The sequence below is a fragment of the Ischnura elegans genome, chromosome 7, assembly GCF_921293095.1.
Source record: "Ischnura elegans chromosome 7, ioIscEleg1.1, whole genome shotgun sequence".
NCBI lineage: Eukaryota > Metazoa > Arthropoda > Insecta > Odonata > Coenagrionidae > Ischnura > Ischnura elegans.
In genome coordinates this window covers 114,557,545-114,701,723 of record NC_060252.1, presented here as the reverse complement: position 1 = coordinate 114,701,723, position 144,179 = coordinate 114,557,545, and the positions used below count along the sequence as shown (strand labels likewise).

Sequence of the window (144,179 nt, the reverse complement as noted above, 5' to 3'; positions counted from 1 at the left end):
GAAAGTTCGCAGATGTGCTTATAGTATAGTAAGTAAAACATGAATGAATTCAAAACAAAAAAGAATCCCTCAAATGCTACTCCACCCTTTCCTTCCGTTAGACGGGTTAGTTTTCGCCCTCACGCGGCACATTGTCCCTCTGTCGCCTCCTTAGCGGCCTCCTCAACCACATGCAGGGCAAACGACGGCCGAAAAGGCCTAGGCTATTGATTGCGCCCATCGGGAAAACGACACCACCGCTCTCCGTACACTTGTTATGAATTGCACTTTGGCCACCGGGGATGAACGGAGTAAGCCTTTTCACCTTTCAAATGTGATATTTACTAGAAAATATAGATAATAGCATCGCGAACCTCACACTGTGGAACCCCCAAATTACTTCTAGACATCGCTTGCCCGAAATTTTCTCGCCAAAACTCAGTTTTACTCAGATTTTGCCAAACGAAAGACGTGAAAGTTAGTTTCCTCAAGCGTGAAGATCGAGTCTTGGTAAAGTCGAGTATCCTCGAACTTTTTAAAGAAGACTTGTGGGGTTGAAGAAGAGTGCCCATAGTGTTTTAGTTCGATAACTCTGAAAATTTTCACGCGCCTTGAGATGCATGAAAAATTTCTTGAAAGTGGAAAAGGGTCCGTATCGTTTAAAAACCAATACTTATTGGATTGCTGGAGCAACAAGTTAGAGTTAGATGAGGACGTTAATTCAAAAGTTATCCTAAAAAAATTGCGGAGAAGTGTTTTTTTTCTCAAATTATCTTCGCCGGTGGAAGGAAAGAAAAAGAAATGACAGGTTTTTTAGAAGAAAGTTCGCTGACTGCCTAAATGAGAAGTTGAAATTTCCTCCGCCTTTATTTAAACAATTTGAGAAGTCCAGTGAAAGGGCCTAGAGATGGAAAACGGAGGATCTTAGAGCTAGCACATCGCCAGTAGAGCATCCATGAGTTATCGAAGCAAAGGTGATGAGTTCGTGGCGAAAATAATAAATGAGGTGACAACAACCACTCTCTCAAGAGCGCGGCGAGTGTTATCAAATTGGAGAGCCAAGGATGTGAGGCAAAGTAAAATCTCCCACGAAGAAGCCCTTTCCATGATCGTTTCTGGCAATTTCACGAAACATCAGTACTTGCTCCTCCGACGGACATCTAAAGAAGCTGCCCTTCCTATTGTCCACTTGTCCGAGGAGGCAATGGAGGCGAGGAATAAGGACATAAGAAGATTCAGGGAGCACCATGCAAGGAAATTTTGCTGGATAGCAACGAATGAAGACCTGTTTAAAAGATTACTCCTAACTTCAGATGCAATGATATCAAGTATTTCTAAGGCTCAAAGAAGGAAATTACTTCAATTACCAGTCGAGGTTTACCAGAAGAGTTTATTAATCCTGGAAGAATTGAGTGGATGACGACTGTGATGAGGATTTGTCGGATAGTGATCATGAATGTATTTAAATTTTTTTCGTAACAATGACTGAGAAAGATAAGGAGAAATGTTAACTTATTTTTTTGATAATTAAAAAAGCCCAAATTAATGGAAAATCTCATTTAATTTTTCGTACCAAATCATGTGCTCGTTAAATTCATGCCTCACTTCGTAAAGAGCTTATTGCAAGCGTATCAATAAATTTGGCGTTTAACTTGAGTTATAGGAGTTATGAAATATTGTTTATAACATTTCAATGATTGTAATAATGCCTCCGTTGAAACTTGTGAAATACGGAACCCCGTTTAATATTGCTTCCAAATCCATTGGCACGTTACAAGGAACTATAAAATTGTCTACTTAATTAGAATTAGATATTATAATTTTTAAACAATTAATGCAGTTCAATAATATTAATAATATACTTATAATATAAATTTCCAATTAATATTAACTTATTTTTCGTATCAAATACGATCAAACATATGAGAAAGTAGAAAATGTTCTCTTGGTTCATTCAAAATAAGTTGTTCAAAATTTGTCCAAAAATAAACAATGCAGTCATTTTATATGCATTTATGTATGTTTTAAATAACTAATTCAGTTTTATGATATGTATAATTTTAATTTACTATCACCAGTATAATCTCAAATTCCAATGTTAAAAAAATTAATTGTTTAAACAAAATGTGAAATAGCAATAAAATTATTGCAAATACATAAAAAATAGTTATAAATTCAGAATAAGTGGGTCAGAAACAATAAGAATAGACCTTTAGGTCAAATATATACATAATAACAACGGCGTAATTAATTTTGGCCAGCTTTTTTCGATTTGGGACCACTGTGCGCCGTGTCATGAGTCATCGCATTTCCATTTGCGCGGGCGGTTAAATTTCCGTCTTTCCTTTAAGTGGAAACAACGGCTGATGCACTGCCTCACTTACTTACGTCTCATGGGTGACTGTGCTTCAGCTAATGGCGAAATATGGCGCTCGTTATTCCATTGTATGGATATAAGTGTCCCCGTTTCACCGTATGCCTTCAATTTTGAGTTTACTCTATCGTATGCCGCGGTGAGGGCTGGTCTTTTATCCCTCGCTTCATATTATAATCGGAAATGCTCTCGGAGGGTAGAATTACCCTGGATTCCTTACAAAGCCATCGTGAATAATCGCTACCATTTACTCGTGCGGTTAACACGACGCATCACTCCTGCTCAACCGGCAGTATTTGCTTTCTTGTTCAGGGACTAAAAAGGTTGTGAACTGCCTTATCCGTAGAAAGAGGTCGTGTCTTAAGCCTTCAGCATGACGCAGTTCAGAGGTGATGGTGGAAAAGATTTGGGATCGGTGCGAAGCCACTCAGAAAATACTCCAGTTGCTGGGTAACCATGTGACGATAGTGTTGGAATTCACTTCTGAGTGGTGTGTGCCTTATCTGTCTTGTGAAGTAATTATTTCAAATTTAAACATAAAGGAAGTAATGCGTGCATTTCGTTGGTTTGGAACTGTGAAGTGCATCGGTTTTTGTCGAGTTCTAAATATCTGAATTTGGAAATCTACGGTTCAGTGCATGTTAAGTATGTTGATGGTGTGCGTGTGGAAGTACATCTTGTGGTGATTGTGCTGTTTTTTGTGTTACTATGAGAGTTACAGAAGAGGAATAATGATGCTAGGATCTTAGGATTTAGCTTCATTCTCCCGGAAAGAGTCAAGTGACTCCAGATCCAAGGAAATAACATAGTAAATATACTTTTAATCTTTTGAAACTACTTGTAATTATTATATTTTTCTATACAGTCGATTGGGAGAAAACAATTATATTGGCTTTATTAATCACACTGGATGTATTTACAATTCTTCACATTCACGTTGAATCATTAGTACATCCAGGACACAAAAATCACTAAAGCGCTATCGCCGCAAAAACGGTAGAACAACGCTGAAATTTAAGCATTTCTATGGAATTCTGCCGAAGCTCTGTAGGGTCGCGCCAAGTATCGTTACACTCACTATTTAAGCGACTATTAAACATTGAAAAACTGTTCAATCATTAGCGTTTATCGTATCTACGGTCGAAAGAATGAAGACGAACACGCGAAAAAATATGAGAAGGGCGAAATGGTCTTCCATTTCATCTCGTCACGAGAAAATATTTTTTTTGGTGAATTTCATTGTATTTTTTATGGAGAGAACGACATCTTCGTATTTTACAAATAGCCTTTTAAAATTAAATTTCACCCATTCTTTGATTTTTTAAATGGCCGAAAGGTATATTTGATTGATTTCAACATCTCCTCTTCCTTAATAACTCCCCCCATCCATACCCTCTATCTACTCCGTATCTCATCTAGAAGCTGTCTCTCCCAACCCACCATTCCCAGCACTTCGTCGTTCCTCCTCATCTACGCACACTTTAATTTCTGCATTCTTTGAATATGCTGCCTTCCCGTCTTAGAATAAGAATTAGGAGAGGTCGGATAGCCAGAAATCTCTTTAGTAAACACATGTACCTGTCGAATATTTAACGTGACGAGGGTATTTAAGCAAAATGAGCCAGCGGAAAAATTAGAACACATTAAAATGAAATACAATAAATTAAAATATTTATAAATCGACTCACCGATGAATGGCCACTAAGCTCACCTTGAATGAGTGTTCTTGGCATTCAAATACGCATGAACAATCCTCCCTTTCGCTAATCGCATGGAAGTTACGCGATGCAATACAGAATTACCATTGACGCTGAACGTATGTTGGGACCAAAGTGGTAACGTCACCTTCATTCTACTAATCCTTATTCCGTTTATCATATGTGCAGATGTTTTTCTATAAAATACGTAGAATAAGTGGTCATCTCCTCATGAATCCATAACAACAAAATTTTTATAAAACGTCCACAAATTCAAAGAGACTTTTCCTAGATACGTTATAATTAAAGGTTTTCTACCAGTAACAATAGGCCCACAAGGGATATTTTGCTTATCTTTCCGACGTATTCTCCTTCTCGCATTGAACCAGCAATGGAATTAAATTCTTAAAGAATGTATTGTTGTTTCACAACAACTTAAAATTCCGTAACTTAGCCTTATCTAAGTCATAAGTTGATAAAAGCCAAAATTCCTCTAGAATTCATCGGGTAGCAGGTAAGATGGCTGTCTACCTAATGAAAATAATGTTAAGGATCTTAATTCCTTTAAACTGAATGTCAGGATTGATGCGCGGTCTGTTCCGTGATTAAAAGAATAATTCATTGATTGCTTTAATGCATACTTAGTCAAATGATTATTTTTTTTAAAAAAGACTTGAGCATTGCTGTACAGTACGTTACAAATACGGACCTCGAAAATATGGGTCGACAATTGACGAAAAACTTGTTGACTTACGTAAATAAATATAAGGTTATGTTTGATTCAAACACTATGTGATAAATTCATATTAATTCTTGTATTTTAATTCCTTCTGTGTAGTTGTTTTTTTTTGGACAGTCCGTATAAAAATCAGTTGGAAGCCATAAAATTTAAATTACAATTTCTACAATTGATTTTCTATCCCTAACATAAACATATTGTTTATTTCACAATCAAGAAAGCATAAAATACATAATCATGAGATTCCTCACTTAATAATTCAGTATATAAACTTTTCTTCCAATTTAAGAGAATATTTGTGGGGAATGGAGTGCAGTAGATTAGTGTTAAGCCGGATATCAAAACACTGGACCGTTTATACTGTGGATTCTTATCCAGAGGAACATAAGATGAAGTGACTAAAAAGTGCATACATAAATGTATAGAAATACTTCATTGACATACTGCGTAAAAAGTTCATATAAATGGTTTTATTTACCAACTGGTATTATTTAACGACAGAACCGTTGTGAATTCAATTTTTTTTTACCAAAATGTTTTTTTCACGTCTAAAGTACATGCATTCTTTTTGAAAATGTGCACTTGGTCCCTTAACAATTCTGATTATATAGCGAGGATGTACTTTGTACGAATGCAATCAGCGGAAAGAAACGTGGGTTGGGGATTTTTAGTTGGAGACGAGGCCATTTATTCAAATTTGAGGTCTACGGTTATGGTAGGTGTGGGGAAGGAGTTTGGAAGTGGGGCTGAAACGGTTCCTCATAAACGTGCTGAGAATTGAAGGTCGCGGAAGGAAGAAAATCCCTCTGATGGTCGCTTCTTACTTCCATGGATTGCATCGGTGGAGGACATGCGTTAAAGTGAATATAATAAAAATTTCGATTTTTTCCCATTGTATATAAGAGACGCGAAACACCAATAATCTGATTTCAACATTAAAACCCCAACCTCAGTGCTAATGCGGGCAATCGCGAAAGTTAGCGAGGGAAATAGTCATAAATAGACTTTAATTAAGGATAAATTTACTCCCTCTGTAGGGATGTTCGTATAGAATTACCCTACTCCCCGTCCTCATGTCTACTGATCTATTCAGCGGTACCCAATTATTTTTGAATAATCACCAAACACTGTGAAATGTTGCCAAAACTATCACTTATGATGGGTGTAAAGTGATAAAAGCGAATCGTCTGTTTTTGGAGGATTTAGTATTCAGATTTGTGAGAGTGTGACGACGTAGAGCCCAGGAGGGGAAGGGCAGCCCACTTATAGACTCCAATTTCACTTGAATGTAAATTACAACAAATTTTTTCACTCACGTATTCAGGATTATTCCTGTGAATTTCTGCTCCACCGGCGTGCTCGTACCATGTGTTCTTCTAGCACCAAATTTCTTCTCACTTCATCCTCATGTCTGTGACAGCAGCTCCGACGAACACCCGGAGCAATACCCGGAAAAACGCTCAGTTCTGCCATACTGCAAAATTGCACAAAAGAGAACGACATGAGAAAGGTTTTTCGAAGTTGGTATACCAGGTAATTATGGTTTGAATAAATTATTAGTATTGAAGTTACACCTTTATCAACATCACTGATGATGAGATGATTTAATACAATTAACGGCAACTGAGAATGTCAATTACTGACCACATTTGTTGGATGCTAATTAAATCTTTCTGGGGAACAGGGAGGTAAACCGAGAGATCTAAGAAGCACTAAAAACTCTTTTGGGACTGAAGGGGAACAACAATGTACATGGTCCATCCAGTGAAACCGGATGAATTCAAGGAATATAAATCGGGGCTGTTATTAATATTAATTAGTCACTATGGCGATGGCACGTAGTTCGCCATTGAAAATTTGGGATGTATTGTAGAAGTATATTGGAGGGTGTTTACAAAAAAATTAATTAATGCCATCGCTCACTCAATGCCTCAGACCGAACGTTGGTTTAGATAGACGTAAATATGAAAATGATAGATCATAGGAGAACTGAGTGTAGAGCTGCGTCAAAGCCACCTTCGGATTGCTGATCTGTGATGCAATTAATTTATAGGACTTGCACATCAACTTCCACGTAATCATGATCCCCCTCGTGTATTTCTGCACCCCTAGCACGTCCGTGCCAAATATTCCCCTAACCCCGCACTCACATTATTTGTAAGCAGTAATATAGATCCAATACAGTTACTTTAGGACCATTGCCCAGAAAAACAGTAACATAGAAGTATTCCGCTAAAATTTACATAACATAGGATACAAAAAATAGAAGATAGATACATACAAAAATAAGAGAGAGAGATTAAAAAAATACAAGACTTTTTTTAGAGAACCTATCGGAGAATACTGAAGTTTGAAATAATATCAGCTTTACCAGAATCACTCCTTATGGAGCAGTAGACTGGATAGCTAATTAATGCAATTGAGTCATAAAATGCTAAAAATGGACCATATTTTCTGTACTATGATAGCAATTTGCCGTCTCCCGAAGCACTTAGAAATGGAATGCAGATTATGATAGCAATAACAGCCCACAGAATAATAATAATTTACTCACTCACTAAATAACGGTCAATCACGTGAATTTTTCCGCAGCAAGCCGCTGTTTGCAACAGGTCGTCATCCTACTCTAGCCTCACATGCACACGATTTTTCACTGCTTCTCTCTAGCGTGCCTTGCACGCCGATGTTTATGAAGTTATAGACGGTGGTCCGTTGGTGTAGACACTGCAACACTGACAGTGTGGAGGTAGTTTTTGAAACGACGCGTGAGAATGAGTCATAGTCTTCTGACGGTTAACAAGACGAGAAATTCCGTTAGGTGGGGGGGAGTGAGGAGGATCGATCGATAATGGAATATAGCGGCGTCTGGTTGAATGGAGCACTGAAACCGTTGGAGTCAAAAGCAATGAAACTATAGTACATATTACGCAACACAAGGAAAGGATACGAGTTATTCGGAAAATTAATTTTTTAAATGAATTTATATAAAGTATTACATTTCAAAATTAATTTCGATGACATCCTATTTATTTATTTAAAACTGAAAGTCTATTTTATTATATTTACGAAAATATATCGGCCTTATTTTCATGACGTCACAGGTGTCATCCAATCACGTGCCTGTTCAATTTTCGGGAGCCTCAACCCATCTCAGTCTGGTGATGGTCGTCTTCGAGTTAAGAGGTAAGTAATCAAGCCATGTTTAAGTTACCGGTTCCCTATTTCATACATACGCCATTACTTTATTATTTTAGTGTTTAAGATGTCAGTGACTTAGCTTTGATTAGCGCCGATAATTATACGTGAGGTGATTGCTTTGTTAAGCTTTATTCATGCTGAACAGCTATTATTCATAGCAAAGAACCTTAAGATTTGAAGGAAATGTTTTCGTGATATCTTCACTAGTGATTTGTAAGCTTTCATTGTTCCTGCCATAGATTCGGGGGATATTTTTCCAATCCGTGCCTTATTGTTATCGACTATTCATTTTCACGGTCCGATTGCTATTGTGATGCGGGATACGTCTACATTGTTTATCACTGAGTACGATGCCTAGTAAACTAGTTTCAGTGAGTATTGTTATCTGCTTATCTCACGTATCTGATGATGGAATATTGTCCATTGCTGCGATCCAGTGGTCATATTGTGATAATTTAGTCACTAAGGTGTACTCTGTGTAATTTTATCTTATTTGAGTATTTGTGTGTCGCCGACGAAGTGCTTGAAGGCCATCCGTACGTGCTTCTTGAGTGATTTCTTGATGGTTTTGAGAACAGCAAAAACATAATGATTTTATTCCCATCGTTGGCTAGAAGTGATTGTAATCTAGTTTTCACGTCGTGCTCGTGTTGTAGCTATTGCCGCAAGGAAATTGTAAAAGAATTTTCGGGACTTTGTCACCAAGATAGTTGAATATTTGTAAGGCTGTTCCATTTAACCGCAGGTTGCCTAACCTGGCAGCTACCGGTGGCATGGTATTATTCGGAGTTCCTTCAAGATATATTCCTTAATATTTCGTTTTGAGAGTTGAAATAGACGCCTCTGCTTTTTTGAAGCCGGCGAGTGGTTGTAATTGCCTAACTTTATAACAAATATTCGGGAATTTCCTTGGTATTTAACCAACCGAGACCTTTCTGTTTTTTGTTCTTAACTTTTCTCTTCCAGGCCGTTGACGTACATAGCCTATAAGCAATCGCAAAGGAAGGATTATGGAATACATTTGTGAATTAACTATAATTATTCATCAACTTCGTTTCATATATAAAACTTTCCGTCGTCGAAATAGCCGGATAGTGCTGCGATAATATTTCAAATTTTATGCATATCGTACCCTCAATTCGTGCATGATAACAGCATTATATTAATGTGTGTCTTTCTATGATTATTTTCAGTATATCGAGTTCATGTGAAAGTTGTGGTGTGTCAGTTACACGAGTGATATTTCTTGGAATTCTTGTACATTTGAGAGTGATCCTGAGGAATGAATGGTAAGTTAATTTCAATTTTTAATGTTACATAACATTTTATTATGCTATACGCCAAATTGTTGCCATTACTATTAATTAGTCTTTACTTGAAATAGAAAATTTTGCACTGGATTACATTCTTAAGTCTAGGAACAAACAATTTTTTTATTTGGCTTGTTCCGCCTTGAATGGAGTTCTTTTTTCAAATTCCAGGGAAGATAACAGAAAAAATGCGAGACAATTTGTGCGTTTACGTTTTTTGATGCAATTCTTAAGATATATGCGACGGATTTTTCTTTGCATAGTTAATTTGCTTCAAAAGTGGCTTCTAAAATTTAATTACACTTTTGCATTCATTATTAATGTCAACGTCTTCTGAATACGCTTGACGAGTGATCTTATGAGTATGTTTACACTTGGTGAATCAGTAGATTGGTTCTTTTAGAACATAAAGACGTTAATGTCCCAGTGCTACTCATTATTGGTTCTACAGCGTCCGACAACATTTTCACCAAGTAAATAATAATCTTAATAGTTTTTGTCTTGTAGAAACTGATTGAAAATGTATTGAAATGAGCTCCAACGCCAACAACTTTTGATCTTTCCTACTATCTACGGCATGATTAATCGGTTATTGCAATGGCTCCAAATTTAATCATCCAATTCCTCCGAATGCATTTAGATATTAAGTCAGTTCCGTATAATTCAGAGATCCTTGCTATAGATATTTCGTGTAACCGCTAAGTTACATATCCGGCTGTTTTTTTAGCCACTTCAGAGTACATTTTAAGTACATATTGTCACTTTCTTGTTTTCCAAAGATATTCACATTGGAATTCTTGTGTCACATACTTCCAGATTTCGAGGTTTTAATGAACATATATTCCACAATTAGAAAATAAAACTTGATTTTCTGAATAATTTGGTAGAAAATACTATTAAATCATTCTTACTCGCTTGTTCACACCTTTGCCTCCTGAATTTTGCGGAATAGAGAAGCTGACCATCCATCGGAGTTATTGCCGTGGTTATTTAGTCTTCCGAATAGCTTTGATGGTTCCAAAGACGGGTTTGTGTATGTCATTCTTGTTTCAAAAGTTGCCCCCTTTGCTGCAGTCGAATGCTCTTCGGCCGGTACCCTTTGAACAGCGGCGCCTTATATCCCCATCCGCTGAACTCTCAAAGGGGAAGGGAATGGGATTAGGAGGGGATAGTTACAGGCTCACTCCAAGGCCAAGAAGGGCGTACTTTCTAGTGAAACCTGGACAACCTTTTCTATTCATACAGAAATGGAAGAATATTCCTTATTATACGGGTATTTCTGTAGATATTGCAGAATTTCTTTTCTGGAGATGTTGTACCTCGTACTTATCTAATCGTTTCAGGCTTGACTTGGTGAACATGCGATATATTCGTGATAAAATAGAAACTATAAATGGGTATTTCGACACTTTAATTTAAAACTCTACTGCCCAGAAGGTGTTTTGCAACACAGATTGACGTTCTTACGAATCACTTCTAACTTTATGCACCGGTTATTGAAATACGCGTTGAGATTGGATTGAAAGGTAGACTTATGTGTCTTATTAGAATTACGTAGTAATTAGGTATTTTAATTCATATTTAAGTATTAAAAATTACCATTTGTAGTTTATAATGTATCATGGATATGTTTTTGCTCGTTGCTGCAGCCATGATTTACAACATATCTCCATTTTTAACCTTTTCTTTCTACGTGTTTCATGTCATTGTACAAAAGGTTCATCTCATTTCCATCGACAATACCTATTCGTATGAAGTTCTCGGTCATCAATTGTCTACTGCAAAGAATTTTTCCTTTGCAATATTTTGTATGAAGCTGTGTTGCATGAGTAAGTAACCGACTAGCGTTGCTTTCTTATTTTCTTTTCTTGCGTTGGTTCTTTTTCCTATTGGGGTTCTTGCGGTAATTTCTCAATGAATTTTCTGTCTGTCTACCCATTTCTTGTAACCTTCCTCCTTTGGGGAACCCAACAAAGTACCATTAACCCTGAAATTTACGATGGGACTTTTTTTTTAATTGAATGGTTTTCTTGGCTGCCGATGTCCTTCTAATGGCCTCAGTGCAACAGATGATATTATTATTCTCTAGTATGTCATTGGCTTGAGAGCACACTATGACGTAGACGTCATGACGAGATATATTTCGTCGTTTCATCATTTTCGGATGATTTTTAAATATTTCTCTATTCCTCCACAATTCCTACCACTTCCTGGATTCTTACTCGATCGAACCACTTTCTCTTCATCATGCTTCCTTACCACCACATTTCGAATTCTACCACCATTGAAATTTTTGTTGACGACCCTGAAATAATAATTTACTTCTCCTAAACCTCATTCCTTTCTGCCAGTGATTTGATTGCCATACGAAACCTATCACTTTAAATTTCCGCATTGGCCGTTACTTACTTTCTCGTTTCGCAATGTGAAAGACTTAAATGTTGTCATGTTCCATTAGGTACTTTCTTCTTATGATTGGAACGAAGGGCTTAACTCAATTTATATTGATGTCTAACTACATCTTTTAAATTCTAATATTAAGAGTAATATAACTATGGTTGCTTTCCTTTGGGATCGTACTACAAATCGTCGTAAATCCTCATGGTTCAGCCCCGTTATCATGATGGTAATATCAGATAGAAATCGACTCCACCGGGCATTCTTTCAGACAATGGAACACTTGTGTATTTTAGTTATTCTGGGAACGCCGAGACTTAGTTGAGGCACGGGTTTTTGGGGCGAAGCCGCCTCTATTACTCACAAATTTTCTTCGACATAAGTGACGCAACTCAAACCTGACGCGAACTAAGGAATCTTCGCTCTCATTCGGACGTGTGACATCCGCCTTCCGTTACATATCTCCATTGAAAAACTTTATGAATGCATGGAAAATGCATTTACATTGTTAGGTTCCCTAACCCCGGTTTTCATAACATCTACATAATACCTTGCGAGCCATCTCCAGGTTGTTTGACAGGGGGTGATCATTAATCAGCATGCAGCATATAATTGGATTCCCACATGCACACCACACGATCTAAAAAACGTTACTCATGCTAACGAATCATTCCACCATGCTGTTAGAAATAATAGAAACATGCATAAAGTTATGTATAATTTATTAGAATACAATACAAGTCATCTAATTTTTTTTGTTCTAACGCTACTGTTATAATGTCTTATTGATCGTGGAAAAAAAGACATTCTGAATCAGTCTGTTCTACATTCTATTTCTCTTATTTTATTTATATGATCTGATCTTCCGTAGTATGTTGGCGTTCGTAAGGTATGGCTAACTTCGTTAGAAAAGACACTGCTCTTAATTTATCTAAAAGGTTTAGTCTATTTTTCAATCTACGGTCCGACAGAGATTCCCATCCGAGTTCAGTTACACTAACAAGACTATCGTAACGACCTTACACGTACCTGACAGCTCTTATTTGCACGCGTTCTAACTCTGTTATTAAGCCTTTTTCACGATGGCCCCAAACATTGGCAGCGTATTACAAGTGTGGTCTAACGAGGGAAAAGTAGCTAATTTCTCTCACTTTTTCGTCGCACTTTTCTAATAATCTTTTAACAAAACCCATTTTACGATTAGCTTGACCGGTTATTTCTCGGATATGTTTATTCCACGATAGATCACAATTGATTCTAACTCCTAGATATTTCACGGATTCAACTGTTTTCAATTGGGAGCCTCGAATGATGTGGTGAATTATTCCTCTTCCAGAAACTCATTACTACGGATTTTTTTCAAATTTAATTCTAACTGCCATGCATCGCACCACGATTGGGTAGCAACTAGATCGTTCGTTAGTTTATTCCTACCCTTACTGGAACGGATTTCCCTGCAAACGACAGCGTCGTCTGCAAATATTCGTAGTTTACTGTGTACAACTTCACCAATGTCGTTTATATAAAGAAGGAATAGGAGTGGGCCAATGACACTACCCTGAGGGACGCCAGAAGTGACTCTAACCTCGTTGGAGACTGCACCTTCTAATACAACTCTTTGCACGCGGTGGCTCGAAAGTATTTCGCCCACGATATTTTAGTATCGTGGGCGAAAAGCGCCCACGTATAGTATAAATAGTATAAAAGTATAGTATATATAAGAGGAAAGCTTTCCAGTAGACGCGATTTTTCTTGATTTCAAGAAGCATTTGAAGCATGGTCTTAATTTCCGGAATCCACGTTGAGTTCTCATTAACATATTTTGTACGTCTTGGTGTTTCATTTCCGAGCTGACCACGATGTGTTCAAGGACTTTGCATGAGATGGACGTTTAAGATATCGGTATGTAATTAGATGGCTGTTCCTTGTCTCCACTTTTGAGTATTGGCGTTACGTTAGCAATTTTCCAGTCATTAGGTACTTACTCCCTGTTTCTTGATGGATTTACTGAATATGAACTGCAAGAAGCGGGAAATTTCTGAGGCTAGTTCTCTATATACGCGAGAAGGGATTTCGTCCGGACAAGGTGATATATTTGGACTGAGCTATTCACATTTATTTTCTATTCCGTGCGCACTAATGTCATGGGCGGTATCTTTCGTATGCAGAGATAGTCAACTGTTTTGGATGAGTTTTCAGAGGGCTCTGTGAACATACTCTAGAAGTAGGAATTAAATAAATAGGCTTTCTCGGAACTGTTAATTAACATACCTCCATTATCGTTTCTCAGCGAACATACGGTAGATCTATTACCTTTAACTTCCGTAAAATGAGACCAAAATGCTTTTGGATTATCCCTTAACTGCTCTACTAGTGTTTTTCCTTTTAAAATCCGTGATTGCATTCCTGAACCCTTCATTCGTGGCGGTTTTAGACAACCTAAATCTATTAATTAATTCGCGTTCATTATTGGGTAAATCCGTGCTGACTTTTTATATGCAAGCGGCTGGTGTTCTAATACTATACGCCGCCCACCTATTGAGGCGGCTGGCGAGGTAGTAATAATAATAGTACGTGTATTAAAATTATGAGGAAATACTGCTAATATAATACACTTATGACCGAAATTGATGTCATCCATATTTTTAGAATTATTTTAACATACATGACTGAAATATTTTCCATATTATTAGTTAATTGAGATTTCGATGCAAACGAATAACGATATCCTCGGAAATAAATTAATATTCGCAATTCCAAATTTTATACCGACAGAAGTGCGTTAAAGTGGAAAATAAAAATATGATAATGCAATGCTATGTATCTAAAAAATCCGGAGAGACTCGAACCAGCGAAGACGTATTCTACCTTGGTAAATCCTTTGCTTTACCGCTCGGCCAACTCACTCCGTAATTACGATAGTGTTTCATTTCGACCTTTCGTCAGTCGTGCAAATGAACTAACCAGTCTTATAGTGTCACTAAATCAAACTGAATTTTAGCATGTAATGGAGTTATTTGCTGTGAAATTGCGGCGAATATTTTATATGTTTGTTATGTTTGCTATCTCTCATCGAAAAACTCAGCGTTAGGTTCTTGTAGGAAAATAAACTTTGGTGGATCGGATAATTTACGAGAGAAAGTAAATTGAAGACGGATTTATTATACAGCATGAGCTGCACAATTTTGTGGTATTTAACATATCAGATATTTTATGATTTCCCTGTAGACAGTCCCATGTAGTATGTGATAAATATGTTGCGGGACGTGGGATTTTTGTTCAAATTTCCGTCCTACAGATAGGTGCTATGGGGAAAAAGGTATCTCAACAGAGTTTGTTCCCCCACCATTGCTTCGCAGAAGAATGGATTCCCTTTCTAACGGTATATAACCCTGGGAATGAGACGAGGGAAATTTAAGTTTGGTCATTTTTCAGCCACCAAGTTTGTGACGGTGAATTTGCCTCCCTCGAACCGAGGCTCGGGGAACGTATTTCGTACTCCTCTCTAGAATGTTGGCGCAAACCTTAGGAATTGTGCCTTTCTTTTACCCGCTATCTCCCTCTATCCCTCCTTTTCGTTCCTTCTTCGTACCTACTCTGGCACTCGTAATAAAATTCACTTAAAGCCCGTCTCCACTTCCTCATTTTCTCGCCTGTGAAATTTTACGGGATAAATATTTGCTAGACGTAATCTGTAAGGCAGCAATGGCGAGGAGCGATTTATAGCATCATGAGTTACTCTAAATACACTGGTCAACAAAAAAACATTTTTTCTGTCTTAGAGATGTTGTTGAGTGATTCTAGAGGTGCTTTTCGTCCTGATTCCAAACCTAGGCTCAGATGTCAAGTTTAGTTTCTTTAGGACAACAGAATTAATTAATGATTCAAGGATGTTTATGCAAATAAATCTTGAATCAAAAATGTGAAAAAATAGATACTTTCATAGGATTTACTCGTATATTTAATATCTGCTAAGTCCCTATTCGGTGTCCATCAGTAATCTACTAATATGTTGCTGAAAATTCCTTGGTACTATTTTTCAAATGTAAAATATCTTGGTGAAAACGGTCACTGTGTTCATCGCTAACAGGGCTGAGGTTTGGTGGAAAAAGGCAAGTCGTGAGGCGAGAAAATAAATTTTTAAATTCATATTGCAGCCCATTTTTTGGTTCGATTCAATTAGATTATGACACCAGATCGTGATAATTTTCAGCCATGACATTTCCTAAAACATTTTCAGACACATAACTGTATGTGTTCTACGCACTTTTTTTCCGTTGATTTCAATACCTGTTGAAATTCCGAATCCTTCAGCGCTTCCCTAATCTGTGGACATATACAAATTCTTTCTTTGATCTTTGCCTCACCTAATTGAAGGGTAATAGGTAAAACCAGCACCATTTTTGTCCAAGGCTTTGACAAAATTTTAAAAGTCCTTATTTCATATGCCAAGGTGGAAAAAGAGTACTTTTTGGATCAACCAAAGGCTGACAAAGGATATTTTAGGATCCAGAAACGAGTTGTTTACGTTTCGGACAATATTTTTTCAAGTAATAATTGTTTATGTCTCTGATATCCCACTCGCAGATGAAGCAACATTTCGTATAGCCAAGCTGTAAGCCTAGGAAAATTGAAATTACTTTTGAGTGGCCACAAACTTTCCATTTATGTTTTTGGAAGTGATTTTTTTTCTAAAAGTAACTGAATATTCACGTAAGATTCTTTCATTTCAGTTTCATGAGCTAACAGTATTAATGGGAGATCATACAAAATGTTTTGGCAGGAAAGTTTTATTTTCACTTGCTCGTGCTATCGCGATATATAAATGAATTAAATTACTACTTTCGCAAAATTAAAAAAAACATACATTACGCTGTCCTAAATAAACTTGATGTGATAGAACGAATCTACTTTAATCTAAAGAAATTCGGAATCAGCGTTAAAAATACGTTGACGATCACCCAACAACGTCTCTAGAACAAAATCTATGTTGACCAGTGATACCTAAACAATTATCACTTTAAAAGGTTTTAGTGTGTCAATTGCGGCTGAAATTTTAAAAAATTTCCATAAATCGCAAAACAAAATTAACATTTTATTTTTTCCTAGCCAGTGGGCAAAAATTTTTATTTTCTGCTATTTGATACATCACTTTGTATTCAATATATTTATTAACCACTTTTGTAAAATTAAAAACAATGTATGAAGTTTTGATGTCAAATTACTTTAGATAATATTTAACGGTCAAATAAAGTATCGAAATTAATGTGGAAAAAAATGAACAACGAACACACTCCTATGAATTCACACTTCACTTGGGAAATTATCTCTCCTTTTATTAAATTCGAAATCTCAGTAGCACTTCTACATCTACATGGTACCCTGCGAGCCACCTCTAGGGTGTTTGGCAGGAGGTGACCAATCACCAACATGCAGCATGCAAGAGGACCGCCACATGCACACCACACGGTCATAGAAATATTACGCACACTAGAAAAATATACATGCTTATTCACACAAAAAATGCTAATGGTTAGTAATTCCTATAGCAAATACATGCAAGGTTAAAACTATGAAAAAACATGCAATGAGTGATCCTAGCGCGCGTTGCCACTAATCCTTTCAATTGAGACAACGTTGCTATCCTTAATAGTACGAGGGAAGAATGACATTTTAAATCTCTCTGTTTTGATGTCTATTTCTTTTATTTTATTCTCATGATCACGTCCACAATAGTACGATGGTAAACGAAGGATTTGATTCACGTCGTCTGAGAAAATATCTTCTTCGAGTTTCCTAAGTAAGTTAAGCCTATGCTTCGATCTACGCTCCTGTAAAGATTCCCATCCTACCTCGTGTAACATACTTGAAACGCTGCACTTCGATGTATTATATGTCAGCATCAACATCTCCGGTTGTACACCTAGGTCCTAATCGGTCACTTCTCAGGTGGAGGTCTTCTTCGATTTTTCAACGCCTCATACCCTCCTTGTTGCGTTTCTCCGATTAGTACACGGTACTTCAATTTTTATTCGTCCTTCGCAGTTTCCGCTACTGTTAAGCTTGCCTTCACCAAGCTGACTACTTTTCCCCCTTTCGCCTGCTGATAAAGGTATCTTATATCCAAATAGGAACATATACTTCTAGATCGAAAGAAAAACGCGTTCTGGCAATGTGCTCGCCAGTCCTTCCGGAAAAGCTAAAACTTCTTCAAACTCAACTGCATTTAAATACGTGACCCATCGAATCTTCTCATTGACTGTCTTGTTTACCTTAAGAGAAACCTTGCTATGGCCCGTAGTGATTTTTGTCGTTTCGTTGAGATAGGCGAATGAAAATTCAGAGGAGCGCTCCAAATGTGCGCTTATGATGCCGTCGAATGCGTCTCAATTCCACGGAGTCCATCGCGAGTCATGCTCTGGGTTGCGGGAGACTCAGTAGTCGGTCGCGTATTTGGACGACGAAGAAATGGTTTGCCTTGTTTGAATGTCCCACTCAGACCAAAGAATAACAACCCACTGGAAAGGAAACTTGAGAAGGAGGATCAGACGGAAGAAAGGGCAGAGGCAATAATTCCGTTTGCATCTGGCACATCAGAGAAGATTGCTGGGATTCTACGACAGGAAAACGTCGTAACAAGATTCACTTGTGTCACCAAGACTGGCGATGTCCTACCGGGTCCAAACGTTTGGCCGCACGAAATTCAAGAAGGTGTCTATAAGGTGCCATGCTTATGTGGCAAAGACTACATACGAGAGACGTGTAGATCGATGAAAGTGCGCATCCAGGAACACAGAAGAGTCTCAAGAAATAAGCAATTTCAGCTCTCCGTCATTGCGGAGCGTGCATGGAGTGGACCCGGACATCAGATACTGTTTGACGAAGCAACAGTTGTAACAAAATAAAATAGATATTTTCCCAGGCTAATAAAGGAGGCTATCGAAATATTCAAGGCACCGGAAAACATGAATAGAGAAGACGGCTACCCTCTCCACAGCTCGTGCAAGAGGGTCATACGAGAGAAAAGAAGGTGGAACAATCAGCATCCAGCATGAAAAATTGGCGCCAAAAATGAACTATATAAGTCACCAAAAAATTGAATCCCGACATCGACCTAAAGACGCCGCGCCGGTTGGAATACCGGAGAAACTGTCGTCACAAAGAAAATCCACGCGGTGAAACCCAGAAACATGGAGACATCATCTAGACAACGCCGCGGAAAACTACGCATTAACGTTTTTTCTTTCATTTTCATAATGGAAAGGTTTCACTCAGTTAAGCCTGAAGTAATCAGTTACAAAGTTGATAAATATTTCATTTCTGCTTCCCATAATGCAAATGAACTACTTCTCTCTACCTCTTTTGATAGTTTTCTCTTGCCTTTCAATAATTTAGGTTTCCATTTTCAATATATTACTCTTTAAATGCTATCCAAAATATATGGCTCGTTCCAGTGGGGTAGCCTGGAATTTGGTCGGGAGGGTGGGTCAAAACCAGGGGGAGAAGTAAAAAAAATAGGGTACTAAGTGGAGGGTTTTTAACTAATTTTAACACTTTTCGTGATTGAAAAAACTTCATTTGTTGAAGAAATCCTTTGTAAATTTATGATTTTTCAATTTTTTGTTTTCTTTTATGAAGGAAAGTAATTGCTTTAAAAATGAGTCACATACGGGTGTATGCCGCGTGTCGTGATGGAGATAGCCCCGACGTTTCGCGACCAACTGCTGGTCACTTTTTCAAGGGAATAATGTTAGGATCGGGTTTTTGCTGCCTTTTTATATTTTAGGTGGGAGGGGTGGGCGGAGGGTGTGGGGAGTTAGGACTGGAGGGGGAAGATAGCCGGACCCTCCCCTCGCTACGTAATCCCTCTCCCACTCATCCGGGGTTGATGGAATTTCAAATTTCTTCATTCGTAAATTCGCCGAAAAATTGTCATCGTAACTCAACTATTCGTATCCAACTCACCTTTTTCTAGAATATGGAAAACGCATTCGTGACACCCATCAACAAAGTCCGAAAGCCCTCCTCCCCTGCTGGTTTCCGCCCAATGTCGATTTTATCTGCCTTACCTTAAGCCTTTGAGAAAATTTTTCATCACCAAGTGACTGATTACTCTCCTGCCAAGGCGGCACATTCAATCTAGTTTTCGTGAAGTCTTCAGTTGCCAAGCGGCCTGGCAAAGGCCGGCAATCGCCGAGGGCCCTGAGCTTAGGGTGGCTTCACAATGCTCGCATTTATCGTGAAGCGTACATGAAAGGTGTCATGAAAATGATTCAGATTACTCGAACAAAAGTTTTTTTGCGACTATGAAAACCTACGTTGTCATTAGTTGCCATATTTACAGATGTACAAATATAACATAAAAAATAAAGGTGTTCAAAAGTTATTCAGTGTACAAATATAACATAAAAAAAGGTGTTATAATATAAAAGAGGGTTTTTTATGAAAGGATTTTTCGAAAAAGTTATTTTAGAGGTAATATTTTTCATATTTCCGTGCAGCGTCAAGGAAGAAGTTCAATAAATAGATAATTGAACCATAACAAATTATTAAACGGTGAGAAATCATCACATTTCATAGCATTTTTATTTACATAATTGCTATTTTTGTTTAACTTTTATCTAATTTTTAAGAGCCAAAATAGCGTCCAAATCCGTTTCCTAAAATTTTCCGAGGGAAAACCCCACATCCCTCGGAAAGGAGGGCCTCATCATGAGCCTTAAATAACCCCAGATCGCCCCTGTTCAGTACGCAACCCGTATTGTTTCAAGTTACTCGTGATATATCCATTGTTCCATGGATCGCAGGATGGTAGCCATTATGGGCCTCATCGATTTCAGCCAAGAATTTGACCGTGTTAACCACAGACTCCTGCAAAAATGGATAAACCTACACTTTTCCTATTCTGTTTTAAATTGCTTCCACTCATATCTTGTGAATCGAACTCCGCCATTGCTAGGAGCCAACAGCAACAGATCGACTTGGCGTACTCCATTTATCTCACTTTAATTGCCAATTGGCGGTGGGGCGGATCGGCCACCCAATTTTTTTTATTTTTCTGAAATGGTGAATTTTAGCAGACTTCCAAAAACGATACGCTAGAGTAGTTCGAAATAAAATTTGTAAGTGGTTAAGTAATGTAATTGGATCTCATGATTTAAGACTACCAGAAAAATCCCAAACAAGAAGTGAAACAAAGCTTATGCGACAAAGTAATCCAATCCGCGGACGTATTTTATAGTTTTAAATGGTTTCTCAAGATATTAGGAAATCGGTACCAAATACACATAGCACACTAACACAGGCATTGAATGAATTGTAGATATCTTCGGTTATTCTGTAACCACTTACATTACTGATATCGAACTACTCTGACGTATTTTTTGGAAGTCATCTTAATATCATCGCAGCCATAAAAAAATTATTCTCATAATGTAAGTCCTGATGAATTTCTTCCATACTTCAATGCTTATATTACTGGCAGTTTAGATACTGCGCTTTTTTTAGAAATTCCGCGTTTGCTTCGGTTATTCTGCTGACGCACGTGTTGATACCTGGGTATGGTAAAACTTTTTAGCTCCCTATCTTCTCTCATTATTCCTACCCTTAATCCTCCAACGGTTGTCTCCTACGCCAGCACTTCTCCTAGTAAACAACCTCCAGCGCCTTGAACATCACTAGCTGGAGATCACAGACTGAATATAAATTCACTGCGGAAGCATATCTTTTCTGTCTTTTTTGAACTCGTTCATCTTGTAATTTCATGAGAACTAGGAGTACGTAAAGCATTATCAGCATTCCCCTGTATCACAAATGTAATACATTTGCACCCGAGAAAATACCTAGAAAAAGATTTAAAACCCCCTGAAGAGAGTAGCAGTAACGTTAGAGCACCTGGTGATCGCGGTAATTTGTAACTAGAGCCGTGTTTCACGCCCCTCAGAGGAATTGTAGAAATTTTATCTGAGACAAACTCCCATATCTGAAATAGAATGCCACCAAATCAGATAAAATAATGTTTTGTTTACGCCGAACTAACATTTTAGCCCGTTGATCTCAAAGGTTTGATTCAATTTGAAAGCAGAGGCACTACTATAACCATTAAATAAAAATAATAGCAGAAATTATAATTGCACAATGCAGGCTATAATTGGTAGATATGAGACGTTTTTCGGTCTAAAGTTCTTTCTTTGAAAGTTTCGAAAAAAATTGAATTAAATAAATGCATTCTAAGCATTTATTTTCACAGTTTCGTTTGAAAAATAGTGGTGATAGTGATGACGGTGGCCGATGCCATATTTGAATGCAGCCACCCGAAAAACCCCCGGGCGCCGAGTTTCTTTCCTTGCCCGCTAGAATTTTGGGAGAGCCCCACGGAGAAGACGTTCGAGGCCAGGGTACGGCGCACCAGGTGGATTTAGCGCCTCAAAAAGCACGCCTCCGATAATTTTCGGGTTGTTTTTGTCGATATTGTCAAGAAAGTTCTTGGGGATGACGTCCAGGTCCAGGTTCTGGTGCAACAGGTGTCCGGGGGAGGTTCGCCGATGCCATATTTGAATTCAGCGACCCAAAAAACCCCCGGATGCCGCTTGTTTTTCCTTTCCCGCATGAACTCTGGGACAGTTCCACGGAGATGACGATCGACGGTGTTCCTGAGCCCCAGGTGGTCCGGGTGTCAATTTGAACATCATAATCGTGACCAGCGACCTCAAAAACCCCCGAGTACCCGTTCCGGGCCAGTTCTGACTCTTTTCTACAAAGTTATTACGTTTTCCAAATGGCGTCTCAGAAATTGCATTTTCCGAGTGCATTTTGGCCTGCAACAATGCAACTAAAGGTTTCTCCCAAATGAAAATATGGTAACTTTTTTACAAATAATTTTTGCAAACGAATGCAAAAAACCGCATTCCGATCCGTCCAGGACGCAAAAATTTCTTTATTTTTGCATATCTTTCCTCGACTATTATTGTTGAGTACATTCGATGTTTTTCCTATAATAGGAGGAGTACCTACGGTAGCCTTCAATCATGGGCCCTGGAGTAGCAGCTTTCGGAATAAAGCAATCATTGACTGCCTTTGACTGCCGTTGACTCAGTGAAGTGACGTAGGGAACTAATTAGATAGAATGAAGATCTGAAGCATCAAGAGTTGAAGATATAAGAGGAACAGTCAAGTGTTTGAAGACTCATGTGATGAAGATAGGCCGTGTGCAAACGTTGATTTTATTTTGTTGGATATTTTGTAAATGTTTCAAATGTATTTACCTTTTTGATTTTTTTATAACTGTGTTTTGCTGTGAATGAGAAAATGTGATTCAGTGTGGATGTGAGGATGTGAGATAGGGAGAACTTAATTAAGGGTGTATATGGAGTGAATGGGCTGTCAATAAGTGTGAATGAGATTACATCATAAGGTGTGAATGACTGTGTTATTTTGTATGAATGAGAACATGTTATTTAGTGTGTAAGACGGACGGTGTGTGCGTCATTTAGTGTGAATGATTATATGTTCTTAGGCGTGAATTAGGTTATTAATTTAGCATGACTGCGATTACGTTTATTATAGTGTGTGAATGAGAGCATTAATTTAGTGCGAATGAGATTGTGTTATTTAGTATGAATGAGGACATGTTATTTAATATGAATATTGGTATGTGATCTATTGTGAATGAGATTAGGTATTTTACATATTCCGTATGAAAGTATTTATTTAGTATGAATGGGAGTGTGATATTTTGTGTGAATGAGGACATGTTATTTCGTGTGAATGTTGGTATGAGTTAGTGTGAAAGACGTTATATAATTTGGTGCAAATGAGGGTTTTAATTTAGTGTGAATGCTATTCAGGGTTAATGAGGTCATTGAATAAGTGTGAAAGGAAGTGCGTGTTATTTAGCGTAAATGAGGGTATTCTAAAGTGTGAATGAGTGAATGTCATCTAGTGTGAATGAATGAATGCTATTTAGTGTGACTATTGATAAATCAACTCTTTAGTGTGAATGAGGGCATGTAATTTAGCATGAATGAGTGTGTTATTTAGTGTAAATGAGGGTATTGCTTTGGTGTGAATGAGTGTGTTATTCAATGCGAATGCTGGTTCATTTAGTGTGCATTTTAGTATATGTTTAGTGTGAATGAGTCAATGTGATTTAGTGTGAATGAATTAATGTTATTTAGTGTGACTATTGGTATACATACGCTTTAGTGTAGATTAGGGTATTTTTTTGGTGTGAATGAGTGTTATTCATTAATTAATTAAGCTAATTTATAATTAATTTAACGCATATATAAGGCTGCGATTTCACTCACTGACTGACTGATTCATCACAATTCGCAGCCCAAACTGTGATAGGTGGGGGTGTTTGGCTTATTGGACGTAAAAGTAAAAAAAAAATTCATCGGGAGAAAAAATCTGAAAACTTGAAAAAGTCGATTAGTTTTCGAGATATATCGACTTGAATTAACATGGGAGCCTTTAGGGACTAAAACATTTTCGCTTTTATTTTGTACTTTTAAACGACTGAGGAACATGATATTCAATGGACATAGACTAGATTTTTTGGTCAATTTTTTGATGTGGTTTCCATAGCGACGAATTGATATTTAGTATTTTTTATTATTGTTTGAACGCTTTCAGTGATTTTCTTATGGGAAAACTTTAGGAATTTTTTTGACCAACTTTCAATAATCGTAGGAAAAATTCCTTGAAATATAAGGTGAAAGATTTTTTGGTTGATTTTTTGGCTATCTTGGAATTTTCGTACGTCGAAACAATTCCGAGGAATAAACGATTTCGATTTTACATTGTCGTGATGGGCGAATTTTCAAACTCGGATTTCGGCCTTGAGACATGTGCCATATGAAAATTTGGAATCTTCTGCTTTTCCCATAACCCTCTTGGTTAATTCATAATAAAATTCCGAAAAATATCCTGCACGCGAAAAATCATTGTCGCCATTTTTTTGTGGAGCATTCAATCTTGAATATCTTAGCAACCATACAAGCTAGATGAATGAAATTTTCAGGGTATTACTTTTATCAATTAAGTCAACTTTTGCAATGATTACCATTTCGCTCGATCGATTCATGTGCGAGTTATATCGATACTAATCTCCTTAGTTACGCTTTAATCGCTAATAACTTTTTTGTTAATCAAGTTTTGAATATGAAAGTCAGATATATAAAATCTAATAATGTGTTTTATCAGACAAATGTTAAATCAAGCGGATCGAATGATTAGAGCCGAAGTAATTATCGATCAAAGTGTGCATTCGATAGATCCCTTTTTTAGACTTATTTACATAGTTACGGGCATATAAATTTTAATATATTGGTAAGACAGAAAAGCTCTATGCACACATGCAAATAATTTAGATGAATAACGATTCATAATGAAAATATATCGATACCTATGAAATTATATCGATAGGACTCATTTTCTCCTTTGCTATTGACTCTGATATTTTCAGGGTAGTACCTGATCGGTAATATAGATGTTTCGTTATAATAAGGGCTCCATGGCCACCATAGTTTTCATTTTATATCGACATTTAATTTCAATGTAAAGTAAATGGCGATACACTCATATCGTTTTTACGTACGATTTCATTCAGGATTTCGAAGTGGTTGCTAAGGCTGGAAGTGATTGTTGATGTCTGGTAAACCAACTCTACTACACGTAAGCGTAACCAATTCATTATTTTGGTTTAAACATTGACTTCATTTTTTTACTTTCAATGACGTTTGCATATTTTACACCATTTCAAAATGCTTGACTGTATTTATGTATTTTTTATATTTGATTGGTTTTAACAGTTTTAATTTCCCTTTGATAATATATCTCCTTTCCAAAATTACATGCTACATTATGCATCATTGAAATACGAAAAATTCAATATTCAAGGCGCATCCTTACCCATTCTTTCATCAAATCATTTCAGCCGCATTATTGATTGACTAATGTGCGAAATAATTTCAATCATAGTAACCGGTAATACTGACCATTATATACCGGGGTTGCTTTTTCCCGTGGTTATTTAACTACACGAAAATACGGATAGTTTGCTATTAAAATTTGTAATTACATTTTCTAGCATGCGTAGGGCCTATATGTTATGCCTGTTGCATACTTCTTTACCAACGCTGAAATTTGGGGTTACGGAGACTACACCCTCACGTAATTCTTCGTTTAAGAATGTTTTACATTATATGGGAGTCAAGTAGTCGGGAATCGATATGTAATAAAGTTCGCGTAAGGCGTCACGACAAATGAATGCCATAACCAAATATTGAGTTAATTCGGCGAAGACAATTTCTGTGAATATGTCATGATTATGAAAAAATCTTGCGCGACCGGTTACGAAAGCCGTGTTACGCTGATTTGCGTTGGTAGCGCCATCTATTCAGTGATAATAAAAATATATTTTAGAATATCTATTTTCATGTGTATTGTTAATAAAAAAAAACTTTCGTGCATGGTGATACTTTTGTGTTCCGATATTTCGCGTTCATATTGCCATCTCCCACCTCACAAATAAGAGCAGGTTTTAGAATAGCTAATTTTATGGCTGTGTGTGAAAATAATTTACAGGCCAGGCGATAGCTATCTTTCAGATTATTCCGCACTCATATATTAAAGAATAGATGAACAGTTATGATGTGTATGAATTGTCGAATTTTTATAAATAAACCTCAAGGAATATGCGAATGCTGGATTTTGAGGACAGAGCGTTTGAGCTTTTCTCGGTTGAAAAGTGGTAACATTTAATAGATCCGCGCTTTTTGGATTTCTGTCTTCGAAATTAACTTGATCGGCTGGGTATTGGTACATTGAATTGGTCTCAGTCCGATAGTAAAAAAAAGCTGTTATATTTTTTTAAGTATGTTTGGTTCAAATCTTCATAATCAGAAAGAGAAAAGCTACAATTCTAGGATAAAGGTCAAAATACGAAAAATCGGCGAGATTTCACAACTGCATCCGTCGTAAATTTTATATTTCTCTCCATTACGTAAATATTCTATTCAAAACGGTCCTAACGCTTATATAATCGTGGTTACTAAGACGACGTTAAGTATTGTTGAGAGCGAACTTCCGTCTACTTCACCTATTAAAACGATATTGTAAGTGTTTTCTTTCCCTTTTTAAGCAACATATGGACCCAATACTCGAACACCCGTGACACAAGCATGTTCCAACTCCCCTCTCGAACCCGCTTGATGAAATCAAGCGCCTATCGACTCGTTAAGCTAATATATAATGGCAAATTGATTGACTGACTGACTCATTGATACAATTACGCAGCCAAAACTGTGATAGGTGGGTGGGTATTTGGCTTATTGGACGTAAAAGTAAAAAAAAAATTCATCGGGAGAAAAATTCTAAAAAATTGAAAAAGTCGATTAGTTTTCGAGATATATCGATTTGAATTAACATGGGAGCCTTATGGGACTAAAACTTTTTCGCTTTTATTTTTTACTTTTAAACGTTTGATGAACATGATATTCAATGGACATAAACTAGATTTTTTGGTTGATTTTTTGGTATGGTTACCATAGCGACAAATTGATATTTAGTATTTTTTATTATTTTTTGAACGTTTTCTATCCTTTTCTTATGGATAAAGTTCAGGAATTTTTTTGACCAATTTGCAATAATTGTAGGACAAATTCCTTGAAATATAAGGTGTAGGATTTTTTGCTTGATTTTTTGGCTATCTTGGAATTTTCATGTGTCGAAACAATTCCGAGGAATAAACGATTTCGATTTTACATTGTCGTGATGGGCGAATTTTCAAATTCGGATTTCGGCCTTGAGACATGTGTCATATGAAAATTTGGAATCTTCTGGAAAAACCGTAGAGGGTACTTCGTACCCTCACGTTCTAACTGCTTTCCTCGTAACCCTCTTGGTTAATTCATAATTAAATTCCGAAAAATATCCTGCACACGAAAAATCATTGTCGCCATTTTTTTGTGGGGCATACAATCTTGAATATCATAGCAACTGTTCCAGCTAGATGAATGAAATTTTTATGGTAATACTTATATCAAAATGGTCAACTTTTGCAATGATGACCATTTCGCTCGATTGATTCATGTGCGAGTTATATCGATACCAATCTCCTTGGTTACGCTTAAATCGCTAATAACTTTTTTTAAATCAAGTTATGAATATGAAAGTCATATATAATACTACTGTTAATGTCTTTTCTTCGACAAAAGTTAAATCAAGCGGATCGAGCGATTAGAGTCGAAGTTATGATCGATACAAGGTTGCATTAGATGGAGCTATTTTTCAGACCTATTTACATAGTTACGGGGATAAAAATTTTAACAATAGGTAAGGGAAGGAATTTTTTATTAGTACCCATAAATTATTTAGATGAGTAATGTTTCCTAATGCAGACATATCAATATGAATTTATATCTTTTTGTATTAGGCCCCCGTAAGAAATACACGCATCGCGTCTATCTACGTCACCAATATAAGAACACAGGCTAAATTTTGAAAGCGGGGATAGTAGAGAAGGCAGGGATAACGCAGTGACCATAGAATGGAAGGGATATCAATAGGATTGCGGATTTTACAGTACAGATGTCACCATTGTCTAAAGTACGATTCGATAATTATAGTAAATACGCAAATTGGCATAACATGGTTACTATATACGTTCGACCAATGAAATTTGGTGAATGGGTACATGTTGGTATTCCTCACAATGCTCAATAGAGATATGTTTTGTATGTAGTGTCACATTCGATATATATCGAATCTTCGTTTTCACAAATTATATCGAATTGCTAAGACATTTTGGATTTTACATCCACGGGCATTGTTGACCAGGAATTATAGAGTAGATGACCATAGACTGGAATTAAAATCTACAGCATTGCAGATTTTGCAGTACAGATGTCAGTATAATCGAAAGAGCGAATCGATTATTGTAGCAAATACGCAAATTGGCCTAATTTAAATAGTATATCCGTTGGACCAATGAAATTTGGTGAATGAGTAAATCTTGGTATTCCCCACAATGCCCAATGGAAATATGTTTGTATGTAGTGTCAATTTCGATATATGTCGAATCTACTTTTTGTTAAAATATATCGAATTGCTATAACATATAGGATTTTACATCCAAGGACATAGTTGACCAGGAATTATATAGTAGATACCCATAGACTGGAAGGTAAACGAATAGCATTGCGGATTTTACAATGCGCATGTCAGTATGATCGAAAAATCGATTCGATTATTATAGCAAGTACACAAATTGGCATAACTTGAATATTATATCCGTTGGACCAATGAAATTTGGCGAATGTGTACATCTTGGTATTCCTCACAATGCCCAATCGAAATATGTTTCGTATGTAGTCTCACGTTCGATATATGTCGAATCTACTTTTTCTTAAAATATATCGAATTGCTATAACATATAGGATTTTACATCCAAGGACATAGTTGACCAGGAATTATATAGTAGACACCCATAGCCTGGAAGTTAAACCAATAGCATTGCGGATTTTACAGTACACATGTCAGTATGATCGAAAACTCGAATCGATTATTATAGCAAATACACAAATCGGCATAACTTGAATAGTATATCCGTTGGACCAATGAAATTCGGCAAATGTGCACATCTTGATATTTCTCACAATGCCCAATGAAAATATGTTTTGTATATAGACTCAAGTTCGATATATGTCGAATCTACTTTTTGTTAAAATATATCGAATTGCTATAACATGTAGTATTTTACGTCCAAGGGCATAGTTGACCAAGAATTATGTAATAGATGACCATAGACTGGAAATAAAATCAATATCGTTGCAGAATTTACAGTACAGTTGTCAGTATAATCGAAAGATCGATTCGATAATAGGGAACTTGCATATATTTCAGATATAATCAATAGCCCCAAAATTATATAAAAATATATGTTTGCATACCTCGGTGAAAGTTTTTTTATTATTTTATGACGTGGTTTGCGATATTTAATGCATCAAAGTTCACGAAAATTTTCAAATTCAAGTGAGAAGTGAAAACGCCCGATGATTGGCTGGTAGAAAAGTGACGTCATAGTTCAGTACGAGGCACGGCGGCACGGCCATAGTATAGGTTGCATAATTGAATACATGCGACGGCGTGGTTATGATTCATTTATTGAAGTGCAGACGTATCGGAGTTGTTCATTGTGACTTCAGGGCTATTATGTGATCTATTTCTCCTCCATTGAAAGCGATAGATTGCGTAAAGATGAAGGCATATGGTTATTCTTACGCTGATCCTAGCAAGCTTCCTGTTACTGATTCCATCATGATAACAGGGTATTTTAGTGAAACTGTAGACTTCGTCGGCTCGGAAAGTCGATGCCGAGAAATGGAAAGGTAGCTGATGTGCATCTGAAATGTTTTATAGTTCATAACAAAGTGAGACTTGCGTATAATATTGGCGAAAGCGTATACTCATGTGAAATGTGTATTCTTTTGGCAGTCCGTTAGAGTCTTATGGTGAACTTATTTCCACCTCGAAGCTGTCGATGATACTTTCAACTTAAAAATACCTTGCCTGGAGGGCGACAGGAAGCTCTGAGGAAGCCAGACTATCAATGTTTCAATTAAGTAGCGATAATATAGACGAACTTACAACACAATCTACCATCTTGTGACTAAAAACCCCGAAGCCACTTCCTATTCTGCAGAAAGAATCGGTCAATCGCACTTCGATCAATATAATAAACACAACGTCTTCAGGTGTTAATAAGTTACTTTTGAAATGAAATACTTCCTAAATTAGCATTAAAATGTGCATGTTTTCCAAACAGAGTCTTTAATGCATTTTGGGAGCTTTTCTCACGATATATCTGAAACCTTCTCTAAAGGCGAGCTCATCGTCATTGCGATCGGTTGTCACTTAAAAATTCCGTATCGGAAATCCTAGAGGGATGACCTTCGACGATGACCGTGATCACCTCCTCTCTCACTATCACTGGAACCCGTGGTGAAAATATCATCCCAATCCAATTTCTATTTGGTTTTAACTGGGGAAAGAGCAACATAGAACTGCACATTCTTTGGGTAACTTTAGGTTTGACTTTCCCTCAAACACCCCATTTCCCGGCCCTGTGGTGCACATCAGGATCCTATCTTTATACGATGGCCTGACAACTTTTAAATGGATCCTTGGTTTATCCTGACAAAACCAACTAAATGGAAATTGCTGATCCACACGTCTTCCTCTATCTCCACAGTTTCCAAATTAAGGGCCGCGGAACATTCCTCTTGTGACTCAACTTTTTCTGAAAAGCAAGCAACGGCGTAGAATAAAATCAAAGAATGCTGCGATTAATTTTTTGTGACCACCTCTGGATTCCATTCTTTTTCCATCTACAACTTCCTTTATCTTTCGGGATAAACTATAGGACAAGATAATGTTCAAATATTTTCATTAATTTATAACAAAATATAAGTTCTAAAAATACCCAAAAGTCATTTTATTAATCCGCACTAATGAGTGTAAATTAATGTGGAAGATGAATGCTGTAGACGTAGTAGTTTTCCCTAGGTTGAGTTGCAAAGTTCATGAAGTTGACAAAACGGCTAATTTTTCGGTGCGCGGAGTCATTTATTGCACTGGCCGTGTCTACATTTTTGAAATTTTTTGTAATAAAATAAATCAGAATTTTGGATAAAATTTCCTTTAAAATGACGAATAGTTCATTATTATAGCATGCAGTGAAGCCAGGATATAAATTTGCAAAGTACAGCGGCACATCATTTTGACGCCGAGAGTAGAAGAAAACGCTGTCTTCTTGGCTGGCACTCGAATGCATGAGGATCAACGTTGCTCTATATTTTCATATTTCCTCCCTTGATTTTAAACATCATGGAATTTTCCATGTCCTTCCGTAACTGAAATTGAACAAGTGCCTTAATAATCATTAAGGCACTTTAATTTGAGTCCATCGTAACGATCGTAACCATCGAGAAAAACCTATCTCGATTTTTGTTCGGAAGTTGAGTTTTTATTCTACGGCGGCCGAATTATCGAAAAATCTCAGTTTCAAGTTATTCAGTCAATTAAATATGGAAATATTATTTATATTAAAGTTATCTTCGCTCACATAGCACACGGGTTTATCATTCCGTTTATTATACTCTTATTTTTCCGCAACGCTCATCCCGACAGACGGCATGCATCGAGGCTTTTCTTCTAATTTTCTCCGTGGGAATGCAGACGAAAATTTTTTCTGGGGTGTTATTGCACAGAGGAACAATGCACCACTTGTAATTTTTCCTTATTTCACCCGTGTTCTCCTTTAAACGCAACGTGGCTCTTCCAAACCTGCAGTTGCTGGGCTTGGATCTTGGACTCGTACTGAACTATGACGTCACAGCCGAAGATTAGTGGGGGCGGTATTTTTTAGCCCGCGAAACTCGGGCGACTTTTGGGAGTCATTTTCTAGTGTATAAACTGAATTTTAAGCGGAAAAAAGTATATTGCGGTACTAAGTGTTTACTGTAGTATATCAGCATACTGTTTATACAAAATTTGCAATTTCCCTATTATAGCAAATACGAAAATTGGCATAACTTGATTACTTTATAATTTGGACCAAAGAAATTTTGTGAATGGGTACATCTTGGTATTCCTCACAATGCCCAATAGAAATATGTTAAATATGCGGCTGGGTATTGGTATTAATTGGTCTCAGATCTTTTATTTTTATTAAATCTGTTATAAATTGCTTAAGTTTATTGGGTTAAAACCCTTACGATCAGAGTTTGAGTAGCTACAATCATAGAGAAAGATCTAAATTACAAAAAATCGACCTTTTTAAATAACTTCACCGGTCATTATTAATTTATTTCTCTCCATTACGTAAATATTAAAATCAAAACAAACTCTTAACGCTTATACCATCGTGGTTACTAAGACGACCTTAAGTATTGTTGACGGCGAAAAAGCGTACTCTCCATACATTTCATCCATTTAAACGATATTATGAGTTTATTTTTTCCTTTTTAAGCAACTTATGGGCACATAAGTTGCTTAAAAAGGAACACGGACACAACAATGCTCCCAACCCCCTAATTACCCGCTTGATGAGTTCAAGCGACTATCGACTCGTTATTAACATATAATGAGAGTATATTTTAGCATATGTTTAGTGTGAATGACTGACTGTGATTTAGTGTGACTATTGGTATGAAATTTTGTGTGAATGTGAGTATGCTATTTATAGTAAATATGGATATACATTTAGTGTGAATTTTCGTGTACGGTTCAGTGTGAATGAGACTAAGTTTTTGGAGTGAATGAGAGTATTAATTTAACTTGAATGTCAGTGTGATATTTGGTGTGATTTAGCGTGTGTTACGTGGTGGAATTATTAACTTGAAGTTTTTTATTGCATTTCTAACGGTTAATGTAGTGCTTGCTTTTATCGTAGACTTTTAGTAGAGTAGAGTAGAGCATGTCCCCCTCAAATCCAACTGCGTCCTCAACGTGGAGAGGGGGTGTAACAGCAGACAGTCATGTTTCACAGATGTTGTGATGATGGGCTATAAAAATTGCCGCATTTTATTAGGTGCTTTTCATGTTAATATTTTTCACAGCATTATCGGACTACTTTGGGCGAATACAAACGCTTAAATTATTTCGAAGTTTAAAACTGGTTAATTAGTTTACACTCATGACTTTCCGCTGGCTAATGCAGTTGGTGATTTAAGTGTATTTATCATAGTGTATATGAAATTTTTTCCATGTGTCAGAGTTCTAATTGCCTCAGTTTTAATCTCAAGCGATTTCTATTTTTTATTGAGACATTGGTTAATCTTTTTGTAAAAACCATCTGTATTAATTGATTAGTCAATTTTATCTACAATAAATTATGTTTTTATTACAATTTGCGCCTTGATGTTTCAAATTAAATCGCATATTACACCATTTGATGATACACATCTTGCCATGTGTTATTGTGAGAAATTAAAATTTAAAACACTTATTTTTATTATTCATGCTTATGCCAATATTGCATTTTAATTTTCTATTTGAGTGTGCATGTTGCTATTTTCAAGAAAATTTATAAGCAAACCATAATTTACTGACCAACTCGTCCAATTTAATTTAAATTTTGATATTATAAATAAATAATTTAATAATGCATATTTATTTTATCTTCTCCTACCAAAACTTACCTTATTTTGTTTGTTTCAACTTAAGAGTTTGCCTAATTATTATTAATGCATTTCAAATGACCAATTTTTACTACCTTCAAATGGTTTTTATTTTTCTATTCATTTGTGAACATAGCTTATTCCTATGAAATCTTAAGATACACCCATATGTTATCTAAAATAACTGCTGAGTTTATTTCCTACTGTGTGGTATAATGAAAAATACCTGTTTTTGTGGTTTGCGCCTTCAAAAAAACACGGTCTTTCGTTTTCGATATGTAAATATTGTTTCATTGAATGTATTTAACTCTTACAGTGTATTCAGTTTATATTGTAATGTGAGAAGTTAAAACTTGAAATTGCGTTTAATTTTATGGACCTGCTAAAACCGATATAGTTTTCATATCAATTTGACTTTTCCATGATATTTGTAATAAAGAAAAATTTCACAACCTAGCCTCTACGTATCTACTTAACTACTTATTTTTATTAGTTAGTTGAGGGTATACTTTTTGAGTGGTGGTATGTAATTTAGTGTGAATAATGTGAGCGTATTGAAAAGTGCAAATAGTTGTATCTAATTTAGTATGATTAATGGTATTTATTTAATGTGAAATATAGTAGGCATTTAAGTTTTGTGAAATATGTTTATGTTCTAATTTTTGTCAATCAGATTGTTGTTTAGTGCTAATAACGGTATTTTATTTAGTATGATGAATATTTTTAGTGTGAATAACAGCATATAATTTATTGTAGGTAGGGTATGTTGTGTAGTATGAATATAAGTATGTGATTTAATGTGTTGAGAGGATGGTGTGTTTTGAGTTAGAGTATTAAGTTTGGAGTTATATTAATAAATTAGTGATAATATGGGTATGTTATTGATAAGGATATGTATATGTTGTTTACGGCTAATTTTCGTATGTAATGTAGAGTGCATTAAGGAGTTTATAATGTATTTGTTAGCATAAGATCAATATTAGGATTTTAGCGCAATGAATAATTGGGGGAGAGAAAAAACTTAGTCCCATAAATACTTTTGAACATAGGCTTGTAAAAGATTTTTGCATTGGGTACCGATGAGTATATCTCGCGGGGAGGCAGACTGAAATATGCTTCCGGGGGATGGGGTTGATGTGGTGATTGGATTGTTGGCTTCCCTCCCCGTGGGCTCGGGTTCAAAGGCGTTGGCAGAGAATTTTCATAGGCAACCCGATCTCTTGTTGACGTTGGCTTTCAGGAGCAGCTGCGTATTACACTTTGGACATTCCAAGCGCAACACCCCGTCCCTCGAATGGGACGTTAAGCCATGGTCCCCTTGGCGCCTTTCGTTAAGAGCAGGATGCTAATGCCTTAGCCGGATTTCTCTCCACCCTTCCTTCCATATTCCCCTTTCCCTCACGGCGCAAACGACCTTAGCTGTCCGACGACTCCTCCGATACCATTTAATACTAATGGTATTCGGTGGTATGCGGGTTGCCTGTACAGATATCTTCTGTGAGCTCGCGTTCCCTGGGAAACCAAACATTAAATCAGCTATATACATATCGCTTGAACAATGCTGAACATTTAAAATAATCGTTGGCCATTGACGTACAAGATGAAATGAAACCGCATCGAAAAATGTAATGATAGAGGATATGTGCCTCTAGGCTAGCGGTGTCCTCCGCAAATGTATTACGTGTATTCGCCAAAAGAGAAAAAATTCGGGGGAAAGAGGCTAAACCCCCAAGGGCCCAAGAGCCTGCTCGATACGGTCACTCGGTGAAACTGGCCGATTATTTCATTAGATCCTTACTTTACATTAGACACTTATTACGATGGTGAATAATTTCGGGATACAATACTCTATTTTTCTCGCTGTATGTGCTAGTGGTCGATTAACGGAAGAAATGTTGCAGTTGGGTTAAAGATAAACACATTGGCACATATTGAGCCAAGCGGCAGCAGTCGAGGACTTCAAAGCCCTTCCTCCCCGAAATGTTTGGGTGGTACCCCCTTTAAATCAGCTCCTAGAAAAATGGAGGGTCAGGTGGTGATACATTTTGGGGGGGTTTGAAGCCCCTCTGGTTATGTACCTAACCCCTCCCCATTATATATTCTTAAACGACTGGTTAGTTACCAGGTGTCTTGATGCATATAAACTTAAATTTCTTTAGAAATTATAGATTGTGCCTCATTCACGTCAAGCTGTTTCCTGGGGTTTAAAAATCAATTGATGGCTGAATTATTGGAAGTTGATATTTAAATTACTCAGCCATTCGACGAAAAGAATACCAGTACTCCGTCTTCGGTGTAAGTACTCTTTAAAAGCAGAAAAGCGGCGTTCTCTATGGAACACAATTTATGGACCACAGGAGAGGGACCTTGTGTGCCCTTCGGGTGAGTAACAAGAAATATAAGATAACGTGTAAACGATTTTTGCATTATTTCCCAAGGGTACAAGATGAGTGCCTCTCTTAGGGAAGCGGACAGAAATATGTTTGCGGTGGTTAACGTGGTGGCGAGTGTTGGCATCCCACCTCGTTGGCATGGCACCCCGTGGGCTCGGAAAAAAACACCGCCTTTCACAATGGTCCGTTCTGCGGTTTCGTAGTCTATCGGTCTTGGGCATATGTGTGTGAACTTAATGTTTTATAAATACCAATGCAAATAATAATAACTTATCAATTTACACAATCGAAAATAATATCTGCAACAAAATTGTCATTACCAGAACATGGAAACCATACTTTTTTATTCTTTAATAAATTTCCTCATAATTTCTATCACATAATGCTTAATAGGAATTTCCAATATTCATTTTCCGAACAGATATACGAATAGATATAACCATAATAAATAAACCAAATAGCCATTCTATAGATTTTTGGGCTTTGAAGTTTAATTATGCACCCCTGACAACAGTAATCGCGGGTGGTTGTCACATACTTGCATATTATGCCGGCCCTTATTTTTCAGAATTGAGAAAAGTTATGTACTCCTAGTCTCAAAATGATCCAAATGAGGTTCATATTCACGTGTTAAAATTTGGTTACTTTAAAATAACGGCAACCCGTGCCCCAAGGGCCCTAAGTACTAAGGACCCTCAATTGAGAGTTTTGGGGTTAAAATGGTGCTATTCCTATGTAAAACGTGAAAGTAAAGCCCTAAATTCCGATTTTCTGTTTGTTTTGACCTATCTCTAAGCGTTTACGAGATATCGTCCGTCGTAATGCATTCCACCCCCAAGGCGCTACCCCGCACCGCGGCGCCGCGCCGTTGAGGTACGGCCCGCACCACTTACTGGAGACTTCCCCTCCACCCCCTCCCCTCCCTCGGCAAAGACTTTCCTCCTGATGGCAAGATGTAGTCCTTGAACCAATCTGCTTACTATAGAAATAATTTAATTACCATGACAATACTTCCAATCAAAGTGATCAATTTACTTCCATGTCCAACTTACTTTGTCCATGAATTTCTGTACATATTAACCAGAAAAATACATTATCGTATTTCTAATCTTTCACTGACACCCCATATTTGGCATTTAAAGTCTATTTGCGGACGTTAGGGGTTGTGCTACGATGAAAATTCACACTTATTGTTAGTAATTAATTTTGAAAGCTGTTTTCCTTCAAGGAGACTGACTTAAAATATTGAATTAGTTTTACCCATCTCTCTGCACAATCATCTACCGCTTGAAGACCCCGAATAATTTGCAAATTGTTCTTGTAATCAGGATGTTCATACAATTCTTTTGTGGGCAGATCAAAGAATGCAGTTCATATTTCCAATGCATTAAATAGCTTTCTCTAACTAGTAGTGACAAAATTTGTTATAGATACCTTAGTCAGGTCTTAACGTTTAGAGAATGCTTTCTTCGGTGGATCATATTTTCCCTTACATGTCCTCATACGGCGTATCACGTTTTCCTTGTCATACCTAGAAAAGGATCCGCCAAAGAATGACAGGCCTACCAACTCCTCATTCAGGTACCGCAAGTGGTTTGAAAACCTCTTTCGTACTCCTTTCTGTATGTCCGGGTTAACACTTTCGTAATTTTAGGATCTGAAAGGCACTGTTGGTAGCAGGTGCAGCACAAGGAGCGGAGAACCACAACTTTTTCTTTCTTCTTGAGCATATTGAAATCTATTCCACCAATTACTGCATTTCGTGCTTCTATTTGATTGCATAAGAATTTTACTTCTTCATCCCACGCACATTTATCCGAGACATTAACTGCGTGCATCAAAAATTCAATGGCACCTCCCCTTGCAATGTCAAACAAATCATCAAGTTTTGTTAAGAAAGATTCTCCTTTCTAAATCTCTTCGGTAGATTCCACTCTCTCTTTACGCCGTCGCATGTTCATCCATTCGTTTTGTAATTTTCCTAACTTTTCAATCGCCTTATTTTCTGTAATAACAGGAATTCTCGTTTTGTTCCATGGATGAATCGCATTTCTTACTGTTTTTCTCGCACTAATCCTGATATATTTCAAACCCATTAGGTTATAAGAAATACACTTTACTTCTCTCACTGTAAGTAACTTTGAGCCAAATATTTCTTCACTTTCTTTTCCAACCAGTTCAATGTCTGAATTTAGTTTTGATTTCATACTTTTTCTTGTTAGCCTATTCTTAAAATGAACGTCACGTGTATTCATGATAAACTAGTTTTTTCACCACTTGTCTCCTTGATTCCTAAAAAACTTAGCATTCCTATCCTTTGTGCACTATGCATAGGATCTAACAATCTCTCCACATTGATATACAAGTTTGACCTGACTGCCTCGTTTCTTCTTCCTTGAATATTTCTATCAACTGTTATGGCCCTGGAAGCCCTGCTCATTTCCTTCATTCCTTTATAATTCACAAACACAATTGTATCAAATACTTATAACATTTTGTACATATGGAGCAGGTTTGAACAAAGCATGCGGTAATGGTGCGCGGTCGTATGGTGGCAACAAACTATGGTTTAAGGGGCCGGCGCACAGTACATAGGACGGCGTTGAAGAGTTAAGATTGACATTGTAGGCTTTAAAAACATTAATCATGACACAAGAGGAACAGCCTTTTCAAATCTGTACCACTAGCATGTAAATCTTGCCATCAGGAGGATAGTCTTTACCGAAGGAGGGGAGGGGGTGGAGGGGAAGTCTCCAGTAAGTGGTGCGGGCCGTACCTCAACTGCGCCGCGGTGCGGGGTAGCGCCCTGGGGGTGGAATGCATTATGACGGACGATATCTCGTAAACGATTAGAGATAGGTCAAAAAAAAAGAAAATCGGTCCTTAAGGACTTTACTTTTACGTTTTACATAGAAATGGCTCTTTTTCGACCCCAATAATCTCAATTGAGGGTCCTCAGTACTTAGGGTCCTTGGGGCACGGGTTGCCGTTATTTTAAAGTAACCAAATTTTAACACGTGAATATGAACCTCTTTTGGATCATTTTGAGACTAGGAAAACATAACTTTTCTCAATTCTGAAAAAATAAGGGCCGGCCTATTGCATATTAATATGTAGTTTCATAACGTGTTGTTTTACTTTTGTATAATCAAATTTAATGAATATTAAAATTTCAACAGAAATAAATATACAGCGTGTAAACCAACTCTACCATCGGAAACAGCCCATCAGGGGATCTTTTGATATGCGACTTTTGCTATTTCAATCTTTTTCGCATCCCACATACGCGAAAATGTTTATTTTATATGCCCAAACAAGCTTCATTTTCCAAACATCTTCACCTGAAGCATTGAGTGGTGGTAATCAGTTTTTCCTTATCACGTTACCTTTGTAGGATTCATAGCAGAGCCGACTTCGGTACTGGTGATCATCGATAACAAGTTATCGAAAGAAACAAAAAAATAGCTGTTTATAACACATAGTTATAACATTGAATTGAAAAAATAAACCAAATCCTCGGAATCCTTGAAAAATAATATATCAGATCCTCGGAAAAAAATAATCTTTCACGGCAACCTATGGAAAGTTTAAAATGGTAATACCTTAAAAACTATAATTGACGTGATAGAACGTAAAAGGAAATATATTTCTTTAAAGAAGAAAAAATATTGAAATCCATTTGCTGCTTTAAAAAAATGTAATGTGCTCATTTTTTCCGATAGTTTAAATTCATAAGTTATTATTATCTGAATTGGTATGAAGTTCACCGTTCACACTGACCGATATGGGAATTTCCGGCCCCCTCAGAAGATCCGAGCCCACCCCAGGAAAATTGACAGTTTAAAGTTGCAGGAGCCACGATGCACACAGCCCTCCCTTTCAGTAAACAATAATAATGCTATCAGATGTTAGACTAAATTCAAGATCTGAAACGAATATCTTAGAAATTTTTCCAGTGGATTTGTGGGGGTACCCTCGGAGGGTGAGTGACCCTGAGCAGACCCCTCTAGTGGTGTAGCCAGGAATTTCGCTCTCGGGTGGTGCTGAGCGAAATCAGGGGGGCACGGGGTAAAATTTTTGAAAAACAGAAAAACATAGAGGGTTTCAAACTAATTTTAACACATTTCGTAATCGAAGGAACTTCATTTTTCAAAATATCTTTTTTAAATTCATGAATTTTCAATATTTTGTTTCCTCTTAAGATGAAACAAATCTGGTTTCCGCGCGGATAAGATAATAGAAGAGCGCCAATTGACGTGTCCCAAAACGTCTTGGATTCCTTCTCGTCGCCTATTATCTGGGCTACAAAAATGGCTCTATCAATGTAATGTAATATCAACTAAATGTAATATCGATATAATGGAATGTAATGAATGTAGCCTTACGAATGGGTGACGGGGTCCGGACCCCTAAGCCCTCGGACCTCGCTACGCCACTGCCCTCCCCGCCGTAAGCCAAATTCCTTGTCAATGGGCTCACCGGAACAGCTATAAGAATTGCAGTTTGCATTACAGCTATACGACATATTAAGTACGGTAAGTACCGGGGTATTTAAATGCAGGGGAACGACGTAGTTACTTTCTAAAGTTTCAGGACAAAGTTTGTGGCGCCACTTCTGCTCCTCGAGGAAATTACGTTTCCCTTACTGCTATGGTTGTCATTGGCTACGCACCGCAAATATTTCGTTTGCGTGTGAAGGTATATACACTCAGAGGGAGAAAATAGCCGCAAATTTTTCATCCCATATCGATTTATGATGGGTTTAATGATTATTTCGTATGCATTTACCACTAACTTCCCCGGTTTTCACTGTTGGTTTGTATTTTAGTCATTATGAGACTGGCGTCGCAATAAGTTGCGGTGGCCTATTGGCGTAAACGTGCTGCTGTGACGGTTATTGTTGTCATATCGAGTCCCCGCTGCAGAAAACTTTATTCCTGTATTTTTTCACCTCGTTCACTCTTTTTGTATTTCTTGAGGTTTACAAATAAGTTTAAAGTCGCTGCAACAGATTACTTTTTTAACGGTAATGAGTAATGTAAAACTTAATAATAAGGCAAGCGTTTTCTCATTCTTTTTAATAATTGCTAGAGATTTTTAAAGGCTACGGATTTGCAAAAGAGGGTAACCGTAACCCTGCGTTAAATGGTGTATAAAAATCCAGCGTCGGTGTCAACTTACTCTTAATCTTTGTCTTTCAATTTTAACCACACCATGTTCTTAGTAACTTAAAAAGAATTAAGCTTACACTAAGTTTTTAAATTATGTTGTTATGTAAATGGAGTTCAGCGAGTAATAATTGAACAGTAAATTTAATAGTTGATGCGTAGTTTTCCGCGGCGTTGTCTAGATGATGTCTCCATATTTCTGGGCTTCACCGCGTGGATTTTTCTTTATGACGACAGTTTCTCCGGTATTCCAACCGGCGTCTTCAGTTCGATGGTTCGACCTGAAGACGCCGGTTGGAATACCGGAGAAACTGTCGTCATAAAGAAAAATCCACGCGGTGAAGCCCAGAAACATGGAGACATCAGTAAATTTAATAATCTAATTTTATAATCTATTACATATAATACTATCCAATTTTCACTGACAGAGGACTGTGCCAAAGAGCCTGGCCGCAAGCTAAATTTTTCCGGCTGAATAACAGCCACTAATGTCCTCGAAATCAGTGGTGCAGCGATTTTGGGGGGATAACCCCCCCCCCCCCCCCAGAGCTCAGAGAAATTTTGTAAGTTTAATCCATTTACTTCTTTGGATCAGTATTACTTGTAGAATAGTGTTAGGATTAATCAAATATCCCTCAGGAAGCCGTAAAACTCGCCATTTTGAACCATTATTCTTAAAATTTTTCTGGAGGAGGGCCCCCGCATCTCCTGCTTACCCTGGTGGGTATGCAACACCCCCACACCCCAAAGTATTAGTTGCGCCTGAAACCACCCCTAGCCTTAATTTCTAGCTGCACCCCAACTCGAAATCATTCGTGACTCGAGGTCTGCCGCTCCTTCGCCAGGCCATCAGCCACTCTTAGCCAAAGCCAATAATTAATAAAAGATATTCCGGAAGAGATTCAGTTGCCCAGCTATTTGTGCAAATGTTCTCGACTGCACTCGACCTGACGCAATGACGATATAAAGGTGTCTCACTACAATAAGTGGTGATGTAATGGAATGTAATGAATTGGTCTTTAGGCCTTCTTGGTTTGGCATTCACGTTCGTTTAAAACATCATCAAGTTTTCTTTTACAGCCCGACCAGTAATTAGACAATTCCGTCCAGAGGAATTAGATGGATATTTTATTTTGTTGATAACCAGAGAATACATTCAATGCAAAACCCTAGTGAAGTAGTATGTGATGATAATGAAGGCTATTAGTGATATATAAATCAACTGACGCGCATAATGGTAAATTTACCAAATTCGATGATCAAAATCCTCATTCTTCGCAAAGATACAAATAAGTTTTCAAGTCTTACAGCGCAACAGAAAAAACCTTGAGAGTGCGTAGTAAATGAATTCTAGCAAATAATGAAAATTAAAATTTATCTAAACAGAATAATTTATAATAATAAAATGAAATAAGTTGCTCCTTGCGCCAGTCCATGAAAAGTATGCCTCCTTCAACGGCTGTTTTTTATCCGCCCTTCACTACCAATTCGTCCACTTTTTCAAACCCAACCCCCTTAAAATGTAGTCATTAAAAAAGGATATCACAACCCTGGCCTTATTCCCAAGTTATACATGAATAATTACCTTAAAAAATTATGTAAAGCTGTTGCAGCAAATTTCATTTTTCTTGAAACCTTCAAGAAATACAAAACGAGCGAACAGGCAGAAAAAATGCATGAAAAATTTTTCCCGCGACGCACACTCGATGTAACAACTATTATCGTTACAGCAGCACGTTTTCCCCACTAGGCCACCTCAACTTATTGATATCCCAGTCTTATAATGCCTTAAATACAAAGCAACGGTGAAAACCGGAGCAAGAACGCAGCAAATACTCAAGAAATAATCATTAAATCCAGCATAAATCGAATCAGAAATTTACATTTGCAAGTAATTTCTTCCTCTGAGTGCCTCTATCGTCATGCGCATACGTAATATTTGAGGTGCGTGGCCAATGACAACCAAAGTAGTAAGGAAAACTCAATTTCTTTGAGTAGTAGAATTGGCGCCACAAGCGTTGTCCTAAAACTTTTGAAACCTTTTGACTATACCTCACGCAGAGATCACGGATTAAGGTAATCGACGATTTTCGAATATAGTACTATTTTACGAACTAAATCATTCGTAAGCTAATTTTGTCCTCTCTGTTTTCATGTATCCCCTATAAACACATTTCATGACAACTGACAACTGTCTTCGCGTCATGCCTTGTGCTGGACGCTGTGAGTTAGAAAAATATTCTCTCAATAGAATACGAATGGCGTTTCGTCACTATGCTATGAAATCCATCTCCGACCTCTGGCTGATTCATAAAGGCCTTCTCCAGCTCTGAACGTAAGCGAGTCGATAAATTCAGGTCACAACACGCAAGTCCTCAAATCACAAATTAAACTCAGACACATCACACATTTCCCGCAAGTAAGCAGCATCCTTATTGTACAGCCATATAATCATTCTCCGTGTTTACGAAATTGAAGTCGGTTTGTTCTATTGCTGTTCACTTTGAGTTGGGGAGGCGCTCAAGGCCTCCGACTCTGGCACCATGCCCCTCACAACCGTTTCTTCACAGAGTACTCTAGCGGGTGCTTCCGGACAATTGACGGCTGCCGCTATCGAGCATATGAGATTGGAGTGATGAGGAGCCGCTGCGAATAGGGTAGTTTCCTTCATCAAAGAAAACGAAATGCATTGATTGCTATTCGTTACACACCATTAGGGTATTCATAATATACTAATTATTTGGTTTTAGAAATCCCAGTTTAAACGCATGGCAATGGTCAATTTAATCCTCATTTGAAAAAGGCCAGATTGGCGCCCATGCGATTACACTCCACGTGACGTCACAGGGACCTAGTTTCTATATGAGCAGATAGGAGTTTTACATCGTCCGAGATTGCCATTTCATGCATGAGGCACAGAGCACAGGGAAAAATCTCTTAATAATCGCCCATTAAAATTACCTAAGTTCGAAAAGTTTTCCTCGTTTGATAAGGTATTAATAATCCTTATTTAAGCCAAGCGCTACCTGCTTACGGGGTACTCTGCCACCTGCTAGCAGCCTGCGTCGTATCAGCGCTCAAAGCCTCGCCTCAAGGTCACCTCACAGAGCGGCAGCGGGAACCAGAAATACGTCACACGGACTTTTCCCATCATTCCTACTTAGCCGTCGCGTTTTCGCGTGCTTGAAAATTTTCACTTTTCGTTTAATCGCGAAAAATAGATATCGCCATTCGAAAATCTAAGAGCATGAAATACTTACTCCAGGAGTAATAATCTTTTGATTTGGGCAGTTAAAAAATAATAGGAAACCACCCTATTCGTATCCTCACCAAGCACATTCTTCAATGCATAATGTTCTCCGCAGGTGAACGTGCTCATGTCGAACGTAATGTTCAGAACAAATGAAGACATCTACCCGCAAGCGAAGCGGTTCCTTCCGGAGCGGTGGCTGAAGGCGAGGCCGGGTACCGAATCACTCAAACCAGGTACCGAATCAACAAAATCCTGCACAAAAAATGCCGCAAGGCAGTATTGCTTCCATTTGCGATCATGAAAAATTGTGAAATTATACTTTTCATAATTTTCTATCGATGTGGCCGCTCCCATATCCAACTAATATTTAGGTACGAACTTTCCCCAGCCACAAAAGCCTTTGCTCTTAATTCGATAGAACTCTAACATACTGATATATATAATAACGAGTCGATAGTCGCTTGAACTCACTTAGGGGGTACTTAGGGGGTTGGGAGCATTGTTGTGTCACGTGTTTCCGAGTTATGTGCACATAAGTTGCTTAAAAAGGAAAAAAGAAACTCATAATATCGTTTAAATGGATGAAATGTACGGAGAGTACGCTTTTTCGCCGTCAACAATACTTAAGGTCGTCTTAGTAACCACGATGGTATAAGCGTTGAGAGATTGTTTTGATTTTAATATTTTCGTAATGGGGAGAAATAAATTAATAATGACCGGTGAAGTTATTTAAAAAGGCCGATTTTTTGTAATTTAGACCTTTCTCTATGATTGTAGCTACTCACACTCTGATCGTAAGGGTTTTAACCCAATAAACTTAAGCAATTTATAACAGATTTAAAAAAATAAAAGATCTGAGACCAATTAATACCAATACCCAGCCGCATATTCAACATATTTCTATTGAGCATTGTGAGGAATATACAGATGTACCCATTCACAAAATTTCTATAAGTTAGCCCGTTATCTCTCAAGAGGCATCCAGGATTTCGTCGGTAGAACAGACTCCTTCATAAAAAATTCGGCGCATTTTATAGAGATCCTGAAAGACCTTCGAGTGACCGAAAAAGATATTTTAGTCAGCTTTGATGTCACGTCGCTGTTCACCAAAGTTCCTGTCCCCGATTCAGTGGAAATTTTAAGAACTCTTACAGGTGATGGACTACCAGAAGACTACCCAAACTTGGTAGAATTCTGCCTTAGAAACAATTACTTCCTTTACAACGGGCAAATATATGAACAAAAAAGTGGTGCGGCAATGGGTTCCCCACTTTCACCTGTGATTGCCAATTTATATATGGAGTTTTTCGAGAAGAAGGCACTTGAGACGAGCGAGAAGAAACCATCATGCTGGTTGAGATATGTGGATGATACCTTTGTGATCTGGCCACATGGAAAACAAAAACTTGAGGAATTCCACGTACATCTAAATACAGTACATCCAGACATAAAATTCACAAAAGAGCTCGAAGAAGGAGGTTGTCTCCCCTTCTTAGATGTACTGGTTAAAAGAAAAATGGATGGAAGCCTAGGCCATTCAGTGTACAGAAAGAAGACCCACACAGACAGGTATCTGAATTCAACATCGCATCACCACCCACAACAAAAGGCCTGCGTCATTAAAACGCTAACCCACCGAGCCAAAATCGTGTGTGATGCTGAGCATATCAGTGATGAAATGCAACACCTTATGTGGGCACTGAAAGGCAATGGTTATAGTGTCTCTTTCATTAAAAGAGCAATGAAAGAAAAACACCCTCCTCAAGATGACGGCCACAAGGGGAAGAAGCCACTTACATACGCTAAAATTCCATACATCTCCGGGGTCACCGATAGAATCGCCAGAATCCTCCATAAAGGCAACATTAAGACTCGCTTCTGCACCGTGAAGAAGATTCAGAATATTCTACCTTCACCGAAGGATAGCCATCCTCCCCTTCAATCTATGGGAGTGTATGAGGTTCCCTGCTGCTGCGGCAGAAGCAACGTGGGACAGAGCAAGCGTTCAATCTCCCAAAAGCTTAAGGAGCACGAAAGGGCGTTAAAATTACATCAGTGGGACGCATCAGCTGTTGCTGAACATTTTGCCTCCAGCCCCGGGCGTAGAATAATGTTTGACGCTACACGGGTATTAGCGAAGACGGAAGAATACCATCCGCGTCTTATACGTGAATCCATCGAGATTGCGAAAAGACCTAATAACTTTAATAGGGAGGATGGGTATAACCTCAGCCGTATATGGAGAGGGTTCCTAGCACAATATAATGGCCAACGGCTATCGGCTAAAATTCAAATCCGGCACAACAATGGGTAGCGGAAAAAAAACATATGTAAGCTCGGGACGAGTATAAATTCCTTCCATTCTCTTGATAACGCTCCCAGTAGGAGGAGTGAAACGTCGAGTTAAAATGTTTTCTACACAGCAATACCCGAAAACCACCAGCAACATAGATATTGATTTTATTTCCAGTCTATGGTCATCTATTACATAATTCCTGGTCAACTATGCCCTTGGATGTAAAATACTACATGTTATAGCAATTCGATATATTTTAACAAAATGTAGATTCGACATATATCGAACTTGAGTCTATATACAAAACATATTTTCATTGGGCATTGTGAGGAATACCAAGATGTGCACATTCGCCGAATTTCATTGGTCCAACGGATATACTATTCAAGTTATGCCAATTTGTGTATTTACCATAATAATCGAATCGATTTTCGATCATACTGACATGCGCACTGTAAAATCCGCAATGCTATTGATTTTATTTCCAGTCTATGGTCATCTACTACATAATTCCTGGTCAACTATGCCCTTGGATGTAAAATCCTATATGTTATAGCAATTCGATATATTTGAAGAAAAAGCATATTCGATATATATCGAACGTGAGACTACATACAAAACATATTTCCATTGGGCATCGTGAGGAATATCAAGATGTGCACATTCGCCAAATTTTATTGGTCCAACGGATATACTATTCAAGTTATGCCAATTTGTGTATTTGCTGTAATAATCGAATCGTTTTTTCGATCATACTGACATCTGTACCATAAAATCCGCAATGCTATTGGTTTAACTTACAGTCTATGGGTATCTAATATATAATCTCTGGTCACAGAGTATACAGAGAGGACAAAAGCTATTTTCTCCCTTTAAATTTTGTAATGCGGAATGCGCGCGTCGGCCATGTTCTAAGCACGTTAAAAGATGGCGCGTATTCAAATATTTCATTCACTGATTCGCAACCATCACGTCCACGGCCGATTCCCTGAATATAAAATGAGGAACTCTGTGCTTTATTTCGCGATTATAGTCGTTACTCCCACGCCCTTCTATCCTTCGGAGTTGAACCCGATTGCGGAAAGTTATTCCCCCATTATTAATATACTTTTCCCTTCGCAAAAGTGGCAGGGGTTTAAACGCGTCAATAGCCGTAGTCTTGCGCGTTTTTATCGGACTCTAAAATCTTACGTAAGCAGAAGACTTGAAGCAAAGTACATTTTTTACACAGAATTATGCTACAAAGAAGCCAATAAGGCTTGAAGTATGAGTAGAGCCTGTATTTCCCAAGTCTGCCATTTTTCTACTATACTTAACATTGGCTTCTAATGGTGAAATCCGTAACCAATAATTCAGTTGTAATGTAGAAATCCAATGTAAAACATCAAGAAATTAAGACAATGCTCCTTATCCCTCAGCATAGGTTAGTTAATATCTCAACGACACCAATCTTTTACAAGACAGCATTAAATGATGCACTGAAATATAAGCAATGGCATTGAACCTCATGATGTTGTCTCCAGCACATGAGCCGTCACTCACATGAATATTATCACAAAGGATTACCTTGAATCTCAATCAATCATATTACCTTGGTTTCATGTAATTGAGGATGGAATAAAAACAGGTAATGCCAAGGCAAAAGTTGTTTTAATGCAGGCAAACAAAGCGACAGAAATAATTCATTGACAGATTTTGCAACAAAGTTTGAGGCAAGCATACAAAATTCATTACAAAGAAACTCTTCGTAACTATACCACACTTCTTCAACACTTCATTACAAATCCTTACAAACCTTAAAAGTCATTACATATATACAACACATAAAATCACATATATACAGAAGAAACATCCAGCAACAGCATAAAAAACTGCATCAATAATGCATACATTGAAATGATAACATTCTTTCAACTGAGTGGGAAAAGACCTTATTCAGCAGGGAAGATATATACAATTTCAGGTAATTGGATATTTAATTTTGCAACTTTCCTGATTTTCCTAGGTCGCTGAAGAGAATCCTTATTCATAGCCCGAATTACATGATATAGTTTCATTCGAATAAAAAGTTTTTTACAATACCCAATGCTAAAATATGGGCATGGTAAGTTGAAATTGACATCCCTCATTTTATCCAGCAGTTTACGTCCAACACCAGGTTCCCAAATGAGTGTGGGCAACGCATTCTCAAAAATTTTATCCATCTGAGACACCATTTCTACAAAATTTGAATGTGGCATAACTAACCCAGAGAATGAATCTTCCCCAAATGCTTTGTTAAATGAATATAACTGTGATGGATCGACCATGACATTGTTATCTTGCGAGTACCTCAGGCATGTATCACAAGAATGCTGCTGCAGGCATTTTCTCATCAAATACCCAGCAACATACACCTCTGCATTATCCTGAAGTATCTCATTCCTGTAATCATGAGTTTTCACTAACAGGGGAGACTTTTTAGTTCTACGACTACCTTGGACACACAATTCAGAGAATTGAGTTGCGAAGGAATCTACCTCTGAAACACAGTTCCCTTTATCAAATCTGTCCCCCACAGTTGTCAAGAGCAACTTTTTAAAACCAGATTGGAACATTTGAGGAGTAGGGTGGTCACTATTCCCTCCCTGCTTCCTAATGTCCCCAAAGAAGTTCTCCAGAGGATCTTGATTTAGCCTACGTGTCATCAAGCATGTAATTCCTCTATAGGTGGAGAGTTTTTCCCAGAGCTGGAGTGTGGCAGATATGGTGACTTGCCAACCAGTCAGGCAATTAATCCTATTTGTTACCACCTCACCACCACGGCTGACAACCTCAATGCTTTCTATAAATTCAGCACTTTCCCTTAAAAATTGAACAACTGTTGAATCAGCAGATATAGGTCGGTGGTACTGTTTCGCGGCTTTAAGAGAAGAGCTATTCAAGCAGTCGAACAGGGAGTCAATTCTTGATATAAATTCTACAGTGCCAAGTGCTCTGATTGGGATTGCACCAAGACGTACATGGGTATCTAAAGCTGCAGCAACAGTATGACTGAAAACTTTTGCAGCATATTTCACTTTCATTTTCATGGAATTATTCGGAGACATTATACTCTCATTCAATTTACTGGCTAACCTCAAACTTTGATGTTGATCATGGTGGTACAATTGAACTATATCATCCCATGAAGCAATCTTGCCATTAAAATGAAAATTATGGGACATAACATTATTTCGGAGGCTTTTCAATAAGTGGGGGACATCATAAATATAAAATATTTGCTTCCCATTGACTGTGAAATGTGGGTGGCTGGGAGTAACACCTAGCATTTTATTTAACTTTTGAAAGTTTGTACCCATATCAGACACCACACAGTGAACGTCCATACCAATAGAGGTTAATTTTTCAACTGCATCAAAAATAATGCCTTTCAAAGCCTCTGACTGGCAAGCATCCCTCAGGAAGTAGTAGCCAATAGCCTGCTTCCATTTACTGATTATGCCTCTGACCATCACTACAAGAACAGCATTAGCAGCACTCACACTTCCCTCTTCACCTCTTTTGACAGCTCCTATCACTGCATCCTTAGTTATGTTATAATTTAAATGTGGCTTCAATGTCATTTCATCAACACAAATAATACAGTGCTTAGCCAAGTCCCCCAATTCAGTTAATTTTGCAGACAAGCTATTTAAAACCCAGTCAGAAATTCCAGCATTTACAGGCAGGTTTGTAAGCACCCTCCTAATTGTCCTTGGCGTAGGAAGGGGAATATAATTACTCAAGTAAACATATGCCTTTGGACTTAAAAAGTAAAGGCCTAATGCCAGAGCCTTAATTTGGCGCTTATTTTTAGATCTGTTGTTCTTATCATAAAGCATTACAAACCCCTTCATTTTTTCTGGCAGATACTTGTCACAAAGGGATTCCAATGACCTCTTGGCCTTCAACTCCTTCAGCTGATCCCTCAGGGCCTCATTCTGCCTCTTTAATCGGTGAATTTCCACCCTTTTCTTGTTGAGTAACTTCCTCAAGCGTTGGTATTCCTTTTCGGGTTCACTGGCTTCTGGTGTTGAATTGGTGGAGATGCCTAAATTATCCGGAACAGCTTCAGGACATTGATTCTCTATAATTAATCAAAAGAAATTTTATTATTAATTTGGTTAGGGAAACTGTCTCGAATAACTAGATATCGGAAATTATGCGCTTTTAATATTAACAGCGCCACTAATCACGAATATATTTTGGATACACGAAGCAATTAACCAATTTAAATTCTTGAATCATCTCCATTACTATCCAATGACAATGATTTTCATTTTACAATATAAGTAAATTGTACTTATTACTCTCCGACTAACGAAGTTATGTTTACTGATTCAAGGCGCACATGCGGTATGAAAACATAAATTTTAATTCAATATCGCAAATAATGAAGCATAAAGAAGTAATGAAATTAAAAGTGTCCTAAATAAGAGAAAATTGACAGGCACAAACACGTTCCACTACCTTTTCCAGTAAAAATAAGGGAAAGAATGGAAAAATATATTATCCAACGACTTGAGTCACTATTTTAACATTAAGGTAGTAGAATATCAGTAATAATAAGTCTCTTACCTTCCATTGGTGTTCCCAATGAAGCCACAACATCCGTAATATTTCTCGGTTTCGGAGGTTTCCTCTGAGATCCAACAAGAGGCGGCGGGTTGGGGACATTAAATTTCGTCGGCACCGCATGAATATGTAGTCTGTTCTTTAAAAAATTCAAGAACATGCAATCTTCAAAATGCACACTACATAATTTGCAATTCTTATATAAATAAGATGGACTTCTATCCTCCAAATCTTTCCGCCGTGACCGGATAACCCACTCCTTACTCCTGTGAAAAAACGTGGTCATAGTATGAAGTAGAACACTTCTCTCAATCAATATCACACCTATATGATGCATATAAAAACAATTATGGGAACATAAATAATATTAATATCATAAATAATTTCAAACTTACCGTGCAGGATCTTTCGGGAAACGGAAAAAACTTAGGTCGCTTTTGGGCATTCCTGAGTTATTCTTGCAATTAATTGCAGAACACCAAGTGTATCCTCCTCGCCTTTCATTATCCGCCATCGCATTTAGTGCTCACCAAATAATGAAATTTGCATGCGAGTCGCACTTTAAAGCACGATTAATATCCTGGATTTCACGCCTTTACCCTTAAAACCATGCTAAAAGACTCGATGCTTGAGATCATTAACGCGCTTAGAACATGGCCGGAAGCGCATTTCGCGATTACAGCTTAGGGCGCCCTCTTTCCTCTCTGTATACTCTGTGCTCTGGTCAACTATGTCCTAGGATGTAAAATCCTATATGTTATAGCAATTCGATATATTTTAAGAAAAAGTAGATTCGATAGATATCGAACGTGAGCCAATATACAAAACATATTTCCAATATGCATTGTGAGGAATACCATGATGTACCCATTGACCAAGTTTCATTGGTCCAACGTATACACTTATCAAGTTATGCCAATTTACTATAAAAATGGAATCGTACTTTCGACTATACTGACACCTGTAGTGAAAAATTCGCAATCCTGTTGATATCCCTTCTATGGTCACTCCCTTATCTCTGCCTTCTCAACTATCCCCATTCCAAATTTCACCTATGTACTTATATTGGTGACGTAGATAGGGCGATGCGTGTATTTCTTACGGGGACCTATTACAAAAAGATATAAATTCATATTGATATATCTTCATTACGAAACATTACTCATCTAAATAATTTATGTGTGCGCATAATTCATTCTTTCCTAACATATTCTTAAAATGTTTATATCCGTAACTATGTAAATAGGTGTAAATAAATTTTTTCGGATGAAACACATTAGCAGTTGTTTTGTGTATGATTTTCAAGTTCGAAACTTGATTAACAAAAAAGTTATTAGCAATTAAAGCGTATCCAAGGAGATTGGAATCGATATAACTCGTGCATGAATCGATCGAGCGGAATGGTCATCATTGCAAATTTTGACCATTTTAATAATATTATTACCCTGAAAATTTCATTCATCTAGCTTGAATGGTTGCTAAGTTATTCAAGATTGTATGCTCCACAAAAAAATGGCGACAATGATTTTTCGCGTGCAGGATATTTTTCGGAATTTTATTATCAATTAACCAAGAGGGTTACGGGGAAAGTAGGCTGAAACGTTTTTCTAGGAGATTCCAAATTTTCATATGGCATATATCTCAAGGCCGAAATCCGAGTTTGAAAATTCTCCCATCACGACAACGTAAAATCAAAATCGTTTATTCCTCGGAATTGTTTCGACATATGAAAATTCCAAGATAGCCAAAAAATCAACCAAAAAATCCTACACCTTATAAGTCAAGGAAATTGTCGTACGATTATTGCAAGTTGGTCAAAAAAATTCCTAAAGTTTTCCCATAAGAAAAGCATTGAAAGCGTTCAAACTATAATAAAAAATACTAAATATCAATTCGTCGCAATGGCAACCCTACCAAAAAATCAACCGAAAAATCTAGTTTATGTCCATTGAATATCATGTTCCTCGGACGTTTAAAAGTGCAAAATTAAAGCGAAAAAGTTTTAGTTCCATAAGGCTCCCATGTTAATTCAAGTCGATATATCTCGAAAATTAATCGACTTTTTCAAGTTTTCAGAATTTTTCTCCCGATGAATTCTTTTACATTTACGTCCAATAAGCCAAATACCCACACCTATCACAGTTTGGGCTGCGTAATTGTATCAATGAGTCTGTCAGTCAATCAATTCGTCATTATATATTTATTAAATGGGCTAGCAATATTCCACGGTGCTAACTTCATTTCCGATCGGTTTCATATCCCACTGGATCAAGTAAACAACCGGTTGGAAATAAAATTATTTTTGTATAAAATAGCCACTCTTTTACATTAAATTTTCTAGACCACTTTCACAATTTTCAAGAATTTTTGTCCTCATGAATAATGCGCCTTTGTATTTTTCGCGACTTCGTCATGACAGTAGACAAATGCACGGCCTAATATTGGACTAAAATCAAAATCGGTAAATACACGTTGTCAAATGCCTTCTCTAAGTCCACGAACGCAACGAACTTTAGCTTGTTCTTTTCCATTCTCTTCTCGATGAGCACCCGTAAGGGCCAATATTGCTTCCCTTGTGCCTTTGTTTTTTCTGAATCCGAATTGGTTCTTCTGGCTTCTGATCCTAAAATTTCGCACTTCTTCGCTCCTTTCCTCTTGGGAATTGGGATTATAATGTTCCATCTGAAGTCCTTTGATATCTCACCTGTCGCATACATTTCGCTAATGATTTTATGCAGCTGGTTCAAAGTCTTTTCTGCTGCATCTTAAGGAATATCGTTCACTCCACACGCTTCGTTCGGGTCTTTTGCTGCCGCATCAATCGGGGCTCCCATGTCATCTTTTTCCACTTCCCTCCAGTTTTCGGTAGAATTCTTTCTAAGGCTGTTTCCCTTGCATAACTCTTCCACATATTCTTTCTGTAACTTCACCTTGTCTTCGTTCCAAACCATTATTTCTCCATTTTTGTCTTTAAGGGTAATACATCTCACGCCCTATACTATACTTATACTTTCTTCTCCATCCTATAATTACTTAGGTGATCTCTAAGGGGCGGCTCAGCCTTATGATCACGATTGAACACTCCGGCCACCCCTTTCAGGGGCGCAGCTAAGAATTAAGGCTGGGGGGGTTTAGGTGCGACTAATACCGGGGTGTGTGGGGGTATGGAATACCCACCACGATAAGCGGTAGGTGCGAGATTAATAAATTGCGGAATTTTAAGACAAATAGTTCAAAATGGTGAGTTTTACGGCTTTCTGAGGGATATTTTAGTCATCCTTACACTATTCTATTTGTAATATCAATCCAATTAAGTAAAATGGATTAAACTTAACATTTCCCTGAGCTCTAGTGGGGGTTTTATCCCCCAAACCCCCACCCCTCCCTCGCTGCGCCACTGACCCCTACCTCTGTCACGTCACACTGAGGCACTAGCGCGCGAATTTCACACGTTCAGGGTGGGTTTACGGGCTGTTCATTCATTTCCCTTGTGGGGCTTCGCCAGGGGTCGCTTCGATCAGAACCCTATCGCCCTAACCGCTAGCCTTTCCTCCTGTCGTAATATAACGTATATCAAAATGTGACTCTGTGCGCAATACAAAGTGATCCCGGGAGACTGCACTGCACGACACCAGTGCCACCGCTACAATTGCCCAACTAAGATAACAACACAAAGACAAAGTTGTGATAATGACAAGAGCTAACGAGTCCGCTCGACGTAGACCCCAACACATTTACGACCGTGACCTCCGCGAGTGTTTACTACCAATTCCATCCATCAACCGTCTCATCGCAAGACCAGTTATGCTGAACTCCGCCAAAGACCGACGATAGGAGCGTTGTAAACACGACGGGAAATTGAGTGAGGAAAAACACGTGATGGGCAGTGTACAGAACACTGTATGCATGATAAAAACGATGCAGAGATGCATGGAGGCTGGTGCAGAGGCTCAAATGGACGGATAGATAGCAGGGTGAGGAATACCAAGGTGTGCCTAAAGAGGTGTAAGGGAAGTAACCCATCGGTTGGTATACGCTGGAGCTTGAGCATATCGTCGTTAGCAATATCATGACTTTCTCGGGCAGACGTAACTTCCTCAATGGCTGTCAGCACGGATTCCGAATAGGTAGATTCCGAAACACAGCTCGCGCTCTTACTTCACGACGTTCTCAAATCTGGTAAATCGAAAAGGCAAGTTGTCGCATTATTTCTACATTTTAAGAAAGCTTTCGACACGGTTCCTCACAACAGACTTTTATACAAATTACAGTAATGCGGATTAAACGATACATTGGTATACCGTGGAGTACGAGAATATCTGAATGATCGTAAACAAAAAGTCGTTCTTGACAGAATTAGCTCTGATGTTGTAAAAGTTACATCAGGTGATCCACAAGGAAGCTTATTCGGCCCCCTGTTGTTCATTATATACATTAATGATCTCTGCTCCCGCATTAACAGTAAAATACGTTTATTTGCTGACGACGCTGTCATCTAACGCGAAATTAGTGATCACTCTGACTATGAAATTCTATCATCTGACTTAAACAACGTTCATTCAGTCTCGCTCAGGCAGTGAAGGTGAACGGTCGTGTTGTTCGCGGTCGCTCGGTTTTCGCTTGAGACCTATTCTCGCTCGCCTCGTAATGCCCAATTGCGTAATATGTGGCCTTCCTACAAAACGCGGCTCTAGCCTCTCCTGCAGTGCATGCAAGAGTTTGCAACATCCGTCCTGCAATTCTCTAACTGAGGAGGACTTCAGGACAATCCTAGATCTGCAAAAGCCGTGGACGTGCAGCAAATGTCTTGGGAAACATCGCACAGACCGCAGAGAGGAAACCCCCGTGAGAGGCATCCGTGCTGCGTCTCCTACTCTTCCGGGCGAGGAGGAAACCACAAAGGAGCTGTTGCAGACCCTTCTGCTGCGCGTCAACTCCATCCACGACGAGCAGATTGCATTTAAGGATACCATCTCTACATGGCAGGTATCTGTGAGTGAGCACGCGAAGTCTATTGAGCTTATTAACGATAACCTCTCAAAATTAAGTAATAAGCTGGATGAGCTCTTGAGTGAAAATAAAGTTCTCACTAGCAAACTGTCCGATTGTGAAGTTCGCTTAAACCAAATTGAGCAGGAGCAATTGCGGAATGTGGTAGAGATAAGAGGTATTCCTACGTCTGACGTTGAAGTTGTTGATTCCCTCGTTATTGCAACGGGATTATCTTTGGGGTTAAAAGTTGACATCAATGATATTGACTATGCATTCCGCGTTGGTAGTCGCTCAGTGGATCACTCAAGCCGTGCAATTTTAGTACGCTTCATGAGGTCCCGTGTTGCAGAGGAATTTGTCCAGCTACGTAAAAGGAAAAGAAATTTATACTTGAAGGACTTAGATGTGCCCCATTTGAAGCCCTATTCACTAAATCCCCTCATCTATGTAAATGAATCATTGACTCCACTTAACAGAAAACTACACAGCATAGCCCGCAGCCTAAGAACCCAGGCGAAACGGAAGCGTTGAGGAAGTGTTGCGGAAGCGTCTGACGAAGTGTTCGGGAAGTGGCGGGCGAGTGTTGAGGCAGTGTTGAGGAGGTGTCGCGGAAGTGCCCGGGAAGCAGATTATGGCCCACTTGGAACGCTTCCGGAAGTGTTCAGGAAGTGTCCATCCGACACCTGACGCTGCCACATTGCAAAAAAAGATTTCCATGTAGAAAATAAAATTTTAATTGTAAATCATGGAAATAATAATGAAGAGAAGTTTTTTGTAAAAGAAAGGTAGAAACAATTTATGAAAAAAAAATCCGTGTCCAAGAATCGAACCTTAGACCCTAGATCCGGGTACGAGTCGGATTCGGTAACCGCCTGTCTACCGCTCTTAGGTAATAAAGTAGTTATTCTTAGGCATTATACCTGCTGCAACCCTCGCTGGCGGCGGTGGGACTCAGGAAATCTACGGCGGCACGTCCATCGTCTTCACTACCATAAATTGCTCTGTGTAAAGCCGTAGCTGTTTCTAGTGTACTACCGTGATAACATTTAAAATGCTCCATAGAGGTATATATGGAGCTCCATAGAGGAGCTCCATACCTCTATGAAATGCTCCCACGACACTCAGCTGCTACTTCCATTCCCGCAATACTTCATCGACGCTCCGTTTCACGTGGGTTGTTTGTGAATTCTCTCAAATGCAACTTCAACTGTTATTTACCCTTTCCATCATACTTTATTAATTACAAATTAGCAACCCTTTGAGGAAGTCTGATGACCAAAATAGCGAAGCTGAAGTGTCGAGAGACGGGAAGTGTTGAGGAAGTGTTCGGGAAACGTTTCAACCCGGGAGTGGCGAGGAAGCGTCCGCAAAGCCGAAGTGTCGAGAAACGGGGAGTGTTCAGGAAGTGTCCGGGAAGCGTTTCAACCTGGGAGTGGCGAGGAAGCGTCCACGAAGCCGAAGTTTCGGGAGACGGGAAGTGTTGAGGAAGCGTCCGGGAAGTGTTTCAACCACGAAGTGGCGAGGAAGCGTTCGGCAAGCGAAGGGTCGACAGTCAGGTAGTGTTGAGGAAGTGTTCGGGAAGCTGCCGGGAAGCGTCCACATACCGTTAAACGCTTCCTGAACACTCCCGCAACACTTCCTGGACACTTCCCCGAACGCTTCCGTTTCGACTGGGAAAGGAGGGTAAAATCAAGTTTGTCTGGATAAGAAATGGAAAAGTGTATGTAAGGAAAAGTGAAGGTGCCGATCGAGTCCAGGTGAACACCGAAGAAGACCTACAGAGGGTCAAATAGGATACATGTGCACGTTTAAACTCTGAAATCAACACATTACCTTTAAGCACCAAAGCTACTGTTGTACGCGAGCCACAAAAACTTAGTGTATGTCATGTTAATGCTCAATCTTTATTTGCGCACATTGATGAATTTAGACATTATTTTTATGCAAAAAGTTATCATTTAATTGGAATATCCGAAACCTGGCTGAAAGAACACATAAACAATAATATGGTGAACCTCCAAAATTATCAGTTAATTCGGAATGATCGACTCGATAGAGTTGGTGGTGGTGTGGCTGCGTATATCCATGATCGCTTTAATTGTAAAGTCCTTGAAAAGTCCGATGGTACTCCTCGAAAACCTGAATTTATGTTTATTGATGTCTCTAATGCTAATGGCAAGTTATTGTTTGTAGTCATGTATAGACCACCAAATAGTTGCTATGTATGTGATGATTTTGAAACCTTAATATGTAAGTACATACCTATGTATAAAAATGTCATTATTTGTGGGGATTTCAACATTGATGTGCTTAAAGATACACGTAAGAGTGCTTATCTTAAGAATTTATTGTTTAGTTATAATCTTCATCTGCCTTCTTTTCAAGCCACACATATTCTGGAATCAAGTCAGACTTTGCTTGACCTAATCATTGTTGACGATGCCAGAAAAGTGGATGACTTTGGTCAAGAATCTGTGAACTTTCTATCAGAGCATGACTTAGTGTATGTGAACTATATTTTCAACCCGACACCATATAAACCTCCTGAAATCTGTTTCCGGGATTTGGCTAAACTTGATTACGTTATGTTTGAAATGGACTGGAACGGTCTATCATGGGAGGATTTCTTTTTAACGCGTGATGTCAATGAAAAAGTGGCAATATTCAATTCCCACCTTACTTGTCTTTTAGATAGACACGCCCCCATTAAAAAAATAAAATTAAGACGTAACCCATGTCCCTGGCTCTCTCAAGAAATACAAAACGCCATGAGTCACAGAGATTCTTTACGTAGGCACTTTCGAAGAACTCGGTCTGCTCAAAAATACAATGAATATAAAGTCTCCCGAAATAAAGTGAAGCAAATGCAGCATAATGCAAAAGTTAACTACTTCTTTTCTTGCTTATCAGATAAAAATGATGCTCGTTCTCTGTGGCAAGAAATTAAAAGATTGGGTCTGGGAAATTCCAGAAATGAACCCACCAATATTAATTTCCCCCTCAATGAGCTTAATACCTATTTTCTAAATGGTTCCACATCGTCTGATTGTATAGACGAGGAAGAGCGTCTCGATGTCAATACTTGCATTGAGCGTGAATTTAGCGATGAAAATCTTTATTTCCCTCATTTTACCCCCGATCTACTATTAAAATACATTTCAATGGTAAATTCAAACTCTTCGGGGGTAGATGAAATCAGTATTAAGGTAATTAAAAAGATTCTTCATCTAGCTCTTCCAATTTTGCTTTCAATTTATAATTGCTCGTTAGATTACTCTAACTTCCCCTCCTTGTGGAAATCTGCTCTTATTCAACCAATTAAAAAGAAGCCAAATCCTGTAGAAATGTCTGACTACCGCCCTATTGCAATACTGTGTGCCTTATCAAAACCTCTTGAAAGATTCGTGTTTAATTGTGTTACTGAACATCTGTCTAAAAATAATTTTTTAAATAATTTTCAATCTGGGTTTCGCAAAGGTTATAGTACTCAAACAGCATTGATTAAAATAACAGATGACATTAGACTTTCAATGGATAAGCAGAAAATAACAATATTGGTACTCTTCGACTTTAGTAAAGCTTTTGATTGTGTTAACCATAGTATACTTTTAAAAAGATTATCTAATTTGAAAATATCTACTTCTGTTTTACAATGGTTCCGTTCTTACTTGAGTCAACGTTTCCAGGCGGTGAATGATCGGAAAAACAATGTACATTCTGAATTACTCCCTGTCGAACATGGGGTCCCCCAAGGGTCAATACTGGGGCCATTGCTCTTTGTCATTTACATTCAGGACCTCCCAAACAAGATACGTCATTGTAAGTACCATTTATACGCTGATGACTTGCAGATCTATATTGACTGCGATCGCAATGCGATCTCTAGCGCCATTGCTCAAGTTAACGAAGATATCTCAATTATATGTGAATGGGCGTCTAAAAATTGTCTGAAACTAAACTCACAGGAAACAAAGAGCATTATAATAGGCAGCGCCAAGGTCTTGTCTTCCATAAACATCGGCTCACTGCCTAAAATTCAAGTTAATGACGTAGAAATAGATTATTCTGAAAAGGTTAAAAATTTAGGCGTTATTCTAAATAAAACACTAACTTGGGACGAACACATAGCATGCATCTCTAATAAGGTAATTAAATCTTTGCACCAGTTAAAATGCTTCCGTAACCTAATGCCAATACCATTGAGACTCAAACTAGCGAATGCTTTGTTGATTCCTCATATTGATTACTGTTCTTTGGTGATGTCGAACATTAACAAATGTCAGATATCTAAATTACAGAAAATACAAAATTGTATCTTGCGTTATGTGTGTAACATTGGATATTATGAGCATGTCACTCCATATTATAAGGAATTAAAAATTTTAAAAATTGAAAAAAGAAGAAAATTTCAAATGGGTCTCTTTATGTATAAACTTTTAAAAACTGAAACTCCTTGTTACGTTTTCCAGCCTTACATAGATAACTTAATGAAAAAAACAAGATTAACAAGAAATAAAAATAAATTAATTGTACCTATTCATAAATCAACGATGTATCAAAATTCATTTTATATTAATTCATGCCATGTATGGAATTCGATTCCCCAAGAATTAAAAAATATCTCAGAATTCAATAATTTCAAAAAGTCTTTGTTTTCTTTTTATTTTTATGATAACTGAATTTATATAAGCGTCTGCATCTTGCAATTTTTGGTTTGTATGTTTTTTGTATGGTTTTTGATTTTGTTTCATGTTATTGGAAATCTGTATAAAGGTGGTTGTTTGAGTTGGTTGGTTTAGTGTTTGATGATTTCTTCTTTTTTTATGTTAACCTTCTCAGTCTGAGTGTTTATTATTATGTATTTATTTAGGCTCCAAAGGAAAGGATTCCTAGAGCCAATAAAGTTTATTTATTTATTTATTTATTTATTTATTCATTTGTGGAGCCAAGAGTGGGGACTCGAACTTAATCTGAGCAAATGCATGGCGGTACATTTCTTGCGGCATTCGTCCAACTCTAACCATGTTTATGCTGCGGATGGTACATATTAACATAAAGACAACAGACGAAGTGAAGTACCTGGGAGTTACGATAACATCGATCCTCACGCGGGGAACACATATAAAGAATATTTGCGGCATAGCCCTGAACAAATTAGGATTCATCAAGCGTATTGTGGGAAGATTTTCGGATGAGAAAGTAAATGAAAGGTGCTATTTCGCTCTCGTCCGACCGCACCTTGAATATGCAGCGAGCGTATGGGATCCAGTGCAGAAAGAATTAATCCGCGAGCTGAATAAGATACAAAGGAAGGCTGCGCGTTTCGTCAAAAACCGCTACGGGCGTACAGACAGTGTTGCCCAGATGTTAAGCGAATTAGGCGGGGAGCCATTGGAGACTCGGAGGCTGCGCGCTAGGCTTAGATTGCTTCAACAATTGAGAATGGATATCTTTAAGATCGACACAGAGAACATAATATTTGAGCCACACTATATTTCCAGGTCCGACAGAAGCGATAAATTAAGGAAGATGTTTTGCTGAATGGATAGATACGGGAATTCATTTTTCCCCAGAACCATAAAGGACTTTAATAAACGCTAGTCCCAACTTCTCTAGAGCACTTCATTTTTTTACCTGTAAACGGCTGGTTTCCTAACACCCCCTGCCACACGCCTTTTAGGCGGCTTGCGTGGTATTGTGTAGATGTGGATCCCTCTGCAATTTACCCCCCACCCCACCAATCCAAGATCTCCCACCCCCAGCCTGCTATCTTTCCCAGCCCTTCCTCCCCCGAACACAAACCAACCACTTCCCCAATCCACCTCCGACTCCACCCCAACCTCCCCCTTCCACTACCTCCCGTCTTAGTCTCCCTAGCGGATGTAAATTGAGGTTGGCCCGACTATTGTATTTGAACTCGAAAGTGACGCCTTTGTTAAATCAAATAAATTCACTGAACATTTACAAAGTGTGTTTATTTTCATTCAACATTTTCCCATTCTCAGGCAGATACTGCTACGGGAGACTGTTTAAATATGTTATTAAAGTATACCGGCACTAGCCACGGTGATAACTTTTTACGGAGTCACCCGCAATGCACATATAGTGCGAAAAAACTTGTGCGAAAGTCCGTGCGAAAAATGTCCACAAATTTCCACAGGGGAGAATGACGCCTCGGTAGCTTAACTGGCTAAAGCACTCGGCCGGAAATCGAGGCATCCGGGTTCGAATCCCGGTCAAGGCGAATGATTTTTCCTCTGTGGATTTTTCTCGCTGTTTAAATATCATTTACATTTCAAGGAACGAAACACTAAATGTAATAGCATAAGGGACAGGAATGGAAACATTCTAATTGAAAACGAAGACAAAGCCGAGAGATGGAAGGAATACCTGGAGGAATTATACAACGGGAGCAAACTTAGCTCAAAAGTTCTCGAAGAGGAAATTGAAGTTGAAAAGGATGACATTGGAGCAAGCATCTTAAGATCGGAATTTTACGCTGCAGTAAGAGACATGCGAAAGAATAAGGCCCCAAGAATAGATGACATTCCAGGAGAGTTAACAAAGAATGCAGGAGAAAAGGTCTTAACTCAACTGTATAAAACTATCTGCGATATGTACTCAACAGGAGATTTACCTAGTGACTTCGAGAAGAACATCATCATTCCCATCCCCAAAAAGAAGAGAGCAGAGAATTGCGAAGAATTTAGGACCATAAGCCTGACGACACATGCGTCGAAGATTCTGACAAGAATCATTTACAGGAGAATTGAACGAAGAGCAGAAGAATTCCTGGATGAGGACCAATTCGGATTTAGAAAAAGCACGGGCACAAGGGAAGCATTTTGGCTCTTAGGATGATCATAGAGAAGAGAATGGAGAAAAACAAACCAACCTTCATAGCATTTGTCGATTTAGAGAAGGCCTTTGATAACGTGGAATGGAATTCAATGCTTAGAATTTTGAAAGAAATCGGCGTACTCTACAATGATCGTAGAATTATTCATAGTTTGTATAAAAACCAAGTAGCTGTGATCAAATGTGGACCAAACGGTTCAGAAGCGAGAATAAGAAAAGGGGTGAGACAAGGTTGCGCGCTTTCCCCCTTAATTTTTAATGTTTACATAGAGAAAGCCATCAACTAAATCAAGAAGAAAGCTTCGGGTGTCAATATCATCAAAGAAAAAATTGGTATGCTGCGATTTGCTGACGACATAGCAGTCATAGCCGAGACAGAGAAGGATTTGAAGAAGACGTTGACAAACATGGAAAGGACAATGGCCAGATATCAGCTGAAAATCAACAAAAAGAAGACTAAGATATTAGTTTGCAGCAAAAGAGAGGAGGCTAAAACAAACATCAACCTAGGACAGCATAAGCTTGAATAGGTGAACGAGTTCTCTTACCTGGGAAGCCGAATTACCAGCGATGGACGGAGCAAGAAAGAAATACACAGTAGAATAGCGCAGGCGAAGAGGGCTTTCTACAAAAAGAAGAATCTTCTTACAGCTGAAAATACCAGCATAGAAGTAAGGAAACAATTCATCAGATGCTATATATGGAGTATGTTTCTCTATGGAAGCGAGGCTTGGACGTTGACAGCAGCAGAGAAGTCAAGAATTGAAGCATTCGAATTGTGGTACTACCAAAGGATGATGAAGATAAAATTGATTGACCGTGTGAGTAACCAGGAAGTGCTAAGGAGAGTAGGAGAAAAGAGAAGCCTCCTAAAAACATTAAGCAGAAGAAGGGACAACTTAGTTGGCCACATTTCGAGGCACGATGGTCTGATGAAGACAATCGTTGAGGGACAAGTGGAAGGGAAAAAGGGCAAGGGACGGCCCCGAATGAGTTACATAGGACAGGTTATAAAGGATGTAAAAGAGAATAAATATGTAGCTATGAAGAGATTAGCGGATAGGAGAGAGAAATGGAGAACTGCGTCAAACCAATCTTAGGATTGTTGACTAATGATGATGATGAAATTGCAACACGGGAAAGCTAATATGAGTGTCGCTCAGTGGATCAAGTACATATAGACGAGTGTATTATGGAATTTCGACGTAAAAATGACGTGTCCTGCGGCAACAGCGGCACGAGAGAGATGTTGGACGTCGTTCGGGGTTGATAAGTGGCTAGGTCGTCATCATCCCCCCTCCCAGATTGATTCCTCCCCCTCCTCCTTTCCCCTCCGTTCATTGAGCTCATTGCGAGCGAAATAACGTACGACTTAGAATCAGAGCGAATGGAGCGACAGCCACGCCACCACAGAGGGACGCGATCGCAGTGGGCATCCATCCCATCCTTCTAAGGTAAGCGCGCGACAAGTTGTCCCACATTCAATGCCAAGAGCCGATATATATGGAATACATAAGGTGTAATTCACCACAAGTCAATCAGAAACAGATTTATTTCCGACATGGTTTCAGGCGACGCACCTTCATCACGATGTCTCTGCAGTGTTCAGTATCATTCAATTCATTTTTAATTAGAGATGTTCGAATGCAAAGCAGTATCGTCGTAAACTACACGTCGAATTTTATCAAGTTTTCCCTGAAAAAATATCCGATTTCAGCTGTTCATATTTTGGAATATACTAAATAAGGGTTTTGATGATAACATATTACATCCTAATGTACTGATAGTTCAAAGATACGATTACCACCGCCATAAGTGTAACTCATTCCACTTAAACAGAAGACACGAAGACGAAAATATCACGAGACAGAAGTTACCAAATCACATGGGTCTACACTCCAGGAATCACTCAAATTAGGAATGTAATCACTTCGCAAAATATCGAAAATGTATAAGTGCGATGCCAAGTATACAATTTCATTTAGAGTATTTTCGGGGATGTTCGCTTCCATGGCTACATCGCATTTGTATCATCCGAAGCATGAAGTTGCGGACCTCTTTGCTACATCTCCTTCGGGTTTATCCGAGTCGCCTCCGCACATTCTTGTCGGTTTGGTTACAAAAATACAAGGCCACAACGTGAGGCCGTGGGCAGAAAAAATTCCGGTGGTGAAGACATGAACGTTTGCAGGCGGAGAGAAATTAGGGGGGGGGGGGGGAAGGGAATTCGTTGGAATCATATGATTGGGGGCTTTGCTGGTTTGCATCTCTAGTGGAACTCCCTGGCGACGGACGGCCTTGCCGCAAAGAGAAACGAAAATGCACTCAAAATTCACAATTTTTCTTCGGCGAGAGATTTATTCCCCAAAATAGTGCAAATGATATCAGGGGCGCAGCTAGGAATTAAGGCTGGGGGAGGGCGTTTAGGTGCAACTAACACTGGGGTGCGTGGGGGTATGATACACCCACCAGGATAAGCGGTAGGTGTGAGATTAATAAATTGCGTAATTTCAAAGATAAATGGTTCAAAATGGTGAGTTTTACGGATATTTTCTGAGGGATATTTTATTCATCCTTACACTTCTCTATTATTAATATCAATCCAATTAAGTAAAATGGATTAAACTTATAAATTTCTCTGAGATTTGGGGGGGGGGGGTTATCCCCTAAACCTCCCCCCCTACTCCAGTGTCTTTAGATTAGCGGAGATGTGCCGACGGACGGCCTTGTCGCAAATTTGAAAGTAAAACGAAAATGCATTCAAAATTCACATTTTTTCTTCGGCGAGAGATTTATTCCGCAAAAGAGTGCAAATGATATCACTGACGGTAGCATACTCAATGGAGATTGCGCAAAAGGCGATTGAACAATTCATTACCACCAAAATAACATTAAGAAAGTATAAATATAGAAGTATTTGTCCAGAGCACAATTTATATTAAATAAATAAGGAATTAGGTGGATACAAATAGATAAATATATCACAAAATATTATTATTACACGGTATGTAAATAGTGCCGATATGCGGATATGTGTTTTACCGACAAACCTATCGGCCAGGAGATATATATTTTACTGTATCGTTTTCCGATGCAGCTTTGCTCTGCACGGTACGAATGGTCCCTTTACTTCCGAACAGGCCGCGGGGCGTCTCCACTGGGCACACTCACTTTCCGCAAATGCGGTGCCAATAACAACAGTCTAAATGTGTGCCAATGCGATTCAACTCGTTCGCGCGGCCAGGGGCCTGCTTGCAGCCGCCGCCCATCACCACGGCCCGACTCCTCCGCCGTGCCGCCCCTCGTCAGGGGTGGCCGCACCGCCCCTGGACCACGCAACCGCCGCCAGACCCTACGACGAGATCCCAGGGCCCAAGCCACTGCCCCTCCTCGGCAACAGCTGGAGGTTCTTCCCTCTCATCGGTGAGTCCATTGCAGCCATCTGTCGTCACTCCATTGAGACGCCATTTGCGTATATTTGACACGCACAGGCGAGTGCCAAGAACAATGCTGAGTGATGTATACACCACTAAAATTCATAATACTATAACGAATCGTGCGAAATATCCACAGAGAAAATATCATTCACCTTGACCGGGATTCGAACCCGGATCCCCCGATTTCCGGTCGAGTGCTTTAGCCAGTTAAGCTATCGAGGCGTCATTCCTTTCTGTGGATCTTTCGCACGATTGTGCATTGCGGGTGACTCCCGTATAAATTATCACCGTGGCTAGTCCCGGTATACTTTAAAAACGATAACGAATGTTTTAAATGAAAATTTAGTCGCGGAAAAATGTGAGTGGTTGGCGGGAGGAGACCGTTTAAGATGGCCGATGTTTAAGCAGACGCATCACTTGCTGAAAACTTTCTCTATCATCTAGCTAGTTCCTGGGAAAAAGAAATGGGCTGTTCTCAACATTTGCCTGCATTTCATATTTGAAATTTTTTACTCGGTTTTCCAGGATATCACACAATTACTTATACCACTTATTTTTTACAGAGCGCGACCCGGGTTTCAGTGAATTATCATCATCTTCAGGCGCAAATTATAATGAAATGAGGATGAAATGATGATTATCACAATGGAGATGATGATAATTCATCGAAATCCGGGTCGCGCTCTGTATAAAAATAAGTGGTATAAGTAATAAGTGGTAATTGTGTGATATCCAGGAAAACTTGTAATGGAATGCCACAATGTTAATCAAGGGTTAGTGAATTTTTACTCATTTCTTGCTCGGATGTAAGCGCTTTCATCGTAAGCACTCTCTTAGCCGCAACTATGCGGAATTCATCAATCATCTAACGTATATTAATATTCCTAAACATAATATTTTAGCACAAGAGTATCATTCTCAAGGAATTAACTCCCAGAATTGTGGGATATTATCAAGAAGTATTTCATGCTAAGTTACTTTAGAAAACGGTCTTTTGTATTCGCTCCGAAAATTTCGACATGATATCGCAAATTGCAAAATATTCAATAAAAAAGACAAAAGTGGTGGGAAGAGATGCTTGTTCCGTTCTGGAGGTTTCATTGTGACTGAACAAAACAAACACTTTATATGCTTATTTTGGTGAAAAAATATAGTTTTTCTTTCATGCATGATATCGATTAATACCAAATAGAAAGATAAGAGAACAAGGCATGATTTAAATTCATATTTTTAAGCTGCAATCAAGTACTTTTTCCAGATTTCAAATTACGATGAATTGGCCCCTCAGTCGAATGCCCATACTCCCTCAACGAGCGAAGTTCCCATGCCATTGGCTCAGACGTGCGGTCGCAACCAAATTATATGCACCATTTTGGGCGCTCAAATATCGAATGAGCGAATATGGCATGCCTTTATTACATGAGGGTACCTGTTCAAGCAAATTTCCTTTAGTGATACGAATTCGATATTCCATAAATTTTATTACTTATTGTAATTTCTCTGATGCTGAAAGGCTCCCCAATTAACTAGTGTTTTGAAAATGTGGACGGAAGGAATTTAAAACCACACACGCATTCCCTGAGTACACAGGTGGGACTCGATCCTGCGACCTTCGCTTTAGCAGATGAGGAAGCAGGCACTCCACCCCGCCGCAGCCTTATTTTTGCTCACACCGTGCGCGGGAGAAAAGGGGTAAAAAATGTCCAAAAATTATAATGTAGGATTATGAGCATAAACAAATCTCCATACTGCTACTTCAGCTAAAATATATCCCTACATTTTTTTTAACTTTCCCAAATTTTGGACGGCTCTCCAGTCACAATAGAATTCCCTCACTTCCCAAGAAAAAGGGAGAGATCTTCCAATTTCGAGATATCACCTGACAGAAACGAATAGTTATTTGAATATTATTATCATCTTTTGCGCCAACTAAATTAATTGAAAGCACTGTCTCGGCCATCGCCTTGTGTAATTCCTTTAATCGTAAAACGAATAAAAACGACATCTAATGTTCCTAAAATTTCACTGGAACCCAACCAGTTTCAAATCCTCATGGTGACTACCGAGTTTTTTCAACGAGTGTCTAAGCAAATGAGCTGATCGCCTTTTTCCTCTCCCAGGAGAGTATGCGGGCCTGGAATCCGATGACCTGCACCGCACGTTGTACGAGCAGTACGGGCCGATCGTCCGATTCACGAAGATTCTGGGCCGCCGGGACCTGGTGTTCATCTTCCGCCCCGAAGACGTTGAGACGACGCTTCGGAACGAGGGTCCTTGGCCCTATCGAGAGGGCACCAAGAGCATGGAATACTACCGCCAAGTGCACCGCAAGGACTTCTACCAGGGCGCGGGGAGCGTCCTCACCGAGTATGATACTTCCACACCTACTGCATTCAAATGAGACGTAAACACACTCCCGAAACAAGTGCATCTGCACACGAAAGGACACTACGCTAAATTGAAAATATAAAATGGACAAATGAGGAAATTGTATCTTAGGTTCTCTCGAAACATTTGCCAGCATTTTTGGGGTCCTTTTCAAAGTAACAGTTCTATAAACTGAATGATTTTCCGAATACACTGAAAATTCAGTAGCTTATGTGGATAATATCTTTGGTGGGACCAAGATAAATGTATTAATAGCTTCAGCGGCGCCGACTCCATGGGGCCTGAGGGGGCCCGAGCCCCCTCAAAAATTCGTTATGGGTGTGAGGAAAAAATGTGTCAGGTTTGTCGAGTGTCCAGATATCGAGATTCGAGTTATCAGGGTTCTAATTTTGATCATATGGCTCTTCTAAAATGCTTAAAAAACTTAAAACTCACTACTTATAAAATTTCCCGGGGTAAGATCCCCGGTTTGGGCCCCCCCAATATTTTTTTAAGTCGGCATCCCTGAATGGCTCAGGTAATTTTTGATAAGGAGAGGGGACACCCTGTGATATTATGCGTTTAATTTAAAAGCGTAATTGAAAAAAAATAAGAATCTACGATGGCAGCACTGAATACTTAGTACTTACTACGATAGTTCCAAGTGGAAGGAAGAAAGTTTAAACCATAAAAATTACCCTCACTTCGGGGGAAGGAAAAGGGGGCCCGATGACCCCCGGTATTCCCCAATCATATTAGCCCCTGTGAGGAGTAAATTTTAAGTTGATTTACAACTTATTACAAGAAAGAAAAGATTAACAATAGATATAAACCAAAATGAAGTCATTGAAATGATTGTTGCGGTCGATACTCTGTCGATCTCTATCAGTAATCACAGAAAAGTAATTAAACTTTGAAAAATCCCGATCAAAATAAGTGTATTCATAATTTGTTCTAGTCGACATATCTTACTACTTTGTAGCACCGTCAGGGGGATAGTCTACCAGGCGTGTGGGCTATGGGCTAGATCTCGTGTCTCTTGGATCAGTAGATTCACGTTCAGGCGTGGCAGCGTCAGCCGCTCCACCCAATGCATGCATGTGTCCGCTTCCTCTCGCACTGAGCAGAGGATTACTATGGCAACGACCCGTCATCAGCAGGGTAAACTCACGACAGCCGAGGAACGCTCCAGAAAATTTTTAACCCTCCTAATCACGATATCCTATGTATTCAGTTTTGATTTTATCGCAGTGAAACATGTTGATTGCAATGAATTGTTAATATGTTGACTATAATTTTACGAAAATTCTCAATTCTCTGCTAAACGTAATCGTTGTAGCATTATTGTTTCTTCGCTGACTGTAATCTCCTCACAAAAGAACGAATATAAAATTAGCGGTAGTAAAGAATAATTATCCATGCGTGGGTGAGTGCAGCTGGGGCTTCCGTTGGCGCAATGCTCCATTATGTCTTTCTCCCTCTTCACAGCCACGGGCCAAAGTGGGGGGAGGTGCGCAGCAAAGTGAACCAGCCGATGATGCAGCCGAGGATATCGCGGAGATACGTGCCCCCCATCGAAGGCGTCGCACAGGAATTCCTCCAAATGTGAGTGCTACTCTTACTCCTGTGGCCATTCGAAACCTAGAATGTCTTTGGCCTCACCAACTAGGCGCCTCCGCATTCTACGGTCGCCTGCCATATCCAGCTGGGCTCCCACCTTTCTCACTTCCTTCTTAACTTCATCGCCCCAGCGCATTCTCCGCCTTCCTACATGTCTTTTGCCTTCGAGTTTGCCTTCCAGAACTTGCTTAAGTATTGTGTCGTCACTTCTTCTATGGAGATGGCCCAGCCATCTTATTCTCTTACTTTTAATGACTACCACGACATCTGGTCCTTTGTAAATGTCACTCAACTCTTTGTTCTTCCTAATTCTCCATCTTTCATCTGGCCGAATATTCTTCTTAAAGCTTTGTTTTCAATAGTTTTGAGCTTCTTTTGTGCTACTTCTGTAAAAGCCCATGCTTCAGATCCATATAATGATATTGGCATGACTATTTTTTTTATATATTCTAAGTTTTGTTTTATTTGACAAGAGCTTATTTTAAATAGTTTCACTAAGCTCCAATATGATCTTTCATCTGCTGCCAATCGGGCGTTTATTTCTACATCTTCTTTATTGTTGTTCGTTAGTATCACTCCAAAATATTTAAATTGGTTAGTGTTTTTAAATTTATAATTTAATACTAGTACATATAAAATTCTCTTCCTAATGTGAGTACCCATTCAAATGATAGTCAATGCACGCACTCAGCTGGTCCTCTCTCTCATCACGTCCCAACGGGTTGGAGAAAACGGGTCTCCACTTGACGAGGGCTTTCTAGTGAGAATAATATCATAATATAAACCTTTTGGGTTGTAAAATGAGACATTACTTCTTTTTCTGGCGAAACAGCAGTAAGGCCATTCAGCGAGAGTTTTCAAATATGAATCAATCCACGCTCGTTGGTTCGAAAAGTTTTCCTATCAAATGTAGAGGCGTCACTTATCCCCTGGGGCGAAATTATACTTTCTATATTGCTATATGATACTCTAATTTTTAATTGCTTCGAAAAAGAGGGTCTAAAGTATGAAGTAGAGTTGTGTAATGAAGTCTAAATAAAGGAATTTGGCCGGAGGACTTTGAGAAGACGATCAAGATACCAATTCCCAAAAGGGCAAAAAACAAAGATTCATGCAGCCCTTTACTATTTAATTGCAATTGAGAATAACAATAGAGCATCATATATAATCTCGGAGCAACCCATTACAATACCACCAGATGGCCATAGGTCCAGATGATGGCGTCCAGCATTGATGATTGATGCGCTTGTATTTATTCCCGCAGGATCCGAGACATGAGAGACGAGAGCGGAGAACTTCCTTCGAATTTCGTGAACGAGCTCTTCAAATGGTCACTCGAATGTAAGTGAAGTCAACTCATTCATTAAAATATGAATAACGCGATAATCACTCTGCTATGAGAAACGTGAGTTCAACGTATGAACATGACCTCTTACTCGTAGACTTCCACAGTTTTTTATGAAAGGCATCTACTGGCTGGAGAAGGGAGTTTCGGTTCATTTTGAGGCCTCCATTCTCGTGGTTGGATTCATGGCAATGATTCAAACCGTTCATGACGAACGAAATCATGGAAATTCACGATTCTTTGGATTGAGCCGAATCCACTAATTTCCAAATCCAACTGATTTTTTTGATTTCATCTTAGATGAACGTTCAAGTAAATCAGTGTATTTTACTTCAATCAGAGTTCACAGCAATGTATCAAAATCGCAGTCCACGGCGAAAAAAGAATTGATTCCTTTCGGACACCAACCTGCATCACACACCATCGTCACATGCACAACGAATGATACAAACCCATGTGTAGGTAAGTGGAATGGGTCAGTCTGCGAAAACTATGGCTCAGAAGTGCTTTTATGGCGATGCTCTCTGGTCCCCCACTTAACCTTTCGCCAGGCGCAATATTGGAATTATGCGTTGAGTTGAGGCGCAATGTGTCTGACAGGCACAGATGTGAAAAAAAAACATTATTAACTCTTAGCAGGGCTCAGTTTTACACTTTTAAAGTTTATAGCACCATTATAAGTGTACTTGAAGACTTACATTATGTCTTTCACCCAATGCATATATCTAATACATGCCGTCATGCGGCCCCGGACCAATTCAGCAAAATACGATTTAACTTGCTCTTTAGGTTCATAAGTATTATTATATGTAATGTATTTTAGCATGTGAATCAGATAAGTACAGCCTTTTTTATTTCATAATGTTATTTATCTAATAAAGTTTTTATATCGCGTTATTGTGCCAAAAGTTTGCTTAGTTTTGCTGAAAAATCCGCCACTGATGCGGAAAGTCAAATGCTGCCTAGAGCTCGTCAAAAACAAAAAGCAACCACAAGCGCCAAGGGTCTCTCTCTGCCGCCTATAGGGGCACCAAGGAATGAAAAAAAACACTCGCGCTGTGCCCGTCAGACCCATTGCGCCCGACGGAGTGTTAATTCTCTAATATTTTGTTCAAATATGCATCGCAGCCATCGCCTACGTAGCGCTGGACACGAGATTGGGCTGTCTGGAGCCAAGCCTCGCTTCAGACTCTGAGCAGCAGACGATGATCGACGCCGTCAACACCATCTTGAATGAGATGTACAACATGGAGTTGGGGATGCCGCTGTGGAAGCTAATCCCGACCCCCGCGTGGAGGAAGTTCGTCAAAGCCCAGGACACTTTCCTTGAGTAAGCATCACCCATCGATGTACTTGGATGTGATTGGTTCAGACTGTTGGCACGCACGATTGCACACAAAAAGCAAAGTAGAAAACTTTTGCAGGGGGCTCTCTCGGGTGTCCCACCGGTTGTTAATTTGGTCATATGGTCCCAGCGTTTCAACGGCTAAGTCCGTCATTATTGTTCAGGGGTAAGTATTTGTAGCCTCAAGGGTCTTTCAAGTGCTTAGTTGCTTCTCCAACGACACCAATAGAGAATCCTCCGTCTCAGCAAAGTAATCAATCTATCCGATGTTCAAAAACGCCACTAACCTCTTCCCTAAATGATTTCATATCTCATCTGGTTATTTATTTCAACTCCAGGCTGATGGGGAATAAAAATACACTCTGTGTATACATCTGGAAATACGATGCCGGCACCCGAGTAACATGCAAACTGCCTCATCAAGTAACTCTTCTTTGAGACCATCCTGTGCTTTTATCTCCTTTCGAGTATAAGTATGTTGTATTTAAAATGGCCGAAAAATATTGAGTCAACAATATGAATTTTTAATTAAAAAAAAAAACAGAAAAAAGTATACAAAGAGAAAATACCTGTGGGCATGAAAAATTGATATTGAAAGAAAAAAACGAAATGCGGTCGAACGTGGATAAGAAGTGTGTGGTGGGAATTAGGGAAACAGCGTGTTGTGTCGATGAGCTCTTTCGGTTGAGGGTCGTGTTATCAAGGCCATTTTAGCAATCAGCCGTGTTATCGGAATTTGTTAATGGAATCCATAAATCCCTTCATAACGACTGAATTTCACAGAGACCCTTGCTGACACATTTATAGCAATATTTATATTATATTATTATTCTAATACTCATGACGACGGCACACTTAGCCGTGGAAACGCCGGGACCACACTCCCAAATCAACACCCCACTCGACATATATTCCTGCGGATCATACGCCGGTAAAAAAAACTCAAATTGCACACGGAGAGGGTTGATGAGCATTGGGAGTATTTATTGATAATGGCAGCACGCTCTATTGCTTTGCGTTCTTTGGTGGTGCATTCAAGTACCTATGTATTTGCTCCGCCAGAGTGACGATGAAGCGGGTGCAGTCGGCGATAGAGCGCGTGCAGCAGCGTGGCCATTCGGAAGACGACGACCCGAGCGTGCTGGAGCGGCTGCTGTCGAGGGCCGACCCCAAGACCGCCACCATCATGGCGCAAGACATGCTCTTCGGAGGCATCGACACGGTAACATTTATTCAATGCACTCTCTCTCTCTCATTACGATTAAAAACTTATGGGCTATGTCGCCGTGTCAATGACTTGGGTGGCCCCAACATTTCCCGACCGATGCTGGTCGCTTTTTCAAGGGATTGTGAAGAGATGAGAATTTAAAATCTTTCATATCTTGTCAGTTGGTGGGGGGAGGGGAGCGGGAGATTGGAGGAGTGGGTGGCTGCTTGTTTTTTCTCACTTCGGGTTGCCAAGTACGGCTAATTTTAATGCCAGTATCCCTGTTAAAATTGTTCTTTTCTTCTTTGGATAATTCAATAGCTTCTCGGACGAGTCTCTGTTTAAAACCTTTAACTTATGTGAGGATTTTGGCTTCCTTGAGGTCTATTATGTGGCCAAGCGCTGGGTATTCGGCTACTGCGGACTTGGTTGATTGTCCCAGTCGAATCGCTCTTGCGTGCTCTTCAAGGCGTGTTTTGACTGACCTGCCTGTTTCGCCGATATAGTCCTTCCCGCAGGTTCGACAAGGAATTTGGTAGACCCCTTCCACTTGTAGTGGAGTCCTATCCTTGACGGTGTTTAGGAGATGTTTTATCTGTATGTGAGGCGAGAAGATTGTCCTACGCTCTAACAAGATTGTCCTTATCTGGAATTTTCGTAGGATATTTCCTATTACGTCAGTCGTCTCCCTAATGTTTGGCAGAAAGGCTTCCTTCTGGTCGCTGAGGTCATTTGTGGATAAATTCGCGGCTTCTGCGGCGTTGTTTTTCATTTCGTTCTTTTTGATGACTTTATTAAAAGTGCGAGAGGTAACTCTGTCGTCGAATCCATTTCCCCGCCTCTAGCTTCCGTCTCTCTTCGGCAAAGTTGTTCTGGTCACTTATCGTGTAGGAGCGGTGAATCAAGGTGTTGACCACTCCATTTATTTGGGCTGGGTGATGGTGAGATAAAGCGTGCAGGTACCGATTTGTTGCTGTTGGTTTTAGATGCACTGCATGCCCCAATACTCCATTCGTCTTCTTTTCCACGAGAACGTCCAAGAATGGGAGTTTTCCGTCTTCCTCCACCTCCATCGTAAACTTAATGTTGTCGTTAATCCCGTTCAAATCTAACGAAGAATCGCTCTCTCTCTCTCTCCCTCTCTCTCTCTCTCACTCTCTCTCTCTCTCTCTCTTTATCAAACCAATACCTCGAATGAGCGCAAGAGGACAGCCAGGAGGAATGGAAATGACCACATTCGTCGAGCTGCTGGATCTTAAAATGAACCGTTCAATGAGAAGTTCACTGATCGAGGCATAGCACGATGGAAATGAACCGTTCCCGTGGAACTGAGCCGAAGGCGATCACTTAGCCTATGAATTAAGCAGCTTCTCCGTTTGGGTCCGACACATTCACTAAATACACATGTACGATGAAACGCAACAAATAAGACTGTTTGTGGTGTAAATTAATTTTCTTCTGCTATCTATAAGGCAAACCAGATATACGAAAAAATACTAAAATCTCAAACACCTGAAATCTTGCAAATAGATTGAAAGTTATTCTTATTTCTCTCGTACGTGTCATTTTAAGTTAAGAAGCGACGAATAATGCTCGTTATATGTTCACTCTTGGTCTTGAAATCTAAATAAACATGAAAATCGGAAAATATTGCTAACCGTTATGTTGCCATACATTTCACTACACTTAAGGATTGAGGCTTGCGGCTTTCAGTTCGGCAACATCCGCTCGACAGAAACGCCTTCATCGCGCCATTTTCTGCTGGATTCGCCATTCGTAGAGATTAAGATGTGCTTCGGGAGAGGGTGGCACCAGAGGCGTAACTAGTAATATACTTTGGGGGGGCGGAATGAGAGGGGATGGGGAAGGGCGACCTCCCTCCCACCCCCCCTTTTAGGAAAATTTTGGAAAATTGACATGCCTGCAATTATTCATTTTACATCATTTTAGCACTTAAAATTTGGGTTCCATTAAAGTTTTCCGTTAAAATTTACTATTTGTCAAAACGAAATAGTTTATAATATTATTTTTATTTCTCTGAGGCTTTAGGGGGGCATCTATCTCCCTCATCCCATAGTTACGCCATTGGGTGGCACGATTCGCGGATGCCCACAAAGATGATCTCTATGGCAACTCATCAGTAAACTTATGTTCCACTGCCTAAAATTATAACCACTCCGACAGAAAAACAATACAAATATATTGTTGTTCTAGTTGAAATTCAAATGGAAAGCTGCTAAATGAACTGATGGATTTCAACGGTTATTTCAAGTTGGCATCGATGGCCTAGAGATGGGTGAGGAAGTAGGGAAAACGTCGGCAGAATTTAGTCACGCGTCTGCGAGCCCAACACGAGTTCATTCATGATTGACAAGGGAGCTGGGGGCCAGGATTCGAATGTATTTGTGCAACTACTTTTTGTGTAGGGGGACCCAAACAATGACGTCAAAACATTCACTCGACGAATAGACGAAACTGATTCACGAGACGGTTATATCTGGGAAAGCAAACAAAAACCTAAGCGAACTACGGAAGAATTTGATAAGTACAACCGGGGTCAAATATCAGTTGATCACCACCGATTTAATATAAAAATTTAAAATTCTTTAAAAATCATTTGAGGATATAAAGGAAATGAAGACTTTCGAAAATTATGGGACCGAGTCATGAGAATAAAACTGAGAATTAAAAAAAAAATAACTGTGGGACGAAACCAGCTGTGTTTTGATGAGTTACTGGTAGAATCCTATAAATTAAAATCCGAGAAATAGTCATTAGATTTTGGCGCAAATTCCCCCTTTCCTCGCCATAAGAGTAAACATTTTTTGCAGACCTCCTTCTCCACGGCGATAGCCATGTATATGCTATCGAGGAACAAGGAGAAGCAAGAGATACTCTTCGAAGAGATGAAGCGGTTCCTGCCAGAGAAAGACACGCCCATCTCGGAGGAAATGCTGGAAGAGATGAAGTACCTGAAGGCAGTCTTCAAGGAATGCATGAGGTGAGCCAACCGAAGACAATCTTTCATTTAAACGACGAAAATATTAACCATTAGAGCAGTGATAGGCTCACATGAAAAATTAATCCAATCACTGGCTACAATCATTTTCATAATTTTTATCTAAAATCGTTTATAAATTGAAAAAAAATTCAATTTAATTGACTCGTCAAGCACTATAACCATTCGTTGCATTTAATTAACCGATGCCCTATCAAGGCCATTGTACTCTCAAAATTTTTAAATATTATTGCACTAAAATTGGAGCGAAAAATGGGTATGACCCAAGTGGAAGTTAAAATATGCATGCGAATGGGTCCTCTGCGTCCTGCCAAACGGAGGAGCGCTGCTCTGCTCGTATAAAAAGAACAACTTAATTTAGAGCACTTTAGAATGTTTTAAATGAAAGCCAGTCCATGATGACTAAAGATGGGATTGATCTCTGATTTCTGCAGGATGAAACCCTTGGTTCCGTGGAATCAGAGGAAAACCGTGAAGGAGACTGTGCTCTCCAATTACCGAGTGCCACAAGGGGTGAGTGATTACCATGACTGCGAACCCCCCCCCCTACCCCCCGAATCTCAGTATTGCGTGCTCCTGAAAAGATCTGCATTCTAAAACTCTGAATGGTGAAACTAGCTTTACAAACGTGGAAGCAAGTTTCTGCGAATAACTTTTTCCATAACGTACGATTTGAGCAAGTTTAAAAAATTAGTAACCTCGGAAGATGCTCAAGCTATGCACTAAATTGCGGCATATTACGGCGATTTAATTACTGATGTTAATACTGCACCTGACGGTAGGCTGTGAAATACTCTTCGCCTCCGAATTTTATAATTAAAAAGTTAAGATTCGCCAATCAGAGTGCAATTCGGTTGACTGGACGCGTGGAAAGTGGCTCAGTTTGCCTCAATAGGGTAGTTTCCTTCATCAAAGAAAACGAAATGCATTGATTGCGATTCGTTACCCACCATTAGGGTATTCATAAGGTACAAATTATTTAGTTTCAGAAATCCCAGTTTAGACGAATGTTAATGGTCAATTTTAACCGCATTTGAAAAAGGCCAGATTGGTGCCCATGCGATGCCACTCCACGTGACGTCACAGGGACCTAGTTTCTATACGAGTAGATAGGATTTTAACATCGTCTGAGATTACCAATGCATGCATGAGGCACAGAACACAGGGAAACATATCTTAATAATCAATTATTAAAATTGCCAAAAGTCAGAAAGTTTCCATCGGTTGATAGGGTATTAATAATCCTTATTTAAGCCAAGCGCTAACTCCTACCAGGGAACTCTGCTACCTGCTAGTAGCCTGCAACGCAGCGGCACACATATCCTCGCCCCAAGGTCACCTCACACGGCGACAGCGGAAACCAGAGTGACGTCACACGGGCTTTTCCCAGCATTCATACTTAGCCGTCGCGTTTTCGCGCGCTGGAAAATTTTCACTTTTCATTTAATCGCGAAAAATAGATATCGTCATTTAAAAACCTAAAAGCGTGAAATGCGTACTCCAGGAGTGATAATCTTTCGATTTGGGAAATAAAAAAATAATAGGAAACCACCCTATTGAGCACCATCCCTAATCATCACACGCATTCTGATAACATGCATTTTGAAATGCAGCAAATAAGGCTTTATTCGAAATAAATTAAATTTCCTTCTGCTTCCGATTAGTCAAACTATAGCTACGATAAAATACATTAATCACAAACATCTGAATTTTTTCGATCGATTATAAGTGATACCTTATTTCTCTCATACTCCAATGCATGCGAACGTGTCTTTATGAGTTGATTAGCAGTGAGAGAGACGACGAAAGAAGATTAGTGCCCAATATAGGTTCAATGGAGACGCAAGACAGGTTTTTAAAAATGCACACCTTCATCTGTGAGTAGGTAGCTGGGAAATGTCTCCGATGGAATGCCCGTTTCAACGCCAGCTGCCGCATTTCTACCTATTCTCAATTGTTCAGACAATCTAAGGCTAGCGAGCAGCCTCCGAGTCTCCAGCGACTCCCAGCTTAATTCGTTTAATGTCTTTGTAACACTTACTATACGCCCGTAGCAGTTATTGACTAATCGCGCAGCTTTCCTTTGAATTTTATAAAGTCCACGGATTAATCTTCCAGCACTTCATTACATACGCATGTATTCAACGTATTCTTGATTAGAACTTTCTCCGCTGTCATAGATACCTTATCTTTAGAAAAACTCAACTAATAAATTGTGTGTTCCTTCGGCCTGTGTCAAGAGGTCACGTCTTTGGAATCATTCGTAAAAAAAACTCACAATATCCGCGCAGAGACATACTGGCCCACTTGAGAGGGATTCGAGCGGGAAGATTTCTTCGACTCTCGCCCATCGCCACTCTGCAAAACGCTCTAAACTAGTTGATCTCTGCATTCTATTCGGGTTTTCACGCGTCCGTTGTGTTTTGGCGACAAATTTCCTTCGACCTGAAGACGCTGACTGCAATGTCAGCGAAACTGTTGTCGCCAAAACCCAACGGACGCGTGAAAACCCGAATAGAATGCAGAGATCATCTGATCAACGCCGCGAAAATCTTCGAACCTACTTTGCTCTAAGCAAGTATTGGAAATTGATGCTCTTGATTCTTGTGGTGTTTCATGCGCACATGAGTTTCAAAATTGGCCAAGTTGAGAAAATCGCGAGTTTCAGGGAGCGCGGAGTTCGATGCTCCATTGTTGTATCTTTATTTGATCACGGACGCAAACAAAAAATAAAATGCATTAACGAAAAATAGACTAAAATTAAGCGTACCTTACACAGGAGTAGATATAAGTTGAAATGGGAGAGATCTTGGAGCTCGCTCATTTTCATATAAATAGACATAAATGTTTCAAGTCCAGGCGTATATCATTTTGACGTCGAAAGGATAAGTGTATTACAACTCAAAGGGAATGTTTTCTTGTCTTTGACGTCCGTTGCGTGGTGGATAGGTGGACGTGCTCATGCCGAACCTGACGTTCCGCGACTCGGAGGAGATCTACCCGCAGGGACAGCGGTTCATCCCGGAGCGGTGGCTGAAGAAGAGGCCGGTGGCGGGGCAGAGGGCGGGCAGCGCTGAAGACTTCGACGCCGTCAGCCACGGCAAGCACCACCCGTTCGCATTCCTCCCCTTCGGATTCGGAGTGCGCATGTGCGTGGGCAAGAGATTCGCGGAGATGGAGATGGAAATACTGCTCGCCAAGGTAACGCATAAATCGGGCACGTAACCAGGCTGGCAGCTCCGCCCCCCCTCCCCCCTTGCGACGACTGCCCGCGAAACATCAGCTGGGGAGACCTCTCCAGCGAAAGGACGTGTTCAACACTTGTAATTACACCTTCCAACAACCAACGGTGACTTAACTTTCCTCGTTATGAATGAAAAAAGGAAAGACAATGGCAGGTTCCACAATTTAATAAATACTGCGACCGGTAGCATGTTTCGCCTGACATGATTGAATTAACTTTCCTCATTATGCAAACGAAATGCACTTAGAGCAGATTTGATGAAGTGCGACTCACACGAATTGACGACAAAACACCAGTGTAGGCAAAGCGCTTTCCATTCGAGCACCTTCGGAAGCAAATTCTGAGGCTAAGTTCGCGTAATAAGTTAGTATTCTCATGAATAGAATGGCAATCTCTTTCAGTGTGCGTTAACGTAGAACTCTTGCACTGATAAGCGCGAATAAGGGCGAGTAAAAGTTTTCCTCATTTCATACGCGTCTGTTCTTGTTGATTGTTGATAATAATTCTTGTTTAATTCTTCATTAAAGCTCCTGGAAAGCCCATTGAATTTTTTTCCTTTCTATTGTCCGCTACCGCCACTTGCCTTTTCGTAACTTCTCCCTCAATGAGATTAAAACCTCTCTTGGCATTGCTACATTAGCTGATCGCCGTATCCTCAATGACCGTAGACTCTTCTTAAATATCATTAATGGCAAATGCAGATCATCTGACCTTCTTTCTTTTTTTCCGCTTCGTGTTCCTTCGCGCACGACGAGGTCGAGTGGCCTATTTCATTGTTTCACCCCCCGCCTTTCTGTTTCTAAACGTTCTTTTCTATTCAGACTTCCTTCTTCCATTAACTCCTATGCCAAATGTGTTCCAAATTCTGATTCTTTTTTTTCATCCCTCACCCAACTTGCACATCACTATCGTAATTTTCCCCCTATTCCTCGCACCACTCGATGACTATTCTTTGTTATTTATTTTTAAATACTGTTGAATATTTTTTGTTATTGTTGGTTACGTTGCTTAATATTATGAAATTGTTTCTCCAGCCTTCTGTAATTGGCCTCGTGCTGTTTTCGGATTAACTAAATAAATAAAAAAATTGTTCTGATCGATCACCCCCTGCCAAACACCCTAGAGGTGGCTCACAGTGTATTATGTAGATGGAGATGTTCTCCGACAAAGTTTGTTCGGACTTCCACTGTAAGCGCCTACCGGCGAACGGTATTTGAAACATTATTTCCAGCGCCTACATCGCTGGCAGACTCCAACTGTGGTTGGGTTTTCAATGCTTTTCAACAAATGAATTCTTTTCTTTTATTTAAAAACACTAGTGCTATTGATAATTTTCATTTCTGACAGTTACATAGATTATTCAAAAACTTTTCCCGTATAAGTTACCATGCTGTCAAATTTTATGACGGCAACATTAAAAACATTTAGTAGGTTTCCCTTTTCATAAAATGTGAACTTATATTGTCTAAGACTGACGGACAGAACAAAAGATTACCGACATGCGCCACTTGGTTTCACGGAAATTCCCTAGGATAAGGAAACGGATAATCAATCATCATAACCATTCGTAAAAATTCATTCTAAAGGAATAAAATTCCACTAACTGCGGAGACACTGACAACTATGCCAGGGAAGTCCTGAATTGCAAACAGATGTGGACAAGAGCTTCAGCAGGACGCTGAAAATCGAGTTCATCGATAATGGAAGTACTATCGTTTTCAATAATATGTAGACACCCACGAGTCCCGGTTGACTGACGAGGTCGGGTCGGTGAGAACTCGGAAGGTTGGCACATGAAGCAGCCTGCATCCTTTGCCTTCACGGCACAGCTACCGAAGCTGGAGTCGAACTGAAGGACAAAAAGTTCTAGCGGATTTTATATTAGCGGATGGAATGCACAGAGGAAACTCACGTCCAAAACCCGTCGGAATATTTTCTTTCTGGCGCCGTAGCGAAGTATTTCCTCTCTTTAGATTCATACTTCCGTGGACTCACCATTTATGTCTCACTAATGCGTGGCTCCGATGTCGATTAGGTTAATTCTGTGCGCGGTATATACGGTGAAGTTTTTGGGGGGTTCTAGTCCGAACTAATCGTAAATTATAATATACGAGTAATTCTTGGAGTTTAGGTCATTTATAAAATAAGTTTCAGCCAACGTTTCGATTTATTTTTTAAATCACCTTCAGGGCTAAGTAAAAAAAGCGATGTCAATTTCATGCGACAATGTTATATTATAATGATTGTTACTACCTTACAGAACAGTTTTTTTGCGAAACACAGAATGTCCACTTTGTCACGCAGAGAGTTGAATTGTAAAAATAAATGAGAGATGAATTTTGCCATTGATGAAAAATGCTTTTGGGAGATTGCACTGTGTCGGCATCATCTGCTCCGTGGCATGGCAAATGAATGCATTTTTAGGGTGTCGTCGAGTGACGTAATTCAATCCTCTTTGAAAGCACTTGATTTTATTTCCAGAAATTCAATCAGCAGTTAGAGCATTTTCATTTTTTCATGTTTAATTCAATTATTTATAAAAAAATAATGCCATATGTATGATCAATTCCTTGAGATATTTGCTGCACACAAAGTCACTTAAGGGTCAAACTAAGTACCTTTCCTGCAAGGACCAAACCCCACCCCACGCCCACCTATGGATAGACCTGTGACACACCGACAACCGGATCAAGCCGAGACTAGTCTACTCAAAATAATTATTGAATTCTTCCTGCGAAGATAAGTTCAGTACACTACGCTGAAGCCCTTAACGGTGTAAAGGTGTAACGGCGTAGGCCGCGATGGAGAACCTCCTGATCCAGTGAGAATCCCGATTAACCTTCCGCGATTATGAGGCATAATGGCCTGATGGAGACAGTAGTTGAAGGAAAATTGGAAGGGAAGAAGGGCAAGGGACGACCCCGAATGAGTTAAAATAGGACAAAGGGTTATAATGGGGGTAAAAGAGAATAAATACGTAGCTATGAAAAGGTTAGCGGATAGGACTTGACTTTAATTTATTTAACCTGGGTTGGTTGAGGCCAGGTGGCCCCATCTTCCCCCAACCCAGGGCTCTTTGTACAGAGTTTCAAAAAACATGTCATGACATAGGGGTGGCTCGCAGGCCGGTAAAATTTCTGACTCTCAACAGCAATTTAGGTTTCATTTCTGGATCATCCGGCGATTACGAGTCAAGCCTTTCGGGCAATGTGGTGTTGCCGTCGCCGGTACGCCCCAGTTTTAGCCATATGCAAATGGAAGGCATTAGTTAATAAAGAGATAAATAAATATTTGAAGATATAATATCGGGGAGGAGAGAGGAATGGAGAGCTGCGTCAAACCAATCTTGGCATTGTTGAATAATGATGATGATGATGAGTCAAAGAGCTTTTGAGATGATCGTTATGGTAGAGTTTAAAAAAAAAAAGGTTCGTGAAGAGTCCAATCTAGAGAGTAGCGTTTTACACCAACATAAAGGAAACATAAACTCTTAGGGAGAGGGAGGAGAGAATAGTGCAGAGACGTAGGTGTGTAGAAGAATGGAGAAGGTGAAATGGACGGAGAGGCTCCGGCGGGAAGGGGATGTTAAAAACAGTGTTTGAGGGTAGAACATTCGGTAAACAAGGGAAAGGAAGGAAGACAACAGGATGTTAGATAGAATGAAAGTGAATAAGCCTTATTGGACATTGTAGTCCAAGTTGGGAACGGGAGAGACCGGTTTATTCCCAATCTGCAAACCCAGACTAACCGCTAGAGAGACTTTACTGATAATAACTTTAAGCCAGTTTCGCGTTTTTGTGTGCGACAGGTTTACCCGAGAAAAAGACGAATGTGATCCACGCAAAGGCACGCCACCACCCGAACTGAAATAATTTACTCCCTCCACGAGTGCAAATGAATGGAAAGTGAGAGAAATGTGACTGAGGTGAGAGGAGAAAGCGTTATAGCCTTAAGGATGGGCGTCTCCCAGCGGAGCGAATCGGAATCACTTGGCAATCGCTTGCTTCAGACACTTTTCAATAACACAATAAGGCAATTGCTCCACTAATCACTTCCCAGATAAATCACGTGGCCAACAGCGCCACACCACGGCACTGGAAAATTCGCTGGAACACAATGCAGCGCAAGTGACATGGAAATATTATACAATTAATAAACTCTCAACCGTGGGTTTATCCGCTGCGACACCTTTGGCTTCCGCTTCGTCTTGGGGTTAGTGGCTCGAGCATTAGAACATGGGAAAACAGAGAAAAGCTCGCAGAGGAACGACTCCGAGAAACACACGCTACATGGCCAATCCCTTTGGACAGGACGTCTGCTGCGGTGTTTCGAGGCTTCCAGTGGTTACTGATAATAGTGGGGCGGACGGCGCACAGTGGTCCCAAATCGAAAAAAGCTGGCCAAAATTAATTACGCCGTTGTTATTATGTATATATTTGACCTAAAGGTCTATTCTTATTGTTTTTGACCCGCTTATTCTGAATTTATAACTACTTTTTATGTATTTGCAATAATTTTATTGCTATTTCACATTTTGTTTAAACAATTAATTTTTTTAACATTGGAATTTGAGATTATACTGGTGATAGTAAATTAAAATTATACATATCATAAAACTGAATTAGTTATTTAAAACATACATAAATGCATATAAAATGACTGCATTGTTTATTTTTGGACAAATTTTGAACAACTTATTTTGAATGAACCAAGAGAACATTTTCTACTTTCTCATTTGTTTGATCGTATTTGATACGAAAAATAAGTTAATATTAATTGTAAATTTATATTATAAGTATATTATTAATATTATTGTACTGCATTAATTGTTTAAAAATTATAATATCTAATTCTAATTAAATAGACAATTTTATAGTTCCTTGTAACGTGCCAATGGATTTGGAAGCAATTTTAAACGGGGTTCCGTATTTCACAAGTTTCAACGGAGGCATTATTACAATCATTAAAATGTTATAAACAATATTTCATAACTCCTATAACTCAAGTTAAACGCCAAATTTATTGATACGCTTGCAATAAGCTCTTTACGAAGTGAGGCATCAATTTAACGAGCACATGATTTGGTACGAAAAATTAAATGAGATTTTCCATTAATTTGGGCTTTTTTAATTATCAAAAAAATAAGTTTACATTTCTCCTTATCTTTCTCAGTCATTGTTACGAAAAAAATTTAAATACATTCATGATCACTATCCGACAAATCCTCATCACAGTCGTCATCCACTCAATTCTTCCAGGATTAATAAACTCTTTACCTCGACTGGTAATTGAAGTAATTTCCTTCTTTGAGCCTTAGAAATACTTGATATCATTGCATCTGAAGTTAGGAGTAATCTTTTAAACAGGTCTTCATTCGTTGCTATCCAGGAAAATTTCCTTGCATGGTGCTCCCTGAATCTTCTTATGTCCTTATTCCTCGCCTCCATTGCCTCCTCGGACAAGTGGACAATAGGAAGGGCAGCTTCTTTAGATGTCCGTCGGAGGAGCAAGTACTGATGTTTCGTGAAATTACCAGAAACGATCATGGAAAGGGCTTCTTCGTGGGAGATTTTACTTTGCCTCACATCCTTGGCTCTCCATTTTGATAACACTCGCCGCGCTCTTGAGAGAGTGGTTGTTGTCACCTCATTTATTATTTTCGCCACGAGCTCATCACCTTTGCTTCGATAACTCATGGATGCTCTACTGGCGATGTGCTAGCTCTAAGATCCCCCTGGACTTCTCAAATTGTTTAAATAAAGGCGGAGGAAATTTCAACTTCTCATTTAGGCAGTCAGCGAACTTTCTTCTAAAAAACCTGTCATTTCTTTTTCTTTCCTTCCACCGGCGAATATAATTTGAGAGAAAAAACACTTCTCCGCAATTTTTTTAGGATAACTTTTGAATTAACGTCCTCATCTAACTCTATCTTGTTGCTCCAGCAATCCAATAAGTATTGGTTTTTAAACGATACGGACCCTTTTCCACTTTCAAGAAATTTTTCATGCATCTCAAGACGCGTGAAAATTTTCAGAGTTATCGAACTAAAACACTATGGGCACTCTTCTTTAACCCCACAAGTCTTCTTTAAAAAGTTCGAGGATACTCGACTTTTTCAAGACTCGATCTTCACGCTTGAGGAAACTAACTTTCACGTCTTTCGTTTGGCAAAATCTGAGTAAAACTGAGTTTTGGCGAGAAAATTTCGGGCAAGCGATGTCTAGAAGTAATTTGGGGGTTCCACAGTGTGAGGTTCGCGATGCTATTATCTATATTTTCTAGTAAATATCACATTTGAAAGGTGAAAAGGCTTACTCCGTTCATCCCCGGTGGCCAAAGTGCAATTCATAACAAGTGTACGGAGAGCGGTGGTGTCGTTTTCCCGATGGGCGCAATCAATAGCCTAGGCCTTTTCGGCCGTCGTTTGCCCTGCATGTGGTTGAGGAGGCCGCTAAGGAGGCGACAGAGGGACAATGTGCCGCGTGAGGGCGAAAACTAATCCGTCTAACGGAAGGAAAGGGTGGAGTAGCATTTGAGGGATTCCTTTTTGTTTTGAATGCATTCAAGTTTTTGAGGATTAATATAAGCACAGCTGCGAACTTTCGTTCCATAAATATATCCTTCCGCTCGAGTCCTTAAGCAATTTTTATGAGAGCATGGGCACGCGTAAATAAAAGGTAAGGTCAAATGGAAACTATTAATGATAAAACGTTCTACGTATGACAAGAGATGTTTATTCATATGGTAAATATTTTTTGTAGAAATAAAATATCCAACAATGTTGAATAACACCCATAAATACTGGATTTCCTCGAGCCCTACCACGCGCCAGCCAGGCCGCCGCCCGCGTCAGCGCATTGTATCATTATAGTTAAATCAATGCTGAGGTCGGAGTAGCAACTAGTAGCAAAAATTTTCTTCACTACTGCGTTGCATATACTTTTCCCTTTGTATTGGTGCAAAAGACACCGTGCATTCACGTGCCTTTCTAAACGATATTGTACATTTTATTTGAAAATTCGGGTAAAAAAACACTAAAAGTTACAAAATATATATAAAATAGTAAACATAGTAAAATCCGAATAAAATTTATGTCCCACTATGTAATAATGTTTATATTTGTAGTTAAAAATGTTTTTGGCCAAATATATCGCGTAAAGGTTGTGCTGCATGACGCTGAACCTCCTCAAAAGCGACCGATTTCACGCAACTGTGATTTTTACGGTGAATGCTCCATGTTTGACGGATCACTGCAGCCGCTCTGATGAACAAAAATACTAACTTAGTCGATAAAATACTAACTTGTAGACCATATCCTGTAGAATCCGAAAATAAGGTTCAAAAATTCCTTGAAAATTTTCGAAAAAACGACTTTTGGCCAGCTTTTTTCGATTTGGGACCACTGTGCGGCGGGCGTTGGAGTTGCGTCACCACGGTCTGAACTGCGATCCACACCCTCCCATTGCCATCTACCGTTGATTGGAATCTGCAGTCGAATGAGCATTCTTGAAGTTTATTTGACGTATTACTCTCCGTCTTCCTCCCTTTCTCTCCTTTCTTCCCTTTCGATACGGCTAAATTATAAGAAGGGCCCTGCTGTGCACATTTCCCAGCACTGGGCTGACTCCATCGCTCACTCTGGGTTCCTCATTTCCTTATCAGGCGCGACAATTGCCCTCTTGCACCCTGTGTTTTTCCATCCCGACAGAAAATTTTAAATATTGTCGCTTCCGCCAGATAACCATTATAGATCGGATGATTTAACAAAATTCCTTGCTTCTCTGGGTGACAAGGCTTCCCAAATAAGTGTTCACGGCGGGGCTTTGTAGAAACAAAAAACCACCAGACTAAGCCGTTAGACTAAGGCATGATCAACACTAAAATGACGATTGCAAAAGAAAGCTTAGTTGTAATTAATTCTAATTCCAATTCAAGAACCCATATTTTATTTTATTTTTATTTTTTATTTATTTTTTTTATTTTATTCTCAAACCTCCGAATACAGTTCTCATAGGCCATTTGAAATCGGGGTATTCAACAATGAAACGTACACGAACAACCATGCTCTGGATAAGGGGAACATAACCAGGCGGAACTGGAACCCTCGACCTCATGTTTGGTAGGCGAGGACTTTACCCCGCCGCCACCGAGGCCGACAGTAAATATGGATAGAATCCGAGATAGAAGGTTGAATGATGCAGTTGGTGCGGTGGGTTGGGGTTTGGCTTCACACATCGAGGACCCCGGTTCGAATTCCGGATTCATTAATCCGGCGACCCCGGAAAATGATATACTCTAAGTATTTCATGAAACATGTGAAAAACAATATTTGATCGTAAAAGTGAGAGGTTCCCACTCCTCTTCAATGTAAGAGGTTCATGAAAGAGCACTTCCCATTGGTCGTAGCATAAATACTCTACACAGGATTCTCCACTCCCTTGGTTCCTGTGATTCCCACCGATCGCAGCAAATAGCGGCGCTGATGTAGCGAGCCCCGGTTGTTCCCAAGCAATACACGCCCACAAGAGGCACGCTACGCGGCGAATTTGAATCCACGTTTCGCAACGCAGAGCTGTGAAGGGCAAAATTTGCTGGCGGAGCGGGGGCTCTCGTGGCGTCGACGCAACGCGGAGCTGTGAAGGCACCCTAATATGGCCGCGAGAGGCACGCTTTGCGGCGAATTTGAATCCATGTCTCAATCGTTCATTGCTAAAAAATAAAGTTCGTGTCAACTGCCCACGAAAATATAACTATCACCGTGAGTTTATGTAGTTTCCTGGTGGTGAAAATGTACGTAATCACAAAATCGGTACGCTAATTCACGTTGAGAGAAGGGAAGAATAAGTGGGTAAGGAAACGCTGTTAACTTTCCCTAGCCTGAATTAAGTTTGAGGGCCCATAGATATCAACCATGTCTTTAAACTTCCGGCACCTATGTTTTAGAGAATTAAGAATGATTCCTGCGCAGCTCATAAAGAAGAGCACTCGTTGACATCATTACCAGACCACCTAGGCACACTTGGGGACGGGTCAGATCCGGTATTAGGACCATAGCAAGAATTTTTATCATACAGACTGTCCCAAGGGTCGTGTGTCATTTTTGACCTGTAATTTTAGTAGCTTTGCATGGAGCAATATTCATGAAAATTGTCACACTTATGGGGAAAGGTCCTAAGTTTTGTTGAGTGTAAGCAAAATTTTACAATTTTGACCTTTTGACCTCACAAAGTGGGTCCAAACCAAAAATTTGAATTTGCCTTATGGGGTTTCAATGTTAAAAGAATCGAGATAGACAAAAGTGTGAATTTCATTGACCAATATGTCAATTCTTAGGTTTTCGGACACGAGAAACCCGAAAATAACACTTTTATTTACGAATATTCAACCGTTGACCCAGTAAGGTCACCGTCAAGGCCATAAGGGTGGCAAAAGGAATAGCATACCAACAAAGGTGTCGATCCATGGGTTTTGTAGGGTGCCCAAGTCATTGGTATTGTCCAAATACCCGTATTATTCACTAATTGACCTCCGAGGGTCACCACGGGGGTCAAAGGTCATAGAGTTAAAAGTCGGGCAATCATAAAAACCAAGGGGTCAAACCATAGGTTTTGAAGGGTGCCAAAGTCGGTTAGGCTGTTCGTAGATCCGTATCGTTGATATTTTGACCTCCGAAGGTCATAATGGGGGTCAAGGGTCATAGAGTTAAATCGGCCCACCATGACAGCAAAAGAGTGTAACAATGTGTTTTAAAGGGTGCCCAAGTCAGTTTTGCTGTTTTTAAATCCATATTGTCGACTTTTTATTACCAGCGAGGGTCACAATGGGGTCAGAGGTCATAGAGGTATGTTTTGAAATAATAGGAAAACTAATGTCCCCAACCAAAGGTTGTTTTGTTGTTTGTTTCCTATTATTTCAAAACATACCTCTATGACCTCTGACCCCATTGTGACCCTCGCTGGTAATAAAAAGTCGACAATATGGATTTAAAAACAGCAAAACTGACTTGGGCACCCTTTAAAACACATTGTTACACTCTTTTGCTGTCATGGTGGGCCGATTTAACTCTATGACCCTTGACCCCCATTATGACCTTCGGAGGTCAAAATATCAACGATACGGATCTACGAACAGCCTAACCGACTTTGGCACCCTTCAAAACCTATGGTTTGACCCCTTGGTTTTTATGATTGCCCGACTTTTAACTCTATGACCTTTGACCCCCGTGGTGACCCTCGGAGGTCAATTAGTGAATAATACGGGTATTTGGACAATACCAATGACTTGGGCAACCTACAAAACCCATGGATCGACACCTTTGTTGGTATGCTATTCCTTTTGCCACCCTTATGACCTTGACGGTGACCTTACTGGGTCAACGGTTGAATATTCGTAAATAAAAGTGTTATTTTCGGGTTTCTCGTGTCCGAAAACCCAAGAATTGTCTACCTCGATTTTTTTAACATTGAAACCCCATAAGGCAAATTCAAATTTTTGGTTTGGACCCACTTTGTGAGGTCAAAAGGTCAAAATTGTAAAATTTTCTTACACTCAACAAAACTTAGGACCTTTCCCCATAAGTGTGACAATTTTCATGAATATTGCTCCATGCAAAGCTACTAAAATTACAGGTCAAAAATGACACACGACCCTTGGGACAGTCTGTATGATAAAAATTCTTGCTATGGTCCTGTATCCCCAACCGCTTATTTTCCCTCAGCTCCCAATCGTAGCCGGAGCTGCATCCGGGCACAAAACACCGAGATTTACCCATGATATTTCGTAAATATCTTACTGGTGGAGAAATACTAAAAAAACACCAAAATCGGTGAAATTCTCGGCTCACAGAGGATGATAACAGCCGATCACTCATAAGCCGCCACTGACAACAAGCCAAATGAAGGGGATGGTAGTGTCGGTCGCGCCACAAGTGGCAAAAGTTGGAGTTTGAATTAATGCGCGGGACCCGTGTTCAAATTATGACTGCTACCGCCACCTAGTGGGGCCTCCTTAGTAATGTAAACTCTATGGGTCGTAGAATCATCTCAACTGTTGGTCCCTGCATAGAAACGTCCGCCGTCCGACAACGAAAATTCCATGACGACGCAGTGTATTGCTATGCGCTGAGTGATGGCGTCCTCCCAGATGTGCAGATGTCTAGGCACGTGCCATCAGCTGGCTGTCACGTAAAGCTGACAAATTATTAGTGCAAAGAATCAAGAGGTGAAAAAACAAGTGCGAATATGTGTATGGATAGTGATATGTATTATAGATAGTGCTGTGAATGTGTAAGTATGGATGGGTTGTGGTCGTCGTTTTTGCCGAGGTGGGGAGTACATTTCCATGTCCTTATTGGTATGCAATCTCTCTTGGCTATGATGAGTCTGAGGTCTGATATATACAGACAAGTGGCTTGTAAATATAAATAAATTATTTTTAAACGTTTTTTAGCGGGTGAAATAAAAACTTTCATCCATTTAAAGATTACAGTCTTTTCAATTTTTCCAAAACTTCCGGGGAAGAGAATGAATCCTCCCTCAATCCACCTTGTGCATGCATCCTAGTAGTACTTGCTTAGTAGGTACTTACATGTATCGTATTCTGGGATATTCACTTTCACGCATGGAGCAGATTCGGCGTGGGCGGGTCTTCAACTGAAATTGGGCGTGGGATGAGAGCTCATAGACATTCTTCTGTTTCTTTCCAGATCGTCCGGAACTTCAAAGTGGACTACAAATACGGCGAAATAAGATTCACGAGCAAACTCATCAACACGCCAGTCGATCCGTTAAGATTTCAACTGACGGACAGAAGCGAATAGACAACGGGAACAACGAATGGCCAATTTCTGTTCCTTTGCGCCACGTCAACGCGAAATAAATGAAGACTTCATCATCTCCATAAAATAGATGCACCAGATGCCGAAAGGTGATATGCCGATATGCAAATAAATACCAACAACCATGTACTCCTGTAAATACCATATACCCTAATAAAAAATTACTTAAATATATTTCGCGTAAGTATATATCAAATGAGTAACCCGTCAATTTTACCGTATCTAAATCCAGTGGCGGCTTGCCCATAAGGACTCTCGGACGCCGCCCCTCCCAAATATTTTAAAAAGTAAAAAAAAATTAATATCCATTAATTTATAATTATACATCTAACTAATCAGAGTGTTTTTTCAGTCGCATACATCGAAAGCGTAGGAAAAACACGAAAAGAAATAGCGAGAGAAGTTCGTATTTGTAGCCGTGGGGCGCTGGCCAGAACGTCCCAATCCATCCCCATGCAGTTGTATGGAGAGTGGTAGTGGTGGGGGCCGCTGGTGCTATGACGCGTCTAACGTTGTGTCTTATGGAAGTCTTGGGACGTCGTCCGAGAATGCGCAGAGCGACGTGTGAGTTGACATCGCTGCGCAGGCCGGCGGGCGTATAATCTGGCGTCTACTTGGTGCTGCCACAGAAAAGGGACCTACGGAATCAGAATGGTCACTGTACTGGGTGTAGCTATACGATTTTAATTTTAAATTACTGGTAGGTATTGCTACAGAAAATAAATTATCTCATTATGCTTGCGTTTTTGGGTGTTTGAATTCCGGAACACATAAAATCCAACCAGTTAAAGGCCGTATTGACGTAGGAAAACTATTCTCGAGTATTTGCCACAGTTCTGTTATGATTACGAATTTCAAGAACCTTGGGGAAACTAATATTATAATATTTAGGCCTTAACAATGTATTCATATCTTCCCGACTATTAGAAATGCGGAACTTATTTTTCAGATGAATTTATCAAAAGGCCTGCAGTATTGGGAAAAATCAGTTAACATTCCCTACTGATTTATAATTTAAGAAATAGCTGCGTGCGTGATAGGGTGAAGGATTGAACATGATTTAACCCGTAAAACGTGACTTTAAATAGAGTCATTCAATGAATGCCAAGAAGTGCCGCGTACAATGCACCTTTTGTGTGTAGATTCATAATTTTTCTAGCCGTCCTTGTTCTATTAGTTCATGTTCACCTAATTCCTCAGCTGCAGAGCGGTAGCTGTCTGACGGAAAATGTCCACTTGGGTCTGATTTAAGTGGCTACGAAGAGTTCATATCATGGTGCGGAGATCCTTACAGCTCCCTTCTCTCTGTGGCTCAGAGTCGTCTTCTTTTACGATCTAGAATTTATTTTCTATTATATCATGGCAATTATTTCGAAGACATGGTTATTCCAAGTGCGACCCGTTGGCGTTTCGTGTGTTTACCACATATGAATCTTAGACTCAAGGAGATGGTCCGTGACGTCTTCTGTTTGCTTGAATGCCTTTGCTGACCTTAAATTCGTCCCTCAGCTGAATCAGCATTAGTGGACCACGACTTCTATCTCCCTTGAGTCGTCCTTATAGTATGATAGTAACGGCAAGACTCGGAAAGAACGGAGTGAAATGAGTTCAGACATCATTTTCGAGGAGTTAACTGTGTGTAATAGGGTGGTTTCCTATTATTTTTTTATTGCCTTAATCGAAAGATTATTACTCCTGGAGTACGTATTTCACGCTTTTAGATTTTTAAATGACGATATCTATTTTTCGCGATTAAATGAAAAGTGAAAATTTTCAAGCGCGCGAAAACGCGACGCTCAAGTATGAATGCCGGGAAATATCTCCGTACGTCGTATTTCTGGTTCCCCCTCCCGCCCGGTGAGATGACCTTGAGGCGAGGCTTAACGCTGATACGTCGCAGGCTGCCAGCGGGTAGCGGAGTACCTTGCTGAAAGGTAGCGCTTGGCTTAAAAAAGGTTTATTAATACCTTATCAAACGAAGAAAACTTTCCGACCTTAGCCAGTTTTAGTAGGTGATTATTAAGACATGTTTCCCTGAGCTCTGTGCCTCATGCATGCATTGGTAACCTCAGACGATGTATAACTCCTACCCTCTCGTGTAGAAACTAGGTCCCTGTGACGTCACGTGGAGTGGAATCGCATGGGCGCCAATCTGGCCTTTTTCAAATGAGGATAAAATTTGACCCTTGCCATTCGTCTAAACCGGTATTTCAAAAACCAAATAATTTGTGTATTATGAATACACTAATGGTGGGTAACGAATCGCAATCAATGCCTTTCGTTTTCTTTGATGAAGGAAACTACCCTATTGCCGATTAAGAAGTTTCTTAGTGCTGTGTGTACATTCAAGAAGACAATTTTAATTAATCAACAGTGCTCGTTTTTGATTTAGGGAAATATAGGGAAAAATTGTCCCAATTCTGTGTCCAGCCACCTTGTTCTTTTTGATCGTATTTTTCGTCGGCCTATTTTGTGTCGTCCCTTGTTTATTATAGACTAGTACCATTGCCATGTGCTCAATCGGAAAGAAATTGTTGTCCGGCGCTGGTTTACGTGTAATTGATCACTTTGCTGGACAAAAGGAAAGAAGGATGGACTTCTGCAATATAACTAAAGGAATGTGAGTATTTCAGATTTTGTTAAAATTGTGTTTTTAATTATTGATTTTAAATCGTATTGTATTCAAGAAGCAACGCGAACACCTCAATCAAAGTTTACATCTGCCATAGCAAAGCGCGTGCATTCTAGTAGTGTTTGTTGCCTAGTGGAAGTCAGTGACACTCCCCTCCCTCCTCAGGTGTTACAAGTGTCATTGCTACATAAATCATTGCAAATATTGTATAGATTTGACAAATAACGCATTATGATTGCAAAACGAACAAGAGAAGTGAATTGCGGGCATATTCGCATAAAGAATGTAGGCGCTAAAACCGAAAGTTACGTATTTCCGTTTGTATTTGCAAAATATCGCAGCAAATATATTTTTATCCTTCAAGATCATTGATCAGTATAATCGAGAGTCCGGACTAAGCCGATCCGTATGACCGAGAGTCTTCTGCATTAAGTATTTATTAATCAAGCTTTATTGGGTAAACTAGGTATTTTTGTTGAAAAAAACGGAACATATGGCATCACAAAATTTAATTCCTAGATTGCCGTAAAAACTTAATAAAATACACGAAATATTAAAAAATTATGACCCCCCGGTGGAGTGCGCCCCCCCTAGCATTTGACTCACGAGCCGCCACTGTCTAAATCATTACTACCGAATCTACTTTATCATGAGTATCGAATTTCTCCTCGGAGTCGTCCCGGGCGAAGGGCAGTTTCCTTTCTCTCCCAACGAGGCGCTTCGGCTTCGGTCTCCTTGTTCCGGCGCTGCGGCTAATTGGGAAATTCAAACGCTTGGGGCGCCCTCCCCCCCCCCCCCCCCCCCCCGGAAGAAGTCAGTCCTCAAGGTCACAGAGACACTGAAAATGTAAACTCAGAATCACGTGATACGGTTGAGTCGGCTACTCGAGATCGCCTCCAACCGATCAGATGTGAGCCGAGTCCCCTTATCGCATTGAAGAAGAAGGCACTAAGGTCACCTACAAAAAATAAAAAGCTCAGATAAGACAATCATTTGGGATGTAATTTTTAGGTTGAAAACATGATTACGTTGAGTGATGCGTGGCAAACTCAGCAATCTGCGATGAGAAGCCGGAGTGTTTTCATAATGAACAGCGACAACAACAAGTCAGCAATATTTCGGCTTCGCCATAAATGGTCCCCCTCCACCAAACCCACTCCTCTCAATATCAAACCCCCCTCCATCCATCCGTCCATCCCCCCCTCCGGCCCCGCACTATCAGGTGAGGGGGGGGGGGGGAGGAGATGCAGGCGACGTGACGTATACCTGCGCGAATGGGAAGGCCGGAGCAAACAAAGTCGCTGCTGAAGGTGGAAGTAGCAGAGACAACGGCGCTGCACCGATCATCAGCGGCCCTAACCTTCCCGGATTTACGCTACGGGTGAGCAAAACTACGATATATTAATTAACGCGTATCATCGAAGGGGAGGAGTCAGTCACTTCTTCAGATTGCTCTGCGATCGTTTTTTTTTCAAAATTTTCCTCAGAACGGCGATATAGCGATCCATTCCCCCCCATTCTTCAATCGAGTATTTGCACTCGCAAAGAACAACATAAAATATTACGAATACATACTAGAGATCATGTTGTACTTCCCCTCGGTGAAATTCGAATCGCTCCACCGCCAGCATTGCGAGTGGCGTCTTGAGTGATGCCATTCAAATGCGCGGCGCGTGATTGGAGAATCCTTCGTCTCCAAGTCCTCCTACGCCCACCCACCCACCCCTCCACCGACTGAGTCGCCTCGTCGTGAGGGGGAGCCAAGGTGGCTGGAAGAGGTAATACGTACCCGCACCTTGAGGGGGAGCAACAACGCAAGAATGCGCGCACAATGACTTCAAATGTTCATCATTTTTTTAACATGGTTTATTTAGCCAGAGAAATAAAAACTTTCATCGGAGAGCCACCTTGAATCCAATAGTATGTGATACAGCCCCACAGCCGGGGAGGAGCCACCGGAGGCTTCCGTTCTTGGGCAAAGCAAATTTGTGACTCCATCGCAAGGTAGTCTGGAAATTGGCTAGTGACAAAGGATGAGCATAATATGGGCCATAAGAAGTAGATACCGAGCTTAGGATCGACAGCAGAAAATTTGGCGCAGATTTTGACCTGAAAATGAAAAGAACTTCAATGTATTGTATTTCTCAGAATATAATGATCCTCCCTTTCGCCCTAAGTCCTTGGAAATCCTCACGAAGAAGATTACCACGGCAAGGGGGACTATAATCAAATGCAGGTGACAATTAGGTAGTTATTGAAATTAGAAACTTCAAAAGTTGAGGTAAGCAGACAGAGCCGGATTTAACGAAAGGTGAAATAGGCACGTGCCCAGGGGCGTCGCAGTCCAAGGGGCGCCCCCCTGTCACCCTCTGCTATGCCTTATCATAAAAATCGGGGAGGGGGGGGCCTCAAGTGACGAGAGGGCATCAGCAGCTCTTTTAAATGTATTGCTTGAAATGAGTTTCTCGATGAGGCCATTGCATTATTTCTGGCTGCTGATCGAACGGTCCTGGTTTCAAATCCAGGGGAGGACATCACAAAAAAATCGACTATGTGTAAGTTGCTAAAGCGTATAGAATAGAACCCCCTCTAATTTTGTTTATCATTGTGAAATCTCTACTTCATGGTCCTGTCCAAGGCGAGCTTGACCCGCACCTAAACTAACCAACCTGGTGTTTCACTGCTCTCGTTCGCTGAATTATTCCCCAGGACTGTCAAAGAAACACATCTTCTATATGGCCTCCCTCTATCTTTTATTCTAAAAACCTGATACAGAACACTGCCAACGTATAAGCATTGCCAACATCCGTTTGCCTGTGTACACATCTGCATTACCAATATGACTTTGAAACACTGCACAACCGGTGGGTTACCAACCCACACGACAAGGAAAGGGTGCCTCCGGACGGAATCCACCTGGCAAATTCCTAAACGCCAGTCAAAATTAAGCTTTATAATTTTTTAGAATAATCCATCTTGCGAAGCGGAACACAGCTCAAATCCATGTTTACTCTTTGCAATATTCCAACTGGATTTCAACTGCAATGGGTAGATTGGTTTCCAGTCTAGCTCTAGGCATCACAAACCACAATCCAGCCGTAATCTGTTCCAGCTCGATAAATTCAGTCAAATTCCAGGCTGGAATACAGCTTGCCTGGGAAGTGAAGATGAGAAGCAACAGAGAAAATATATTCCGACTACACTTGATGTTGAGTCCCTGGGGCCTGTGTGATCTAGCTCTCACTCCAGACAGCACCACCAGGCAGCACCACCGTCAGCCCTTGCACCTACACCTAGGTTGATTGTGGGTGCGACGGGTGTCTGGTTGGGAGACTGCGGTTGGTCACTGCTCAGAATTGCCTCTGTTCCTGCAAACAAACACAGTGATTCTACCTGAACATTTGAAGAGCTTTATCGTTTTATGGTCATCAGAGTATTTTGCGTTTTCTCCATACGGGGCAATCTCGGAGGTGTGGGGGAGTTGCTCCATTTTTCTCATCCTCCTGCCTTGATAGACGTAGGAATTAATATTTATTATTAGTTAAAATAAAGTAAGCAGTTTAATTCAAATCGATGTTTTAAACTATGTCGTCGTATTTGAAATATTGATCGTTCACCCTTACATTGTAGAGGAACTTCTTCTTTGTAATCTGGTATGTTGGTGGTGAAAATGGTCTTTCAATCTGATTCATATAATATACATACATTCATAAAAATCTATGCATTGGACATGAAAAGAAATCACTCACAATTTGAGAAAACTTTGACTCTTGGCAATTGGTTGGGGATAATGACTCCTTCCTCATTCCAGGCTTAGAAAATGAGTGGCAGAAAGACAGTTGCATGCCTCATCACTCGATGCAGCGGGATAGCTTCTATCCACAGGAATGTAATACAGGAGAAGTCAAAGCAAGCCTTACGCCGCCTCCACACGACCACTAAAAGGCTATCGGCTGTTGCTTCAGCCTTAAATACTGAAGATGTAAAGCCATATGAAGAAATTCCTGGCCCCAGGGCCTTCCCTGTAATTGGATGTGCATGGGCTTTCCTGCCCTATGTTGGTGAGTGTCCCTAATCTTCCCAGAATCACAATCAGGATGTATGTAAAACTTTCTCACGTGGCATTAAGACTAAATTATCGATCTAATAAAATCATCCGGACGAGATCATTATCAGCGTCAAAGGTGTTGGTAATTAATCTAACCCATTATTCCTTCAACTAACCTCTGCTTCAGGGGCTGACATATAGCAGTCTGTTAAAAAATTAAGCATTAGTTAATTAAGTAAGATCAATCAGTATAATCGATGAGGAGATTCATTTAACAGAAAGCATGCATTTAGAATTACGTGCCAATATGTTGCTAATCAGTTCACAGTCCTATGAAATATGTCATACTTGCACACATTCCCAAATAAGAATGAGATATGGAATTGGAAGGGCCTTGCGAGAAGGAGGTGGGGTAATCCATTCATAAGGCTCATGGATTGTTGTGAATAAAGTCTTCCCAAAGTGGTATAGAAAATGGCCAAATTCTGCACAAAAAATCGGTATGAAGAATCTTCATATCGACTACTATATCATCGAAGATCCAGTTTGCAATAAAACCAGCAAATAAAATCATTACACAAAAACTTTTTATTCCGAAGCTAGGGGCCCCTAATGTCCTCTGGATGGCAGTTCTATAATGACACTACTCTGGATGGTTATGAGCGTGTGAACTGCGTTGTGTATCCAGAGGACTCTTGGGGCCCCCTGAGCTCGGGGCTCTCGGCGATCGCAGACCTGGCTCCTGGTTACATTCCATTTCGTTAATCTGTGCTGCAATAATTCACAGCTGTTACCTTTCAATACAATGTCTGCGTCATCCGCAAACAAAACTTGAGTAGTTTGAGGGAGAGATTCTGGCAGGTCATTAATAAAGGCTAGAAACAGGATAGGTCCTAGAATTGAGCCTTGGGGTACCTACCCCACAGGGGTTCTGAAATAACATTATTTTATTAAAACATCCTCTCCCAGGAAAACTTTCTAGTATTTTGATTTATGGTTCCCGAAGGTTTCCCTAGGATTTGAAACTGCCCCCCTCCCCTTCAATCAGCAAACAATAGGGTGGTTTCCTTCATCAAAGAAAACGAAAGGCATTTATTGCGATTCGTTACCCACCATTAGTGTATTCATAATATGCAAATTATTTGGTTTTAGAAATCGCAGTCTTGACGAATGGCAAGGGTCAACTTTAACCGCATTTGAAAAAGGACCGGATTGGCGCCCATGCCATGACACTCCACGTGACGTCCCATGGACCTAGTTTCTATACGAGTAGATTTACATCGTCTGAGAATACCAATGCATGCATGAGGCACAGAGCTCAGGGAAACATGTATTAATAATCACCTATTAAACTGGCTATGGTCGGAAAGTTTCCTTCGTTTGATAAGGAATCCATAATTATGCCAAGCGCTACCTACTTGTAGGATACTCTGCTACCTGCTAGCAGCCTGCATCAGCAGCCGGCGCCTAGCGACGCACATGTCCCACTCGCCCCAAGGTCACCTCACTTTGCGGCAGCGGGAACCAGAATGACGTCACACGGGCTTTTCCTGGCATTCATACTTAGCCGTCGCGTTTTCGCGCGCTACAAAATTTTCACTTTTCGTTTAATCGCGAAAAATAGATATCGTCATTTAAAAATCTAAAAGTGTGAAATGCGTACTCCAGGAGTAATAATTTTTCGATTTAGGCAATAAAAAAATAAAAGGAAACCACCCTATTGGCCCTCAGCTCTTTTAGCTATACGCTCCCCTTTTTGTTCATAACTTTTACCAATTCTGGAAAACAATGGCTTTTGCCTTTTTTCGTTTCTTGTAAAGGAGTGCAACGAAATGAGTTGGGTCGATGTCCCATGGGATTCTTCCTTGCCGTCTTGGCAATGTTTGGAGCTATGTTCACTTGGTTTAGAAAACGACGATTACGAATCCAGTCTATCCTATCGTCGCAGACATTTCTCTCTCCCAAACACACGACACCCATCACCAGCACACTCGTCACCTAATACATATGTTATCAATTCTCTGCATCGCAGTCGGAAAAAAACACGATAAATACTCGGCGATTTGAGTTTAGCTGTCAACCCACTATTCTAACGTCTAGATAGCCAAAACATGAAGACATTGTCCTGAAACGTATCGTTTGTGGTGTGAGGGACGACGCGACGGTAGAGGAGAACGCCGGAAGAGGGCATTGCGCAAGCCGCCCGATGCAGTTTGAATAGTGACGTCACACAGAGGGATGAAATCGAAAAAAGCTGGCCGAAAATCGCTGTAGTTGATAAATAAATCAAAATTAAATGAAACTTCTCGCCATTTTTGTACTTTAAAAATGCAATGAAACTTATTTAGAATAATGCAGTTTGCATTATTGTTTAGGAGGTCGATAATAATCTAAAAATAGGGGGAAGTGGTGCGGGAAACATAATTTCCAGGGGCAGATCGCCATTTTTGACACGGGAATATCAAGGGATAGATAGAACTTCATCTATTGCTGACAACGTTAAAACCATCAAGTAAATGATGATAAGGAAATTGGTATTAGGTCTTCAAACTTGAAGTTATAGCCACTGAAGCGTAATCGTATAAAAATGATTCAATTTACAAATATTTTTATTGCTAACTGCTGCGTGCCACTTTAATTCCTATTTTGAGTCGGAAGATGAACACTTCTCATGTTCCAAAATATTTTCTCCGAACAACAAAACATTTTTCATCTCCTCTGATAATTTTTAAGGGGAACCCTGCAGAACAAAAAATAAAGGACCTGATGTAAGCAGTACCCTATTGAAAAGGTCATGGTAATTTGCAGCAATCATAGACACTTCTGAAATATTTTTCACGACATCTTCCTTTATCTTATGCTAGTTCCACCGCCACTTCGAAAAGCTGTCCAATAGGAAGAATGGCATGTTTCACAATTCCCGCTCCTTGTATTTAAACTTGGTGAATATTTGGTGGCTTGTGACACCATGGATAAAGGTTTAGTTGCAGTTTAGCTGTTTTCAGGCATTTAACTGAGAAAACCGTACCATTTGCATGGATTCCACCTGATAAAGCTCTGACAATTACTGAGAAGCGGGTTATTAGGTCGTCCGAAATTCCTAGAAAATGATATTACACCCTATTAGGATTGTCGATAAATAATTTTTTATCCGCTCGAACATATTTCGGAGACATTTTAGCACCGTGGCAGGAAGTGTTATTGGCTTTTTTAGCCAAATTTTATTCCACACTTTCGAAAATATTGATGAAAAAATCACTTTTCGTATAAAGGCTAAAAGCAAAGTTTTTGATTTCTCGTCTCCTTCCAAAAAATGTTTTTTGCGCTAAAACTCGAATACGAATGATTTCATCTACTTCACGGACCCCCACCTATTTGCCTAGACCATACTATGCAAATATTGCCGAGTCACTTTCGTTCTATCCAAAGCTGGGTAACTATATAGACATTGAATGTCCTCCGGCAGATAAACTCCGACAATGAATACTGATGAGAGACTGATGTTTATCACTCGGCTGGAAATTAGCGAGCCAATCGCTTAGACGGCATATTTTGGGAAAATCCAATTTATAAAATGGAAAATTTTGCACATCATCAGAGAAAAAGACCAAATCTAGTTGCATAAAAGGGGAACCAACGAGGACAAAGGACTTGGGGGGGGGGACCCTTAGGTTTATTGCCGTCCGAAAGCGTCTTCCACGCAAAGACCCGAGTTTAAACCCGTCATATGAGGGTGCTTACCAAAAAGGAACCGCAAGTAATAGGTATTGACGGAGTTCAATGCACTCGATAGTGAGGGAAAATCTAGTCTGCCAAATGGACTGCTACGCCGAAGTGCCTACAACGTGTATAGCGGGTAGGTACGTGACGGGACGCGAAAACCGCTCGGCATCATTTTGTTTTACCACGAAAAAATCGGAGGGGTGCGAGTTGGAGCAAGATTTTTCTTTTCGGTCTAAGAGTTTAGACTTCAGTCTAGCTCCTGGTGTCTCAGGAGCGGCAAGCGGCGCTAACTACTTTCATCCTAGCTTTGGGTAAATAATTAACGAAAAACGGTGGTATTTTTAAAAAATCAACGGTGGTGTTTTATTTAATTAAGTTAATAAAAAAGGATTGACTATAACAAAGTTTTGCTCATAATTAAATAAAAAATAGTAAAATCAATAAATGTCCCTGCAAAATTAGAATTATTAATTGTATTCCATTGCCTGGGGAACAAATATTGAGATAGTTCGCATTGAGCCGTTAGACACTCACGCACACACAGATAGGAGAGGTGGGGTGACAGGTTGGTGCGGCGTGTAACACTTGGTGAAGCAAAGTGAATAGTATAAAGTTTTCCTCAACACTATAATGCTAAAAATACACCACAAGTTGGGCATTTTAATTGTTTAATAAATTAGTTAAAACTATGAATAGAATAAAAATTTCCTCTGCTAAGGATTTTAAATTGTTCATCTTTATAACGGTATGATTTTAATTTAGGCATAAAACAAAACGCAATTACAACTAAAATACTTTTGTCAATTACCTGAAAAAATAGGAAAAACAATTTTGACAGAAGACTACTATTCTAAAAAAATGACTTGGAAATAAAATTATTTCAGTAATGTGGTCACTGATTATTACTCTACAGTTACAATAGATAAAATCGTTTTTTTTTTCTAAAATTAGAAGTGAAAAATATCATTCTTGGCCAGTTTTTTTTTATTTTAGCCCACAGTGTGTCATAGAGATTTACTATTACTATCGATATTGATGGACGATGGGCTCCTTAGAGTAGCGAATTTAAAGCAGAATATTTGTTGAACGAGGGCGACGCATGAGAACAACTAATTCACAGCATGTCACGTTGCTCGAATGCAAGCAGGCAAGGGGAGTTGCTCTCACAGGGCAAGGGCAACTCGAACAGCAACTCGAATAAACTACATACTGCTCAAAGAGTGCACCACTGTAATTACGCCCTGGATGCGTCCGTACCTTCACTGACGGTATCACATGCATGATGGTATTCAGTGTGAGCGCTGAGAGAGTGATTTCCCGGAGTTTTCTTTGCAGAGTTCGTGGAGTGGAAATAGAACCAATTATTGGGGGCATCGTGGAAAGAGTCGTCAAAGGGACAAAAATCATGTATAAACTTAAATTATGCTTAAAATCACGATAATTCGCATTCACGAAAATCAAGGAGCCTCTGTAATTGGTTGGCTTTGGTCTGTAATAGGTACGGAAGTGAATTCCCTTAATTGGAACTTGAGGGTATAAGAAAAAACCAATGTTGTGTTGATCCTTATCCCATTCCTGTATTCCTTTTCAATTCCTTTCTGCAGAGAGGGCAAGACTATAAATAGACTCTGCTATTTACATGCCATGGAGGTTTACAAGAGACAAGCGGAGCCCTGAAGGGTTGGGAAGCACACTGAGTTGGTGGATAGCATTCAGCGACAGATGGGCAAGCGTGCTCGCATCATTTGGTCATTCGCATGGAGTCTATAATCAGCCACCCCAAAACCACTTAAAGTTAATGCTCAGCTTGGAAATTTAGGCTAAATGTTATGTTCCATGCTTGTTAGGTGGGGCGCAAAATGAATGATTTTGCTTATATACATGATGAATCTTTTACCGTAGGTATTGAATGAGCCTATTGCCTTTTTCAATATATTTTTTTTAATGATGTCAATTGCAGAGCTAACTCATAAGCACAGAGACCTGCATATTTCCATTTCCATGCACGGAACATAAACACTCCCCCATTACTCTTCTTCCTTGTTCATTGGCTTTTCATGTTGCTCATAGTTGTCCTCACCATTTCAGTAAATTCATCCCCTTTACATTTTTCTGAAAGATTCACCCTGAATGAGTGAATGAGCAACAACTGAAATCAATGTCAGTGGACAGCCACTTTAGCCTCTTCTTATTGGCTGAATGGGGAGGATATTGTTTGTGTACCAACTTATCCTTACCCCAAATCCTATTGTGAGTTTGTGTCTGCGTGAATGGCCCACCATCCGACTCCACTTAGCCCTTCACCTTCGCCACTGTCAAAACTGAAAACTCCATGGCTAAACAGCAATAGAAGATGATTCTATGCATTATGGTTCTCAGAAGAATTTTGCCAACAACACGAAAATTTCATTCTTGGTTATTCATCTGCTTCTTCCTGAGTGCTACTAAAATTTACCTTTCTTAAAAAAAAATTAAATTTCCATTACACGCTGGAAAATATCTCAAAATGACAATGAAAACTTTCCATGGCACATGATGGATGTAGGAACTTTGATGCAGACATGACAAATGGAAAGGAAAGTGAAAGCACTCGCTCACCTGGGGAAAGTAAAATGAAGAGGGATGGCATCGTCTGGGTTGGTTGGGGGCCCTCAGCTGGACCTCCTCTTCCCACCTACCATAAACACAACTTCTCTCGTGTTCGGGATGATTTTCCTATGCACTACCTTTAGTCCTTAACCAGGTTACAAAAATTATTAAACTAATGAAAATATGAAAATTTTGACAAAATTTGGGGGGGCTCATGACCCCCGTGAACCACCTGAGTGAGGGTTTATTCTGACTGTGATGCACTTTTCGCATGATACCAGGGGACCTCCCCCAACAAAGTTCAGGAATTTGCATGCCCAGAAATGGATTTTTATGCTATTCTGGCTGAACAATTAAAAAGTAGAAACTGCTTTTCTTCTTTTTAATTTTTCATAATGAATCATTGTCACAAAGATCAAGCTCAAACCATCAAGCTATTCTGGCTCTCAAAAACTAGATAAAAGTTTTTAAAAAATAGCAATTTCCCAAGAAAAAATACTAAGAAAAATGAGAATTAAACAGCTTAAAAAATAAATATGCTATGTCTTTTCGTCCCATCATCTGTTTACGGAATTTGTTACCTACTTGCAGGGGCGGATCCAGGATTTTTTTCTGGGAGGGGCACAAGCAAGGCCGTATCCAGGATTTTGTTCTGGGTGGGGCACAAGGATACCTCGTAATACAAAACGAATGCAATGATAATGGGACTGTATTAAAAATCTTGCATATTTTTGAGGGTCTGGGGGGGGCACGTGCCCCCGTGCCCCCCCCCCCCCCCCTGGATCCGCCTATGCCTACTTGAAACTGTATGGAAATCTAAAAAATCTCTAAGTAACCTTTTAGAATAGCACTTTTGAAAAGCATCAGATTATATTTTATCTTCTGACAACTTTATTTTATTCATTTTTATATCATCTTTTTACACTGAATATGTAGAGAATAAAGCAACTAATGAAAATGTAGAATTTTATAGGTGAAAAAAAAAATACTTTGCTTGAGCTAATCCGAGTCTTTTTTTCATTACACCTTTCACATACGCTTCACGACAGACGCAAGCATTGTGAGTGCCACCTGAGCTAAAGGCCCTCGGCAATTGCCAACTCAGACAACTGCTCACGATGACATCAAAGTTTTTGATGAAAGTGATTCATGGGATGAGGACACAATCCAAAAGTGAACCACAAAACCTTGAATACAATCGAGAGTAAAACAGAATATTTCAGTCAATTGAAGTCCACTCATTGCATGACAATCCATGCCTGACATAGCCAATGCCATCAAGCAGCTCTTAGCCACATCGGTTGGAAAAACTTACAGCCATAATCTAACACGCTAAGAGCCTTCCTCCTTTATGAAGTCATTTATGGATCAAAACTATGTGCAACCAACCACATACATACATACACATAGGGACCAGATGCCAAACTGAGGGCCAAAGAGGTTACAGGAAGCATTTTTTTCACAGTACTGAAAATATAAATACTGTTCTGTCTGCTCACAAAGCCCAATGAGAACAAATATAGCAACAGCCATTCCATAAAACAACAGTCTTTGATTTAAATGTAAGAATTTTTCATTGGAAATTAAATAGCCTCCTTTGTTCAATAAAATTAGTCTCTAATTCTGAATATATCACACCATAGAATTCAAGATCTTAGGTGTTTTCAAACCCATCTATGATAAACACATGGCCACTAATTTTTCAATTGGCAGGTGAATTTCATGGCAAAGGAGCCATGGAGATGCACAGGGATACATACAACAAATATGGGCCTATAGCCAAATTTAAAGGCTTTCCAGGACGTCCGGATATGGTAGTTATATTTTGCCCAGAAGATGTGGAGAAGGCTTTCAGGAATGAGGGACCATGGCCAATAAGAGGAGGAAATCAGGGCATGCAGTACTATCGCAATGTGGTCAGGAGAGATTTCTACCAGGACAAAGTAGGGGTCCTAGCTGAGTAAGTAGGTAGCATTACCAGCATCTGACTGGAACACCCACCAGTGAAACTAAAGAAACATCTCATTCTTTCTAGTTAATTTACTAGATAAAATCCACTGATTATAGAATGGCTAACATTGATCATCATTTCAAATTCCCAAGCAATTTGAATTGATGATCATGGGCTTTCAAATGCACAATTTTGCAAGGTAATAGTATCTACCACAGGTAAAAGGAGAACTATGGTAAATTGGCAGTGGTGGTCTTCACAAAAATGGTAAAAGAGGGTTTCTGTTCCATGAAAAAATTTCTTCACAATTTTATAAATCAAAAAAATTCTCAAGAGGAAAATCTTTGGCTTTGAACCAGATCTGAACTCTGTCCCCCCAAATTCACAGGCGTGGCCATATTCTAACTCAGGCAAATAGGGAAAGGAAACTCCGCAGAGGCAAATGAATTTCCCTCCGAGAAGTTAGTAACACTTGCTATTCCCTGGTGGGTGACTGCATAAAGCTTTGATAGGAATAGCTATATTCCTAATGCGTTGCTAACACATACTGAATAAATAATTGCAACTGAGTAAGCATAATATGTTTGTATGCATAATAAATGCAATAATATTGGAGGAAGGATATATGGCATTGCAGCATATACAGGGGTTGGTACAAAATCCTTGCTATGCGATATGTACTATTTCTCTGATGAAGCTGTTTAACAGGGAAATTTTTTTGTAGACATGAGTCTGTGAATGGTATATTTTTTCTTTAAATATGCAATGAATCTGGTCAAGTGGAAATATGGTTGGTTTTCTATAAATTCAAGGAGTGAAGGTTCTTCAGAGGATGAATTTCTACAACTCAGGTAAGCAAGACTGCTGATTCATAGGCTTTCATCCCAAAAACTTTCTAATGAACGAGTCGACCCTCTCTTTGCTTACAGAAATGGACCAAAGTGGGCTGAAGCACGCTCCAAAGTCAACCCTCCAATGATGCAGCCACGGATTGCATCACAATACGTTGAACCAATTGGAGGAGTGGCCCAGGAATTTATTGAGAGGTTTGAACTTTTAAATAACAGCACTGACAATGCCTGAACCACTGGATGAAACATATTCATACAACCCATGGTCTGAGCACCAAAATAATAAGCACATACTTATCCTTTTTACAAATTTTGAAAAATAATAATAATTTTGTAGGAACAGAAGGAATAATAAATAACTTTGCTATTTCCACACAGTAATTTATTGAGACTGCTCAAGTAAAAATTTCTCCCTTGCAACTTGACTGAAACTGGGCTGAAACTACCTTGAAACTCACTGCCTTGCTTCTATGCTGAAACTGCATTGAAATTGAAACAAACCAGTGGAGTTTGGGAGAGGGATGGCAGTGCAGTAGCAGTGCAATTAAGAACTCCAGCTACTCCAATGAAACTCCCTTGGCTGACTAAACTGAAACTCCCTTGGCAAGCTACACTGAAACTCCCTTGGCCACTAACTAGACTGAAACTCCCTTGGCTACCAGCTAGACTGAAACTCCCTTGGCCAGCTAGACTGAAACTCCATTGGATAGCTAGGCTGAAACTCCCTTGTATGCCAGGCTGAAACTCCCTTGTTTGGCTGAATACATTTCCCCTACCCAATCCATTAAAATTCCCTTGTCAAATCATATGAAACAACTTGGCTAAATTAACTGTAAATTAACAACTTGCACAACCCAGCCAACAGTGGATGATCACATAACAGGTTTCTCCCACAATTTTGCATGCATGATAAAAGATAAAGGGTAGACAGGTGATAGCGATAAACAATAGTTATAACTGCAATGACCACAACATTTTTCAAGACACAATTTATTAGAACATGAAAATACATCAATAATTAATAACTGTTAAAAGCGCATACAAAAATATTCCAAATGAAAGAAGTCATGGAAGTTAGATGCTCCTGAAAAAGAGAAGAAACATGACTGATGAGAGTCACAAACGACTTCACTCAAAATCAAATTAGCAAAATTGCACATGAAAAACTCTCCTTTACTTGGCTCATTAGTTGTATGGTGCATTAATGTGAACCATTCAAATTATAGAAAGCAAAACTTAAATTATCACTAAGGAAGCATGCGCTTTGCATCATAGTTAAATGAAAAACGAAGCGATGACTCGTTACTTAGGCTATGTGTGAACTCCAAACGAAAACCACGTAAGATTCCAAAACATTCAGCAGTAACTAATAAGTATAGGCAGTAAATATACATTGCACTATAGCGAAACATACCCGCATTCCTTATTTCTTCGAAAGCCCGCTCGAGCTCACTGAGTCCGTCCGTCCTCCGCAGGATGACTAACGGACGGCGTGGCATCCGCGGCATTGATGACCGGTCGGTGTATTATCCTCCTCGTCCGGGGTATCCATGAGGCAGGAAAAGTGGACGGCAGTCGCCAACGCGTTGAAAGAAGAATTCGTTATTGGCTGCATGACCCCCGAAAAAGGAGCTTGAAATCCTTAAACGTGCCTGGATTAAAACACGAATTCAATGTCAACGTACTCATGGCTAAACATGGAAGGAATAAACATCCCAGACAGCACACTGGTAACGGTATACATATACCGTAAGTATACCAGGTGTATACTGTTTCCTTGAGAAACTGTATACATGTTTTAGATTCTAAGTATACATAAACAGTATCCTGAAGCGTATACGTATACAGTATACGAAAGGTATCTGTATACCTTTCATATACTGTATACGTATGTGCTACATATGGAAACAGTATCTGAGAGGTACCTATATGTATACCTTTCATATACTGTTTCCATATGTAATCTCAGTGGCGGATGCATATGGGAGGCGCGCCCCCCAACCCTTTCCTGGCCGCCCGCATAACCAAACATTGCAGGACTACAATTTTAACTTTTTTATGTCATAAGATGGCTTTGTATTTCATGTGCGTATAATCAGTTCAAATAACACTTTCTTAAACTTTACATCTGACTTGATTATTTTTTTAGGATAAAAGTAAAGGTTGGTCAAGATATCTTTTGCGCCCCCCTCTAGAGTTTTTTTCTGTATCCGCTACTGTGTAGCCATTAGTAAACAATTAGTGCCCTTTAAAGGTTACTCTGTCCATATACTATTTCCATATGTAGCCTTCAGTATACACAGCGTCCTTTCCAATGGGCTAAAACCTTTCCGTTACTTGCGTGCTCCTATGACCCCAAGAGCTACACTGACAGGAATAAATCTAAATTACCTCAGGAAGGGCCACTCACGCCAAATATGTGGAAGGGTAGGAGCCAGACGAATGGTAGTCCACGTGATGGTGTCACGTGAAAAACACTGTTGGAATTTAGTTGGAAAACCTTACCAGCTAACTCTTCCCTGAAAACATGGAGTGGGACCTGTTCGCAAAGGGCAGGTGTCATTCACGGCAGCAAGGTTGGCAAAGCAAATAATTACGTTTGTACATGTATCTTCATTATTTGTAAAGGTATCGGCTCGAGCCGCTACTCTCTTCTTATTCTCCTTCTGGTTTCATTGGATAAAGACGTCGTCTCATTTAATATCTTTAAACTGATCCATCAGTGAATTTATTTTCCCCGGTTGGCTTCAGGCAGCCCTGGCAAAAATGAAGGAGGCTGATAACGGTGCTGGAGAGTTTTTTATCATTTCTGTTCGGAACACCCAAGAACGCCGTCCGCCTGGGTTATTAAGAAATGCAGATTAATTTAAAAAATCAATGAACTGCCTTAAGATGTAAAAAATCCTGCCATGAAAAGTCCCTATTTTCATAAAGAAAAATGCTCTTCGAAATGTGATTTCAATCGTGCTTTTTTATCTACTGAGGCGATGAAACAAAAAAGATATTTTTCAGTGGAATTTATTCCTCAAGTCATAACGCGAAACTTAATTTTTTTGAATGCCAAGATTTGGACTCCCGCCCGTGATTTCGACCTATCGATAGTGGATTCCGTCGATAGTCGATTCCACCAGTAGTCGATTTCCACAGAAACATATGCAAACATAAATGCGTCCATAACCGCTTTCACAATCAAAGACCCCGCGAATAATGTTACGTTCACTGTGTTGTGTTCGTCGTTTGCGAAATTGATCCTGCCGAAGTTTATCAGCCTCTTAAGTTCTTCATATACTTGTTTCACCTGCACCTAGGCAATCAATTACCGTTATAACTTAACTTTGTAGTGTTGTGTTTGCTGTTTGCGAAACTTGTCCAATGAAAGTTTATCAACCGCTCAAGTGCTACTTTCGCTTCCTTCATCAGAATCTGGGTAAGTAGAAGTGTTGCCATTGCCACATTTTTTATTTTAAATGACGCAAATTCTTAATATTTTCAACCTTCTTCCATCTTCTATTGATTGAAAAACTTTGCATTTGCGTAAACTTTAATTTATTTATGTGCTTGACGCATTTAATCACCTTAGTGTGGGAGGAATGTGAACAAACATTTCTCGACTTTACTATTTATTAAGTAATTTAAAGTTATTTACATTTTTTAAATTGGCTGTTGTGCCATTAGTGTTGCTTTCTTTAAAATGTAATCATATTTGTTGGAGATCAGAAGGTATTTCACTCTTTAGGTTTAGACAAATTGGTTTTAAATTATTAAGAATTAAATTCTCAAATTAATTTAGTACTTCGATTATTCAAGGTGAATAACTTATAGTTTTTTACATATAGAACTGATGGGGAATTTTTTCGAAATATCCTTTGTTGAATGTTGGTATTTATATAGCTTAAGGGAAAATCCCATGAATAGAGATTACTTTTTAACAAAGTGACTTACTTTAACTAGTCAAATTAGATGTATCACTAATAGATTCTAATAAAGTTTATGTGATATTATTTACAGGTGTAGTAAGGAAGAATTTTCCAAATTGCCAATGATGAAGAAATACGAGGAAAAGTGAGCTTGTTCTTCATGGATTCTTGTGACCTTAAGGAAGGATAATCAGGCAAAAACATTGATATTGATCCTAATGGTCTTTATTTTCGTTTACATTGAATAAAGGCATTTCTAACGGTATTTGTTATTTATCAACACTCATCAAAATATTCAGAAAATATTTGTCTTGTTATATTTGACATCTAAATTCTTACTACTTCTTAAATTGACTTTTAACTTACTATGCTTAGTGAGTTTACTCATACGATAAGATGTTTTTTTTACATTGGATGAATAGACTGATTAAATAATACTGTGAGAGGATCCGCTAAAACCTCTTAACGATAATTAAGCACAAAATGTGGTTTACCGTCCGGGCTTTGCCCCTTTATTGTGTCTAATGAATTCAATCTCTTATGTATTTCTGAGATTAATCTTAATCAAACAATTGTGTGGTATATTAGTAAAAATATGTGTAATATTTAGTTAAATATAATTATTTTGTTTTAACAGCACACATGTGTTTTCCATTTCCTCTGTAGACCCTGTAAGACCTGAATTTCACAGATTTTTTTTCTCTATTCAATTTATTGTCAGCAAGAAGTCTCAAACAAACTGGTAAGTGTTCCTACAGAACAATGCAAAACACACTAGCATGTTACATTATGTTTATGAACGCTCTCTGCTGGTTAGACAGGATGTTCTCAAATGTACGTAAACACTCTGAAATGCTGGAGATGTCACTCACACTAAATGACAAAATGGATGTACTAGTACTTCCACGCTTGCACTAAATACACACTGGCACCAGAACAGAGATTTAGTTTCTGTTTTGCTACTTTAATTTCAGTTTTAATACAGCAGTGCATGTCAACAACTGCATTCAGGATTTTGCTCAATCAAGAAAAATGTACTCAGGGTGTTCAGTGATTGGGAATATGGAAATATGCATGATTTTTGGTCTCTCAAAATATCCATGAATTTTTGCTCCTGCTTGGAATTTAAAATCTTTTATTTCAAACTCGTTTCACATGAAATTTGTCAGTGCAAGGCCAATTTTCAGGCCTATTTTATATACTTACATGCATGCTTCAAAATGCATTGATTGCATTTTAAATTGCACTTTATGAGTGCAAACACTGATTAGATAACTTTTTCAATTTTAACAAATTTGTTGATATTCCAAGTGTTGCATTCATTAAATAAGTGAATAATTTCTTTTAAAAATGTAAGAATTTTAACTAGGATAATACATAATTATAGAATTAATTAAAAGTATTAAGTAAATGTAGTGTTTTAAATTCGTATACATAGCTTTTATCTCGTAAGATTGACCTGGAATTTAGTAAAATTTCCCTAGAAAACCTGGAATTCTGCAGGAATTTTTCTGCTTTCATACATATATACGTCTTGTATACTGTATATATATATGTCTTGTATACTGTATACGTATACTGTATATGCGTGGTAGGAGGACATTTGCTGCGTTATATACATTTGGTAGATGGTGGGTAGAAGGTTTTTATACGTATACGGTTTACGTGTATCTTCTACTGTATACGCATGTTATACACTACGTATACGTATATTTAATGTATACAGTAGCATGTGTGCTGTCTGGGATGCCATTAGAGAAGTTAAAACGCTTACCTCCAATTATGACTGCAGTCACCACCACCGACCTCGTTCTCCCCTTCACCTTAATTTCGATTAATTCTTGCTGTTAACAAACGTCGAAGTACCGGGAAAATATTTATGCCATCAATCTTTTCATGCTAAAACCCACGCTCACCTCGCTCCTAGCAACTTCAGAGAAATAACGGCAACCGACAGCATGACGCGCGGGAAAAGGTATACGTGTTGCCAAAAGCTAAATAAAAAAAATACATTGCCGCTGGAAACAGGGTCGCGTATATGTCCGGTATAGAAGGGTTCCGTATGTTGGCAAATCTTACGATGGGTAGCACACGCGCAGCAAGGGAGAAGCAGTTCAAATTCATGAGGGAGAGGGGATACCCAAATGCTGCAGCAGCTCTGTGGCAGGGCAGTTAAGACATTCGGCAAGAGAGATTCAGTGGAGTTATTAAGTTGGCCTGGCCTTTGAGCCTACTGTCCAGCTCAGTGCCAGTAGAGCTCATGTGCAGCAAGGGAGAAGCAGTTCAAATCCATGAGGGAGAGGGGATACCCAATGCTGCCGCAGCTCTGTGGCAAGGCAGTAAAGACATGCGGCAAGAGAGACGCAGTGGTGTCATAAATTCGGCCTGGCCTGAGCCTATTGTCCAGTTCAGTATCAGTGGGGCACACATGCAGCAAGGGAGAAGCAGTTCAAATTCAATGGACTTGCAAGGGAGAATGGCATCAGAGTTTCAGTTGAGTGCTCTTTTGTGCGTAGGTTTCCGCGGCGTTGTTCACGATGACTGCTAATTTCCGGGTTCTTCAGCCGCGTCTGTCGTTTTTGGTTGACAACAGTTTCGGAAGCCATCCTGCTTCCGTCTTCAGCAGGGCTATTCTACTAAACGGGGCCATACGTATGGCCGGCCGTAAGTTTCTTATGGTCTGACCCGAAATTACGGCCTAAACCGATTCCACTCTCGAGGGGCCATATCGTATGGCCCAGCCAAAAGTCTTAACGCCCTTTCTGCAGGCGAGTATGAGAATTATAATTGGTACTATAAGTTTGGTTCACTTTTTTATATACTAGTCATTTTTTTGAGAAGGAAGTTTGTTCCAACGTGAATAAAAAATTAATTATATGTTTCTTAACCGAATTGGACTCTTATTAAAGGATAAATTTGGATTTTATTTAAACACTAATCTAGCGGCAGACGCTGAAGATCTTTAAAACAAGTGAAGAACGCAAATCACGGGCGAGAAGAAGCAGAAGAAATTTGTACCGTGCAGTATTATAATATTCGTGAATTGTGCATGTAATGGATAGAGTTAGAACATGACATCCTATTGTAGTTCTAACCCCCTTCCTCTCCTTCCAATGGTGTAACTATTGTCTCATGGCTGCTATCATTTGCCCCCAAAAGCCTTATAAATCCAGCCAATGCACGAAATCTAAAGATGAAATTGAAACTTTAAGTCTCATTAATTTTATTATCAGAGGCTTATGTTTCGGTAGCTGTATAAAGTTAAAACATCAATATGAGACTATCATTCTTTCCTTGATTTGTGGACGACATTTGTCCTTTACGCATCGACTTACTGAAGATTGCCTTACTGCCAAAATAAAAATATTATTATAATATAATACACTATTTTCTGCTTGAAGATCTTCACCAATTGTACAAATATTGAGTTTTAATGTTGTTATGCCGACGTAACACACTTTAGGACAAGAAAATTTTGATTTTTTCAAGGTAAAAAGTAGTCGCTTACTAACTTACGTTTCTTACGTCGTAGGTCCCTATATGCTGCGTACCAAATGTGGAGAAAACTACAAGGTTATTTTTGGTGAAAAAATCATTGACTTACATCAATTCTGAAGCGAGTTACAAGGTTTTGATCTTAAGAAAAAATATTACGGTGCCGCTGGGCGGGCTTCTTGCTTTTTCTTGCGCGCAGAGGGAAAATTCTCGGGCGGAAAAGGAGTTTTTTGTCAATGCATACTATGAAATGTATTTATGTATTCGTTTGATATCCTAAACAGAGAATACCTACTTATACGTCGTAACAGCAGTGTTTTTATCTGAATACATTGATACACGAAAGTAAGCAAGCGGCTTGGAAGTAAGACTCTTTCACCTTGGGTGTTTAGGTCCCATCGGGGAAACCAAGAAAAAGAATATCTCATAATCTGTACCAAACACTACCCCATCCAGTGCACGCATTTACAAAAGGGGGCTTGGGTTTTTTCTGAGTTCCTTTCATAGGGTACCATAAAACCTGCCCCAAAAGCGACCCAGGCCGAAGGGGCCGAGGGAAGAATTTACGAAGGCGTTCAGTTTGTCATTGCATTTTTTTGGAGTGAACAAGTGTTGTGTGGTGTATTGAACTTGAGAATTGTGAAGTGTGTTTTACACTTATCTCTGCTGTAACACGCCCAATCAATATGTCCGATACAAAGAAGAGGAGAAAAGGTGAGAAGCTCATAAGCCACGAAAGACAGTTGGTGCTCAAAGTCTTCTCGTACATAAGGAAATCTCTCAGCATTAGTGAGGCCTGCCGAGAAGCTTCGAAGGCTACTGGGTGCTAGGAGTTCACTATTTACAGAGTGAGAAAGGAAAGCTCCCGTGGTCCATTGGTAACTCCTTCAAAAACTAAAGAAATTAGACAGCCTTACAAAAATTCGAGGGCAGTGATTTTCGACGGTTTGGTGAGATCGGGAATTAGAAGGAAGGTACATGAATCCTTCGTGAAAATTATTCCTCCGACTTTAAAATCCATCTGAAACCCGGTGAATATGGATAGTATTCTCCCAGATTACAAAAGGACAACACTATATCGTCTTCTTTTGGACATAGGCTTCTTGTACGAACGGGAGGGGGAAAAGAATCATCCTTATCGAAAGGGATGATATTATTCGTTGGTGGCACAATTAATTATTATTTAAGGCAGCTAAAAAAATATCGTCGCGAACACAGGACGAGAGTATTAACAGGCGAAAGTTGGATTAATGTTGGACAAATAGTGAACATTAGTTTGCGAAACAAACAATTAGAAAATCCGCGTCAAGCTTTCCTTGCTGGACTAAATACTGGGCTTGGCCCCCACTTCCCGAGGAGGACGATTTGCAATTATACACGCAGGAACGGAAAATGGGTTCATAAAAGGAGCATCGCATGTGTTTCTGTACAAAAAGAACTCAATGGATGAGCATGAAGAAGTGGGTGGCGAGTGTTACGAGAGATGGTTTGAGCACTCACTTCTTGCAAACTTACCCGAAGGATCAATTATAGTGGTAGATAATGCCTCTTATTACTCAAGGAAATTGGAATCCTTGCCTACTACAAGGTGAAAGAAAGAGAACATTAAGGAAATTAGCTTTGAAGATGTCAGCTTGAAAAGAGATCTTTAATTAACAATAAACCAAGTACGGGAAAATTTAGAAAAATTAAAGATTGATGATGTCTTATACAAAATCGCCTTTCATGTAATACTAGCTAGAGCCAACAAATATTGCATAATATGGAAGGAATAGAAATTTTGTCTCATTCAGGAGCGGCTATAATTTTTATTATCCTTCAATTTATTGTTATTTTTTACATTACAGATTATTCATTATTCAGTTTGTGCATTGAATAAGTACGTACATGAAATAACAAAAGACTTTTCCTTTTATACTGCCGCAAAGGTATTGTAATATACGCTAAAAAATTCCTTAATTTACGCAGTCTTTCGTGCGATCCCTAACTCCTTTTTGAACTAAACCGTTTTGGCGCCATATTGTGTGTGGTTGCATACGCTGTTAGGATGCCTGCCGGCGGAGCGGAAGCTTGGCAACACTGTTATCCATAAGGCCCGTACTGTCAACTAAATGTGGAACGCTCTATAGCATATGTAGCACAGAAAGCAAATAAAAGCCGGCTCCGGGAAGAGGAATGGGCCCATTCCCCCGTTCACTTTAGCAGAGCATCCGTTAAAAGTATTCCTAACTTTTTAACTACAAGCGAACTTTTAGCTCATCCGCTATATCTACTTAAAAATTAAGTAACAACTTTTGACGCACGGAAATAGTTAATGAAAATATCGTCATCGTATGCGAACGGATTACCTACACGTATCCCGTATCCTCCTTATGAAATCGACGTCTTTTTTAAATATATCTAGCCAATGCTCGTTGAATCCGTATGTGCTCACCCACAATATTCATATATTTCTTGAAACAATCGCTATGTAATCGATGACACTTCGTAAGTTTCTTTTATAACACCTTAGGCGAGCAATGTTATTTCGTATGGCCCGAGTTATGACCGCCTCTTAGGCAGGCCATATTATTACGGCCTTTAGGCCATAGCTACCGCCCGACTTATGGCCTTTCGCTCAGAGTAGAATCGCTCGAAGCCATACGTATGTCTCGAGGCCGTAGATATGGTCGATTTCGACTTATGGCCGGGCCATACGATTAGTGGAATAACCCTGCAGGTCGAAGGTGAGAAGTTTTCATTTTTTGCCGTCTTATATAGCACTGGCCGATCTCCTCCTGTGCGCTGATTGGTGAGAACTCTCTTCCAAACGTTGCTGATTGGGTAGCCGTTGTCCCTGTTAATATTTTGTCTTTTGTAAATTTCAATTGCTTCCCTGATTTGCCTTGGGTAGTAGCGACTCTCTTTTGCCACTATCTTCGCTTTTTCGAATTCAATGTTATGGCCGGCCTCACTCCAAACATGCTCTGCAATGGCTGACAAGTGCAGTTGTTTTTTATTGGTAGCTCTCACATGCTCCTTCATCCTTGTCGCCATTCCTCGGCATGTTTCGCCAACATATGACTTTCCTCCTTAAGTTTGCAGACCTTGCAGATTAAGAAGTACGAGAAATTTCACGCTCGTCAGCACCCAATTTTCGACAAAGGCCCTGAAAAGGACCGTTGCATCGTCAACCTAGCCAACATCACACTCGACGACGCCACTACTGCAGTGCTAGCCAAAGGACTAAACTTTGCCATAACGCCACGAGACATACCAAGGGAAAGATTCATCACCGAAGTGGAGTCTGGTATCCGGAAACTACCAAAACCTGTGGCCGACGAAATCAGGGAGGACGTAGCGCGAGTTTTGCGCAGAGCTAAACCACCGAAGCCGAATATTACGTTGAAAGAAAGGGCCGCTCTCAATGCCCTTCATGAAAACAAAAACATCGTGATCCTGCCTGCGGACAAAGGAAATGCCACCGTTCTCTTGGAGAAGGAGAAATACAACTCAAAGGTAGAAGAACTTCTGTCCGACACCATTTACAACAAACTGCAAAAGAACCCCATGGCCAAAGCAGAGCGGGAGACAAGAGCCATGATCAAGAGGTCCTCTATTCCGACTGAAGAACAGAGATGGCTAATTACGTCCGCACCCAAACCACCGAGGCTATACGGCTTACCGAAGTTACACAAGGAGGGCGTACCACTGAGGCCCATTGTGAGCCAAATTGACGCTCCAACCTATCGACTCGCCAAATACCTAGCCCAAACTCTACAGGATTGCGTGGGAAACACCTCTTCATATGTGAAGAACTCAGCCCATTTCGTGAATATGATAAAAGGCATTACCATCGAGAGAGAAGACATCATGGTGAGCTTCGACGTAGTGTCGCTGTTTACGAACGTGCCCATTGAAGAATCAGTGGAAATTGTGAAAAAGCTGACAAGCTCAGGAATTCCCAAGGACTTCCCCAAGCTTGTGGAGCACTGCCTGAGGAACAACTTCTTCCTGTGGAATGACAACTATTATGAACAATCAGACGGAGCAGCAATGGGTTCGCCCCTTTCCCCTGTGTTGGCCAACCTCTTTATGGAAAAGTTTGAGGAGGAGGCCGTGAATACCTACCACAAGCAACCAAAGCTTTGGCTTCGGTATGTTGATGACACGTTCATCATATGGCCACACGGTGCAGAGGAATTGGACAAATTTTTAATACATCTCAACAACCAACACCGAAGGATCCGCTTCACAATGGAAAAGGAATGCGAAGGCCAGTTGCCCTTCTTGGACGTGATGATTAAGAGGAAAGACGATGGCAGTCTTGGACATGCGGTGTATAGAAAGGAAACGCACACGGACCGATACCTGAACGCAGAATCACACCACCATCCCGCCCAGAAGGCCTCGGTGGTAACATCTCTACTCCACCGAGCCTTCACCATTTCCGACGCCGAATCATTAGATTCAGAGAAGAAGCACCTGACCAAAGCACTAATCAGGAATGGCTACGACCGGAAAATGGTCCTCAAAAGGGCCGCTAAGGTCAAAAAGATGCACTCACGGCCATCTGAAGAACGCCAGGTCACAGAGGAGGAGGAATTGACCAAACCTACGGCACGGCTTACAATTCCATTCATAGCAGGAGTGTCAGAATGCATTGCTAGGATACTAAGGAAGCATGACGTGGTCACAAGGTTCAATTGCGTGACCAAGATACAAAACATTGTACCTGGACCAAAAGATCGTATCCCGCAGGCACTATGCGAAGGCGTGTACACAGTGCCATGCTCCTGCGGAAAGTCATATGTTGGCGAAACATGCCGAGGAATGGCGACAAGGATGAAGGAGCATGTGAGAGCTACCAATAAAAAACAACTGCACTTGTCAGCCATTGCAGAGCATGTTTGGAGTGAGGCCGGCCATAACATTGAATTCGAAAAAGCGAAGATAGTGGCAAAAGAGAGTCGCTACTACCCAAGGCAAATCAGGGAAGCAATTGAAATTTACAAAAGACAAAATATTAACAGGGACAACGGCTACCCAATCAGCAACGTTTGGAAGAGAGTTCTCACCAATCAGCGCACAGGAGGAGATCGGCCAGTGCTATATAAGACGGCAAAAAATGAAAACTTCTCACCTTCGACCTGAAGACGGAAGCAGGATGGCTTCCGAAACTGTTGTCAACCAAAAACGACAGACGCGGCTGAAGAACCCGGAAATTAGCAGTCATCGAGTGCTCTTTTTCTTGTTGAGGACAAGGCAGTGCAGTGCAGTGACAAGGTTGTTTCAAGGCAGTTTGAGCGCATTCAGTGGAGTTTCAGCCCAGAATCAGCCTTGTTTCAAGGGAGAAATTTTTACTTGAGTGACGTCATTGTTTCATTACAGCGTAACATTATCAAGGAGTTATAGTGTAATGTCATGCTGTAACGAAACCATGGTACATACATACGTCTATTTCAATAAATTACCATGTGGAAATAACAGAGTTATTCCTTCTATTCCTACCAATATGGATTTCCACCGAGTTACGCCCACTACTTTTAATTATAATATGATAATTTCAATATTCTTCATAATACAATCATATACGAAATAAAAATGAACAAAGAATTGGAATCCTTTGAGATCCTTTGAGACCTTCCCCTCGCTTTAGGTTAGCCGATACCACCATTAACAAATAAATATGTAATCCCAAATTTTAAATTTTAATTTGGCCTGTGCTGCACTTGTCCTCTTTTATACACTTTGACTCAACTGCTGGAGTGCAAAAACAAAAGCAAAATGTACAAAACAGATGCATACCTACAAAGAGAATGGAGAAGAATAAACCATCTTTCATACTAGGTATTTGTCTATTTAGACAAGGCTTTTGATAACATGGAACGGAATTCAATGCATAGATTCTGAAAGAAATCGGAATGCTCTACTATGATCGCAGAATTGTTCAGTTTGTATGAAAATCAAGTAGCTTAGATAAAATGTGGACCCAAATTTACCGAAGCATGAATAGAAAAAGCAGTGAGACAAGGGAGTGCACAGTCCCCCTTAACTTTTACTGTTTACATCAAGAAAGCCATCAATGAAATCAAGGAGAAGCCTTCTGGGTATCAATATCCACGCAGAAAGAATTAGTCTGCTGCTATTTGCGGATGACATAATGTCATTAGACAAGACTGATGATGATTTCAAGAAGTCTTTAACAAATGTGGAATGGAAAATGGCCAGACATCAGCTGAAAGTAAACAAAAAGACGACTAGGATGCTAGAGATGAGTCAATTCGACTTTTTTTTTATTCAGATTCAAATTCTGATTCTTTCAAATCAATTCCCAATTCTGAATGCATTGAGTCCTATTCCTACTAACAGGTGACACATAGATTTATCTGTTGCATTGTTGTTACTAAAATTTAAGAATTTAGTGGAATGAAATAACAAATACAATTTAGTGACTCAAAAAGTATATTTATTAGATAATGGGTGAGCTTATTATGGTTCTTGGTAATCCCCAGGCATACAAACAACACACTTTTTGCTCATCAATTCCATACAGAACATTTGCTACCTATGGATGCTGTTTGGAATAACAACTTTTTAATATCATGGACATTGTATCTTGGGTATCTAATATTTTTTAAGAAAACAAGCATCATTACTCTGTCAGGATTGATTCTATTTCTTTTTGCATCACATTTACTCCGATCAATAATTAGTCTTTCACTAAATACTATGCTAAGAGGAATACACAGATACTTAAATGCTACACATTTCCAAGCCTCAAAAATGCAATTTTCCCAGTAATAGGAAACGTTTCTCCATATGTTGGATTTAGGTTCTTTTCTCCAAAAATATTTATCTTCCTGGAATAGATAGAATCAGAATCGACTCTGGGTGATAAATTCTCAATTCTGATACTGTTTAAAATACTATTTTGTATTTTGCATTTCAAATACCCAATTCAATGGTAATTTGCATATCAAATACTCCTTGGCATCTATTTTGCCATGCCTGATTGTCGTTGAAATTAATTGGGGTAGTTAAAAAGCCACATGGAAAGTATAAGCATTGAGTAAGAATGAGGTAATGGTTTAAGGTAGTTCTTTAAGCATGTTTGACTGCCAAGAGAGATCAAATCATTAATGTTTGTTTCCATCTTTCACAGGATCAGAAGCATAAAGGATGAAAAGGAAGAAATGCCAAAAGACTTTGTCAATGACCTATTCAAGTGGTCTTTAGAATGTGAGTTACCGATCTCATCAATCTGACAAATGAATTAAGGAATCTAAAATGGTTGAGGCTTTATTCAGGGCCGGAACTAGGAGTTTTGTCGGGTTGGGGGGGTTCAAAGATCAGTTTGCATCCCCTGAAACCCCCTTCTATCCCCCCCAACAACTAAAATATTATATGTATATCCAAAGGCTATTTTTTTGAGAGTTAGATCTAAGGTTTCTGCGGCGTTCCTTCGTATGGGTCTTGGCTTTCGGGCGTTCCGCCGCATTGTGTTGTCCATGGGTGACGACAGTTTCTCCAGCTGGGCCAGATGCCAGGCTCTGATTGGTCATTGATTTTAGAAGGCCCTTTCCCGTGCGTTGGCTAATGTGTAGCCGTCTTCACTGTTGTAGTTCTCAGGATTCTTAGCAGATGGAGGGATCAGCAATGGGCTCCCCTCTCTCACCGGTCGTGGCGAAAATCTTCACGGAGGAGTTTGAATGAAAAGCCCTCAGCAGCGCTGTCAGGAAACCCTCCCTTTGGCTGAGGTACGTGGATGACACATTCGTCATTTGGCCCCACAGTCGACAAGATCTAGACAAGCTCCTTGAACACCTTAACCCTTTCTAACCCACAGCTGCTCCTGGGAGAAATCAAATTTCAAGATTCTTCATTTTGAAAACTTGAAAAAAGGAGAGAGACAGAAGCTTTGAGCACTCCATCTACAGGAAGAAAACCCACACCGACAGATATATCTACATGCCACTTCCCACCACCATCCCTCTCAGAAGGCCGGTCCGTTGAAAACCCTGATTCATCATGCTAAGACCATTTTGGACCAAGACTTCATCGGGAAAGGAAAAGAACATCTCGCCAAGGCGCTTTGTACAACACAACGCGGCTGAATGCCCTAAAGTTGAGACTCAATTTTTTTGAGATGCAATAGTTGAAAACACACACCATGTGTTTGCTATCATTAAGAATTTTTTTTAACATTATTTTTTAATAATTTATGAAATTAATAATTATTGTTAAATAATTTAATTAGAAAAATTAAATAACAGTTTTTAATAAAATTTTCAAATTTTGCCACCCCAAGAAATCTGCCACCCACCCACCCTCTGCCCCCTTACCTGCGTTTATCCATTTATAAACAACACTCTGTGCACCTCATTATAATATTTCACTAAAACAACGGAGCAAATCAGTTGTAATCCTATCCTGTTAACGCAACAGCTATAGCCTATGTGGCCTTGGACACCCGCCTTGGCTGCCTGGAATCAAATCTTCCTCCTGATTCTGAACCTCAGAAGATGATAGATGCAGTTGGTGACTTTTTCGACTGCTTTTTTGATATTGAGGTAAACATCCCATTTTGGAAGATTTATCCCACATCTACATGGAAAAGATATGTCAGAGCTCTGGACACTTTTTTAGAGTAAGTTCATAATTTTTTTAATGCAACCATTTGAGCCAAATGATAGAAAATAAGAGATATGTACATGGAAATTATTCAATAGGTTAGACTCCATCATTCGATAATCTTAGAAGTTCCAACATGGAACACAGTAAAAGTCATTTCTGTAGAATTTAAAAAACTTATTATGTATATGTTAAAACAAATAAACTTTCCCACATTACACAACTGTTTATGTTCAAAAATGTTCGCTGAAATGTACTTGAAATACATACATGCCACTCGCAAAATCACAGACAAGCTCAGTACCTACATCACACATCTCACAATTGAGTTGAGCCGCTCATTGGCTGAAGTCCAAAGACATGGAATCTAAATGGCAGTTGAAGTTGGTGGGATGATTATCCCTGAAACCCATTATCCAATTGTCCAAGGCAATTGAAAAACTGGTGTCATTGATATTTTTTTCTACAGACTTAAAACGACATTTGGATTCCCTAACATAGGCCTTATTCGTGCACACTTTGAAGGCTTCCTCTATTGAGCAAATTTCATGCACACTTAAGATTTTAAAGATTTCTCTCTCACCACAGTGACTGTCACTCACACTGGGATGAGGAAGAGGGGCTTGCAACGGCACTACATTTTTCAGGGTTAGCCTGATCCCTGCATGCCACTTTAAGTATGTGTGCCTATTTCACTCCATCCGTCACATAGGATGGATGCAAAGCCGTCGTCTCCTTGGCACTTTCCACCAAGAAAAGGTTCATGTCAACACTAGATTTCCCTTCCCTAAGGCACGAATTACCGTGGCTGTCAGTTGCCTCCTCAAAATGCCAACACAAAACTTTAAAATTGGCATTGCATACTTAATGAAGAAAAATGAAATACATGTTTGTTTTCAATCCTTGGCTCCAATTTTTCAAACAGGGTATCAAGCAAGCACGTGAAAGCAGCGATGGAGCGCAGTGAGAGACGTAAGGCAGGAGGTGGAACACAAGCAGGTGCAGAAATGAGCGTTCTAGAAAGACTGTTGGCAAGAACAGATATGAGGGAGGCAACAATCATGGCCCAAGATATGATGTTTGGAGGTATTGACACAGTAAGTACATTTAGGAACACACAATGTTAGATTAACTTTGACACCTACCAGAAATTCATCTTTATGAGATATGTATGTATCTGTAAGCATTTGAGTCAAACAAAGCAATTCCATATGTACATGCTTCAAGAGAATTGTAGTGCAATCAATCATACCTTCTTAAATAAGCATTTGAACGACCAACCTTAGACCTCTTTTAACATTCACTTTCTCTGGGAAAGTACCCACTCCTGTAACTGTACTGTGAAAAGAGTTGCACCTCATATAGTCAGTATTTCAAGTATTTTATCAAATTTTTCTGAAGAATTGATCATTTATTGGTAAATTTGATGGGATTTTCAATTTCAATTTGATTTTAAATAAAAAACTATGTAAATTTTGCATATGACTTTATTAACAACCAGTTTCGTCACTGTGCGACATCATCAGGTTCTAATACAGGGAGAGTATGGGCTTACATATACATTGAGTCAGCAGGGGTAGCAAAGGCGGGGAAACTAGGAAGGAGGGTATTATTAGCAATCAACCCTTTTGCTGCTGCTCCATCTCTGAAACCCTACCCCTCACATGTGGCAAAAGTGGTGAGGGAGGAAGAAAAGATATGTTCACAGCAGTGAAAGGATTGAGTCATACAAAATTACAAAATTGAAGGCAAAAAAAATTTACAGAAAGGGAATTAAACAATTAACAGAATGGGAGGCACACAGTGTAACAAAATGGGAAGAAAACATTGTAGCGAAATGAGAGAGAGGTGGGGGGTAAAGGTTGAGCTGGTCCGCTGTGAAGGCGGATGTGGTCGTACAAAGTGAGTCAGTGGGAGGGGAGGCACACTGATTGGAGGGATAGTGACCGCAGGAGGTGGGAGATTCATGAAAGGGGAAATAGGAAAATAATTTCATTTAGTAAAATCCCTTGATCTTGATGTAAAATCTCCATGGACTCTAGGGCATCCAGCTTGCGTTCATTCCTTTCAAATGGAGGATCTCTGGTGCAAAACTACTGAAATGATTGGATTCGAACAAATGTCTTGCAAACAATGAAGAGGGATTGTTGTTCCCGAAACACTTCACTGTGCGACATCATCAGGTTCAAAAAGAGGGAAAGTATGGCCTTACATGTACATTGAGTCAGTAGGGGTGGTCAATTCATTAGACTTGAGCACCACAATACCCTCCTCCCTAACTTCCTCACCTTGGCTAGGCACCCCTACTGACTGTATATATGTATAGTGAATGTACTACATAAGGCCATACTCTCCGTTTGCCAATGTGCGCCCATGATGCCGTCGAAAACGTCCATATTCTATGGAGTCACGATTCATGCTCTGCATTGCGGGGGACTCAGTGGTTGGTCACATATTTGGGCGATGAAGTTTGAATTTCCCTCAATGACCAAAGAATAACAACCCACTGGAAAGGAAACCCACTGGAGCGATAGTGGTGGCACAACCTTTGTTGGGATACTTTTTGCCCCCCATAGTACCTCTGTGAAATACATGTAAAATTTCAATGTTAAAATCAGGTGAATGATCAGAAGTACATAAATGTTTTAGAGATGTGGATTGGTCGCGGCATTTTAAAACTGATTTCTTATATTCATCAATTCTTAAATAAAATTTTCTCCCAGTCTGGGCAGCATACACCTTTACATCTATTTTGGTGACATCTCAACTAATAAACACTACGTACTTTTTTCCCTATCATTTATATGATCTTTAGCATTAAAAACAATTTACTAAAGGCAACTGGGTTATAGAAACACAACTTCAAATTATCTTTAGAGAACAATTTTCCAATTTTTAGGATGGCTAACCTAATAATGATAATTTTGCCCTCTTTTCATTTGACCGTACAATAGGTGAGATATTTGTCATTGACAACGCAGTTGTCTTTTTTATTTTTCACCACTAAATAAAGTTCACCATTATTTCTTCGTATCAATTCCGGGATGCCAGAAGTTAAATCGTTTCCACCTGCTTTTCAAAGTCTATCTCAGAGAGGGGGAAGATATTAGGAGGAAATCTATTACTGCATGAAAAGCAGACACTTTGTGCGAGTGATGGTGATTAAACTCTTTTGAGATAACAACATCTGTGAAATTACTTTTTTTTTTAATTGTAAACTAATGTGCATTTCTTCTAATTGCTAGTGTCGGATCTAGGAATTCCAGAGTGTTCATTTCCACCTCTACCACAAACCTTATTGACAGATGTAATGAGTTGTGCTTCAATATAAATTGATTTAACTGTCTTGCACTTCCCATCCAAACAGCTCTTGAAAATTATGTTTACACATTGAAATAGGTTGAGTTAATAATTAGTATGGAAAATTTCTACAACTGTCTCCGTCTCATTACAATGAATTTCCTCAAAGTAAACTCTTTGATCATCAATCTGTTTCTATTAAGCCTTATGCCAACAGAATTCAAGTTTTTACAGATAAGCCGGCACATCGTCAATCTACTTCCATCACAATAAAAAATTAGGCCTACCTCCCAGCCTCCATGAAGATATTCAATACATGTTATAGGTATAATGACATAAATGCTCAACTTTTCAAGAACTCTGATGATTTATGTACACAACGATCATAATAAATGGTCATAATGAGTATATGTATCTCTTTCCTCACATCTAGACTTCTTACACAATTGCAGCTACATTATATTTGATGACGAAAAATCCAGAAAAGCAAGAACTGCTATTCAAAGAGTTAAAGAAATATTTACCAAGCAAAAATGATGTAATTACAGATGAAAAACTTAAAGAAATGAAGTACCTCAAGGCATGCCTAAAGGAAAGCCATAGGTGAGAACATTATTAATTCTTTTTAACCATTAATTAATTGTTTTTATGTGGCCAGTGGGTTTGAAGGCCAACTTAACCCTTTCATGCTAAACGTCGGCTATAGGTGACAAGTGTTTTCATAATCTAAAGACCCATGGTCACCTATAGCCAGCATGAATTTTTCAACTCAAAGAACAATTGTTGGCTATAGCTGACACTAGGGAATCTTGCAGTCATGGACTCAACAAAGTGTTTCTGGGTTGAGGGGAGGGGGGGAGAGGGGAGTGGAAGAGAGGGGAAGGTGATGAGGGGGAGATTTCTGAACGAACATTTAACATGCAATTTTCCGAGATCTTAATTTGAAAAATTGATTGCAAATCGATCACATATTGCATAGTCACTATGTTAAACAGGTGATATAACTGAGGAACCATTTCTGCCAATACGTTATATCTTTCATGGAAGACGGAGAATGTATTCCGTGTCCTGTGCTTAGAGATGACGGCAATTTAAAATATCCTGTTGTAACAAAATATTCCCTCCGAAACTATATGATCATGTTAACAATTCATAATTAATTTCCTCAATTAATCTTAGTTGTTGGTGTTCGAACAAATTTTCATTTTTGTCTCATATTATTTTCATAAATTTGCTATTGCCGAAAACTTTTACATGTGTATCTTCCACCATTTTACTTTCACGATGTATGGAACATGCAGGAGAGAGAATAACGATAAGGGTGGTATGAGATTCTTTAGAGTAAACCCAGAAAATGAATAAAGAGAATCTTTCAAACGGTGGGCTACCAGCAGAAACTGCCATGTGCTTCCTTTGACCTGCCAAACGTGCGATGAGCCTCACACAGAAACTTTTTGTGGAAGGAGTCGTGTGCAAATGAATTCTGGCTCCCACCACCCACTACTCCAGCGTGCACAGTGTTCGCTGAGGGAGTCATGGGCGCCAGGAGTCTAACTTCGCTCCTTACAATTCCAGCGCACATTGTGCGCAAAGGGAGTCGTTTGCAGAGGGGAGGGAGTCGCGACTCACCAAATGAGACTCTCTCGCCACACAGCTCTATCTACTGAGTCGCTCATTTGAACTAACTCACTCACACAGTGCCCATCACTATTCTGGTGTTAAACTCTTAGTACCTTAATAATAATAATAATAAAATTTATTGTTCCACTGGTCAAGTGACATAGAACTCGTCAAATTGGAGACATACATATTGTATACAATACTAATACAATATACAAATTTACAATACATGCAATACACAAAAAATCAATTAGAGAATATCTTCCAGGTATTCAGTCAAGTTGTAATACCGTTTGTCATAAAGAATTTTACATAATCTGCTTTTGAAAATGGCCGGAGAAGAGACAGACTTTAAAGAACTTGGGAGCTTATTGTAGTATATTTGGGAAGCTGGGTGGAAAGGACCTCGCCTAAAATACTCTAAATTGTGCCCAAATGCATGTATATTGCCTCTACCACGTGTATTGTATGAATGGTAGTCACTGTTTGGTGGGAATAGAGAAGGATTGTTTTTAACCAACATAGAGCATTGCAGAATATATATACAAGGGAGTGTAAGAATGCCAAGAGCTTCAAATATTGGCCTACCTGGAGTCCTAACGGACACACCTAAAATGGCTTTGATAGCTTGTTTTTGTAATGAGAAAGCTTTAGCAGTGTTTCCCCAGAAAATTAGGCCGTACATCAAGTGAGAATGGACATTGGCATAGTACACCATTTTTAGTGTGGTAGCAGAGGTAGTTGGTCTAAATTTCCTAATCATATAAATGTCAGTAGCAGCTTTTTTGGATAGATGTTCAACACGAGTAGACCAGTCAAGATCCTCTGTTAAGTGGAGGCCCAAGAATTTAATTGAATATGAACGTTGAACTATGCTGTTGTTTAGAGTTAGCCGTGGACTACTTGCAGGAGGAGATATTTTGCAGTGAAACTGCATGAAGGAAGTTTTATTGATATTAAGGGACAGATTGTTTTCATGACGCCAGTGAGACAAATGTATTATTGAGTTTTTTGTGTTCGAGAAAAGAACTTCTGAAATAACTGCAGAATTTAGGGAGGAAGTATCATCTGCGTACAATACCACATCACTGTTTGGTAGAGAGAGGGGTAGATCATTGATGAAAATTATAAATAGTAGGGGTCCAAGAATTGAACCCTGGGGAACTCCACAACTAACTGCAAGTGGTGTAGATCTAAAGCTTTTTATTCCCATTTCAGATTTACTTTTCCATTGAACAATTTGTTGGTGATTTGACAGGTATGACATTAGCCAAGAATGAGCTATACCAGAGATACCCATACCAAGTAATGTGTGAGATAGTATAGAATGGTCAATGTTGTCAAATGCTTTACTTAAATCATAAAAGGTACCGATAACCTGATGGTGGTTGTTTATCGATTGGCAAATGCTTTGAATTAGTTGGAAAGCAGCTGAAGTTGTTGATCGACCTTCACGGAAACCATGTTGATTTGGATGCAGGAGGTTATAATGTTGCAAGTAATTTACAATATGGTTAAACATCAATTTCTCAAATATTTTAGAGAAGGTTGAAAGAATGGAAATCGGTCTATAGTTTTCTGAGTCGTGCTTTGGACCTCTCTTATGTATGGGAGAAACAATTGCTGTTTTCAGACAGGATGGAAAATGACCATGAGAAATAGATAAGTTAAATATGTCAGATAATGGTTCAGAAATCCATTTGGCTGAATATTTAACAACGGGGATTGGGATTTCATCATATCCCACAGACCACTTGTGAGCGAAGGAGTTGATCACTCTAAAAATTTCAGCTGGAGATGAAGGGTTGAGAAAAATTGAATGTGTAGGATATTTCGCTTTAAGATGGGAAGGACTACATTTAGAGTCTTAAACTCGCACAGTGCCCATCACTATTCTGGTGTTAAGCTCTTAGTACCTTGTGTTTATTACCTTTGTTTAATCAATGCTGGAAATCCATTTAAAATTTTACAATGCTTAAAAAATGTTAAATTCTTATAAAAGCGTCAAATATTGAAATTCTTAGACAAAATTTATTTGAAGACATTGCTAATGCAATGATTTGATGATGGACTCGTAGTGAGAAAGGATCGGAGTGTTGAGGCTCAGTGGGTGGGGAAATGACGTTCCTAATTGGGTCCCAGGCATGAGCCATTGACCCAAGAGACTCCACCCCAAAATAGAGCTCCTGAGAGAGAGAGAGAGGTTAAAAATATCTTCATCATGTTCCTCGTAGCTCTGAAAACGTTTTCTTTCCACGATTAGAAGAGTTAAATGCCTTTAGCTTCACCACTCTTCAGATGGAATTTGAGAAAAGGTTTAGTTGTGGAACCACAATCAGCAATGAAATGGGTCTGAAGGAATTGCAAGTGCATATGCAAATTTTATTATTGAAACTATCAGGTGAAATTATGGCTCTGATAAAAGTTCCTGTCACTTTTAGGTGTAGAATGGGAGAGGGGGGGGGGAGGAAAGGTTGTTTGGTGAGGGACCCCCTCCTCTCTTGACCATGAAGGAAAGGGAAATCCCATACCCTTATGTAACTCTGCAAGTGAGTTAGTTGTTCTAAGGTTGGAAGGGGATAAAATGCCTTTACATATACATATGCACTCTGGTCAATCAGGTTTCCACAAGACAATGGAATCATCGATTAATTCGCTCATTTATGCAATGATTTTGTAATGAGCTAAAGAAAAAAGACAGTTATTGAGAAAGACAATGATTTTTTTTTTAATTATGATGATAAAATATTCTCATTCACAGGGTTCTCCCAATCCTATCTGGCAACTTGAGAGGAGCAGTCAAGGACTTGGTCCTGTCAAACTACAGAGTACCTAAAGGGGTAAGGAAAACTATTTTTAAAATATGGCTTGACCACCCTAAAAGATAGAAAAATTGAAAAATGTAATTCAACTACATACATACGTACATAGGTATTTGTTGAATTATCACTTCCCATTAATTAATTATGGAAATAAAAATACGTACATAGTTGCATTGAATTGGATGATATTGAGATTTTAAAAATATGATTATGCTTAAATATTATGGATATAAAAAATTAACATTGCTGCTATTTTACTATGTAGAACAATGATCTATGTAGATGATGATGGATAAATATTTCATGAGGTATTCATAAAATATGTAAATTAAAAAATGCTTTCAATGATTAGGCCTCATGGTATTCCCTCCCATGTCTCCTTCACTTGAGTATCAATTGTCTTTGGGCTATTTACAGATATAAAAATTAAGATCAATGACACTAAAAATCACTCAAATGTACTTTCTAGACAAATATAGTGATGCCCAGTGTCATCTCATTGAATTCGGAAGAAATATTCCCCATGAGTAAGAGGTACATTCCAGAAAGATGGCTGAAAAATAGGCCAACAGAAGAGTCAACTGGGAGCAAAGAGGACTTTGACTCTGTGCATGCCACTAAGAGGCATCCTTTTGCCTTCCTGCCCTTTGGTTTCGGACCTAGAAGCTGCATTGGAAAGAGATTTGCAGAATTGGAGACTGAAATACTGCTGGCAAAGGTGAGCAGCATAAAAATTTGGGAAAAAAATAATAACCTAGAACAATGTATTCCCAGGAAAGAAATTTTTCTAAAAATGTTTAATAGGTTTTTAATCCATCAAACTCCATTAGATTCTGCCTTGACATCCATTTATATCGATTTATAGAGGGTTGAAAACAATTTGAATCTCTTTTCTCTATAGCTTGGTTATCAGCAGTAAACCAATGTTTCGACAGGATGAAAAGTTGCTTGAAATAATTTTCCTTTAAATTTGACTAGATGGTATCTTCCGCCAACATCTTCCAAGTGACTTTAACTGAAAATTGTTTCTCATTTGTGGCACAATCTGGAGGAGAATCTTAATATGTTTTGATTTAATTGGGCAATGTAAAATAATTCATTTTGTTTTTCACTGCAACATCCTCAAGTTCACTTAAGACTATAGTAATGTGCAACAAAATGCATCGCATGCAAATAAATTTAGCGGATATATTTCACAAAGTCTAAGTTAATCTATTGAAAATTAGTTTCACTCAGTGTTAGTATTGATAAGTAGATACACGTTAGTATTTATTACTGATTGGAATATTTTTTTAAAAAATTTATAAAGTTAATATATTTAAGTCTCATCAGCTTCACAGGTGATCATGTATTGAATAGACAAAATGCTTGTATGCACTGGTGGATGAGCTAGGTAGGCGTGTATTAGGAATAGAGAATGAAGAAAAATCGAAGATGAACCATATCATAGGTAACATAAAATTTCTAGTTCTAGGAGTTTGAGGCTAAACTGGAAGTAAGGAATCACAAACTAGAGCATTGGCAAAAATATTACTATTTAGGCAGCAAACTAAAGAAAAAAGTTAGGATATAATGTAGGTAATAGCAGTGGTAAAAAAGGTACTTAGTAATAGGAAGCCTGATGACAGGATTATTGTGTCAGAGGGTGCAGAGAACGCAAGCAAATAATCTACTGTGAAACATAGTGCTTTACATTGACTACAAGGAAGGAGAATTGGAAGGGGCAGCAGGTGTTAGAGAATAGGGTAATTATAGAAAATGATAGCGGTGTAATGGAGAGAGGGAAAGACATGGTGGGCAATGAAAGGAAAGTACATACATAGTAGCGGTGAGGATGTAGAGGGAGCATTTGGATGGAGAGAGTGGAGATGTGGAGTGTGTGGGAGGCAAGGAGGGAGGGACGAAGTGAAGTCCACCACTCAGCCTCCATTTAGGTAGCAATTTAATTTCTCCATCTTCACAATACATGGCCAAGACATGAATGAGAAAGGCTTTAAGCCACCGAGTGCCTCCACTGGGTTGCAGATGGTGGGTCAACCTCTAGATAGAGAGTATAGCTGCGATATAATCAAGTTTACTTGTCAAATAAGCAATTGTGAACAAAAAGTGGCAGCATTCCGAGGTGGTATGGGTCAATCCCTGGGTAAGATATGCCATCTAAATGAAACATTAAGCCTATGAAGATCCCGTTGTAACGCCATAATGTACCCTCTTACAACTACCCATGCTAAATCTCAGAACCCAAAAGACGAGGGTAGTTCCGCGTTACATAAACTTGCTCGCGACTAGCTAGCAGTGGAGAATTCATTTAATTAAAACTAAAAGAACCACGAGGATTCGTCCGGGACTCCTCACGCAAGGGATCAATAAACCAAAAGAAAAGAGAATCACTTCTATAAAACAAATCGTACCACAACTTGGGCATTTATTTGACAATTGCACCTTTTGAGTTTTCTACAAAATGACAGTTCCATTAAACAAAATAAGATTTTCCCTGATCCACACTAACGACTCCAATCCACTGACATCACAATTACCCCTGCACTCGACGAACCTCACACACATGAATAAATAAATTGGAGACAAATGTCCACTGAATAGTCCCAAATATGGGTTCCCCCAAAATTACAACAATAAATTGATCTTTCCCCTTAAACCAAAATGAAACCAACAGCCACATACCTTACGCTAACACACACACAATCATACAACCCACATACTCCGAAGTCCATGCTTCATCACTGAGAATTATCTCAAGTCAGGAGAGTTCAAGTTAGGTGCGTCCAGCGGGAAGGTTGCAGACCGAGAGAGCGGTTTCCTTCGCCACGCTGACTACCTAGCACCCACAGTGTTGCCGTTTTTCCCAACACCGCGTAGCAGACGACACAATTTGTCATCTGTTCGGCCCGCGCGCGCTCTTCTCCTTACGCACGGGTCTTTAAACTGGCATCGCAGTTGGACCGCTGGCCGCCCGTCGCCCAAGTTACTCCGCCGTGGTCAGCCGCGGAAGTAAAGTGGCGATCTTCCTTAAGACTGCCCTCAGAGAGGACCAATCTCTTCGCTGCAGTCCTGCGGCATGCCTGTAAACTTCCAATTTATCTCCCTCTCCTCTCAACATTCATGCTCCACAAACACATAAAAGAAAACAAAGAAAACACATTAACACACATCACACACGTAACGTAAGTGGCTATCTGGCCTCAATGCTCCCCCCTTTTGGGACACGCGAGACGATACCGAAGAACAAAAGAAACAAGTGTAATGATTAATTACATAATGAAAGTAAAGTGGATTGAAGTCTCAAAAAGAACATAGTTTCATTTCATAGTTTCAATTAATAATCTCTTTACATTATTTCCATACATAATATATACATATTTTTTTTATACATTAACTTTTCCCACCTGCTCTTCGACCTCCAACCTTCCCGGACGCACTTTACACATTACACCGTGACTTGGCGATCGAAGGCCGCCAACAATTGTGCCTCACATCACCCAGGGGAGACGGTAGCAGCTCCTCTCAATGTGAGTGAAGGTGGAGACCACGACACTCATTTCACTGCAGGCGCTGTAACATTAACGACTGCAGTACTGTAATGTGAAAGGCTAGGGGAAACCACCACATTATTATCCCGAGGAGTCGCAGCTACTCCAACTTTAAATTATCAGACATGATGGAATTCTCTCGGGTAAATATTCCGGAGGTAAACTAGTCCCCCATTTGGATCTCTGGGTGGGGACTACCCGAGAGGGTATGTTGGTCAACTGTGATAAAGTTATGAGATTTGGTACATGGAACGTGAGATCTCTTAGGACTTGTGGTAAGCTAGAAAACCTTAAAGTGAAAATGGACAGATTGAATATCGACGTGCTAGGAATCATTGAAATGGAGTGGTCTGATGAGGGGGACTTTTGGAGAGGAAGCTATAGAATTATTCACACAGGATCTCCAAAAAGTAATGCTGGGGTTGGGACAATGCTAAGAAAGATCACCAGAATGCATGTGAAAAGCTTCCTACAGTGCAATGAAAGGATAGATACAGAAAAGATGGAGACTAAGCCGGTAGATACCATAGTGCTACAGGTTTACATGTTTATGACAGACTATGAGGATGAAGAAGTTAAAGACGTCCACATTGTTATCACGGAAGTATTCAAACAGGTAAGGGGTGAAGATAACCTTATTGTTTTAGGTGATTGGAACGCTGTCATCGGTGAAGATCAGGATGGAAGAATAGCTGGAAAATATGGATCAATATATCAAAATGCAAGAGGAGAAAGTCTCCTGCAATTCAGCATTGAACACAAATTAGTGATTGCCAATATGCTATTTAAGAATCACACGAAAAGAAGATATGCATGGACAATGCAAGAACACAAAAGAAGATTTCAACTAGATTATATTTCAGTGAAACAGAGGTTTAGGAACCAGATAAGACTGTGAAAGCTACCCGGGGGAAGATATTGACAGTGATCATAATCAATAGTGATGATGAAATGCCATCTGAAGTTCAAAAAATTGAAGAAATCAGTGGAGAATGCATGGAAATTAAAGAAACAAAAGGAGCCAAGTAATGAACATGCCTTTCATGAAGTAGTGGTGCGCAAAATAGGATTAGATCAGACTGAGAAATCAGTGGAGAAAAGCTGGAAAAAAACTAAATGTAGGCTTCAGGAGGCTGCTAGAGAAGTTCAAGGGAGAATAAAATGTGGTAAGAAAAAGCCATGGATCATGGATGTAGTCCTAGACCTCATTGAAGAATGGAGAAAGTAAAAGAATGCGAATACTGAGGAAGGACAGGCTTGCTACTCGATAATAAAGAACAAGATTTGCCACAAATAGGGGAAAGCCAGAGAAGCGTGGATGAGGAACATATGCGAGGACATACAAAGTAACCACGTACAAGGAAAAGCAGAAGGGGCCTATAGAACAGTGAGGAAACATTTCAAGGAATGAAGCACAAGATGTAATACCATAAGGGGCAAGAACAGAAATATTCTCATTGAAAACGAAGACAAAGCCAAGAGATGGAAGGTATACATGGAAGAATTATGAAACGGAAGCAAACTTAGCTGAACAATTATCGAGGAGGAAAGTGAAGTTGAAAAGGATGACATTGGTGCGAGCACCTTCACATTGGAATTTGACGCTGCAATAAGAGACCTGCAGGAACGGATGACATTCCAGCAGAGCTAATTGAAAATGCACAAGATAAGGTCTTAACTCAACTGTATAAAACTATCTGCAATATATACTCAACAGGAGATTTACCTAGTGACTTCGAGAATAACATCATCATTCCCATACCCAAAAAGAAGAGAGCAGAGAAGTGCGAAGGCTTTAGGACCCTAAGCCTCACAACACATGTGTCGAATATTATAACAAGAATCATTTACAGGAGAATAGAACGAAGCTTCGTAGATCTAGATCAGAAGAATTCCTGGATGAGGATTAAGGAAAAGCAGGGGCACAAGAGAAGCTATTTTGGCCTCGAGGCTCCTCATAGAGAAGAGAAGGGAGAAGAAAAAAGTGACTTTCATTGCATTTGTTGATTAAGAGAAGGCATCTCATAGCATGGAATGAAATTCAATGCTTTGGATTCTGAAAGTAATCGGAGTGCTCTAAAAAGATTGAAGAATTGGTCATAGTTTGTACAAAAACCAAGAAGCTGTGATTAACCCATTTCCACCCACCGTAGCCATATGGCTACACCCTTCCATTCTGAGTACCTATGTGAGGCTCTTTATGAAAAACTATGCTCTATTTTGTTTTTAAATTGCTACAAATGTGCTGCTAAAGGCTTTGCTGACCTAATCCATATACATATTAGTTTATTTTTGAAGCTGTTACAAATAATCGCATTTGCTTGAAATGATGGGTGCAAATATGAATTTCAGACATTATTCTGGGCGGAAATGGGTTAAATGTGGACCCAACTGTGCAGAAGCAAGAATAGGAAAAGGGGTGAGACAATGATGTGAACTTCCCCCATAGTTTTTAATGTTTACATCGAGAAAACTGTCAATGAAATCAAGGAGGAGGCTTTGGGTGCCAAAATCCATGGAGAAAAAATTAGTATGCTGTGCATTGGAAGATGACTTTGACAAATATGGAAAGGACAATGGCCAGATATCAGCCTAAAATCAACAAAAAGAAGACTAAGATATTAGAATGCAGCAAAAGAGAGGAGGCTAAGACAAACATTAACCTAGGAAAGCATTAGCTTGAAGAGGTGAAAGAGTTCTCTTACTGGGGAAGCTGAATTACCAACAATGGATGACGCAAGAAAGAAATAGTGAGTAGGATAGTGCAGGGGAAGAGGGATTTCTACAAGAAGAATGATCTTCTTGCAGCTGAGAATACAAGCACATAAGTAAGGAAACAATTCATCAGATGCTACTTATGGAGTTCGTGCCTCTATGGAAGGGAGGCTTGAACGTTGACAGCAGCAGAGAAGTCAAGAATTGAAGCATTCGAATTGTGGTACTACCAAAGGATGATGAAGATAAAATGGATTGACCGTGTGAGTAACGAGGAAGTGCTAAGAAGAGTGGGAGAAAAGAGAAGTCTTCCAAAAAACCTTAAGCAGAAGACGGAACAACTTAGTCGGCCACATTCTGAGGCATGATGGCTAGATGAAGACTATCATTGAAGGACAGATGGAAGGAAAGAAGGACAAGGATTGGCCCCGAATGAGTTACGTTTGACAGGTTACAAAGGAAGTAAAAAGAGAAGCAATATGTCGATATGAGAAGGCTAGTGGACAGGAGAGCTTCGTCAAACCAATCTCATAATTGCTGACTAATGATGATTTCCAAATTTACTTTTTCATAATCAATGATGACCAATATTCAAAATACCCATCCTGTTTCTTCTTAGTATATTAGATTCATGTTAATTGTTTCAGCTTTTTGTTGAATTGAAGTCTTCATATGCAGCATGTTGTACTGCACTCTTTGCAAGATGCTTGCATGAATTATTATTGAAAGATGTCCTACCAAAATGTCATCATAACAGAATCATTTTGTCATCTTTAGGATCCCATGCAGAGATTAATTTGAATTTCAATTAGTAAACAATAAATATGCATCTGAGGACATGATGTTTTACCCTCTTTGTCATTACAGATTGTAAGGAACTTCAGGGTGGAATACAGCTATGGAGAATTGACCTTTACAAATAAAATTCTGACAATACCTACACAGCCACTTCACTTCAAGATGGCAGAGAGGAAGGACTAGTTTATAAAATATAAAACCCAATAGCTGTAAGATTTTGAAGGAAAAGATAGAGGAAATGAAAACCAGAAATAAAGAAAGACTCTATAAGCTGTTCACATTTTGCTACCAATCACAGAAATGTGGCCATGTATTCTTAAGGGTGACCATTAGGTTTAATAGAAGTTTGTGAAGGTTTTACCCTATCTACAAGGCACTTAACACTAGAATGCCAGAAAAGTCATTTGGACAGCAATTGAGATTTCAAATGGCCACCCATAATTTATTTTTCATGGCAACAGTATTCCCTTTGTTGATTTTATCTAACTTCATAAAGACATTATTCTGGTGCGTTTATTTCAGGATAGTTCAATTACATTCTATAAAAATATTACTCCCACTCAGAATGTCAAACCGGTCATTTTGACCCCAGGTGTTACATGTAAAGATTGATTGGTTGTATTTTGTAATAATTTATCTTTATTGTGTTAAAATATTAGGGTTGATAAGGAAAAATGATCTATGTATGTATATTTTTATGGATTTCATCAATATGTAACAGCACTACAGTGCTATCACGTCATAATGAGTACTAAGGGGGTGAGCAAGATGGATTCCTTCAATTTTTTATCCGAGCATGGTACAACTTCTTCATGCGTTTAATGATGAACAGATCTCTCAATTGCCAGTCAGGCATGTTAGCCAGTTACTCAACCAAGCCATTTTCTCAGAATAAACTTCGGGATGGATTTTACTGAACAAGGTGCTGACCTCACAAGACCACATTTTGGCGGAGGTCGTGCTTGCTTAGTCACTCTCTAGGTGAAAAACTCTACTTTTTTGCTCTATTCAGCGACGAATAATTCCAAATTCCAGAGATTAATTTTTATTTCAATTGGTAAACAATGAATTTCCATATGAGGATATGATGCTATCCCCTCTTTTTCGTAACAGATTCTATGGAACTTCAAAGTGGAATACCACTGTGGAGAATTGACCTTAACAAATAAAATTCAAGCAAAACACAAATTTCAAAGTACGTATTCTTAAACGTCGAATAGAGTGACAAAGTAGGGTTTTCCACCCCAACAGTGGCTTAGTAAGCAGAAACTCCGCCATAAGCGACACAGTGTGGACTTTCATGACGTTCGTTCCTTTTATACTAATAAAAAATAATTAAGTCACATGCAGAGTTCACAATAATATTTTTAAATTTCTTAGGCACGCATACAAGAAAATGCCATCTTATAACATAAATTAGTTATATTTTTGGTTCTACAATGTTTGGCAATATGGGCGGGCCCGCAAGGGGGGACATGCACCCCCTGTGCCCCCATCTGTATCTGCCACTGCGCAGATGTGGAAAATACTGTTATTAAAATATATTTTTATCTCTACATTACCCTGTACGTGTTCAAATGCTGAAAGAATTTTGTGAAACTGCAGAAGTCGAATATCAGAAAATCCTTGGTAACTATAAAATGCTCTAGTTAGTTCCGTCGTCAGTTGTTGATAGAATTTTGAAATTATACCACACTTTGATATCCTACTTTCTATAAGATGCTTTATTTCATCAAAAACTATAAATTTTATGCCTAAAATCATTTTGCGTGCCCAATATCTTCACTTTTCAGCTTTGCTTCGCAGCGGATGAGCATTAAAATATCTTGAGCGTGTATGTGGTATATCCTCTGCATTTCCAAGAGTGACGACATGATCCCTCACTTCCCGTCCTTGCGATGTTGCGGGTCTCGTAGCTTATATGGTCTAAGTTGTTAGTGGATTAATAAAACATACAATAGCAGCACTGCCGAAGTACCGGCTCGTACCAGTATTTCTGGTACCAGCACAGTAGTACCTCTGTTAAATACTAGCTGGTACTGCCAGAGTAGAAAAATAATAGTACTCGGTACTACCGAACACCGGTACTTTTTGCCCATCCTTAACCTGGATACGCCCAATGTAACAAAAATGTCACACCCTGTATCGCTCCACTGTAATGACTCTTGCATCGCTCGGGCACGGTGTATTGTTAAGTTTTATACCTTATTAGAAAGAGGAAGCTAAGTGCTTCAATTCAAGGTAAGAATTGTCAAGTGAGAGTGAAGACCTATCCTTTAAGTACCCCTGGTACTTATGCGCCTTCCCAAGACACTAAAAATGGACGTTCGCTTTATGTAAGTACATAATTTTTTCATAAACTATATGTGCTATAGTGACAATTTTTGGTATATATCAACATAATGATGCAAAGTTATTAATAATACATTAACATGTTTGGTATTGCTTTCCATTTTTGTAGTATTCTCTGATAAATGGTACTGTGACATAAAGGTCACATTGGGCGGATCCCTATGCAAATCTTCAAAGTTTCGAATTTTATGCTCTAGTTAGAATTTATTGAATTTCCAACGTTTTTTCCTTCGCATTCTCACCAAAAGATTTATTATTTATCAATTAATCGATAATTTGCATTTATTAACTTTTATTCCGGTAATTACTTTTGAGTTAAAATTTTTAATATTATTGATATCGATAGCTCAGAGATATTACACTGTGTGAAGCTTCCGGAAAACGAAGACTTTGACGAAGTATAATCAATATACCTTGAGCCACAAGAAGCAGTAATTGTCACTGATGAGGACATTGCAGATGACCAGGCTGGTGGACTTGTGTTAAATTGAACGGGAAGACATTTTCGGGCAAGAGTGGATCTTGTTTTGCAGCCTGATAATGATAATACTAATGAATTTCAAGAGAAGTCTGGAAGAATTTCGGTACCAGTTACACGTAAGGAAAAGGATTCGAAGTCAACGAAGCTTACATCATTTCTCCAACAGAAAAAAGGAAAAATAGAATCAGCCAATTGGCGACGGGAAGATCTTTTTGTAAGGTATAGGTTATTCCCCGAAACAGATCTTCCTGAATTGAGGGAAAAATCATGTGTAGACATTTTTGAAATGGTTTTTTTCGGATGACATTTCTTTCTCACTGCAGAATAAGATAATTATACTACGTTTATTGTTTTTTTATCTCTTAGTATCAGTATAGAGGAGATGAAAATTTTCATAGAAATTTTACTGCTATGGGTATGTAACAAGGTTCCATCCAAGCGATGCACCTGGGAAGATTCTAGGGATGTTTACAACTCAACTAGCCGTAGCCAAGCAAAGGCATAGATTCCTTGTGATAAGTAAATACCTTTACTGTACAGACAATACGATGCCTGGCATGAAAGAAAAATTGTGGGAGCTACGCCCAGTGGCGGATACAGAAAAAACTCAAGGGGGGGCGCAACATGTCTCGAGTTGTCTTTACTTTTATCGTAATAAAAGATGATCAAGTCACAGGCAAAGTATATGAAAATTTATTTAAAGTGATTATAAACATGTAAAAGACAATGCCATCTTATGATATAAAAAAGTTACAATTGTGGTTTTGCAATGTTCGGCAATACAGGCGGACCCGCAAGGGGGGGGGCGCGCACCCCCTGCGCCCCCCATCTGTATCCGCCACTGGCTACGCCCGTAGATCACTAATTTGAAAAAATGTTTCAGGGAGATTTTTCCCATTGAGAAAACTCTCTTTTGGCAGGAGTATGATTACATATTTTGGTATCCATCCTTGCATGCAATTAATTCGGCGGAAGACAATCAGTTTTGGTGGTGGTGGTGGAATATTTTTCCTTGGCTTTTGGATGTAGCTGTTTACAATCTGAAGCTTTTCACAAGCGAAATCTGGTCCTTACATTTCACAATTAGAGATCAGGCATGTAATAGTGCAAACATAACTGACCATACATCGATGCGAAGCTAAGTATAGCCACCGTACTACTTCATTTTCAACAGAGGCAGACAGTGAAATATGTTATGATGCTTATGATCAATTAGTCCCTGTATTACTAAATAAAAGATGGCGTCACCGTGCTGGAGAATATTGCGCTTCCGTCAACTGCACTGCATGCGATGCATGTAATATGGACGAATGTTGCTTTACCACTTACCACTCAAAAAGGTATGTATACGCCGGCATTGAACTCTAAATCAATCTATAGTTTATTTGAAACAAATTGATTCAAAATTCTTTCAATTTTATACTGTATTACACTCTTGTGTTGTGAGAATATTTTTCAAATATGTATATTTATTCTATATATTTTCCAAAATTGAGAAATGCATTTTCAACTGTTTTACTTATTAGCCATGTAAAAATATTTTATAAATGTAACTTCAACAAATCCATTGATTGTGTCAATTCAAGGTTCTGTAATTTCATAACACACCTGCCGAAAAATGTACATAAATTTAAAATAATTTTTCTTGATGTGTATTTGGCAAGTTTATAATATAAACATTATAAATTTAAATATACCCCACATTTGTGTTATAACATTGAAAAAATCCAAAAAATTTGTACATCTTAAAAAATCACAATTTACATCGAAAAATTTATTAACCGCGGGCAATGGAACTCTGACAATTATTGCTAAATTTTTAAACAATTTACTTTAAATTTAAACAAAAGCTTGAAAATAGTGTACGTAA

General features: G+C 39.3%; 2 protein-coding genes across 2 annotated transcripts; both read left to right on the top strand.

The window, feature by feature from the left end:
• The first annotated feature begins 64,783 nt into the window (after positions 1 to 64,783).
• Positions 64,784 to 93,028, top strand: LOC124162757 (probable cytochrome P450 301a1, mitochondrial). The gene is made up of 11 exons (XM_046539395.1): positions 64,784 to 64,888; positions 66,575 to 66,857; positions 68,992 to 69,238; positions 70,727 to 70,843; positions 72,123 to 72,199; positions 73,332 to 73,533; positions 74,611 to 74,770; positions 77,587 to 77,756; positions 78,209 to 78,287; positions 80,724 to 80,975; positions 92,723 to 93,028. The coding sequence occupies exons 2-11, from the start codon at positions 66,641 to 66,643 to the stop codon at positions 92,834 to 92,836; spliced, it is 1,635 nt and encodes a 544-aa protein (XP_046395351.1). The 5' UTR covers positions 64,784 to 64,888; positions 66,575 to 66,640; the 3' UTR covers positions 92,837 to 93,028.
• A 3,585-nt stretch (positions 93,029 to 96,613) lies between these two features.
• On the top strand, positions 96,614 to 140,647 carry LOC124162756 (probable cytochrome P450 49a1). Its single transcript, XM_046539394.1, has 11 exons — positions 96,614 to 96,867; positions 99,298 to 99,547; positions 107,560 to 107,806; positions 108,727 to 108,843; positions 123,205 to 123,281; positions 124,488 to 124,689; positions 125,599 to 125,770; positions 128,407 to 128,576; positions 132,355 to 132,433; positions 132,885 to 133,133; positions 139,546 to 140,647. The coding sequence occupies exons 2-11, from the start codon at positions 99,307 to 99,309 to the stop codon at positions 139,657 to 139,659; spliced, it is 1,668 nt and encodes a 555-aa protein (XP_046395350.1). The 5' UTR covers positions 96,614 to 96,867; positions 99,298 to 99,306; the 3' UTR covers positions 139,660 to 140,647.
• Positions 140,648 to 144,179: the final 3,532 nt, after the last annotated feature.

What these genes read in the sequence shown, in the direction of transcription:
- LOC124162757 (XM_046539395.1), top strand. Translation starts at nt 66,641, where the DNA reads ATGTGTGCCAATGCGATTCAACTCGTTCGCGCGGCCAGGGGCCTGCTT. An exon ending in GCCCAGGACACTTTCCTTGA is followed by an intron (nt 73,534 to 74,610) that starts GTAAGCATCACC and finishes TTGCTCCGCCAG; the next exon opens with AGTGACGATGAAGCGGGTGC. An exon ending in GTCTTCAAGGAATGCATGAG is followed by an intron (nt 77,757 to 78,208) that starts GTGAGCCAACCG and finishes TGATTTCTGCAG; the next exon opens with GATGAAACCCTTGGTTCCGT.
- LOC124162756 (XM_046539394.1), top strand. Translation starts at nt 99,307, where the DNA reads ATGAGTGGCAGAAAGACAGTTGCATGCCTCATCACTCGATGCAGCGGG. An exon ending in ATTCAAGTGGTCTTTAGAAT is followed by an intron (nt 123,282 to 124,487) that starts GTGAGTTACCGA and finishes TTAACGCAACAG; the next exon opens with CTATAGCCTATGTGGCCTTG. An exon ending in ACTACAGAGTACCTAAAGGG is followed by an intron (nt 132,434 to 132,884) that starts GTAAGGAAAACT and finishes TGTACTTTCTAG; the next exon opens with ACAAATATAGTGATGCCCAG.